At 39.1% G+C, this 144,179-nt stretch overlaps 7 protein-coding genes across 7 annotated transcripts in view; all 7 read right to left on the reverse strand.

The window, feature by feature from the left end:
- LOC134496927 (vomeronasal type-2 receptor 26-like) overlaps positions 1 to 4,640 on the reverse strand; it is a gene marked incomplete at its 3' end in the record, with an annotated part of 8,893 nt that extends 4,253 nt beyond the window's left edge. The window contains exons 1-3 of the mRNA XM_063302643.1: positions 4,353 to 4,640; positions 2,838 to 2,918; positions 163 to 289 (exon numbers count right to left, since the gene is read on the reverse strand). Of these exons, the coding sequence (XP_063158713.1) occupies positions 163 to 289; positions 2,838 to 2,918; positions 4,353 to 4,640 (496 nt within the window). The remainder of the gene's footprint in view (positions 1 to 162; positions 290 to 2,837; positions 2,919 to 4,352) is intronic.
- Positions 4,641 to 14,212: 9,572 nt separating this feature from the next.
- Positions 14,213 to 19,619, reverse strand: LOC134496928 (vomeronasal type-2 receptor 26-like). Its single transcript, XM_063302644.1, has 3 exons — positions 19,503 to 19,619; positions 16,097 to 16,223; positions 14,213 to 15,117 (listed from the first exon to the last, which is right to left on the reverse strand). Exons 1-3 carry the CDS (start codon positions 19,617 to 19,619, stop codon positions 14,213 to 14,215), a joined length of 1,149 nt encoding a protein of 382 aa, XP_063158714.1.
- Positions 19,620 to 28,616: 8,997 nt separating this feature from the next.
- Positions 28,617 to 39,213, reverse strand: LOC134496929 (vomeronasal type-2 receptor 26-like). Its single transcript, XM_063302645.1, has 7 exons — positions 38,999 to 39,213; positions 36,278 to 36,569; positions 35,064 to 35,230; positions 34,370 to 34,595; positions 31,849 to 32,076; positions 31,143 to 31,269; positions 28,617 to 29,518 (listed from the first exon to the last, which is right to left on the reverse strand). Exons 1-7 carry the CDS (start codon positions 39,211 to 39,213, stop codon positions 28,617 to 28,619), a joined length of 2,157 nt encoding a protein of 718 aa, XP_063158715.1.
- A 5,296-nt stretch (positions 39,214 to 44,509) lies between these two features.
- Positions 44,510 to 51,204, reverse strand: LOC134496930 (vomeronasal type-2 receptor 26-like). The gene is made up of 5 exons (XM_063302646.1): positions 50,917 to 51,204; positions 48,538 to 49,398; positions 47,382 to 47,609; positions 46,674 to 46,800; positions 44,510 to 45,411 (listed from the first exon to the last, which is right to left on the reverse strand). Exons 1-5 carry the CDS (start codon positions 51,202 to 51,204, stop codon positions 44,510 to 44,512), a joined length of 2,406 nt encoding a protein of 801 aa, XP_063158716.1.
- Positions 51,205 to 58,089: 6,885 nt separating this feature from the next.
- On the reverse strand, positions 58,090 to 61,053 carry LOC134496931 (vomeronasal type-2 receptor 26-like). The gene is made up of 3 exons (XM_063302647.1): positions 60,836 to 61,053; positions 60,024 to 60,124; positions 58,090 to 59,000 (listed from the first exon to the last, which is right to left on the reverse strand). Exons 1-3 carry the CDS (start codon positions 61,051 to 61,053, stop codon positions 58,090 to 58,092), a joined length of 1,230 nt encoding a protein of 409 aa, XP_063158717.1.
- A 20,072-nt stretch (positions 61,054 to 81,125) lies between these two features.
- On the reverse strand, positions 81,126 to 89,022 carry LOC134496934 (vomeronasal type-2 receptor 26-like). Its single transcript, XM_063302648.1, has 6 exons — positions 88,868 to 89,022; positions 87,210 to 87,501; positions 84,147 to 85,007; positions 83,073 to 83,300; positions 82,235 to 82,361; positions 81,126 to 82,051 (listed from the first exon to the last, which is right to left on the reverse strand). The coding sequence occupies exons 1-6, from the start codon at positions 89,020 to 89,022 to the stop codon at positions 81,126 to 81,128; spliced, it is 2,589 nt and encodes an 862-aa protein (XP_063158718.1).
- A 43,115-nt stretch (positions 89,023 to 132,137) lies between these two features.
- Positions 132,138 to 140,878, reverse strand: LOC134496935 (vomeronasal type-2 receptor 26-like). Its single transcript, XM_063302649.1, has 6 exons — positions 140,493 to 140,878; positions 139,521 to 139,806; positions 138,265 to 139,116; positions 133,832 to 134,059; positions 133,130 to 133,256; positions 132,138 to 133,039 (listed from the first exon to the last, which is right to left on the reverse strand). Exons 1-6 carry the CDS (start codon positions 140,876 to 140,878, stop codon positions 132,138 to 132,140), a joined length of 2,781 nt encoding a protein of 926 aa, XP_063158719.1.
- Positions 140,879 to 144,179: the final 3,301 nt, after the last annotated feature.

The raw sequence follows: 144,179 nt of genomic DNA on the forward strand, positions 1-144,179 counted from the left end.
ACAGGGATTCTGTTTGTTTGTTTTTCTACTGTGATATTCCTTGATGTATTAAAACATCACCATCACCATCACCATCACCATCTATTTTTGGATAATAAGAGAAGAAATCTCTCTGAGTACTGATGTCAGCAGACCTTCAGCTTTCTGCACAACGTCTCTTACCTTCCTGGTTAGCAATCTTCCCATCAGGACATCGAAGACAATCATAGCAGCAAAAAGGCTTTGATTCTATCTTTTTCTTACTGTATCCTGAATGGCACTTGCTATTACACAGAGAAAGTGGCTGGGCCTGTCCATTATGAAAGAAGAGAACGTTACTGATGGAGAAGACTGTACCTCCATTATTTATTTGACTATTAATTTAGTTTATTATACTTTGTTGTGGCAACCCAGAAATGGACGATCCCTCCCAGGACATCAGAAACAAAATCAGGTCCATGCCCTAGCTACCCTCCCTCCTTTCCACAATCCCATCAGACCTGAAGAGATTATTCCTGCCCTAAAACAAAGTCCCCTTAATCCAGTCCGGCCAGAAGAAAATAAGTATCACTCACCAAGACAAAACCATCAGAAGACTATCAGGACTCCGCCTTTGCAAGTGCCCAACAGCAGACCCACTAAGGAAATTGCAACGGTGCAGCTGGGTGGAAAATCATAGACTTTCCAGTTCTAGAAATTAGCACACACCTAATCTCCGGCTGCTCATGAGAATGGGAAACAAAGGTCATTTCCTAACACTGCTCTCTCCTTGGCCAAGGTGTGATGCTTCCTCCTCTCATGAAATGAGATATTTGGGCATACCCTCTGTGGCCCTAGAAACCCACCAGCAAATCGTTGCCTAAGAATGTCCTGTTCCCCAAGTCTCAACTCCTCTCAAAGTCCTTCCCCTATTTTTTGTTTTAATCTTCTTCCTCTATCTCCTAGGAAGTAGAACCCAAGGATCAGGGCCTGCAATAAACTGTGATGCTTTTGCGCTCCGTCTTTTGAATCTAGGACACCTTATACTACCCCAATCAAAAACGGCACTTAGTGGCTTACCATGAAATAAGCATAAGCTCATGCTGTACCATAGGGATAAGAAACCAAGGAGAATACAGTAAAAATCAGTAGAAACAGAATCAAATAACTATAGAGGAAGAAAACAGCATAATAACCCTGTGGAAGAGTCTCGTTTTAAGTGCCCCCAAACCTCCTGGAAACCGGATGCTCTACTCATTGGGCATCACTATGGAAACACTCTCTCTGTGTCCCCCTGACATCTCACAACTATCTGGGATGATTTTGTCTCTCTCTGTCTCTGTGTCTGTGTGTGTGTGTGTCGTCTACTTTTTCTGCCAAATTTCTCCCTTCTCTGGAACAAAACTTTCTGTAAATCTCATGGAATCATCTTTGGATGCCTGACTATGATATTCCAGTTCAAGAAAGTATTATTAGTAGGTCAGAGTTGCCAAACAGGAAATGAGAAATGGGCAGAAACAAATGAATATGCATGAGCTCCTGGTGAGACATTTTGGCTCAGAGGCGGCCTTGGCACAGGATTGGCGTTGATCAGGGTTTCCTTGGCCCATAACTTCCATTGATGCAAGTGCCATGAGGAAATACAAGCATCACGACAACAATTTCATTACCAAGGTTGGAGATAATGCGGGAAGAGCTGTGCATTAGAACCCTCTGCACTTAAGCTTAATTCTTCTTTGGGGGAGGGATCAGATAGGAACCTTTTCACAGAATTATTATTATTATAGTTCTTAATCTGGAAAATCAATTTGAATATTTAACATTTTTTTTTAATCTTATGGCATAGCAGTTTGGTCTTCATGCTGCTTGTTTTTTTCTTGCTGGGAAATCCTTCTGAGGTCCAGTAGCCAGATGTGTAGGCTATTTAGCCCTGACAAGTCAAATTGCCTGGGGTGCACCACGAGGAGGCTAGTCTACATTGCACCGAGTGGGGCTGAGAGAGAGGGACTGGCCCAAGCTCACCCAGCCGGCTTTCATGCCGTCTCTAAGGAGAGACTAGAACTCAGAGACTCCTGGTTACTAGCCCAGAACTTTACCCACTAGACCAAACTGGCTCTCAGTATTTAACTGAAGCACATCGAAGCTGGGAAGAGATATGAATGAATATGTTAAAATTTTACTCTCAGGAATCCCAAAATTGGAGTTGCGACAGTCAAAGGTTTCGCAATGGTTATAAAACAAGGTCTTCACTAATAAATCAGTCAGTTTGAGTTTTTCAATGATGTATTACTTTATAATTGTTATTTATTTAAACTGATTGGCCACCCAACTCCAGTTCACTCCAACAACTCCATTCTGTGTAATATTTGTGAATTTATTTTGTCTGTTAAACTATTTTATCTTATTCCAACCTTTTTAATTATATCTCTACTTTGCTCTTTGTTTCTTTGGACATTCAATACAAGTTATGATTATTAAAACTGATGCATGTCATTTATGGAACCCCAAGCCATGATTAATTTTTCCCAAGTCCATATATACCCCCCCTCCCACAACACTTTTCCATATACCCACACACTTCCATTCACACAATGAGACGTGGCCTGGGCACTACATGGAAGACAAAACAAGCCACAGATGGTTTTGTTTCTGAATGTAACTGGTGGGTGGGATAAACACTTTTACCTGTCAAATAATTATGGAAAGTGATCTACGATGTAATTGGACCATACCTGGTTAAACCTCCTAGGCCACGCAATAGATTCTTCAGGAGAAGAGAACATCACTTCTTGGGACTCCATGCTATTTATCCCTCCAATTCTGAGTCTCAGAAAAGACTGATTTGGAAAGACAATCCAGTTCATAATGTCAAATCCAACCTCTAACTCTCCATTCTGATTGAAGGAAACTTTTTCCCCTGCACTGTTATTGAAAGATACCCTTCGTACAAAGCGGTTGAGCTAAATTTAAGAGAAGAAGAAAAAGCAAAAGAGTACAGTAGACATTCCAGGACATTCAGAATCATGTTTTTTTTCCTTCTTTGGAGGATGCAGAGAATAAACACTTTAAGAGCTTTAAGAAGTCTAGAAGGCAAGGTAATGCTAGTTCTTCATCTTTAGGCTCTAAAAAACCTTAGGAGAATAGCATCCTTCCCAATCTTGCTTCTTTTACTTTACCTGCTCTCTGCAGTTTACAGTTTATTTGCACAGGACTTTACCTTCCATAGCTGTTGTTTCAGAAGGTTTAGTTTGGCTTCGTGATGTCCTGCTCGATACCTGAAGATGGATGCCTGCATGTCATGCAAGGCATGTGCCACCACAAGGACTGCATTGTAGACACTGTAGCTGGGGCTAGTCATGTCCATTTCAAATACAGATGAAGGCAGACTTCCCAGATTTTCTTCCCCAGTACACATGACTGCATCTTTCTCCTCCATCATGGAGTTGGGGAATGAACATTCAAATGCATTTTTCCAGAAGAGCTTCATAATAACATCTTCTTTTGTCATGTGAGGCTTTCTCATCTGAAGAAATTCCTGGAATCCCAACACCTCCTTTGAGTGAATTGCAAAGGATAGAGCACCATGGAGGAAGTCTATGTCTTCATTCCTTTGAAAGGGAAGTGATGTGAAATGCAACTCAGCTGTCAGCACCCAGACTTTAACTTTTGCTAATAGTGGTATATCTTCCACTTGGGATATGGTGGGAATTATCCTCAAAATAATCATATATTCAGCTTCACCATGGATTAGCACTACATTAGCAGTGCTCCTTATTGAAACCTTGAATGTTTCAATCCCAGCTTCCACAGAATCCAAAATATTATTAGAAAAACTAATTGCTGGCAAAGCTTCAATGAAGGCAAAGCAGATGCCACTCAGGGAAAACATGGGGACCACGTCTTGAACAAACCTTTCACCATTCTCACTATTTGAATACACCATCCCAATCCAAGTCCACTGGAAGTGGAGCATCAATTGGAGAATTCCATTGTATTGATGGTCCGCATTTGGGGACATCTGTTGGTATGAAACAGCCTGTGCTTTTTCATTTTTCTCTGGAGTTGAGCCATAGATGAACTGAAGAAACAGATGGAAAAGTGGGATGGGGAAGGATCATTTTCAATGTTATGGGGAAAAGAAAAGGCTGCATGTAGCAATAGCCCACAAATTAGAAATTAAGAATTAATTGTGATTTCAAACTTCCATTCTAGCCATACTTTACATTCATACTTTAACTAATTAAATCAAACACAATAAATAGTTTAAGACTTTGTAAGATCCAGTGGGCCCATTTATTCCCTATCCCCCACCCCCACCCCATGACAAACCCCCACCACTGGTAGGAAGACATGAAAGACTTCAAAAGCTCCTCTTTTCCACAATGGCATTGTACCTGTGGCATCTTGTAGAGGGACAGGATGGTGTTCATGTGGGCTCCAACTGCAGAACTTGGTCCGCCAATGGCAGCTGTTGGTCTTTTCTGAAGGTCACACGTGTAGTTAGGGATGAATCTCTCCTTGGTCGAGAACAGTTCTAATGTGGCACGATAGGTCCATGTGGCAGTAAAGTAACTGTTATAGATGTGGAAGCCCAGGGTGTGATTGGGTAAAATCTGGGGATTTTCATTGATCTCCTTGACTGTAAATTGCAAAGCCAGGAATTGCTGATAGATTGGTGTCATCACTCTGAAAGGCAAATCATTCGTTATTTCACACAGCATTCAGCTCAAGATGCGACACTCAGCAGAGTTCACTGCAACCTATTTTAAAGGACTGGTGTTCATATCCAAGAACGTGAGGAAATATTGTCACCTTCAACTAGATATGTCTTACGTTTTTACAAGCCCAGTACTCAAAACATGTGAAATTCATTGGTTAAAAGAATGTTTTCTGTCCCTCCACACTAAATTCTGTAGTAATACAATTTCCCTCAGAGGAATCATTTTGGAGCCTGAAGTAGTTGAAATACATGGTGCTGAAGCTCATGACAACACAGTGTTTATGCAATTATTTAAAATATTTTCCTTATTTATTTTTCCACAGAATACCATGAAAACAATTTACCCATTTTTTTTTATTTCCATCTCCTTACTTTTCAATTTTGCCCTTACCATCTGTTAATAAAAATATGGAAACATGTAAAAAAGATATTTGATAAAGGCTCCAGTCTTTTTAAAAATGCAGATTAGACCAAGTGAATTGAATATTAGTTTTTACTGAAAAAAATATAATTGATTATCTATACATTATGAAAGGAATACAGAGGTGCTCCCTTCTTTGAAAGCCTGACTTCTTGGACCCACAAAAAGTTAAAGTGATGGAAAGTCACAGATCAAAATATATGGATTATGCATAATTATTTTTCTCTCATTAGATAGAATGTTGTTCTCTGTCAAAGAAGAAACCATCTCAGATAAGATTCAAAATGAGTATGTATCTCTATGTTTCAAATAAAATTACAGGATTTCATAAAAGAGATTACTAGACGGTGCTTCACTGAAGTCCATCACTGTATAGAATATGTAGACCTTAGACAGAATGCCTACAACGATGAAGTCTCTGGGTTCATACTGCTGGTGAAGAAAGGGCAGAGGCTCACTGATGCTGCATTTAGCATTGGGAGTCAGGCACACCATTGGGAGCAAAAGGACTAAAACTAATCCTTCAAATATCACCATCCTGAATGAAGCAGCTTCTTTTCTTAAGCTAATTCCTCCCCCCCCCCCAGGGCTGTCTTTCATTAGTTAGGATAGTCTAGTGTAATTCCCCGTATAAGTAACAATTGTCCAAGTTCAGAATTCTAACTATCCTTAACTGCAGGTTGGAATGTTGCACGGTGTTTTCTCCTATCCTTTTATTTTGTTGCATTGCATTTCTGTGTTAGTAGTTCTTGCCACTCATTTGAGATCTATGGGGAATACTGAAGTGATCACACTTAAATGGATAATTGTAGAGGAGGAATCACCAGCTGAGAATTATAGACAAAATGAAATCAGGAGTAAGAAAGCCCACTGGACACTTCCCAGCAGAAATCTTTTTGTGGTTGTTTGTTTTTCAGGGGACTGGGGGATAACAGTACCTGTTTGAGTGGGTACAAGCATTTTCCTGGGATTAAAGATGAAGCTGAAATAAAACTAATTATATTAGTAATCACAATGGAAATATTAACAATTTATAATCAAAAGTTCTGGAAAAGAAGAAAGAAAAAAGAACTTAAGAAAGTATAACAAACTAGTATTTCTTTGGTATCAGTTTCTCTGAGTTACAAATAGAGTTCTCTATGTATTATGGGAAGCATGAAATTCAGAATTACACTGGATATGTTGGCGTGCCTATTTTAACATTTCAGACAACTCTAGAGATAAGACTCTTAATATTACAATTTTAATACTTATGTTTGTATCAACTATTTTAATGGAATTGTTATATTGTAATATTAATGTCATGCGCTGCCTACTACTGAGTAAAACACAGACACTGATTCAGGGAAGAGCAGGTTCAGGTTTATTTCAGCATAGTGCATAGCTAGAAAATGCAGAGAGTGAAGGGAGCGCGCCGGTGCGGGGTTTAAATAGCCCGCGCCGGTCAGTGCCCCCCCCCACCTTGGGTTGTGTCATCCCCCCAAGTCCTGTTTGCTTCATTGCCGGTAGGTGAGGGGTCGCGGGCCCCTGCTGGTGCCCCGGGCTTCGCTCATAATCGTTTTCTTCCTCCGGCCGGTGATTGCTGTCAGCTGGGCGATATCCGTTGCATTCCTGCTGACAGCTGCAGGTGTGCCTCGTGATCTGCCCTGTCTTTGTCGTTCTTTCTTCCCCCTTTGTGTTCTAATGGCTGGTTCATCCGGCCGGGGTCGTCCCCTTCTCCTCGGGGTCTGTGTCTGTTGTTGTGCGTGCTTTGCTTATCTTTAAATCCCTTCCTCTAGTTTCCGAGGTATTGTCACGTGTGCCGTTGTGCTGATGCATTCAGCTCAACGGTGCTCATGACAATTAAGGATATATGCCTCATGTGGTGCAGAGTGATAGGCAGCAGTATTGCAGCCAAAACTCTCCCCATGACCCGGGTTCAATCCCAGCGGAAGCTGGATTCTCGGGTAGCCAGCTCAGGTTGACTTAGCCTTCATCCTTCCAAGGTTGGTAAAATGAGTACCCAGCTTGATGGGGAAGGTGACGACTGGGGAAGGCAGTGTCAAACCACCCTGCTATAGTCTGCCAAGAAAATGTTGTGAAAGCGGCATCCCCCCATGGGTCAGTCATGACTCGATGCTTGCACAGGGGACCTTTCACCTCACAATATTAAGGATACCCAGGGTTATATGTAATGATTTTGAATGTAAATCGAGAACATTTAATTTTCTTTTTAAAATCATGCTTCAACATGGCCATGGATGCACACTATTCCTGTCACACAGTTATTATTTGATCCCTGGAAAAGATACAACTTCTTTAAGAAGGTGCTAACAAATGCAGCATGCATAAGTTCTGCATGAGCTTCTGTACAGCTTTAGATTCCAACTCTTGATTCTGTAGTACTGAGTCCAATGTAATCAAGGGAGAACATCAGTTTTTATCTAATATAGCTGTACACAAGATTGCATTTGACTTTTATGTGTTTCTTTGCTTGTTTGAGAGATGTTTATCTTTATAAAGTTCAATGTGGTTTGCTGGGCTATTTCCCTTCATTTTGTCCCCACATCATGCACAAAATAAGGAGGTTGGCCTGAGACAGGATAACTGGCCCAAAGTCATACATATTTAAGGGGATCTGGTGTTTCCTGGCTAGTCAAATGTCTTAACCACTATACCAAAGAGTGGAGGAATTCATTAGGCTTAGCTCAAGTTTAGGTTGTGGTCTGCCCCCTCCTCAAGAGACCATCACTGGTTCCAGTGGTACTGGACAAATTTCATCCAATTTCCAACCTTCCCTTTGTGGGGAAGATTGTGGAGAAGGTGGTTGCACAGCAGCTTCAATGAACCCTGGAAGAAACAGATTATCTGGACCCCTCCTGATCAGGATTTGGGCCCATGTATGGGACTGAGAGGGCATTGATCACACTCTTGGGAGATCTTTGATAGAAGCCGGATGGGGGTAGTACATTCATCCTTGCCCTTCTTGACCGGCCAGTGGCTTTCAGTTGATCATGGAATCCTTCTGGACTAGCTTCAGGGCTTGAGGGTGGATGGCACTGTGTTGTACTGGTTTTCCTGGTTCCAATTGGTGTTGACAGAGTAGGATAGGTCCAGGTTTCAGGCTTTGCTATGTAGGGTGCTGCAGGGTTTGGTACATTCTCTTCTCCCTTTTAACAGCTAGGTGAAGCTGCTGGGAGAGGTCATCTGTCCTGTTTCTGGTTTCACTACTGACTCACACACAGTTGCTATAGTAATTCATTAGTACTCAAGGTCAAGAGATAACTATCAAATCATGCAAACCAAAAAGAGTCAGGTGCTTGCTTGAACGACTGTTTTTTTTTTTTTTTTTAAATAGGAGCAGGCAGAAGAAAAGTTCAAAATCAGTCCAAGGTTCTGATAGCCAGGTCAGGGTTGTCTGCCAGTCCAGAGGTCAGAGGTTCCTTACACAAACAGGATTCACAGGAATGTCACACAAGGGCTGGAGATCAGACATTGTTTCCAGTTGGTCAGGGTTGCCTCTTAAATCAGGCTGAAGTCAGCTGTCAGATTTATTACCTTGATTGACAGACCCTCATAGAACATCTTTGCCCTACTCTCCTCACTTACCACCAGGGATGGGGACTGGACAGTTTTGTGACATCCTCATCTGACTGCCCCAGCTGTTCAGGTGATGCTAGGAGAATGTTGAGACAGAAATACAACTTCAAGACTATTCAAATGATGTACTCTGGGATAATCTCAGATTGAAAATTACAGGTAATTTTATTTGGAAGTTCTGGACAGATAAGAGTACTAAATGGCCTGTAGCCAATCAACTCTTTAAACCATTTTAGTTACTGCAGGAGGAGTTTAGGTTGCCTAAACATGACAAAATGGCAAATAAAACATCTCTTGATTTTAAAATTTCTCCAGATCCAAGAGAATGTCATCAAGTCATTGTTGACTCTTGCAACCACATAGATAGATTTTCTCCATGACAATCTGTCCCTAACTTGGTCTTTCAGGTCTTCTCATGGTACACACATTGCCACTGTAATGGAGTCCATCCACCTTGCTGCTGGTCATCCTCATCTCTTTCCTTCCACTCTTCCTAGCATTAATTCAATAAAACTGCTTATTTCATATTCCCTAGACAACTCAGATAATGCTCTAAAGGCTTGGCTAGCAAACTCACTAGGTTGGAAGAGTATCATGGCTGAAGGAATACTGACTCAATATGATATGGGTTTGTCCAATTGTCAACCCATTTGGTTTAATATCAATAAACTTGCAAATTCAGAGTTACACAAATCAATTTGGCCTGAGGATAAGAATGCACTTTTGTGTTGTTGAGCAAATGCTATTAAAAAAAAAAAAAAATCACTTCTCACCCCTATGGGTGGTATGGTCTTCCTCAACATTGGGTTTTCTACCAGAGGCCTGGGAGTTTGAGGATTCTGGGCAGGATCTTAGCTGTTCCGAGCATTACACTTTTCTGGTCAGGGAGCACTGATGTTCCTGGGGTCCATTGGAGCCACTCCCCCAGCTTAGGAGTCACAACCCTGAATGCTCCTACCACCACTGGAACTGCTTTGGCCTTCACTTTCCACATCTTCTCTAGTTCCTGGTATTTCTCCAGGTTCTCATATTCTTTCTTCCCGATGTTGCTTTCACTTTGCTGTGCTACATCTATCAACATTGCTGTCTTCCGATCCCACAGGTTCTTAACTTGTTATTCCCCATGACCTTCTGTGGAATCCCCCATCTGCACTTGGGAGGGTCTAGCCCATACACTGTGCAGATGTTCTTATACCCAATGCCAGCTCCTTGGTTGTGCCATTCAGTGTATGCTGTTCCTGCCTGTGTCTTAAACCTTGCCACTATGTGTTGGACTGTTGCAGAATCAAACACAGGACTCAAAGCAAATAATCAAGGGGATCTCACTAAAGGATTGTGGGTGCCTCCCCTGAATAAAAAAGGAAGGCACTGATATTTATACATTTCAGAGAAGGAGATGATAAAAACATAAATATTTGTATGATGATGCAGGCATACATACATATCCATGGGCAATAGATCTCAAGTTACTTTCTACCCTTCTTTATTCTGAAGAAAGCCATTGTCTTAGTGGGAAGAAGTGAAGAAACAAACTTATTGAATACAGAGATTCATGGGCTGATATGCTAATCTACTGATAAAAGTTAGCAAAAGCTGCATAAGCTGGAGTGAGATCGTTTTCTAGGTTGTTGCCATATTCCTTTATGTTTCAATTTGGTTTAACTGGAGCCATTCATCTGAAATGAATGGCTCCATTTTATTTTCCTCACCCTGCCTCTGAGGCCTCTCTGCAGAGTCTGCACCTCAAGTCCTGTCTAGTGTGGTAGACCCCTGCTTCTATGGGTCTAGTGCTTAGTGCCTGTTCTTGTGCTGCTATGATCACTGCCTCAGTGCTGTCTTTTAGTCCAGCCCTTTCCAGACACTGGTAGGATTTCCCAGGTTCAGCCATCTCAGCTATCTGTTGATAGTACATCCCATGCAGGGTCTTCTCTTGCCATGGCACTTCCTCTGTTTCATCTTCCTTCCATCTCTGCTGCTGCCTCAGGCATTCTCTTAGCAGCTCATCTTTGGGTGCCATCTTACTGGCGTATGCCTGGATGCTCTGGGTCTCATCGAGGACAGCGGCTTTGACACTCACCAGACCACACCCACCCTCTTTCTGGTGGTTTACAGTCTCTGGGTATTGGATTGTGGTGGAAGCCTCTGTACATTGTGAGGAGCTCCCGTGTCTTCACATGAGCAGTCTCCATGTTCTCCTTTGGCCATCTCACTATTCTGGCAGGTTATCTGATGACTGGCAGGACATATGTGTTGATGGCATGGATCTTGTTCTTCCTATTTAGCTGGCACTTCAGGACATGTCTTCAACTTTGGTGGTACCTGGATATTGATGTCTTCCTTGCCTCGTCATCATGGTTCCCATGTGACTATGGGGTACCAAGGTACTTGTAGCTGGTCTGTATGTCTACTATGTGGCCTGCTGGTAGTTCTACCCTATCCGCCTTGACTACCTTCCCTCTCTTTACCACAATCCACCCACACTTCTCCAGTCCGAATGACATCCCAGTGTCCCAGTGATCCATGTTAGGTGCATCAGTGAGTCAATGTCTTGTTCACTCTTAGCCTACAGCTTGATGTCATCCATATAGAGGAGGTGGCTGATAGTAGTTCCAGTCTTGACCTTGTCTCCATATCCAGTCCTTGTGATTATCTGGCTGAGGGGGTTCAAGCCTATGCTGAACAGCAAGAGGGACAGTGCATCACCTTGGTATATGCTGCACTTGATGGCCACTTGTGCAAGCTGCCTTGAGTTGACTTCCAGTGTTGTCTTCCACAGTCCCATTGAGCTGTTGAGGAAGGTTGTGAGTGTTCTGTTGACTTTGTATAGTGCCAGGCATTCACAGTTCCATATGTGTGGTATGGAGTCATAGGCTTTCCTGTAGTCAATCCAAGCTGTGCTCAGATTGGTCTGTCTAGACGTTGAGTCTCAGGTGATTGCTCTATTTATGAACAACTGGCGTTTCGAGCCTCTGGTGTTGTTCTCAATGCCCTCCACAGCTGTCCTTATGTTCTGGCCTATATGGTCCTGTAGCTTGACAGCTATAATGCCTGAGAGGACTTTCCATGTTGTGGGGAGGCAGGTTGTTGGCCAGTAGTTGGATGGTGCTGTTCCCTTGTAGGGATCTTTCATGATCATCACTGTTATTCCTTGAGTTAGCTAGACTGGGTAGGAGCCTGCTGGTAGCAGCTGGTTCATCTCTGCTGCTAGACATCAATACACTGCTGTTATTTTCTGTAGCCAATAGGTGTGGATCATGTCTGAGCCAGGTGCTGTTCAGCTCTTCATGTTCTTGACCAACTGTTGGATGTCTGCTACTGTGATGGTGGCTGGTTCCTGTTCTGGAAGATTGCTGTGGTCTGCTTTCCAGTCCTGCAGCCACCTTGCACTGTTGTTATGTGTCTTCTCTTTCTCCCATATGTTCTTGCAGTACTATTCAGTTTCTGCTGTTGTTGGCTCTCCTGTTACTGTGTTGTTGGATGGTTCTTTGGAGAAGAGGACATTTATATTCTTGGCCTCTGCTTCTCTAGTGTATCTCCTTAGCCTGGTAGCCAGTGCTGTGTGCTTTTGTTTAGAAGTCTCTAGGGCATCAGATGGAGTCAGCCCCTTGTATTTTTTCAGTAGTTGAGTCTTCTCCTTTATCTCCACACCCTTTTATAGTTCCACCAGCTGACTAACCTCTCTCCGAGTTGCCTTGAACATAGCCTCCAAACTCATTTTCCAGAGGGGGTATGTACTGCTGTTCTTCTTGATCATGTAGAGAAGCATCTCCAGGATTACAGAGGCTGTAGTGTATAAGAGTTCATTGATTCGAGTTATGGTGATAGTAGGGATTGTCATGAGGGCTCTATTGGTATCTCGTAGCATGCAATCTGGTGGTATTTCTCCACTGAGCCTTGGTAATTGGCCTTGAGGTTTGACTGTAGGTAGTTGCCTCATATCAGCTGCTCTGCTCTGTAATGGAGGGGGTGTAAATGACATCCCAGGTTCAGATTTTGGCTGCACATCCAGTTGTTCTTCTGGGTCTTGTTGAGTCTGAGATGTATTCTGTAGTTGGTCTATCTCAAGTTGTGAGAGAAGCTTCCTCTTCACTATGTTGAAACATTGGGTAACTAGCTATTTCTCAGTTAGTGTAGATGTGGGCCTTCTGTCCATCCATAATTCCCTCATATATTTAATATATCCTCTCTTGTTAGGTCTACTGTCATAGTAGCATTCCATCAATTCCAGGTTCTCTTGACTTGTCCATGTACAGTTTGTTCCAGTAGCCCACTTGTTGTCCGATTGTCCTGGTTCCCCAACATCTTGTGTGGACCTTGTTAATCCAGGTGATATACAAGCCAGCATGTCTCTCTTAGTTCATGTCACTCTCATATCCAAGGCAGGCAGGTAAAGTGTTAGGGTGTCTTTGGCCAAGGACCCCTACTTGTATGGTAGGTACCAGCCAGGATTTGAATCCTGGTATCCTGTGTCAAAGGGTGGTGGTCTAACCACCAATCTATCTAGCCACTTCCTTCCTTCCCAAACTGTGTGTGTCTGTGTGTGTTTGTGTGTATACACACACACACATATATATATATACACACACATGCATACATACTGTACATATACATACATATTTTGATGTTGGAAAGTCATCAAACCCCAGATTCATAGTCTTTGAAAATATGTATTTTCTTTCTGTTTATGAACTGGTTCTTCATGAAGCAATAGAAGTACAGAGCTATATTATTCAGTAGTCAAAATATAATGGTTCATTCTTTCAAATTGGGGTAACATGCTTTAAATCAAATATGTGCTTCATGTGAAAATGATTCCCAATTCCTGGGGTTTTAAAAAGATTGAAACTGCTAAAAAGAACTTACAGTGTCACCTGAAAGCATGTGTGCAAAACAGGTGGAATTCCAGATTCCCAGCAGCATCCTTCTCATCATTGCCAAATCCAAGGAAAGTTTGAAGGTGCATTGCTGTTCAAGGCATTCTGTTAGGCCCCATATTTAGCACTTTGCTTAAAAACAATACACTATGTTGTTATAAGACTTTATTTAGTTCCTAAATGTGCTTCCAATACCCTTTAAAAGAGTTTCTTTAGACTTGAATCTCTGGTATGGATTTTGACTCTTTGATACCCAGCAATTCAACTTTGAGCGGCATGTGTTCTCCACTATAAAAACACATTACTTATTTCAGTGCTGGCATCTGATCTTCTGTTTCACTCCTTTGATCCATTAATATCAGAGGAAATTCTAAAGAAAAGTGAATATTTTACACTTTTCCACCCAGACATGTTAATATTGGTATGCATAAATCTCTATTCATACATAAAAAGTAGTGGAGTCTGAAAAAAGATCCCAGTCTAATTTAATAGCAAACTGAATGTCAAAAAAAAAATTGAATGTACAGTATCTGATTTGGAATAAATTCTTATTCATGTATATAGAGGAATATGCTCCAAAACATTCAGTAGGGTTTCCAGTAAAATAAGGCTATACAGTAGGACTGTCATTTTCTTTTAATGTAAGGCTATCCACTATATTCATGTATTACTTGTTATTCTTAGCTGTTCTTTCTTATTCAGATCAGGCCTCAACACAAGGATGTAGCATTTAGGTGAAAAGATACAAATCAGTAACCCAGCACTGGAAGTTATAAGGGAGAAGATCTCCACAGCAACCATATATTTTCCCTTTGTACTCAAGTATGTTGGAATAAAGGACAACCAGACACTACAGAAGACCAACATGCTGAAGGTGATAAACTTGGCTTCATTAAAAGCCTCAGGCAATTTCCTTGCTACGAAAGCCAATGTGAAGCTGACAATGGCAAGGAAGCCCATATAGCCCAAGACACAATAGAACATGAAGACTGATCCTTCGTTACATTCCAGAATTATTTCTTCTGTTATTGAAATCATGTCATCATCTGGGAATGGGGGAGAGATTGCCAGCCATGTAGTACAAATCATAACTTGAATAAAGGAGCAGCAAAGTACTATGGATATGGCTAGTCTTTTCCCCACCCATTTGGTCACCTTGGAGCCTGGCTTGGTGGCCATGAAAGCTACAACCACAATGGTGGTCTTGGCCAGAACACATGAGATGGCGACTGAGAAGATGATGCCAAATGCAGTTTGACGAAGGACACAAGTCACCTTGGAAGGCTGGCCAATGAATAACAAAGCACAAATAAAACACAAGAGGAGAGCAATGAGGAGAGCATAGGTGAGACCTCGGTTGTTGGCTTTAACCAGAGGAGTGTTCTTATTCTTGACAATGATCCAAAGAACTACTACTGTGATGAAAGAACAGAAAACACTGGAACTAGCCAAAATGGTCCCTAGTTTTTCTTCATACATCAGAAATGTGATAACTTTCGAGAGACAGGAATCTTGATCCTTGTTTGGGTACTTATCTTCTGGACACTGAACACAGTCATCCATGTCTAAAAAAGAAAATATCAGGTCAGGATTTTATACTCCTGAAGTTGCCTTGAAATTGTTGAAAGAATTCAAAGTGTTTGCCATTTATATTTTCCCAAAGTTCTCTCTCCAGCATTGCTGACCAGATATGGCCAATTGACTAAGAAGACTTTTGCCATTCAAGTAAATGGAAGATTCCTTACATGAGATACTTAGTGTTTTAGCTCACATTAACTAAAGCTACTGTATATATATAAAAGTTTTCCCTGGGAAGAAGTCATTGAAATTTCAATAGAGTCATGAAAAGAAGAACAGGAAAGGGACTTGGGAGTTTGCCCATGAAAACTAAAAACATGAGAATCAAACAGAATATCTGTTCATTATTATGGATGATCTGGATATTAGGATCTTAGAAAAGAAATGTTTTATTTCTTTCCCCAGAGGATTGAGGCTGATGGCAATAGATAAACTATTATGAATTAATGGTAGTGTTGTTTATTCAAACCCCATGTCAAATATTCTCTGAAATATTTTAATTTTTAAAATCTATTTCATTATTATGAAAAAGTAGTCAAACTTTCCAAGTTCCCCATGGCCCCGTTCTATCCCTTACAGGGAAATCAATGCTGAAGATTAGCTACTAGATTCCAATCAGCAGGAAAGGAAGAGGATTCCAAGGCTCCTGTGAAGTCTGTCCAAAGCCCAGTGATGGGTCTCAACTCATATTGGAGAATCTCATCATTAGAGGGAGATGGAATCAAGTTACTCCACTAAGGAATTCAGAAAGATCAATGAGTCACTGAATCCAAAAATTTAAACACAGCCAATTCTATTATTTGAATTTGCCTGACTGGTTTCCACTTCTGTGACCCGTACAAGAAGGAGAGAAGTACATTCTCAACACTGAAAAAACTGTGATATGTCCTTTTGGATTGGAAAAGAAAGAATATAATGTGTTTTGCTTTTACTATACCGATAAGCTTTACACATGAGATTTCTTACCCTCCTCGCTAGCCACTTTTCCCTCTGGACATCGAAGGCAATCATAGCAGCAAAATGGCTTCCCTTCTCTCTTGCTCTTACTATAGCCTGAAGAGCACTTGTTGTTACACTGAGAAAGTGGCTGGGCCTGTGTGTAATGAAAGGAGAAACTCCAAACAATGGCAACATCAATACCCATAAACTTCCAATGTGCAGAAACACGTCATGTTTAATAATATAAAATATAGAGTTTGTCCCATTTATTCACCCAGGGATTCATTGGATAATAATGTTGCATCTACTATGACTGTTCTCATATTGCAAGTAATTCTTATTTCGAGGGGGAACAGCATACAACTGTTACACAAAGCGTGTTGCAAAATCTACGTGAATATTTGAGGATATCTGGCACTCATGCCTCTTGTGGGGACACAAACCACATTTTTTTCAAACCACATTGAAAGAAAACAAACCATCTGTTTCCCTTCTCACATATCCCCATCCCAGTATTCATACAAAGATACTGTAAGATATTCCCAATAGATGAGCAAGAGGAAATTTGTCTTAATGCTAATAACCAGATCACTTGGATGATATTTGAAAGACACTTGGAGACTGACATGCAAACAGAGAGAGACAGAGGAGAGAGACAGCAAGAAAGAGAAAGGGACAAAGAGATTGCAGCAGAAGTTCTCTTTCTGAATGTATTTGTTGGATGGGATATTTTTTTTTTCCACTAATGGCATCCTGAAAGGATATAGTTGGGAGATACAAAGAGCATACCTGGTTAAACCTCTGTGGCCATACAATACCATCCTCATCAATGGTCAGTGTTTCTTCTTGGGAATCCATCAGGTCAATCCTTCCAACTCTGACTCTCAGGAAAGACTGGTTTGGAAAAGTGATCCAATTTACAATATCAAATCCAACTTCTAACTCTCCATTCTGGTTGAAGGAGATTTTTTTCTCCTGCACTATTGTTGAATGAGACTCTTCTCATAAAGTAGTTCAGCTGAAGTTCAAAGTTAAAAAACAAAACAAAACAAAAGGAGTACTATAGTCATTCACTGAGATATTGAAAGGTATATATATATATATATTTCTGCTTTGAATACAGTTCATTCATTTATTGATTTAAATTATTTATAGAGCTGACCATCTCATAGGAATGACTCTGAGTGTCTTAGCAGTGTTAGTTTGGATAATGTTGGATATGTTCTTCGGCCTGATCCATGCTGTCGTTAGGCAATGATCTCATGATTTATCTGCCCCATTGCACTCACCTATGCTTCAACTCTCTCTCCCTATCTCCCCCCCCCCCCATCTCTGCCCTTTTGGCCACCCTGCATTCTGCCACTAGCACTGCCTACCCCAGGTGCCCTTGGTGCCCCATGGCACCCCCAGCTGACATTTGCCATGCTCCTTTTCCAACAGCTGATAAGGCATGCCAACTGATGCAGTGGCTGGCACTTTGAGAGGCTTTTACAAGGCCATGCAAGGAATCCCTGAGACCACCCTGAAGCATTTTGTGGCTTTCCAAGAGCCTCAGGTGGCCTCTGCATGGCTTCGTGTAGCATCCCCAAATCCTTGCATGGTCTCTGTCCAGCCTCCCCCAAACTTCGTAAGGCATCCATTTGGCCTCACAAGGCTTTGTGGAGGCTCCATGAGGCCATACACTGGCTTTGAGGAGGCTGTGTGAGGGCCTCACAAAGTCCCAGCAGCTGGCTCAGTTGGGCACACCTTGTCAGCAGTGGGAGAAAGAAGATGGTGAAGCTCAGCAGGGGGAGGAGGAGGTGTCGGGGTAGGCAGTGGAATGGAGGTGTGCCAAAGGGCCTGAGATAGTTGGGAGGTAGGTGGGTGGGTGCACTAGAAATGCATACGGTGGTCATAAATGCCAGCAGTCTGCCAAGCACCTGAGGTTTTGTCACATGACCACGGGGGTATTACAATAGCCTTTACTTCAAAGACCAGTCATAACAACCATGCATTCAGTATTGTGATGACTTTGAATGGTCACTGAACAAATGGTTGTTAATTGAGGACTATATGTACCTGGCCAAATCATGCACATTCTTTAAGACAATTATATCTTTGAAACACAGTGAAATATACAACAGAAATGTTCAGGTAATTAAAGAGCTGCTTGACTGAGATTAAAACAGAGAACAATACATTTAAAAATCATGATCTTCTGTGTCTTTGGAGATAATAACATGATTCTTAGATAAGAATGTTGAGCCCAGTGAATCAATGAGACAAGTTGACAATTATGCATATGATTAATATGTTACCTACATAGAAGAAAGTTAAGTATCTTTGAAGACAATGTCATCTCCTTGGGAACTGATAAGGACATGAGTAGACATATTCTTGGAAACTGTAGAATCATGGATTTTTAACTTAGAATTCTAAGATTTACAACTGATTCGCTATCCTTAAAGTAACCAGGTCCAACCTTTCCTGTTTACTGTATCTTTCTAGGATCAACCAAAACCAGCCAGACAATCCAATTATTTTCCAGTGCTTTCCTATATGTTATGTTGTGCTGTTGAGCAGAACAAAGACAGACCATATTCCAGTTAAGTATCTGAGTTTGCTCCCATTTGATATTGCTGCCTGAGTTCCTGATGCTTCCTTTTGAGAAATTATTGGCACTGAGAAAAACCAATCACATTTTCCTCTGCCATTTGCAGAATATGAAGGGATTTCTTTAAAATTCCCATTCAGAGCTACTGGGATTTGCCTTCTACCATTAGATATATTAGGTGGAGCAGGATTTTCCATCAATCTCTTCTGACCTTCTGCTAAAAATATCTTGCACATGCTCTTATCTGTGCAAAATACTCTTCCTTCAACTTTAAAATAAGTGGGATTACTGTTTATAAGGTTCCAGTCTTACGATATGGATTTTTGACCCTGCATGTTCCTTTGAAAAAGCATGAACTCCATGGTATCTTTTGAGATTTTCTTTTATTCTCTAACTCAAGAAGCCTAGGTAATTATTCTTGGAAGCAGTTGTGAGGAATGTTTATTCTACAGTTAAGAGCTAGAAATTTCGTCTTCCTGAAGAGCGGGAATGTAATTTTAAGAGAAAGAGGCTTTGTTACAGGAGACACAAGGGGGGAGAAGAAAGGCAATCAGCTACTGAACTACATGCTTTCAGGCAAAGATTTAGAGAGCAAAGGAAGTGCTTTGATATAATTGAAGAATTTCAGATTCAGCTACTAAGAAGTCTGGAAGGAGGACCATCCTCCACAATCTCGATTCTGTTACAATCCATGCAGATATGGTGAGTCCTCTGCTATTTGTTTGTTTAGGACATTACCTTCCAGAGTGGCAGTTTTAGAAGACTTTGTCTGGCTCCATGTGCTTCTGTTCTGTATTTGGAAAGAGAGGACTGGAAGTCATGCAATGCATGTGCCACTACGTAGACTGCATTGTAGATGCTGTAGCTGTGGCCAGTCATGTCCATTTCAAACACAGATGACGGGAGACTGTCCAGTTCTTCTTCTCCAGTGCAGAGAGTCCTATCTTCTTCATCCATTATGGACCTGGAGAATGAACATTCAAATGCATTTTCCCAGAAAAGCCTCATAAAGATACCTTCTTTTTCCAAGGCACAGTTTCTCATCTGAAGAGATCTCTGGAAACTCCCTATTTCCTTAGAGTGAATTGAAAAGGACAGAGCACCGTGGAGGAAATCTATCTCCTCATTTCTTTGAAAGGGGAGTGAGGTGAAATCGATCAGGGTTGTGATAACGCCCACTTTGACTCTTCTCCATAGCAGTTTTCCTTCGTATTTTGATAAAGTGGGGAGTAATCTCAGAAGAATCATCTCTTCAGTTTCACAAAAAATCATCACTATATTAACAGTGCTTCCCATAACAACATTGTACATTTCAAACCCAGCCTCCACAGAAGACAAAATGTTATTGGAGTAACTGATTGCTGGGAATCTTTCCCTGAAAGCAAAGCAGATGCCATTCTGAGAAAAGATGGGAGCTATATCCTGTACAAACCTTTCACCATAATCATTATTTGAGTATAACACCCCGATCCAAGTCCACCTGAAGTGGAGCAATAACCGGAGAATTCCCTTGTACTGATGCTCCACATTTGGGAACATCTGTTGGTATACAGGAGCCTGTGTTTTTGTATTCATCTCTGGAGTTGAGCCATAGATGAGCTGAAGAAAACAAATGGAAATGTGGGACAGGGGGAAAAAGATGAGGTGGCATGTGGTGACATTTCCTTGCCTGAATGGACTGAAACTAGAATTTAAGAACCAATGGCTGTTTGGAATTTCAAATCCACAGTTCATATATGAATTCTGGAAATGTTAAAAGAAATCTCAACATTGCTCCCAGATTTTATGAATCACTCTTAATTCAGTAGTAATAAGAGAGCCATGAACACCTGGAATTCAATTATCTGCCTTACTAACAAATCCATACATTTGCACGGAGTTTATATTTCATGGGGGTGATCTATGTCACATCATTTTTGTAAACAAAAACAATTCACTGAGCTACCAGCTGAAAATGTGCTATCTTCTGAGGAAACAGGTTATAATGGATACATTTTCAAGCTCTGAATCCTCATCTCTCACATCTGGTATTGTTTTTATTATTTTTCAAGGAAATTTTCTTCATCAACTTGAAATTTGTTTTTCATTCTGTTTATCATACGTATTAAAAAAAAACACTATCTCACAATTTCTCTTCAGTTGGATGATAATAACTCTAACACTAGCAATAATAAAAATAACATCACCAGGAGGAGGAGTTGGAGGAAGAGGAGGAGGAGGAGGTGTTAAGCTCCTTCCTTAAGGTTACGGATTTTAAAATTCCACATTGCTCCATTGTGGTTTCGTCACCTTACTAGCCTAAGAGTGAGTGGTCATGGTTGGCTCAAAGTCTCCCAGTCCATCAGGGAGGCCTATAACCTGCAGGTTCCCTCTCCTAGCCCAATACCTTAACCACTGTAGAACAATGACTGACTGCCGATTTCTCTAAGACATGCATACATTACAGGTACATACATATATGCTAGTTGTTCTGGTCATAAGATTGTTAATTTCTGTATCATTAATACACCCTTGAAAATTGGAATCTGTGCATAAATGAACCCCTTGTAAAATGCCTATATTCCATGCAAGCATTGTACCTGTGGTATTTTGTAGAGAGACAAGATGGTGGTCATATGGGCCTGGACTGCAGACGTTGCTCCTCCAATGACGGCTATTGGTCTGTTCTGCTGGTCACAGCTGTAGTTAGGAGTGAATCTGCCCTGAGCAGAAAAGAGTTCCAATGAGGCACGATAGGTCCAAATTGTAGTAAAATAACTGTTATAGATATGGAAGCCCAGGGTGCAATTGGGTAAAATATGAGGATCTTCATTGATCTCCTTGATTGCAAATTGCAAAGCCAGGAACTGCTGAAAGAGGGGTGTCACGACCCTGAAAGGAGAAGTAAATACACTTCATCACAGCATTCCCTTCCTACCTCCACACTTGGAACATTTCATTTCAGCAGCTTGCAAAGGGTTCTTATGGATATACATGATCATGAACAATTATCCTCACATTCAGTCAGACTTTTCTCCCCATTTTCTTTTACAATATTTGATATGTTTGATTAAGAGATTGAATTCTCTCACTACCCAAGAAGATCTTCTGGTCACATGTTTCCTCAGGAAAATCAGTTCTTAAGGATGAATGTGAAAAGAGAGTGCTAAAGAAACAGGATAACAAAAAGGATGTCAGAGCAGACAGTAGAAATTGCTAAGAACAGAAAAGAAGCCAACCCCCCAAAAGATAAGGATCTCAGGACTTGAGAAAAGATTTCAGTGAGCTTTTAGAAGAGACAAGAAGCAATATTACAATGACATCAAAGATGGAAACAGGAAGGGAAAGTCTTTGCACATATCTCCAAATCTAAAAGGAGTTTTGAACCTTGAGTTGCTATACTAGATGATACAAATGGACAGATAGTAAATGAATTCAGGAAGATTTAAAAAAAAATAGATGGAATGTTATATTGAAATTCAGTGCTATAGAGATGTCAGCCTCCAGTATCCCTTAGAAGAAATTCCCTACTTACTAAATCTGTAGTAACAGGAGAGGAATTTGGATCACAATTCTGGTCATTACAAATTCAGTAAGGAACAAGAATTGATGGAATTATCTAGAGACATATGGCAAGCAACAGAAGGAGAATTTGTAAAGGTTGTAACTAAATTTTGCCAGGAAATCTAGAGAAGGACACAAAGGGCAGCTGATTGGAAGAGGTCAGTCTACATACTAATACTAAAGAAGGGAGATTCAGTAGTGTTTATAAACAATATACTTAATTTCACTTGCTAGCAAAATAATGCCTGGGATTATCCATGCTGATTAGAATGCAACTTGTAAAGGGAGATGCCAGATATTTAAGTTGGTTTTGGAAAGGTGTGAAGAAACAGGGATTGCTGATGCATCCTACATCACTGAGAAACCCAAAGAATACCTCCCCACAAAAAAGTCTGTTTGTGCTTCATTGATTGTCCAAAGATATTTAATTGTGTTGATGACATCAAGGTATGGAATGCGTTTAGGACAATGGGAATCCCAGAACATTTTTTTCCTAATGTGAAACCTCTGGACAAGTTAGGATGATCTAGTCCAGACAGGACATCATGAAACAGACTGACTTTAGGTTAGCAAAAGAGTGAGACAAAGCTTATATGCTCCCATTATTTTTTTCTAATTATATGCTGAATATACTTTGAGGGAAGATGAACTGGTTGAAAATAAGTGAAGTTTAACTTCAGAGGAATAAAAAGCAACAGCCTGCCCTATGCTGATATCAGTATTCCAACAGCTTAAAAGGGTATGTATATGTTTATTATTTATTTATTTATTTATTTAATTGATTGATTGATTAATTAATTTATATAGCCGCCTATCCCAAGAAGTGACTACACAATCTCCAGTAATGAAAGTCGAACATTATGCTGAGAAAAAATGGATTATGTTTTAATGTAAAGAAGACAAAACTAATGGCAACCAGCCTTCAAACTGACAGTGAAGATAATAAAGTGGTAGAGAGTTTCAGCCTAAAGGAACCACCGATCAAGAAATAGGTCTCAGAAAAGAAACTTGGTGAAACAGCAATGAAAGCCATGGAAAAGGTGTTCATCTGCTGTGACATGTCTGTACCTACAAAGACTGCCTTCCCTTCTAAAAATCAGGGAAGAGAAAGTTGTAATTTGAAGAAGTAAGCAAGAAAGAGAATTCCTGCTTTTGAAATATGGTAGTTTAGAAGACTCCTGAGAAACCCATAGACAGCTAAGAAAGCAAACAAATGGACCACAAAACATCTCAATCTTAAATTCTCACTCAAGGCACAAATAATCAGGCTCAGGTTATCATAGTTTTGACACATCATGTGAAGACTTACCGCTCTTGAGAAGTCTATAATGGTTGAAAAGGAGGAAGGAAAGAGAAGAAGAAAAGGATGTCCAGCAGCAAGGTGGATAGATGAAATTACAATAGTGATAGGTACATCGTTTGAAGTTATCAATGAACAGATCATCCTGGAGCAGTCTATCCCTAGGTCACTATCTCTATGGTCACTAAGAGTTGACATTGAGTTGTTTAGACATAACCAGAATAGATCAATGCAAGAATGTTATTTGAATGCTTACAGATACAGGCACACAGAACACTATTCTATAATCTATATGATTGGACAACCACCTACATTTAGCCATATATCTTTCTTACATATATTTATATTTTGTATCTTTCCATCCTTATATAAGGATGTTATTCCCTATTCAGTGAGGAAACTATATCAGTATTAGACATCATTCTCTCTCCCTCTGTACCTGGGAGTGCTAAAATATACTTACAGAATTTCATCGAAAAGATTACTAGAGGGTGGTTCAGTGAAGTCCATCACATTATAATATATGTAGATCTTAGACAGAATGCCTACAATGTTGAGGTCTCCTGAGTTGTATTCCTTGTGAAGAAAAGGCAGAGGATCACTAATGCTGCATTCAGGATTGGGTATGTTACATAGTACCAGGGCAAAAATCATTGAAAATATGGCTTCCAGTACCATCCTCCTGAGTGAAGCAGGTCCTTCTTGAAATTCACCTCTCACAGACTTGGCCAGTGTGTTACTAGCTGTCAGTGACAATTATTCATGTTCAGAAACAAAACTATAAGTATCCCAAGGTTGAAATAGTCAACAGGATGTTGCTTCACACTTTCTCAGATTCTTTGTTGTTGTTGTTGTTGTGTTGCATTTCTAAGTATGTGATATTTGCATAACTATTTGATAATTGCAGAGAAGGAATAACTAGCTGAGAATTACAGATGAAATGAATCATGAATGAGAAAACCTCATGGTTTTATTTTAGTGGAAATATTGTTTATGCATTTCCAGTGAAATAACATGGAATGTAGGAGAAATGACAGCTGTCACGGTGGGAAGAGGAACTCCTTTGGGACTACAACAAGTAGTTGAGAAATATCTTGATAATCACAGTGGAGAAAGCTTTAATTCAGAATGGAAAGACCTAGGAGACCCCTAGAGAATACAATATTATGCACATCTCATCAGCTTTGGTCTTTTCTACCATAATACAAATAGTTTAAGAAAGGTATAATTATTGAGAAAAGTATTGTGGACATCAGTCCAGTAAGGATATTAGAACAAATACCATGAAAAGAAAAAAGAAAAGAAAAGAGAAGAAAGGAGAGGAGAGGAGAGGAGAAAAAGCATCTGAATTAACTCCTTAGTTTTTCAACAGTGTTGCCTGAATATCGCAGAATGACTAAGAGAAAATAAATCCCACTTTCCTTGTTTCTTCATCTCTCTCTCCCTCTCTCTCTAGTAATAGCATGCCCATCTGTAACCCTCATCCTTGAAGAAATTATAAGTATAAAAAAACAAAACAAAAATAAGAAAACCAGAAAAGTTCCTGTTCAAGCTAGTTATCCCTTTGACTGGTATAAGATATTCACTGACTTCCTAGCCCCAGTATTATTGAAGGTCCAGGGTAATTCCTTTGATTAAGGTTTTCCTACCCACTCCATTGAGAGGTTTTATGTAGCTGCAGTTGCTGGCTTGTAAATTTCCTAGTGTCTCTTAAAGTTATCCTCCAGTTTCCTAGTTAAATATTGATGCAAAAATATTGTCAGCAACCATGGCACAAAGATTAAAGACAAGATTCTTTATAAGATTGTGGTGAGGTCCCGGCTAACTGATAGCAGAAAGTGCTAGAAGAATCTTTGGGAGTCTACATCAGCAGGAGCCCAATTCCTATTAAACCTTCACACTCAAAGTGAAAGATCAGGATACCTTCTGTGACTGTGTGGGAACCAACATGGTCAAGGAAGTGAGACAGCTGGCATGATTTTGACACTTTATGGCCAGCTATCTGAACAGATCTATGACCAAGTCTTCCTAATAAGTTCCAACACACAGAGGCAGCGGGAAAGATATCCCATGGGAGTCATCTTTATGGGGCTATAGAAATATACCAACATGACCCCTCCAAGGTGTTTGTAAGGAGGTGTTGTGTGCCGGCTCATCTGGCTGTAAGAATGTAAATTAGCAGCCTTTATATCTGCCACAGCCACAGATAGATGAGCTGAAGATATTTTACAGTGAGGAGAAAAGTCCTTTGGCCGTGCCTTGAGGCTAGACTGTGTTTAGAGTCCAACAGGTCAGACATGGGTTCAGACCAGTAAACAAGCAATGGGGCAACAAATCCAGAGGGAAGGCAAGCTGAGGCTGAGATACAGCTGAGGTGCAAGATACAAGCTGAGTCCAAGATATAGCAATGCAGCAATAAAACATACTGTACATGCCGGTCACTGTGGGACCCTATGGGTTTTGGTTTTTATTTGCTTCAGTGTATGGGAGAGTTAATACCCCGAGTGAAAAAACGTCAAGAGACAAAGTTCATTAGAAAGCAGAAAGAACTTGACTTCTTTGTTCAGTAAGGACCTGAGAAAAAGCATCAGAAGTACTCAAAGAAGGTAAAGTAAGGAAATAATGTACAACATAGCAATTGTGCCATCTACCAACTTAACTATATACGACCCAAACTCTTATGTCTGTCTGTCTGTTTGTCACCTTCAGTTGGGCAAAATGGTGCATTATAGGGCAACAGTTTTTGAACCGAGGTAGCTCAAATGGGCTAACTTACAGAATGAAATCCTGGGAATTTGGAAAAGTTGGGGCCGCTTCAGTGCTTCCATGCTGCTGCCACTTCAGCACTGCTGCATTGCTATAGTCAGCTCTGGCCATGAGATCACCATTTCCAATGCTCTCTGATAGTTTCTCACAAGTGAATGGGGAAGCTAGCAGGTCTAAATCTGGTCATGATTGCCAGTGCTCCTTGCCAGCTTCCCACAAGCAAAATCAGGGGAGGCCAACAGGAAGTTGCTAGTTGAAGGCCAACAGGTAGGTATGTGGCTGCTGCTGGGTGGGGGAGGAAGTGAGGGGGTGTGCAAGAGGTGCAGTGAGTGTTGGGGAAGATGTGTGGGGGTTCAAGAATGGCTGGTATGGTATGAGTTCACAGACACTGGGGGAGGGTGCAAAGGTGGGAGAGACTTACAATTAGGAAGGGAGAGAGAAAGGAAGGAAGGAAGGAGGAGGAAGGAAGAAAGGGAGGGAAGATGGAAGAAGGAATGGAGTGGGGAGGGAAGGAGAGTTCAGATGCTCCCTGCCAGCTTCCCACAAGGAAAGTGAATGGGGACACTGGGAGGAAGTTGGAAGTTGCTCCCCTTCCCAACGCTTTTTTGCTTACCCATGGACATTCTGTTTCTCTGTTTAGGTAAGGAAATATCTCTGAAATGATCCAACAAGTCACAGGTTGTCTAGTAAGTTCTAAGCCTTAAATTTTATTATAATTCCACACCAATACGGTCAGAGTCTTATCCACTTTAGAGCTCAGCTGGGTTGGGAAAGGGGAGAGAGGGGGGCTGAAGAAGAGGTTGCATTCTGTCTGGGATCAACTTTTCCTGTTCTGACTTAGTCCTTTTCATGTGTGAACTCATGGCATGTATATACTTAAGGGAATCTACTGAAAGAATTTATCAGGCCCAGCCCAAGAACGACAAAGGATCAATGCAGCCAAATGTCAGTTTTTGTTTTTTTTTTAATTTTTTCACACTGTATAGAACGAATCTTGCCAGATAAGCTACTCTACCTCCCCTAAAGGGAAATGACCTGGATAGGCTCTAGGGTTGGGCTATTCTGAACTGACATTCTATACAAGAGCAATGCAATTTGGGGGGTCTTGATCTCAGTCTGTTAAGATTCAAGAGAGCAGTGTTGCACTCTTACCTGCTAGTTTAAGATTTAATAACATGATTGTTGGATATACTAAAATTGTTGATATTTCTTTTAATGAGTTTTCCACTACACTATGCCATACTATTTAAGGCAGAGTAGGCAGAACCCATTTTAGAGACCCTCCAATCCAGGAGAGAAGGCTCTGGAGTTGATCAAAATGGACTTCTGCTTGCAAGGAATGACTCAGAGCCTCCATGGAAACCCGGAGAGGGGCAAGAGGTGCAGCCAGAGCAGATGAACTAGATTTTCATCCAGGTTCTGAAGGAAGCCATGGTATGGAAATCTGTGTATCTCACTAGAAGATGAATCCACTATTGCTCTGTTTTGGTTTAAAATCCACAAGTTTGTCAATCATAATTTTTAAATAATTGTTTTTCAGATTTCTGAACTTTATTAGAAAAAAGAAAGGTGATTAAAGTGTATTAATAGAATATACTACAGGTGAAATTGAGCATAAGCATTAGATTCAAAAAGTTTGTCAAAGAAACCAAACAGTGGCTCTTCTCCTGAAAATGACCATGGTGTGGGCCAGGCCTTAGGGGATCTTGTTTGAGGAACACTGCCTCACCTTCTTCGCTCTTCTTCTTCTGGGCTAAGGGAAATTTAGCATTCCCTCTGGCAGAGAAGAGACAAGCTAGCCCGCAGCCCAAAAAGGAGGCAGTGTAAAAGATAGCTTGGATGCAAGCCATGTAGGAAACCTTTCTCAACATTTTGACCCTGGAGGAACCCTTGAAATATTTTCAGGCCTCAGGGAAACTTCAGGCTGAAATATAGTCCAGAAGGTACAAAATTAGTATATTTGCTTCATGCATAGACCTGTATATATGCATTAACAGTGTTCTTAGACTAAAAATGAAGAATGAAACTTTCCTCTTTAATGTGAATTTGCCCAAATTTGAAATACTTTTTTAAATAAATGGTGATATCCCAGGGAGCCCCTAGTGACCTCTCATGGACACCGAGGTTTCCATGGATCCCTTGCTGAGAAACCCTCAGGTTTTTTTGGAGGTTAATATCAGCACTTTCTATTGTACTTGGGAACTACTGGAGGTGAATGGAGTACTGCAGTAAGGATGTAATACCCACTGAAGCAGAGAGCCCAGAGTTCAGTAGGGCTTCCTTCATGGTGTCTGGGTGTAGAAATTTAAAGAAATAAAAATGATTAAAGTGCCATCCATATTTTGCTATTTCTTTTTCCTTGTGGGCTGCATTTTCTTGTTCAGATCAGGCCTGAAAACAATGATAAAGCATTTAGGGGAAAAGATACAAATCAGCAGTGCAGCACTGGAGGCTATAATGGAGAAGATCTCCACAGCAACCATGTATTTCCCTTTTGTGCTCAAATATGTTGGAACAAAGGACACCCAGACACAGCAAAAGATCAACATGCTGAAGGTAATATGCTTGGCTTCATTGAAAGTGTTAGGCAATTTCCTCGCTAGGAAAGCCAAAGTGAAGCTGATGATGGCAAGGAAGCCCAAATAGCCTAAGACACAATAAAACATGAAGACTGAGCCCTCATTACATTCCAAGATAATTTCCTCTTTCTTTGAGTTCATGTCAACATCTGGAAATGGGGGAGAGGTTGTCACCCATGTTGTGCAAATCATAACTTGAATAAAGGAGCAGCAAAATACTATTGCCATGGCTAGTCTTTTCCCCACCCATTTGGTCACCTTGGAGCCAGGTTTGGTGGCCATGAAAGCCAGAACCACAATGATGGTTTTGGCTAAAACACAAGAAATGGCCACTGAGAAAATAACACCAAAGGTGGTTTGACGAAGGAGACATGTCATCTTGGAAGGTTGGCCAATGAATAGCAATGCACAAAGAAAAGACAACAAGAGAGCAACAAGCAGAATGTAGGTGAGGTTCCGGTTGTTGGCTTTAACTAGTGGAGTGTCCAGATGCTTAATAAAGATTCCCAGTACTACAGCTGTGACAAACGAACAAAAAAGAGCAGAACTGGCCAAAAGACTCCCCCAAAATTCTTCATATGTCAAGAACATTATCATTTTGCTGAGACACAAATCCTGATCCTTGTTTGGGTACTTATCTTCTGGACATTCAACACAGTCTTCCATGTCTAGAACAGAAAATATCAGGTCAGGATTTTGTACTCCTGAAATAACCAGAAGAATTCAAAGTGTTTGCCATTTATATTTTGGCAAAGTTGTCTCTCCAACATTCCATGTGCAGAGGTGGCCAATTGTCTAACAAGACTTTTGCCGTTCAAGTAAGTAGAATACCCTATAAATAAGGTACCTAGAGTTTTAGTTCCCATAAACTAAAATGATGTATATAAAAGTTTTATCTGGGGAATTAATTAAAACTTTGAACTTTAAATAGAGTCATTCATAGAACAGAAAAAAGGGATTTGAGAATTTACCCATGAAAGTGAAAAACATGAAATCCAAATAGAGCTTCTCTTCATTATTCCAGGGATGACATGGATTTTTGGAACTTAGAAAAAAAGGATGTTTCTTTCCTCAGAACATTAACAATGTTGGTGATGGATAAGGTTTTGAATTAATGGTGATGTGTTTTTTTGGTTTGTATCTGAATAGATTTCTATCCTGTGGGATGCCTTGGGAGGTTGTAAATAAAGAGTACAGCCAAAAGTACAGCTTTCTTCATGCATACTTAATGTAGTATCATTCTATATCCACGGCCGATTGAGTACAGCAAGGTGTCATTTTCATTGTTTCAATGTTAAACGTACATTGTAATGTTTTGCATGTCCTTTTGCTGATGCGTGTTTTGGTTGGGATGGGAGGAGTATTCTGTCTCCTGGGATGTTATCTGTCTTTAGCTGGATTGGAATGTGTTTGGGTTATTTCGTGTGTTCAAGGTTTTCTTCCCAGGACATCAGCAGAAATTGTTACCAGCACCTGCGGTGGGGAATTTGAAATGGTTTGGGCGATGTTCTTACCGAGGGTTTTTAGTTTGTATTTGGCGCGCTTTTGCTCATTCTCAGCTTTCTCTGTATTTGCATACTACTCTTTAATAAATCAGATATCATTAAGCCTCAACTTGTGAATCTGGTTTTGTTAGGGTAGGCAATCGTTACACAAGGTTGGTGTGCTTTGGGTTTCTTTGATTATTGGGACCATGGAAGAATGCCTTGGCTATAGCAATACCTGGCATCTTAAATGAAGTGCCCCCTGAGATCCAGATGGTTTCGACCTTGTAGGTGCTTTAAAGGTCCATGAAGAGCTGGCTCTTTGCCCAGGCTTTGATGAGGATGACTGAAACTCCTTTTGGATTACTTGGGTTTGTTCCTTTTTCATTCCCAATGGTCCCTTTTCCCTTACACTGAAATTCATGCTGATGATTCGCTACTACATTTAAAACAGCAGGAGAGGAAGAGGATTCCAAGTCTCCTGTGAAGATTGTCCAAAACACAGTGATGGGTCTTAACTTATATTGGAGAATTTCATCATTAGAGGGAGATGGGATGAAATTACTCCACTAAGGAGTTCAGAAAGTTCAATTAGTCACTGTATCAAAAAAATTAAACACAACCATTTCTATTATTTGAATATGTGTGACTGGCTTCCATTTCTGTGACCCGTACCAGATGGAGAGAAGTGGGAACAGCCACTGTCAGCACTGAAAAACTGTGATCTGTTCTTTTGGATTGGAAAAGAAAGAATATCAATGTGTTTTGATTTTACTGTACCTATAAGTTTAAGAATGAGAATTCTTACCCTCTTGGTTAGCCATTTTTCCCTCTGGACATCGAAGGCAATCATAGCAGCAAAATGGCTTCCCTTCTGTCTTGCTCTTACTATAACCTGAAGGGCACTTGTTGTTACACTGAGAAAGTGGCTGGGCCTGTGTGTAATGAAAGGAGAGACTGCATTTCTCTACACAATAACAATCTAAATACCAAGTATTCCTTCCAATGTGCAGAAACACGTCCTGTTTAATAAAATACCTTATAGTGGATTTGTCCCATTTTTTTCACCCAGGGATTCATAGGATAATAATGTTGCATCTTCTATGACTGTCCTCATACTGCAAGTAATTCTTATTCTTGGGAGATCAGAATACAACTATTACACAAAGCGTGTTGCAAAACCTATGTGAATTTTTGGGGATATCTGAACAAAACAAACCATCTGTTTACCTTCTCACATATTCTCATGCCAGTATTCAGGCAAATATACTATCAGGTATTCCCAACAGATGAGAAAGAGGAAATGTGTCTTAATGTTAGTAGACACATCACTTCAACAATATTAGAAAGACAGATGGAGACAGACATGCAAACAGAGAGGGCAGGGGCGGAAGCAAGAGATGGCAGCAGGACTTCCCTTTCTGAATGTACTTGTTGAACTGGATATTTGCTTTTTGAGTATTTTCACAAATGGAATCCTGAAAGGATATAGTTGGGAGATACAAAGAGTATACCTGGTTAAACCTCCGTGGCCATACAATATCCTCCTTATCAATGGTAAGTGTTTCTTCTTGGGAATCCATCAGGTCAATCCTTCCAACTCTGACTCTCAGGAAAGACTGGTTTGGAAAAGTGATCCAATTTACAATATCAAATCCAACTTCTAACTCTCCATTCTGGTTGAAGGAGATTTTTTCTCCTGCACTATTGTTGAATGAGACTCTTCTCATAAAGTAGTTCAGCTGAAGTTCAAAGTTAAAAACAAAACAAAAGGAGTACTATAGTCATTCACTGAGATATTGAAAGGTATATATATATATATATTTTTCTGCTTTGAATACAGTTCATTCATTTATTGATTTAAATTATTTATAGAGCTGACCATCTCATAGGAATGACACTGAGTGACTTAGCAGTGTTAGTTTGGATAATCTTGGATATATTCTTTGGTCTGATCCATGCTGCCATTAGGCAATGATCTCACGATTTACCTGCCCCTTCACACTCACCTATGCTTCCACTTTCCCTGCCTATCTCCCCACCCCCCATCTCTGCCCTTTTGGCCACCATGCATTCTGCCACTAGTACTGCCTACCCCTGGTGCCCTTGGTGCCCCCTGGCACCCCCAGCTGACTTTTGCCATCCTCTTTTTCCAACTGCTGATAAGGCATGGCAACTGATGCAGTGGTTGGCACTTTGTGAGTCTTTTACAAGGCCATGCAAGGAATCCCTGAGACCACCCTGAAGCATTTTGTGGCTTTCCAAGAGCCTCAGGTGGCCTCTGCATGGCTTCGTGTAGCATCCCCAAATCCTTGCATGGTCTCTGTCCAGCCTCCCCCAAACTTCGTAAGGCATCCATTTGGCCTCACAAGGCTTTGTGGAGGCTCCATGAGGCCATACACTTGCTTTTAGAAGGCTGCGTGAGGGCCTCACAAAGTTCCAGCAGCTGCCTCAGTTGGGCACACCTTGTCAGCAGTAGGAGGAAGAATATGGCGAAGCTCAGCAGGGGGAGGAGGAGGTGTCGGGGTAGGCAGTGGAATGGAGCGGTGCCAAAGGGCCCGAGATAGTTGGGAGGTAGGTGGGTGGGTGCACTAGAAATGCGTGCCAGCAGTCTGCCAAGCACCTGAGGTTTTGTCACATGACCATGGGGGTATTACAATAGCCTTTACTTCAAAGACCAGTCATAACAACCATTCATTCAGTATCGTCATGACTTTGAATGGTCACTGAACAAATGGTTGTTAAGCGAGGACTATATGTACCTGGCCAAATCATGCACATTCTTTAAGACAATTATATCTTTGAAACACAGTGAAATATGCAACAGAAATGTTCAGGTAATTAAAGAGCTGCTTGACTGAGATTAAAACAGAGAACAATAAATTTAAAAATCATGATCTTCTGTGTCTTTGGAGATAATAACATGATTCTTAGATAAGAATGTTGAGCCCAGTGAATCAATGAGACAAGTTGACAATTATGCATATGATTAATATGTTACCTACATAGAAGAAAGTTAAGTATCTTTGAAGACAATGTCATCTCCTTGGGAACTGATAAGGACATGAGTAGACATATTCTTGGAAACTGTAGAATCATGGATTTTTAACTTAGAATTCTAAGATTTACAACTGATTCGCTATCCTTAAAGTAACCAGGTCCAACCTTTTCTGTTTACTGTATCTTTCTAGGATCAACCAAAATCAGCCAGACAACCCAATTATTTTCCAGTGCTTTCCTATATGTTATGTTGTGCTGTTGAGCAGAACAAAGACAGACCATATTCCAGCTAAGTATCTGAGTTTGCTCCCATTTGATATTGCTGCCTCAGTTCCTGATGCTTCCTTTTGAGAAATTATTGGCACTGAGAAAAACCAATCACATTTTCCTCTGCCATTTGCAGAATATGAAGGGATTTCTTTAAAATTCCCATTCAGAGCTACTGGGATTTGCCTTCTACCATTAGATATATTAGGTGGAGCAGGATTTTCCATCAATCTCTTCTGACCTTCTGCTAAAAATATCTTGCACATGCTCTTATCTGTGCAAAATACTCTTCCTTCAACTTTAAAATAAGTGGGATTACTGTTTATAAGGTTCCAGTCTTACGATATGGATTTTTGACTCTGCATGTTCCTTTGAAAAAGCATGAACTCCATGGTATCTTTTGAGATTTTCTTTTATTCTCTAGCTCAAGAAGCCTAGGCAATTATTCTTGGAAGCAGTTGTGAGGAATGTTTATTCTAAAGTTAAGAGCTAGAAATGTCGTCTTCCGGAAGAGTGGGAATGTAATTTTAAGGAAAAGAGGCTTTGTTACAGGAGACACAAGGGGGGAGAAGAAAGGCAATCAGCTACTGAACTACATCCTTTCAGGCAAAGAGTTAGAGAGGAAAGGAAGTGCTTTGATATAATTGAAGAATTTCAAATTCAGCTACTAAGAAGTCTTGAAGGAGGAACATCCTCCACAATCTCGATTCTGTTACAATCCATGCAGGTATGGTGAGTCCTCTGCTATTTGTTTGTTTAGGACATTACCTTCCAGAGTGGCAGTTTTAGAAGACTTTGTCTGGCTCCATGCTCTTCTGTTCTGTATTTGGAAAGAGAGGACTGGAAGCCATGCAATGCATGTGCCACTACGTAGACTGCATTGTAGATGCTGTAGCTGTGGCCAGTCATGTCCATTTCAAACACAGATGTCGGGAGACTGTCCAGTTTTTCTTCTCCAGTGCAGATAGTATGATCTTCCTCATCCATTATGGACCTGGAGAATGAACAGTCAAATGCATTTTCCCAGAAAAGCCTCATAAAAATATCTTCTTTCTCCAAGGCTGAGTTCCTCATCTGAAGAAACCTCTGGAAACTCCCTATTTCCTTAGAGTGAATCGAAAAGGACAGAGCACCGTGGAGGAAATCTATCTCCTCATTTCTTTGAAAGGGAAGTGAGGTGAAATCGATCAGGGTTGTGATAACGCACACTTTGACTCTTCTCCATAGCAGTTTTCCTTCATATTTTGATAAAGTGGGGAGTAATCTCAGAAGAATCATCTCTTCAGTTTCACAAAAAACCATCACTATATTGACATTGCTTCCCATAACAACATTGTACATTTCAAACCCAGCTTCCACAGAAGACAAAATGTTATTGGAGTAACTGATTGCTGGGAATCTTTCCCTGAAAGCAAAGCAGATGCCATTCTGAGAAAACATGGGAGCCATATCCTGTACAAACCTTTCACCATAATCATTATTTGAATATAACACCCCGATCCAAGTCCACCTGAAGTGGAGCAATAACCGGAGAATTCCCTTGTACTGATGCTCCACATTTGGGAACATCTGTTGGTATACAGGAGCCTGTGTTTTTGTATTCATCTCTGGAGTTGAGCCATAGATGATCTGAAGAAAACAAAGGGAAATGTGGGACAGGGGGAAAAAGATAGGGTGGCATGTGGTGACCTTTCCTTGCAGCTGAATGGACTGAAACTAGAATTTAAGAACCAATGACTGCTTGGAATTTCAAATCCACAGTTCATATATGAATTCTGGAAATGTTAAAAGAAATCTCAACATTGCTGCCAGATTTTATGAATCACTCTTAATTCAGTAGAAATAAGAGAGCCATGAACACCTGGAATTCAATTATCTCCCTTAGTAACAAATCCATACAGTTGCACGCAGTTTATATTTCATGGGGGTGATCTATGTCACATCATTTTTGTAAACAAAAACAATTCACTGAGCTACCTGCTGAAAATGTGCTATCTTCTGAGGAAACAGGTTATAATGGATACGTTTTCAAGCTCTGAATCCTCATCTCTCACATCTGGTATTGTTTTAATTATTTTCCAAGGAAATTTTCTTCATCTACTTGAAATTTGTTTTTCATTCTGTTTATCATACGTATTAAAAAAAAACCCACTATCTCACAATTTCTCTTCAGTTGGATGATAATAACTCTAACACTAGCAGTAATAAAAATAACATCACCAGGAAGAGGAGTTGGATGAAGAGGAGGAGGAGGAGGAGGAGGAGGAGGAGGAGGAGGAGGAGGAGGAGGAGGAGGAGGAGGAGGAGGAGGAGGAGGAGGTGTTAAGCTCCTTCCTTAAGGCTACGGGTTTTAAAATTCCACGTTGCTCCATTGTGGTTTCTTCACCTTCCTAGCCTAAGAGTGAGTGGTCATGGTTGGCTCAAAGTCTCCCAGTCCATCAGGGAGGCCTATAACTTGCAGGTTCCCTCTCCTAGTCCAATACCTTAACCACTGTAGAACAATGACTGACTGCCGATTTCTCTAAGACATGCATACATTACAGGTACATACATATATGCTAGTTGTTCTGGTCATAAGATTGTTAATTCCTGTATCATTAATACACCCTTGAAAATTGGAATCTGTGCATAAATGAACCCCTTGTAAAATACCTATATTCCATGCAAGCATTGTACCTGTGGTATTTTGTAGAGAGACAAGATGGTGGTCATATGGGCCTGGACTGCAGACGTTGCTCCTCCAATGACGGCTATTGGTCTGTTCTGCTGGTCACAGCTGTAGTTAGGAGTGAATCTGCCCTGAGCAGAAAAGAGTTCCAATGAGGCACGATAGGTCCAAATTGTAGTAAAATAACTGTTATAGATATGGAAGCCCAGGGTGCAATTGGGTAAAATATGAGGATCTTCATTGATCTCCTTGATTGCAAATTGCAAAGCCAGGAACTGCTGAAAGAGGGGTGTCACGACCCTGAAAGGAGAAGTAAATACACTTTCTCGCAGCATTCACTTCCTACCTCTACACTTGGAACATTTCATTTCAGCAGCTTGCAAAGGGTTCTTATGGATATACATGATGATCAACAATTATCTTCACATTCAGTCAGACTTTTCTCTCCATTTTCTTTTACAATATTTGATATGTTTGATTAAGACATTGAATTCTCTCACTACCTAAGAAGATCTTCTGGTCACAAGTTTCCTCAGGAAAATCAGTTCTTAAGGATGAATGTGAAAAGAGAGTGCTAAAGAAACAGGAAATCAAAAAGGATGTCAGAGCAGACAGTAGAAATTGCTAAGAACAGAAAAGAAGCCAAACCCCCAAAAGATAAAGATCTCAGGACTTGACAAAATATTTCAGTGAGCTTTTAGAAGAGACAATAAGCAATATTACAATGACATCTGTAAAGACAGCAAAGATGGAAAAAGGAAGCTGAAGTCTTTGCCAATATCTCCAAATCTAAAAGGAGATTTGAACCTTGAGTTGCTATACTAGATGATACAAATGGACAGATTGTAAATGAATTCAAGCAATATCTGAAAAAAAAAATAGATGGTAGGTTATATTGAAATTCGGTGCTATAGAGATGTCAGCCTCCAATATCCCTTAGAAGAAATTCCTTACTTACTAAATCTGTAGTAACAGGAGAGGAATTTGGATCACAATTCTGGTCATTACAAATTCAGTAAGGAACAAGAATTGATGGAATTATCTAGAGACATATGGCAAGCAACAGAAGAAGAATTTGTAAAGGTTGTAACTAAATTTTGCCAGGAAATCTAGAGAAGGACACAAAGGGCAGCTGATTGGAAGAGGTCAGTCTACATACTAATACTAAAGAAGGGAGATTCAGTAGTGTTTATAAACAATATACTTAATTTCACTTGCTAGCAAAATAATGTCTGGGATTATCCAATGCTGATTAGAATGCAACTTGTAAAGGGAGATGCCAGATATTTAAGTTGGTTTTGGAAAGGTGTGAAGAAACAGGGATTGCTGATGCATCCTACATCACTGAGAAACCCAAAGAATACCTCCCCACAAAAAAGTCTGTTTGTGCTTCATTGATTGTCCAAAGATATTTAATTGTGTTGATGACATCAAGGTATGGAATGCATTTAGGACAATGGGAATCCCAGAACATTTTTTTCCTAATGTGAAACCTCTGGACAAGTTAGGATGATCTAGTCCAGACAGGACATCATGAAAGAGACTGACTTGAGGTTAGCAAGAGAGTGAGACAAAGTTTATATGCCCCCATTATTTTTTTCTAATTATATGCTGAATATACTTTGAGGGAAGATGAACTGGTTGAAAATAAGTGAAGTTTAATTTCAGAGGAATAAACAGAAACAGCCAGCCCTATGCTGATATCAGTATTCCAACAGCTCAAAATACAAATTATTTAATTATTTATTTAATTTCTATATCCCCCATCCCAAGAAGTGACTACACAATCTCCAGTAATGAAACTCGAACATTATGCTGAGAAAAGTGGGATTATATTTTAATGTAAAGAAGAAAAAAACTAATGGCAACCAGCCTTCAGACTGACAGTGAAGGTAACAAAGTGGTAGAGAGTTTCAGCCTAAAGGAACCACCAATCAAGAAATAGGTCTCAGAAAAGAAACTTGCTGAAATAGCAATGAAAGCCATGGAAAAGGTGTTCAGCTGCAGTGAAATGTCTGTACCTAAAAAAGACTGGATTCCTTTCTAAAAGATGAGGGAAGGGACAGTTTGAATTTCAACAAGCAAGCAAGAAAGAGAATTCATGCTTTTGAAATCTGGTGTTTTAGAAGAATCCTGGGAAACCCATAGACAGCTAAGAGAACAAACAAATGGATCATAAAACATTTCAATCCTAAATTCTCACTCAAGGCACAAATAATCAGGCTCAGGTTATCATAGTTTTGACACATAATGTGAAGACTTACCGCTCTTGAGAAGTCTACAATGCTTGGAAAGGAGGAAGGAAAGAGAAGAAGAAAAGGATGTCCGGCAGCAAGGTGGATAGATGAAATTACAATAGTGATGGGTACATTGTTAGAAGTTCTCAATGAACAGGTGGGAGACAGATCATCCTGGAGCAGTCTATCCCTAGGTCACTGTCTCTATGGTCACTAAGAGTTGACATTGACTTGTTTACACATAACCAGAATCGATCAATGCAAGAATGTTATTTGAATGCTTACAGATACAGGCACACAGAACACTATTCTATACTCTATATGATTGGACAACCACCTACATTTAGCCATATATCTTTCTTACATATATTTATATTTTGTATCTTTCCATCCTTATATAAGGATGCTATTCCCTATTCAGTGAGGAAACTATTTCAGTATTAGACATCATTCTCTCTCCCTCTGTACCTGGGAGTGCTAAAATATACTTACAGAATTTCATCAAAAAGATTAGTAGAGGGTGGTTCAGTGAAGTCCATCACATTATAATATATGTAGATCTTAGACAGAATGCCTACAATGTTGAGGTCTCCTGAGTTGTATTCCTTGTGAAGAAAAGGCAGAGGATCACTAATGCTGCATTCAGGATTGGGTATGTTACATAGTACCTGGGCAAAAATCATTGAAAATATGGCTTCCAGGGCCATCATCCTGAGTGAAGCAGTTCCTTCTTGAAATTCACCTCTCACAGACTTGGCCAGTGTGTTACGAGTTTTCAGTGACAATTATTCAAGTTCACGAACAAAACTTTAAGTATCCCCAAGTTGAAATAGTCAACAGAATGTTGCTTCACATTTTCTTAGATTCTTTTGTTGTTTTGCGTTTCTAAGGTTATGATTTTTGCACAGATATTTGATAATTGCAGAGAAGGAATAACTAGCTGAGAATTACAGATGAAATGGATCATGAATGAGAAAACCTCATGGTTTTATTTTAGTGGAAATATTGTTTATTCATTTCCAGTGAAATAACTAAACATAGGAGAAACAACAGATGCCATAGTGGGTAGAAGAACTCCTTTGGGACTAGAACATGTAGTTGAGAAATATCTTGATAATTACAGTGGAGAAATCTTTAATTCAGAATTTAAAGACCTAGGGAACCATAGAGAATATAGTATTATGCACATCTCATCATCTGTGATCTTTTCCAACATATAACCACTAGTATAGGTAAAGGTAAAGGTTACCCTTGATGTAAAGTCCAGTCGTGTCCGACTCTAGGGGGCGGTGCTCATCTCCGTTTCTAAGCCTTAGAGCCGGCGTTGTCCGTAGACACTTCCGGGTCATGTGGCCAGCATGACGACACGGAACGCCGTTACCTTCCCGCCGAAGCGGTACCTATTGATCTACTCACATTTGCATGTTTTCGAACTGCTAGGTGAGCAGGAGCTGGGACTAGCAACGGGAGCTCACCCCGCCACGCAGTTTCAAACCGCCGACCTTCTGATCGGCAGCTCAGCGGTTTAACCCATAGCACCACCACTAGTATAAAAAAAGGAAAAATTATTGAGAGCAATATCATGGACATTGGTCCAATAAGAATGTTACAACAACTAACATGAAATGAGACAAAATGAAATGAAATCAAAAGGAAAGAAAGGAGAGGGGAGGAGAGGATAAGGGAGGAGAGGAGAGGGAAAGAGAGTAGAAGAAAAGAAAGGAAAAGAAAGGAAAGGAAAAATGAAAAAAAGGGAAAAGGGAAAGGAAAAGGAAAGAGAGGAGAGGAGAGGAGAAGAGAAGAAAAAGCATCTGATTAGGTCCTAATCAATAGTGTTGTCTGCGTATTGCAGAATGATGAAGAGAAAATAAATCCCACTCTCCTTGTTTCTCCATCTCTCTCTCCCTCTCTCTCTAATAATAGCATGCCCATCCGTAACCCTCATCCTTGAAGAAAGTATAAGTATTAAAAAAAACAACAACAACTATGAAAACCAGAAAAGTTCCCATTCGAGCTAGTTATCCCTTTGGCTGGTATAAGATATTCACTGACTTCCTAGCCCCAGTATTATAGAAGGTCCAGAATAATTTCTTTAATTAAGGTTTTCCTACCCACTTCTTTGAGGGGGTTTATGTAAGATGATGGCTCGTAAATTTCCTAGTGTCTCTTCATGTTATCCTCCAGTTTCCTAGTTAAATATTGATGTAAAAATATTGTCAGCAACCATGGCACAAAGATTAAGGACAAGATTCTTTATGAGATTGTGGTGAAGTCCCAGCTAACTGATAGCAGAAAGTGCTAGAAGAAACTTCGGGAGTCTGCATCAGCAGGAACCCAATTCCTATTAAACCTTCACACTCAAAGTGAAAGAGCAGGATACCTTCTGTGACTGTGTGGGAACCAACAAGGTCAAGGAAGTGAGACAGCTGGCATGATTTTGACACTTTATGGCCAGCTATCTGAACAGATCTATGACCAAGTCTTCCTAATAAGATCCAACACACAGAGGCAGTGGGAAAGATATCCCAGGGGAGTCATCTTTATGGGGCTATAGAAATATACCAACATGACCCCTCCAAGGTGTTTGTAAGGAGGTGTTGTGTGCCAGCTCATCTGGCTGTAAGAATGTAAATTAGCAGCCTTTATATCTGCCACAGCCACAGATAGATGAGCTGAATATATGTTACAGTGAGCAGAAAAGTCCTTTGGCAGTGCCTTGAGGCTAGACTGTGTTTAGAGTCCAACAGGTCAGGCATGGGTTCAGACCAGTAAACAAGCAATGGGGCAACCAATCCAGAGGAAAGGCAAGCTGAGGCTGAGATACAGCTGAGGTGCAAGATACAAGCTGAGTCCAAGATATAGCAATGCAGCAATGCAACAGACTGTACATGCCGGTCAATGTTGAGTTTTGAAGAATTATTCCCAGCAGTCTTCCAGGAAGAGAATGCAAAAACCAGGCCACGTTAGGCCTCCACCCAGTGAACAGCAGAGGCACCAATCAGACGGGAGCTACAGAGTTTGTTCTCCTCTTAGAACCTGAAGTCTCGCAGATCTACAAAATTCAGCTCTCTTCTCCAGCAACTTCACTGCTGCACCTAGATGCCTCTGACTCCGCTTTCTTGACATCCTCCTCATCTGCAGACATGTCTTCCGGCACATCTTTAATAGGTGTAAAGAAACCCATCCACTTAGGGTTTGTCAAGTTAAAGCCTGACAATACACCTCCTCTCAAGGCCCACTTTGGAGTGATTCCTGAGGACCAGGGCATTCTCTGGAGAAGGTGCACTATGGGACCCTATGGGTTTTGGTTTTTATTTGCTTCAGGGTATGGGAGAGTTAATACCCCGAGAGAAAAAATGTCAAGAGACAAAGTTCATTAGAAAGCAGAAAGAACTTGATTTCTTTGTTCAGTAAGGACTTGAGAAAAAGCATCAGAAGTACTCAAAGAAGGTAAAGTATGGTAATAATGTACAACATAGCAATTGTGCCATCTACCAACTTAACTATATACGACCCAAACTCTTATGTCTGTCTGTCTGTTTGTCACCTTCAGTTGGGCAAAATGGTGCATTATAGGGCAACAGTTTTTGAACCGAGGTAGCTCAAATGGGCTAACTTACAGAATGAAATCCTGGGACCCATTATTCCCATGGGGCTGAAATTTGGAAAAGTTGGGGCCGCTTCCATGCTTCCTTGCTGCTGCCACTTCAGCACCACTGCACTGCTATGATCAGCTGTGGCCATGAGATCATCATTTCCAATGCTCTCTGATAGTTTCTCACAAGTGAATGGGGAAGCTAGCAGGAGGTCTAAATTTGGTCATGATTGCCAGTGCTCCTTGCCAGCTTCCCACAAGCAAAATCAGAGGGGAGGCCAACCGGAAGTTGCTAGTCGAAGGTCAAAAGGAAAGTATGTGGCTGCTGCTGGGTGGGGGAGGAAGTGAGGGTGTGTGCGAGAGGTGCAGTGAGTGTTGGGGAAGATGTGTGAGTGTTCATGATGGCTGGTATGGTATGAGTTCAGAGACACTGGGGGAGGGTACAAAGGTGGGAGACACTTACAATTAGGAAGGGAGGGGAAAAGGAAGCAAGGAAGGAGGAGGAAGGAAGGGAGGGAAGATGGAAGAAGGAATGGAGTGAGGAGGGAGGGAGAGTTCAGATGCTCCCTGCCATCTTCCCACAAGGAAAGTGAATGGGGACACTGGCAGGAAGTTGGAAGTCACTCCCCTTCCCAACACTTTTTTCTTACCCATGGTCGGAAATATCTCTGAAATGATCCAACAAGTCACAGGTTGTCGAGTAAGTTCTAAGCCTTAAATTTTATTATAATTCCACACCAATATGTTCAGAGTCTTACCCTCTTTAGAGATCAGCCTGGCTTGGAAAGGGGAGAGAGGGGGGCTGAAGAAGAGGTTGCATTCTGTCTGGGATCAGCTTTTCCTGTTCTGACTTAGTCCTTTTCATGTGTGAACTCATGGCATATATATACTTAAGGGAGTCTACTGAAAGAATCTATCAGGCCCAGCCCAAGAACGACAAAGGATCAATGCAGCCAAACATCAGTTGTTTTATTTGCTCACTCTGTACAGACAGAATCTTGCCAGATAAGCTACTCTACCTAACCTAAAGGGAAATGACCTGGGTAGGTTCTAGGGCAGGGCTATACTGAACTGACATTCTAGATAAGAGCAATGCAATTTGGGGGGTCTTGATCTTGGTCTGTTAAGTTTCAAGAGAGCAGTGTCACACTCTTACCTGCTAGTTTCAGATTTAATAACATGATTGTTGGATATTCTACAATTGTTGGTATTTCTTTAAATGAATCTTCCACTACACTATGCCATACTATTTAGGGCAGAGTAGGCAGAACCTGTTTTAGAGACCCTCCGATGCAGGAGAGAAGGCTTTGGAGTCAATCAAAATGGACTTCTGCTTGCAAGGAATGACTCAGCCTCGTTGGAAACCAGAACAGCTGCAAGAGATGTATCCAGAGCAGACAAACTAGATTTATATCCAGGTTCTGAAGGAAGCTATGGTATGGAAATCTGTGTATCTCAGGAAGTAGAAGATGAATCCATTGTTGTTCTGTTTCGGTTTAACTTCCACAAGTTTGTTAATCATAATTTTTAAATAATTATTTTTCAGGTTTATAAACTGCTAAATTATATAAAAAAAAACATAGGTGGTTAAAGTGTATTAATAGAATATAATATAAGCCTGATTCAAACCACAATACAATTAAAAACAAAAAACAACAACATAAAATGTAGCAGAAAACCCAGGTGAAATTGAGCATTAGCATTAGATTCAAAAAGTTTGTCAAAGAAACTAAACAGTGGATCTTCTGCTGAAAATGACCACGGTGTGGGCCAGGCCTTAGGGGATCTTGTTTGAGGAACACTGCCTCCACTTCTTGGCTCTTCTTCTTCTTGGCTAAGGGGAAATTTAGCATTCCCTCTGGCAGAGAAGAGACAAGCTAGCCCACAGCAAAAAAGGAGGCGGTGTAAATGATAGCTTGGATGCAAGCCATGTAGGCAACCTTTCTCAACCTTTTCACCCTGGAGGAACCCTTGCAATATTTTCAGGCCTCAGGGAACCTCCAGGCTCAAATATAGGCTGGAAGTTACAAAATTAGTATATTTGCTTCAAGGGTAGACTGGTATACATGCATTAAGAGCATTCTTAAACTAAAAATAAAGAATGAATCTTTCCTCTTTAATGTGATTTTGCCCAAATTTGAAATATGTTGTAGAGAAATTATGATATCTCATGGAGCCCCTAGTGATCTCTCATGGAAATCTGGGCTACCACTGAACCGTTGTTGAGAAACCCTGTATGTATGGCTTTGGAGGTTAATATCAGCACTTTCTATTGTACTTGGGAACTACTGGAGGTGAATGGAGTACTGCAGTAAGGATGCAATACCCACTGAAGCAGAGAGCCCAGAGTTCAGTAGGGCTTCCTTCATGGTGTCTGGGTGTATGATTAAAGTGCCACCCATATTTTTCTATTGTTTTTTCCTTGTGGGCTGTATTTTCTTGTTCAGATCAGGCCTGAAAACAATGATAAAGCATTTAGGGGAAAAGATACAAATCAGCAGTGCAGCACTGGAGGCTACAATGGAGAAGATCTCCACAGCAACCATGTATTTCCCTTTTGTGCTCAAATATGTTGGAACAAAGGACACCCAGACACAGCAAAAGATCAACATGCTGAAGGTAATATGCTTGGCTTCATTGAAAGTGTTAGGCAATTTCCTCGCTAGGAAAGCCAAAGTGAAGCTGATGATGGCAAGGAAGCCCAAATAGCCCAAGACACAATAAAACATGAAGACTGAGCCCTCATTACATTCCAAGATAATTTCTTCTTTCTTTGAGTTCATGTCAACATCTGGAAATGGGGGAGAGGTTGTCACCCATGTTGTGCAAATCATAACTTGAATAAAGGAGCAGCAAAATACTATTGCCATGGCTAGTCTTTTCCCCACCCATTTGGTCACCTTGGAGCCAGGTTTGGTGGCCATGAAAGCCAGAACCACAATGATGGTTTTGGCTAAAACACAAGAAATGGCCACTGAGAAAATAACACCAAAGGTGGTTTGACGAAGGAGACATGTCATCTTGGAAGGCTGGCCAATGAATAGCAATGCACAAAGAAAAGACAACAAGAGAGCTACAAGCAGAATGTAGGTGAGGTTCTGGTTGTTGGCTTTAACTAGTGGAGTGTCCAGATGCTTAATAAAGATCCCCAGTACTACAGCTGTGACAAAAGAACAAAAAAGAGCAGAACTGGCCAAAACACTCCCCCAAAATTCTTCATATATCAAGAATGTTATCATTTTGCTGAGACACAAATCCTGATCCTTGTTTGGGTACTTATCTTCTGGACATTCAACACAGTCTTCCATGTCTAGAACAGAAAATATCAGGTCAGGATTTTGTACTCCTGAAATAACCAGAAGAATTCAAAGTGTTTGCCATTTATATTTTGCCCAAAGCTGTCTCTCCAACATTCCATGCGCAGAGGTGGCCAATTGTCTAACAAGACTTTTGCCATTCAAGTAAGTAGAATACTCTATAAATAAGGTACCTAAAGTTTTAGTTCACTTAAACTAAAGCTATGTATATAAAAGTTTTCTCTGGGGAAAAAAAATAAAACTTTGAACTTTAAATAGAGTCATTCATAGAAGAACAGGAAAACGGGATTTGGGAATTTACTCATGAAAACGAAAAACAGGAACACCAAATAGAGCTTCTCTTCATTGTTAAGGATGACATGGATTTTTGGAACTTAGAAAAAAAGGGTGTTTCTTTCTTCAGGACATTAACAATGTTGGTGATGGATAAGGTTTTGAATTAATGGTGATGTGTTTTTTTGGTTTGTATCTGAATAGTTTTCGATCCTGTGGGATGCCTTGTGAGGTCGTAAATAAAGAGTATGGCCATTCAGACCATCAGTCAGCTTTTTTCATGCATACTTAACATAGTATCATTCTATCTCCACAGCTGATTGAGTACTGCAAGGTTGGTGTGCTTTGCGTTTCTTTGATTAAACACCATCTATTGGGACCATGGAATAATGCCTTGGCTATAGCAATACCTGGCATCTTAAATGAAGTGCCCCCTGAGATCCAGATGGCTTCCACCTTGTAGGTGCTTTAAAGGTCCATGAAGAGCTGGCTCTTTGCCCACGACTTTGTTGAGGATGACTGAAACTCCTTTTGGATTGCATGGGTTTGTTCCTTTTTCATTCCCAATGGTCCCTTTTCCCTTACACTGAAATTCATGCTGATGATTCGCTACTACATTTAAAACAGCAGGAGAGGAAGAGGATTCCAAGTCTCCTGTGAAGATTGTCCAAAACCCAGTGATGGGTCTTAACTTATATTGGAGAATCACATCATTAGAGGGGGATGGGATGAAATTACACCACTAAGGAGTTCAGAAAGTTCAATTAGTCACTGTATTGAAAAATTTATACACAACCACTTCTATTATTTGAATATGCCTGACTGGTTTCCATTTCTGTGACCCGTACCAGATGGAGAGAAGTGGGAACACCCACTGTCAGCACTGAAAAACTGTGGTCTGCTCTTTTGGATTGGAAAAGAAAGAATATCAAAGTGTTTTGCTTTTACTATAGCTATAAGCTTTACACATGAGATTTCTTACCCTCCTCGTTAGCCATTTTTCCCTCTGGACATCGAAGGCAATCATAGCAGCAAAAGGGCTTCCCTTCTCTCTTGCTCTTACTATAACCTGAAGGGCACTTGTTGTTACACTGAGAAAGTGGCTGGGCCTGTGTGTAATGAAAGGAGAGACTTCATTTCTCTACACAGTAACCATCTAAATACCAAGTATTCCTCCCAATGTTCAGAAACACATCATGTCTAATAAAATACCTTATAGTGGATCTGTCCCATTTTTTTCACCCAGGGATTCATTGGATAATAATGTTGCATCTTCTATGACTGTCCTCATACCGCAAGTAATTCTTATTCTTGGGAGATCAGAATACATCTATTACACCAAGCATGTTGCAAAATCTATGTGAATATTTGGGGATATCTGAACAAAACAAACCATCTGTTTACCTTCTCACATATTCTCATCCCAGTAGTCATGCAAAGATACTATCAGGTATTCCCAACAGATGAGAAAGAGGAAATGTGTCTTAATGTTAGTAGCCACATCACTTCAACAATATTAGAAAGACAGATGGAGACAGAGATGCAAACAGAGAGGGGGCAGGGGCAGAAGTGAGAGATTGCAGCAGGACTTCCCTTTCTGAATGTACTTGTTGAACTGGATATTTGCTTTTTGAGTATTTTCACTAATGGAATCCAGAAAGGATATAGCTGAGAGATACAAAGAGCGTACCTGGTTAAACCTCCGTGGCCATACAATATCATCCTTATCAATGGTAAGTGTTTCTTCCTGGGAATCCATCAGATCCAGTCTTCCAACTCTGACTCTCAGGAAAGACTGGTTTGGAAAAGTGACCCAATTTATTATATCAAATCCAACTTCTAACTCTCCATACTGGTTGAAGGAAATTTTGTCTCCTGCACTATTGTTGAATGAGACTCTTCTCATAAAGTAGTTGAGCTTAATTGCAGAACAAAGAAAAGGAGTACAGAAGTCATTCATTGACATACAAAAGCTTAATGCTTTCTTTCTGTTCTGAAGGGTACAGTTTATTTACTTCAATTATTTATAGAGCCACCCATATCACAAGAGTGACTCTGAATGGCATAAAAAGATTAAAACTACTGTAACTGTACATCATCAGTGAACTTTTAAGAAGGTCAGTAAGCACTCTAATCCTAGGCAGTAATATACACTGCAAATTCACAGACTGCCAAATTGTGAATATCCGTCACAACAATTAAACCTTCAAAACATAGTTAAATATTCAAGAGAGAGCTGCATGACTGAGAGTAAAAGAGAGGGTCAAAAACATGATGATCTCCAGAGCATTTGGAGGTAATAACTTGATTAGTCAAGAAGAATGTTGAGCCCAGTTAACCGGGGAGAAAAAATTGTGATTGAATATATCATTAAAATGTTTCTGGCAGAGAAGAAACTTAAGCCCTTTGGAAGAGAGTGTCACCTCCTAAGTAATTGACAGACACATCAGTAGAATTATTCTTGGAAAAAGTAGAAACATGGATTTTTGACTTCTCAGTCTTACACCGATATATCAGTTCACTGATGTGCAAATTTACTAATGTGGAAGTTCAATGTCATTAATACTAATGAAGCAGCATTAACAGAACAAGTCCATATTACAGGATACAGATGGGGAGCGGGGAGGGCAAAGCTATCACATACCTCAGTATATCCTTTCAGGTAAAAAGTCAGAGTGCAAGTACATTTGAGAAGACAAAGGAAGAAAGGAAGTGTTTTCAGATAAATGAACAATTTGGGATTCAGCTTTTACAAACTGTTGTTGGAGAAATGTCCGCCACAGTCTATATGTTATTACCATGTGGATATGGTGAGCCCTCTGCCATTTGTTTGTTCAGGACATTACCTTCCAGAGTTGTTGTTTTAGAAGACTTTGTTTGTTCCCACGTTCTTCTGTTCTGTATTTGGAAAGAGAGGACTGGAAGCCATGCAATGCATGTGCCACTACGTAGACTGCATTGTAGATGCTGTAGCTGTGGCCAGTCATGTCCATTTCAAACACAGATGTCGGGAGGCTGTCTAGTTTTTCTTCTCCAGTGCAGATAGTCCGATCTTCCTCATTCATTATGGACCTGGAGAATGAACAGTCAAATGCATTTTCCCAGAAAAGCCTCATAAAGATACCTTCTTTTTCCAAGGCTGAGTTTCTCATCTGAAGAAACCTCTGGAAACTCACTACTTCCTTTGAGTGAATAGAAAAGGACAGAGCACCATGGAGGAAATCTATCTCCTCAGTTCTTTGAAAAGGAAGTGAGGTGAAATCCATCTGAGTTGTCATAACCCACACCTTGACTCTTCTCCATAGTGGTTTTTCTTCATATTGTGATAGGCCGGGAAGCATTCTCAGAAGAATCATGTCTGCAATCTCACAAAAAACCATCACTATATTGACATTGCTTCCCATAACAACATTGTACATTTCAATCCCAGCTTCCACAGAAGACAAAATGTTGTTAGAATAAGTGATTGCTGGGAATCTTTCACTGAAAGCAAAGCAGATGCCATTCTGAGAAAACATGGGAGCCATATCCTGTACAAACTTTTCACCATAATTGTTATTTGTATATACCATCCCAATCCAAGTCCACCTGAAGTGGAGCAATAACTGGAGAATGCCCTTGTACTGATGCTCCACATTTGGGAACATCAGTTGGTACACAGAAGCCTGTGTTTTTGTATCCATTTCTGGAGTTAAGCCATAGATCAGCTGAAGAAACAAACAAGGAAGTGTGGGACAGGTGATAAAGATTAGGATTTCATTTGGTAATATTTCCTCTCAACTGCATTGACTGAAACTAGAATTTAATAACCGATTACTGTTTGAAATTGAAAACCACACATCATATACGAATTTGGGAAACATTAAAAGTAATTTTGAGATTGCTTCTAGATTTTATAAATCACTTATAGTTCAGTGGGAATAAGAGGGGAAGGAATACCAAGAATTCAGTTAAATTTTGGGAGAAATTATCTGTAGAAATGCATTTCTAACAAATCCATACAGTTGCATGCAGTTTAAATTTCATGAAGGTGATCTATCTCACATGACATCAGTAACATGGGCTTTCATTCATATCCTACAGTATTGACTTATCTACTCTCTGAAAATGTACTCTCGTCTGAGACAACAGATTATAGTCTATATGGTCAGAAGCTCTGAAAAGTTGTCTTTCACATCTGGTTTTCTCTTCCTCTCTGTCAATTAAATCATTCATCAATCCCAGCGCTTGGTTTTTTTATCTGAGATTACAATTAATCTTCTCCTAAAAAGCAGTTTTAGATTTTTCTTGGACTAAATCCCATGTTTTGAAAATTTGCTGTGTTTAGATAAGGTTTTTTTTTTTTAAGAATTTTTTTCCCATCTACTTGTAATTTATTTTTTTCTTCTGCTTGTCACATGTATGGGAAAAAAACAACAACACTATCTAACAGTTCCTTTTCTCCACTTGGATAATAATAACTCTAACACTAACAATAATCACAGTAATAAAAACAGGAAGAGGAGGAGGAGGAAACCTCCTTCCTTAAAGGCTACAGACTGTAAACTTCCATATTTCTCCATTATGGGTCTGTAAGTAGATGTTTTTTTCAACATTGCAGTCTAAGAGTGAGAGAGAATGACTCTCTCACATTTCCCCAGCTGGCTTCTCTACATCAGGGAAGGTTGCAATCTGGGTTACCCTCTTCTAGTCCAGCAGCTTAACCAGGGCTGAACAATGTCTCACTGCCTATTACTCTGCCTATAAGTCATACATACGTTATAGTAAAGGTAAAGGTTTCCCTTGATGTAAAGTCCAGTCATGTCCGACTCTAGGGGGCGGTGCTCATCTCCGTTTCAAAGCCTTGGAGCCGGCGTTGTCATAGACACTTCCGGGTCATGTGGCCAGTATGACTCACGGAACGCCGTTACCTTCCCGCCAAAGCGGTACCAATTAATCTACTCACATTTGCATGTTTTCGAACTGCTTGGTGTGCAGAAGCTGGGACGAGCAACGGGAGCTCACCCCGCCGCGCGGTTTCGAACCGCCGACCTTCCGATCGACAGCTCAGCGGTTTAACCCGCAGTGCCACCGCGTCCCACATACGTTATAGGTACATACATATATGCTATTTCTTCCGGTCATAGGACTATTAATTTTTGGACCATAAATACACCCTTGAAAAAAGGATTCCATGCATAAATGAAACCCTTGTGAAATACCTATATTCCATGCAAGCATTGTACCTGTGGTATTTTGTAGAGAGACAAGAAGGTGGTCATATGGGCCTGAACTGCAGATGTTGGTCCTCCAATGACAGCTATTGGTCTGTTCTGCTGGTCACAGCTGTAGTTAGGAGTGAATCTGCCCTGAGCACAAAAGAGTTCCAACGAGGCACGATAGGTCCAAATTGAACTAAAGTAACTATTATAGATGTGGAAGCCCAGGGTGTGATTGGGTAAAATATGTGGAGCATCATTGACCTCCTTGATTGCAAATTGCAAAGCCAGGAACTGCTGGTAGAGGGGTGTCATGACCCTGAAAGTAAATACACTTTCTCACAGCACTCACTTCATAATTCCACACTTGGAATGTTTCATTTCAGAAACTGATAAGTGTTTTATGAATATACATCCATATAAACAATTATTTTCACATTCAACCACAATTTTCTCACCTTTATTTTTTTACAATATTTGAAACATTTGATTAAGAGATTGATTTCTCTCAGTATGCAAGAAGTTCTTTTGGTCTCAAGTTCCACAGCAAAATCAGTTGTTAAGGATGAGTGTGAAAAGAGACTGCTAAAGACCAAGACACAGAGGAAAGCAAAAAAGACATTAGAAATTGCTGAGAAGAGAAAAGAAGCCAAATCCAAAAAAGATATAGAACTGAAAGAGGAACTCAACAAGAGGTGTTAGAAGAGAGATCAAGCAATATTGCAATGTCATCTGTAAAGACATCAAAGATGGAAAGAGGATTGGAAAGTCTTTGCAAAGATCTTCAGATGCATAAGGAGATTCCAACCTCAAACTGCTCTGCTAAATAATACAAATGGACAGATAAATGGATTCAAGGAAGATCTGAAAAATAAATAAACAAATTGATGGATGGATGGATGGATGGATGGATGGATGGATGGATGGAAGGTATATTGTGGAATTCTGTGCTGTAGGGATGTCAGCCTCCAAGATCCATTAGAAGAAATTCCCTACTTACCAATTCTGTGGTAATAGAAGGGGAAGTCAGATCACTACTCTGATCATTACATATTCAGGAAGGAACAGGAATTGATAGAATTATCTAGAGACATATGGCAAGCAAGAGAAGAAGAATTTGTAAAGGTTGTAACTAAGTTTGGCCAGGAAATCTGGAGAATGACACCATGGGCAGCTGATTGGAAGAAGTCAGTCTACACCAAAGAAAGGAGACTTAGTAGAGTGTAAAATATACTTAATTACACTTGCTAGCAAAGAAATGTCTAGGAGTATGTAATGCTGACTAGCAATTAATCTGTAAAGGGAGATGCCAGACATTTAAGCTTGCTTTAGAAAAGGCTGAGGAAACAACGCCCAAGGAAAAAAGGCTGACAAAAATTGTTGATTCATCCCAGATAATTGAGAAACAAAAAGAATAACCCCCCAAAGTCAGTACATGTTTCATTGATTGCCTAAAGACCGTTAATTGTGTTGACTGTGTGGAATGTGTTTAGGGCAATAAGAATCCCAAAACATTTCATCCTTGTGCCAAAACTCTACAGAAGTTAGGATGCAATAGTCTGGACAGGAGATGGTGACACAGATTGTCTTCAGGTTAGGAATAGAGTGAGACAAGGCTTTATATCCTCCCATTATTATTTTTTTTCAAATTATATGCTGAATATACTTTGGGGAAGATGAACTGGAAGAAAATAAATGAGGTTTAAAATTAGAAGAATAAACAGCAACAGCCTGCCCATGCTGATATCACTATTCCAATTGTTTAAAATACAAATGGTCTGCAAACTCCAGTAACGAAGGTCGAATATTGTGCTGAGAACAATGGGATCTCTTTTTAATGTAAAGAAGACAAAACTAATGGCAACCAGCCTTCAAACTGACAGTGAAGATAACAAAGTGGTAGAGAGTTTCAGCCTAAAGGAACCACCGATCAAGAAATAGGTCTCAGAAAAGAAACTTGGTGAAACAGCAATGAAAGCCATGGAAAAGGTGTTCATCTGCTGTGACATGTCTGTACCTACAAAGACTGCTTTCCCTTCTGAAAATCAGGGAAGAGAAAGTTGTAATTTGAAGAAGTAAGCAAGAAAGAGAATTCCTGCTTTTGAAATATGGTAGTTTAGAAGACTCCTGAGAAACCCATAGACAGCTAAGAAAGCAAACAAATGGACCACAAAACATCTCAATCTTAAATTCTCACTCAAGGCACAAATGATCAGGCTCAGGTTATCATACTTTTGACACATCATGTGAAGACTTACCACTCTTGAGAAGTCTACAATGGTTGAAAAGGAGGAAGGAAAGAGAAGAAGAAAAGGATGTCTGGCAGCAAGGTGGTGCATTGTTGGAACTCCTGAATGAACAGGTTGGAGACAGGTCATCCTGGAGAAGTCTATATCTCGATCACTATATCTACGGTCAGTAGAAACATGGAGTTTTGACTTCTCAGTCTTACACTGATATGTGATTTTACTGATGTGCAAATTCACTAATGTGTAAGTTCAACTTCATTAATACTAATGAAGCAACATTAACAGAAAAAGGCAATATTACAGAAGACAGATGGAGATGGGGGAAGGCAAAGCTATCACCTACCTCATTATACATTTTCAGGTAAAAAGTCAGAGTGCAAATCAATTTGAGAAGGTAAAGGTAATTGAAGGGGAAGTCAGATCAGTATTCTGGTCATTACATATTCAGGAAGGAACAGGTCTTGATACAATTATCTAGAGACATATGGCAAGCAACAGAAGAATGTGTAAAGGTTGTAACTAAAGTTTGCCAGGAAATCAGGAGAATGACACCATGGGGGACCAACTGGAAGAGTTCAGCCTACATAAAACTACCAAAGAAAGGAGACTTAATAGAGTGTATAAACAATATACTTAATTTCACTTGCTAGCAAAATAATGTCTAGGATTATGCAATGCTGATTAGCAATTAATTTGTAAAGGAAGATGCAGGATATTCGAGCCTGTTTTAGAAAAGGCTGAGGCAACAATGCACAAGGAAAATAGGATGATGATACCTGCTGATCCACCCTAGATAATTGAAACAAACAAACAAACAAACAAAATAATAGCCCCCAAAAGTCAGTACATGCTTCACTGATTACCTAAAGACCATTAATTGTGTTCACTATCTCTATGGTCACTAAGAGCTGACATAGACTTCTTGACACGTACTCAGATTAATTCAGTGCAAGAATGTTCTTTGAAAGCTTACAGATTCAGACACACAGAAATATATTCTATACGGAAGGACATATATTTACATTATACCATATATCTTTATTACATATATTTACTTGTCTTGTATTGTTCCTTCCTTATATAACTGGATAGCATGCTATTCCCTATTCAGTGAGGAAACTGTATCAATATTAGACAACATTCTCTCTCTTTCTGTACCTGGGAGTGCTAAAATAAACTTACAGAATGTCATAAAAAAGATTACTAGAGGGTGGTTCAAGGAAGTCCATCATGTTATAAAATATGTAGATCTTAGATAGAATGCCTGCAATGTTGAGGTCTCCTGGTTTGTATTCCTTGTGAAGAAAAGGCAGAGGGTCACTGATGCTGCATTTGGGATTGGATATCTTACATGCTACCTGGGCCACAATCATTGAAAATATGGCTTCCAGGACCATCATCCTGAATGAAGCAGTTCCTTCTTGCAATTCCCCTCTCACAGCCTTGGTCAGTGTGTTTCTAGTTGTCAGTGACAATCATTCAAATTCAGGAACCTAACAATAAGTGTCCCCAAGTTGAAATAGTCAACGGAATGTTGCTTTGCACTTGCTCAGATGCTTTTGTTTTGTTGTGTTGCATTTCTAAGATAGAGATTTTTGCACAGATAGTTGATAATTGCAGAGAAGGAATAACTAGCTGAGAATTACAGCAAAAATGAATCATAAATGGGAAAACCCCGTGGTTATATTTCGGTGGAAATCTTGTTTATGCTTTTCCAGTGAAATAACAAGAAATGTAGGAGAAGTGACAGGTTTCATGGTGGGTAGAAGAACTCCTTTGGGACTAGGACATGTAGTTGAAATATATTGTGGTAATTACAGTGAAGAAATCTGTAACTCAGAATTAAAAGTCCTAAGGAACCAAAGAGAAAGCAACATATTACTCACATCTCCCCAGACTTTCTCTTCTATACCACAATAGCAATAGTGTAAGGAAGGTGTCATTGTTGAGAGCAATATCATGGACATCAGTCCAGTCAGAAGTTTAAAATATATATCATTAATTCGAAAGAAAAAAAAAAAAGAAAAGAAAAGAGAAAGTATATCTATCAAGTCCTGAATTTCACAAGAGAGTTGTCTGCCTATTAGAGAAAGATTAAGAGAAAATAAATCCCACTCTGTGTGTTTGTGTCTCTCTCTCTGTGTGTGTATTTAGAGAAACCTGGAGAACCTTCTACTGCATACATAAAAAAAAAAAAAAATACTAAAACTGACTCCTAGAGCCCATTTTTCACAAATATATTAATTTGACATAATACTGTTTGGAAATATTTGTTGCAGTTTGACAAGACTTTTCTTCCCCAGCAAGCATAATTTCTCTACACCATTTTCTGGTTCTTGAGATTCTTTTTCGTTTGGTTAATTCCTCTTAGGGGTATCTATGTTTACATATTCTGCATTGTTAGGCTGTTGGAGATGCTGGTTTGTGTTACACATATGATTCATTATGACATCATAATTAAATACCTAAGGGTGGGATTCCTCTCATGTAGACACTGCATGCATCTTATAACCTTTACATACTCTTGGCTGGCTGCAGACACCACTCTTTGGCTCTCGGTCTCACTATATGGAAAGATAAATTCTCTCCAGGCACTTAGCAATGGGCTTCTTCCAATATTTTTCCATGTTTGGTTGATCTCCATCCTGAAGCATGTTTAAAATAGTGTCTTACAAAGATCAACACAATTAAATATGTGAATGGCAAGGAGTACAGTAAAGAAATGGGGTGAAGTTAAAATATAAAGAAGGCCAAACTAATGAGAACTGGTACAACAACCGGCCTTAGAACTGGCAGTGAAGATATTGAAGTAGTAGATAGCTTCTGCCTTTCAAGATTGACGATTAACAATAAAGAAACCAGCAATCAAGAAATACACTTCAGACTAGCACTGGGTAGAGTAGCCAGAAAGGTCTTGGAGAAGATATGGAAGACCTGAAGGACCACATTGGGACTATATCTTCCTTAAGATAATCTATTTATGTAGTTGCTATCTGTTGACACCACCTTGATGGCCCTTAATCAATCCATCAAAGTAATAAAAATAATATACATACTATTGCAGTACCTAATTATGCCCTCTGCTTATGCCCCAGTAATATTATCAATTACTACTAGAAAGGATAATCTTATCTTTTCTAGATCATGTTGAAATAACAGATCTGCTTTTTGTAAATCAGGCACAAGGATTGGATTTCTTTCCTTTCATATTAATTGATATCCTGCAATGCCTCCTATCCACAATGGAGGAATGATTGGTGAAGATGATGGAACTTGCAAAGATGGCTAAATTAACATCCTTGATCAGAGAAAAGACAATTATCTACCTTTATGGCCAAGTGGAAACCATTTAGAGGATTTTTGCATAAAAAACAAAACAAAAAAAATGCACTTATGACTTGTGGTTCTGATGATTAAAAAAATAATTGGATAATAGGGAAAATAGCTTTTTTTTTCTTGTAACCATAGACTGAGAGATAATTTTGCAATCATACAGTATTTGCTGCAAAGCAAATCAGAAGCTTCTTTTTTCTGTTTCTTTTTATTCCTTCTTTCTGCACTTCTGTCTCTGTCTCTCTCTCTCTCTTATTCTTTCCACTTTCTATTAGTTTCTGTTAGTATTTATGCTTTCTGAAAAACTTTTAATATTAAAAAAAATAAAAGAAAATAAAGAAAATAAACCAGAAAAGTATACATTTGCAAGACTCTATTAAGATGATAGATGTTCAAAGTCAAGTTAGGAAGGGGTATAAATTCTTGAAAACATCTACTGATAACATTTTTGTGCTACCTGTGGTCCTGGAATAGTCAAGGGAAAAAATCCAGATCAAATGGACAACTAGCAGATTTTTATGAACAATCATGACATGGTCTCTGACACTGAGGTAACCAAGAAATCAAGCTGAAGTAATCCAGCATTGTTTATAAAACAGAATTGGAGGGAAGAGTAGTTTGAAGTCCAATCGACCAGCCCATTAAATGGCACCTTCTGCCCTTTTGTCACTTGGTCATTGCAAGGACGAACTTTGGTATACTATGTATAATAAATGATGGTTAGAGTGAGCAGGAGATGCTTAAGCTGATGAATAAAGGATTTGAAAGCTACCAGTAGTCTCCTGGAATATTGGGTAGCGTTTAAAGGTTGGTGCTTGTGTTACATAAAACATTTCTAATTCTACAGCAGAGGACATGTCTCTTTGTAACAACTAACGTTATCAATCTTCTTGTCCTCCATTTATAAGGGAATTTATATGCTTCCCAACCTCACTCTTGCAAATACCCAATTGTGCACACTTATCTAAGCAACAGTGAGTTTTCTCCAACAGATCTTAGGGCTGAATGACAAAAATAGGCATTATATTGCTTTTGCTACATTTTAATTATACATTATGCTACAACTGGACATGAGCAGCATAATTCCAAAATACAGTGCAGATTCCAAAGCACTAAAAGAGACCAACAGAGGTAAAGACAAGGAACACAGATGTTTCAGTGCCAGGTGTATTACTAAAGTGGCAAGGAAGGCAAACCATTTCAAAAAAGGCAAACCTTTTTCGTTAACTTCATGGTTTAGTCTAGACTCTTCTTCAGGTACATTGAGGGATAAGTCCCACACAGCTTAAATATTTCAAATCCCTTCTATTAAGCAATGTCATCTTGTTGGACCCTGGAGTTGTACCTTCTCAGTGGCAGCACCTTCCCTATGGAAGAGCATACAACAGGAGGTTTGGATGACCCATCCCTGTTAGCCATTTGCAAGACATTGAAGACCTGGCTGTTCCCCCTGGCATTTGGGTGGGTGAGCTTTGCTGCTGTTTTGGGTAAGCTGAATCAATGTTTTCTTGTGCACTGGGGATTCTCTGGTGGGGTTGTTGCTTTAATTTTATATGCAACTGAGAATCACTTGTGTGAGATGGGAGGCAATATAATAAATACATAAATACATCCAGGTTTATATTCTTATACTGTTTTTTATTCGTAGGTTTTCTTTCTTGTTTAGATCAGATCTCCATATAATGATACAACATTTGGGGAAGAAGATGCAAATTAGTATCCCAACACTGGAGGCTATGATAGAGAAGATCTCCACAGCCACCATGTATTTTCCTCTTGTGCTCAGGTATGTTGGAACAAAGGACAACCAAACGCTGCAGAAGACCAACATGCTGAAAGTGATAAACTTGGCTTCATTGAAAGCATCAGGCAATTTCCTTGCCAGGAAAGCCACCATGAAGCTAACCAAGGCAAGGAAGCCCAGGTAGCCCAGGACACAGTAGAACATGAAGTTGGAACCTTCGTTACATTCCAGAACTATTTCTTCTGCCACTGAAGTCAAGTCAGCATCTGGGAATGGGGGAGAGGTTGTCAGCCACACAGTGCATATCACAGCTTGAACAAAGGAGCAGCCAAATACTACCGACATGGCAAGTCTTTTCCCCACCCATTTGGTGACCTTGGTCCCAGGCTTGGTGGCCATAAAAGCCAGAACCACAATGAGAGTTTTGGCTAAAACACAAGAAATGGCCACTGAGAAGATAACTCCAAAAGCGGTTTGACGGAGGACACAGGTCACCTTGGATGGCTGGCCAATGAAGAGCAAAGCACAGAGGAAAGACAGCAAGAAAGCAACAAGGAGCGTGTAGGTCAGGTTTCGGTTATTGGCTTTAACTAGAGGAGTATCCTGATGTTTAATGAAAATCCAGAGGACTGCAGCTGTAATGAAAGAACAGAAAAGAGCAGAGCTGGCTAAAATAGTCCCCCAAATTTCTTCATACATCAGGAATGTTAAAACTTTTGTGAGACATAGATATTGGCTATTGTTCGGGTACTGATCCTCTGGACAGTGAAAACAGTCATCCATGTCTAGAAAAGAAATGATTAGTTTAGAAATAGGGCAGTTCTGAAATTCCATTCAATAATCAAAAGAGAACTTAACAATCATCAAGTGATTACTGTTGACTTAGAATCCAAAAACCAAACAAATGTCTATAATGGACAGTAAATGAACTGCAAAGGTCATCTGGAACAAGTCTGAAATTCAGCAAGGGGTCTTAATTCGTAATGTAAGAATCACAACATTGAGTGATTTTCCCATTTAGGAATTCAGAAATATCAAATAGTGCATAAGTAAAGGTAAAGGTTTCCTTTGACATTAAGTCCAGTCGTGTCCTACTCTAGGGGGCGGTGCTCATCTCCGTTTCAAAGCCGAAGAGCCGGCGTTTGTCCGTAGACACTTCCATGGTCATGTGGCCAGCATGACTACACAGAATGCTGTTACCTGCCCGCCGAAGCGGTACCTATTAATCTACTCACATTTGCATGTTTTTGAACTGCTAGGTTGGCAGGAGCTGGGACTAGCAACGGGAGCTCACCCCGTCACGAACATTCGAACCGCCGACCTTCCGATCGGCAAGCTCAGCAGCTCAGCGGTTTAACCTGCAGCGCCACCGCGTCCCTAATACTGCATACAGACCAAGACATCCAATGTGATCTCTGCTTTTATTTCAATTTGCATAAACAATTTTGTATGGGTTATAGTTGGGTTCTTGGGGTTCTCTGAGCTTGCTTCTCTTCCTGCAGAAATTTCATTACCAGGCTAGGTAGCATCATCACTGCATGGGAGACTGGAGTTTGCTGGCTGTCTATATGTGGTTTATAACTCCCCCATGAAATGAAACATATGTAGGAAGAGAAGCAAACTCAGACAACCCAATAGGGATTCTTTTTGTTTGTTTTTCATACTGTGATATTCCTTGATGAATTAAAACATGATCATCATCATCATCATCATCTTCATCTACTTTTGGATTATTATCCAAAAGATAAGAAATGTCTCTGAGTACTGATGTCAGTAGACCTTTCAGCTTTCTGCACAATCTCTCTTACCTTCCTGGTTAGCAATCTTCCCATCAGGACATCGAAGAAAATCATAGCAGCAAAAGGGCTTTGATTCTACTTTTTTCTTACTGTATCCTGAATGGCATTTGCTATTACACAGAGAAAGTGGCTGGGCCGGTCCATTAGGAGAGAAGAGAATGTTACTGATGGACAAGACTTTACCTCCATTATTTATTTGTCTGTTAATTTAGTTTATTATACTTTGTTGTGGCAAACCAGAAATGGACGATCCCTCCCAGGACATCAGAAAAAAGATCAGGTCCATGCCCTAGCTACCCTCCCTCCTTTCCATAATCCCATCAGACCTGAAGAGATTATTCCTGCCCTAAAACAAAATCCCCTTAATCCAGTCCGACCAGAAGAAAAGAAGTATCACTCACCAGGACAAAACCATCAGAAGACTATGAGGACTCAGCCTTTGCAAGTGCCCAACAGCAGACCCACTAAGGAAATTGCAATGGTGCAGCTAGGTGTTAAATCATAGACTTTCCAGTTCTAGAAATTAGCACACGCCTAATCTCCCAATTAGTCCAAATCAATTGAATATTAGTTTTTACTGAAAAAAATATAATTGATTATCTATACATTATGAAAGGAATACAGAGGTGCTCCCTTCTTTGAAAGCCTGACTTCTTGGACCCACAAAAAGTTAAAGTGATGGAAAGTCACAGATCAAAATATATGGATTATGCATAATTATTTTTCTCTCATTAGATAGAATGTTGTTCACTGCCAAAGAAGAAACCATCTCAGATAAGATTCAAAATGAATATGTATCTCTATGTTTCAAATAAAATTACCGGATTTCATAAAAGAGATTACTAGACGGTGCTTCACTGAAGTCCATCACTGTATAGAATATGTAGACCTTAGACAGAATGCCTACAACAATGAAATCTCCAGGTCCATACTGTTGGTGAAGAAAGGGCAGAGGCTCACTGATGCTGCATTTAGCATTGGGAGTCAGGCACACCACTTGGGGCAAAAGGACTACAACTAATCCTTCAAATATCACCATCCTGAATTAAGCAGGTTCTTTTTTTTTTCTTCTTTAAACTAATTCATCCCTCCCAGGGATGTCTTTCATTAATTAGGATAGTCTAGTGGAAGTCCCCATATAAGTAACAATTGTCCACATTCAGAATTCTAACTATCCTTAACTGCAGGTTGGAATGTTGCATTGTGTTTTCTCTTATCCTTTTATTTTGTCGCATTGCATTTCTGTGTGAGTAGTTCTTGCCACTCATTTGAGATCTATGGGGAATACTGAAGTGATCACACTTAAATGGATAATTGTAGAGGAGGAATCACCAGCTGAGAATTATAGACGAAATGAAATCAGGAATAAGAAAGCCCACTGGACACTTCCCAGCAGAACCCTCTTTGTGGTTGTTTGTTTTTCAGGGGACTTGGGGATAACAGTACCTGTTTGAGTGGGTACAAGCATTCTCCTGGGATTAAATATGAAGTTGAAATAAGACTAATTATATTAGTAATCACAGTGGAAATATAAAAAATATATAATCAAAAGTTCTAGAAAAGAAGAAAGAAAAAAGAACTGCAGAAAGAAATATAACACACTAGTATTTCTTTGGTTGCTATAAGAGGCAGCAACTAAAACCATCCCAAAGAAAAAGAAATACAAGAAAGCAAAGTGGCTGTCTGATGAGGCTTTACAAATAGCTGAGGAAAGAAGGAAAGTGAAAAGCAAGGGAGAAAGGGAAATATATAAACAGCTGAATGCAGATTTCCAGTTAATAGCAAGGAGAGATAAGAAGGCCTTACTGTAAGTGAACAATGCAAAGAAATTGAGGAAAATAATGGAATGGGGAAGACTAGAGATCTCTTCAAGATAATTGGAGATATCAAGGGAACATTTTGTGCAATGATGGGCATGATAATGGACAAAAAAGGCAGGGACCTAACAGAAGCAGAAGAGATTAAGAACAGGTGGCAAGAATAGACAGAAGAACTGTACAAGAAAGATCTTAATGTCCCTCATAACCACGATGGTGTGGTCACTGACCTTGAACCAGACATCCTAGAGAGTGAAGTCAAGTGGGCCTTAAGAAGCATTACTAACAACAAAGCTAGCAGAGATGACAGTATTCCAGCTGAGCTATTTAAATTCCTAAAAGATGATGCTGTTAAAGTGCTGCACTCAATATGCCAACAAATTTGGAAAACTCAGCAGTGGCCATAGGATTGGAAGAGGGCAGTTTATGTCCCAATTCCAAAGAAGGGCAATGCCAAAGTATGTTCAAACACGCTCATTTCACATGCTAGCAAGGTTGTGCTCAAAATCCTACAAGCTAGGCTTCAGCAATACCTGAACCAAGAATTATCAGAAGTACAAGCTAGTTTTCGAAGAGGCACAGGAACTAGCGATCAAATTGCCAATGTTTGCTGGATTATGGAGAAAGCAAGAGAGTTCCAGAAAAACATCTACTTCTGTTTCTTTGGCTATGCTAAAGCCTTTGCTTCTGTGTATCACAACAAACTGTGGCAAATTCTTAAAGAGATGGGAGTACCAGACCACCTTACCTGCCTCCTGAGAAACCTGTATGCAGGTCAGGAAGCAACAGTTAGAAGCAGACATGGAACAACTAATGGGTTCAAAATTGGGAAAGGAGTATGACAAGGCTGTATTTTGTCACCCTGATTATTTAACTTATATGCAGAGTACTTCATGAAAAATGCTGGGCTGGATGAGTCACAAGCCAGAATTAAGATTGCCGGGAGAAATATCAACAACCTCAGATATGTGGACAATACCACCCTAATGGCAGAAAGTGAAGAAGAACTAAAGAGCCTCTTGATGAGGGTGAAAGAGGAGAGTCTAAAAGCTGGCTTGAAACTCAACATTAAAAAAACTAAGATCATGGCATCTGGCCCCATCACTTCCTGGCAAATAGAAGGGGAAGAAATGGAAGCAATGACAGATTTTATTTTCTTGGGCTCCAAGATCACCGCAGATGGTGACTGCAGCCATGGAATTCAAAGTTGCTTGCTCCTTGGGAGGAAAGCTATGGCAAACCTAGACAGCATATTAAAAAGCAGAGATATCACCTTGTTGACAAAGGTCCGTTTAATCAAAGCTATGGTTTTCCCAGTAGTAATGTATGACTGTGAGGGTTGGACCATAAGGAAGGCTGAGCACCGAAGAATTGATGCTTTCGAACTGTGGTGCTGGAGAAGAATCTTAAGAGTCCCTTGGACTGCAGGGAGGTCAATCCTGCAGGAAATCAACCCTGACTGTTCATTGGAAGGACAGATACTGAAGCTGAAGCTCAAATATTCTGGCCACCTAATGTGAAGAGAGGGCTCACTGGAAAAGACCCTGATGCTGGAAAGACTGAAGGCAAAAGGAGGAGGGGACGGCCGAGGATGAGATGGTTAGATAGCATCACCGATGCAATGAACAGGAATTTGAGTCAACTCCAGGAGATAGTGGAGGACAGGAAGGCCTGGTGTGCTATGGTCCATGGGTTCTTGAAGAGTCAGACAGGACTTAACGACTGAACAACAATAATTTCTTTGGTATCAATTTCTCTGAGTTACAAATAGAGTTCTCTGCATATTATGGGAAGAATGAAATTCAGAATTGCACTGGATATGTTGGCATCCATATTTCAACATTTCAGACAACTCTTAATATTACCGTTATAATATTTAAGTTTTTATCAACTATTTTAATGCAATTTTAATATTGTGATAGTATCGTAATAGGAGGAGGAAGGAGTATTTGGCATGTTCATCACCTTGAGTTATTTATAAAAATAATAAAGGCAGGATAGAAATAAATAAATAATAAATAAATAAATATTTTGAATTTAAATCAAGAACATTTAAATTTTCTTTTTAAGAACATGCTTCAACACAGATGGAGAAATTAACAATTTTAATAAAGAAAAAAAAATATTATGAGATTTAAAGAAATATGGCAACCAATATTAGATTACCTGTATACAATTGAAAAAAGTGGAGATGGTAATGGGATTTATATATTAAAGAAGTAAATAAATAGAAATAATAGTAACTTAAGGGAAAATAATGATAACAGAGTTACAAAGATAATTATTTGTATATCTATAGCTATGAAAGTCAGAAACCATGGTTTAGTATGTTATTGCTATTGTCTTACTTGTTTATATGTGTATACGTGGTGTTAGGTGTATTCTAGAATGTTATGTATGTTGACAATGTTTTATGATTTTGTATTGTATTTTAACTAATAAAAAGTTTACTAAAAAAAAGGATACCTGAATCCCAGATAGGGAAAACAAACAAAAAGCAGAATATGCAATGAACATAAAGTTTTGGTTTTTGGTATTAGAAAACTTGCAACTAACTCATATCCTGCCTTGGTGGTTGAAGCAAGAGCAAGCTGAATAGCCAAATCAGGAGAATGTGTTCGAGATTATAAATATGAGAGAATGAGCCGGTCCAACTTCCATGGAATGTTTGAAAGTGATAGGATGGAATCAAATGACAAATGTAATAAAACTGTGTCCCAGGTTTATCTTCTTTAGCAATTTTGGAAAATAAGTGGGTCCAGGTTTTAGAAAACATAAAGTATATCTCTTATGATTTAAGAATGAATTTAACCCATCAGCAAATAGTGTTTTGTGTTTACTGGACTCCACAAAGAATATGTTAAACAGGTTGGTTGTTGGATGCTATGTTTTGGCATTGCAAGAAATTTGAGGGCCCTTTAAAGGACATGATTTGGTGTTGTCCAGTCCTAGCTCCCTTTTGGTTTCAAGTTACAGCATATGTCTAAATAGTCCTGAAAAAAAAATATGTAGCGGTTAAAGATGTCAAAATGATGTTGAATTATATCCTAAATTATGGATAATGACTTTTCATGAAGAGAATAGACTTTATCGAGTCTGAAGCTCAGCAAAGAGAAAAAAATACTCTTGTGGTGTTAATAATTGGATTCAATATATGTTCTTGTTATCCATTATTTTTTGCTGATTTATTATTATTATTATTATTATTATTATTATTATTATTATTATTGGGTAATCTACAGATTCACAGTCTAAGACTGGTGGAAACTTAATAATTCAAGCCCTTTCAACAGGGTAGAAGATTAAGCTTTTTAAAAGTAAACAAAAGCTCTGTAAATTGAATCTATTTGATCAGCATTAAATTTTATATTTAATGATATCTGGTAGTTACTAATGGGTTTTCTTTATTGATCAGGACTGTATTACAACCCTTTAAGGATCTCTCTAGAAGTGAAGATATGTTTCTTTTGTTTTATTTTTCAGAGAAAAGCATAAATTGGATTATAAAATCGATTTTTTTTTTTTAATTAAGGTTAAGATTTGTATGTGAATTCTGGTAGCTTTTAATAGATCTTTGCTTATTAGGATTAAATGATAATTTCTTATATTTTGATTATCAAGAAGGGATATGATATGGGAAGAAGAGATTATTATTTTTTTTTTCTTTTTTTCTTACTAGAGAAGGTGTTAACTTAGTGAAATTGCTTATACTTGTCTGGAGGGGAGGGGGGTCATTTTTTTCTGTCTTTTTTTTTTCCTTTTTCCTTTTTCTATTTTTCTTTGTATTTTTTTTTCTTTACTTTTTATATTTTCTCAGTTTGTATTAGTTTTTCATCTTTCTATATGTCAATTTTAATAAAACAAATATATATATATATATATATATATATATATAATTCAGCTCCTAACCAAAGACCTAAGAGTTATTAAAGTAGTATCTAAGAATACAGGCAATTCCAGGCAGAGTGGCTTTTTGGAAAAAAATAGGGTGTTCAGGTCCAATAAATTCAATATTTCCAGATATTGAGGGATGCTGATAGATATTACACCAAGGGCTCTAATCAAGATTAGTATAACAATGGATTTATTTTTCCATTGGTGTTCAACTTCAATCTGCAAGTCCCAGTAATTCATATATATATATTCATTCATTGATTCATTCATTCATTCCAATTGTTCTTCCTCAAACCTAGCATAACCCACTATATCATCATCATCATCATCATCATCATCATCATCATCATCATCATCATCATCAATACAAAATTTAAAATAATAAAAATAACTCCTCAAAATGGATCCAGATATTTATGTTTTCAAATATGGAACACAATAACCATGTCACATTCCTAAAGTACCTGAACTTTTTCTTACTATCTTACATTCACATTGAAAATCTTTTGGTGTACTGAAAACTTTCTATATTTTATTACTGTACCTGCTAACCATTTCAGACTGCTAAACCATTTATCCTCAGCTTTTATTTAGACATTCATAACTGTTAACCTTGCTAAGGGTTTAATTTCTTCTCTCTCTCTCTCTCTCTCTCTAAGTTATTTTGGAGATCCAAATATCAAATATTTTGGTGCTGGAGATGAAATTTTAATGTTGGAACACTAATTTGTATATGCTTGACATGTCCTACTATTGCCATATTTTAGGATAAAATCCATAATATGATTAAATTGGTTTTAAATCAATCATTCTATTTAAATCAATCTCTATTAAGGAGGTATATATTTTAGCACCGTTAGATTCTTAGTCAAGAAAATTGAATATTTCAAGCACACGAGTTGGCTGAAAGAATCTTTATCTGACATTATCTGTATTCAAAGTAATGTGTTATTGATATACAAAATCTATAAATATTTAATTGTGACATTTTCATTTGAACTTTTGTCGTTACCTCCTAATTGCATACTAATTTGACAAAGGATGAAGAATTTCAGAGTTGTTGTGGCTTCCGGTGAGAATGGCGGACTGAACGGCTGCGCCCGTGGCAGAGATGACAATGCAATAATAATAGAATTTCAGTGTTTTCACCATTTTTTTTGGAATGCTTATTCAGGAGACAGATTCCACGGGCACATATTTTTGCTTCTTTATTATTTAACAAAATTTATGGTTTGTTTTGTTTTTTTTGTGAACATGAAGTAAAAGAACAAGAAATATACCTTTCAATCAATGAAACCTAAACTGAAATGTTGTTTTGATTCTAAGAGTTGTTTTGATTCAATGTATGGTGGCAATTGTGCTGAACATCCCAATAAAATTGAATGTATTGTCTCAGATTCCTGAAATAGATTGAATAAATAGAATTTACCAAATTGTGCTTCTGCTTCTATCTAAGAAATAAAAAAAAAGAAACCCACCAAACATTTTAACTGGTAACAGAAGGGTTATCATCTTCTTACAGATATGTGGTTGTAGGTCAGCAGAAAATGCAAGAAATGAACCAGCATCACACTGATAGCTTGTCTTTCATGAAATTTAGAATTCTATTCCATTTCAGTTTTAGAGGAAAATTGCATAATAAGAACACAGAAACCAATCCATCTGAAATACAAAGTTGTTACTTATAAAAGAAAATGCTTTAATACAAATATTTACTTATGGCGAACTTTAACATCTTCAATTATTCTTCTTAGCTGTTCCTTGTTGTTTAAATCAGGCCTCACCACAATAATGTAACATTTTGGGAAGAAGATAAAAGCCAGTAACCCACCACTAGAAGACAAAATGGAGAAGATCTCCACGACCACCATATATTTCCCCTTTGTGCTCAAGTATGTTGGAACAAAGGACAGCCAAACACTGCAAAAGATCAACATGCTGAAGGTAATAAATTTGGCTTCATTAAAAGTGTCAGGTAACTTCCTGGCTAGGAAAGCCACTGTGAAGCTGATAATTGCCAGGAAACCCATAAAACCAAGGACAGATTAAAACATGATGGTTGACCCTTCATTACATATCAATACAATTTCCTTTGGCATGGAAAACATATCAGCATCTAAGAATGGGGGAGATGTTGATAGCCATACAATACAAATAGTGGTTTGAATAAAAGAGCAAGAAAGAACAATAGGAATGGCCAGTCTCTTCCCCATCCATTTTCTATTTCTGGACCCTGGCTTGGTAGCTATGAATGCTAGAATTACAATGGTAGTCTTTGCCAAAATGCTAGAAATTGCCACAGAAAAGATGACAGCAAAAGTAGCTTGCTGAAGAAGGCATGTCCATTGATGAGGACGGCCAATAAATAGCAAAGTGCAAAGAAACGACAGCAGGAGAGAGATGAGAAGAACATAGGTGAGGCTTGTATTGTTAGCTTTCACAATGGGAGTATAATTCTGTTTAATGAAAATCCATAAAACCAAAATGGTGATGATGGAAAAGCAAACCACAAAGCTGGTCAAAGTGTTCCCCAGGTTTTCTTTATAAGACAAGAAGTTTGTATCTTTCATGTCTTGACATTATGTAGCTTTATTCTGGCATATCCATAAGGAACCACCACCAGTGAAACACAGGCTGGTAAACATTATTTCACAAGCTGTCACTTACCCTTCTGGTCAGAAATCTTTCCTTCTGGACATGGGATACAGTCATAGCAGCAAAACAGTTCCCCTTCCTTGGAAGCCTTTCAGTAACCTGAATTGCATTTGGCATTGCAAAGAGAAAGGGGCTGTGTCTATTTGTAAAAGAAAAAAAAAATGTTTTTTGTTTTTCAAGCATGGGCTTCACTGATATCTTTTCATAGTCTAAGAAGTCTAATTCAATTAGATTTAGGGAATTAATGATGCAGACTCTATTAGGAAAAAAAAAACTGTTATTTTTTATTATTTCCCAATTCCTTCTATGTTTATCAAAACATTTCTGAAATGTTTAACACTAACCTGTTTTAGAACAGACATACATATATTTAAAAAATGGAGTTCAGGCTTTTTGAAGAAAACAATTGTACCAACTATAAATAACCAATATGACATATAAAATCTTTTCATTTTATATGTTATATTGGTTAGTTACATTGGTTAGTTGGTACAACTAATCAGTATAACATATGTCAACTGGTACCAACTAACCGATATGACATATATAATTTTTTCATACATGCCTCCATGAGTACATTAAACATTTAAGTGTTCAGTGGTCCAGTGTTAATGTTTGTTTCAATATATCTCAATTTCACTTATCAGTTGTATATATGGGGGGAAAAATCAATATTAAAATTGCATTATTTATCCTGTGTGTTAGCACAGGTAGTTCTGATCTAAACCTTGCTTCCCACTATTTTCTGTATTGAAAAAAAAAGAAAAAAAGAAGCATGTCTGAGATAGCTAAAGTGATTTTAGTGAATCTCTATTTCTATTTCTCTATTTAAATATTGATACATTATTTTATATATTTATTTATCAAATTTTATCACTGCCCATCTCCCCACAAATTAACTCCTGAAGATAGCTCAAACCATGAAAGAATCATACCAAGTTTATACTGTTGGGCCAATTCATGTCTTCCTTCGAAATGGTGAACATTTCTTCTGTGCTATTGAGTGATTGTATCTCTCCAACTTTGATTTTAAGGAAAGATTGATTTGGAAATATTACCCAGCTGTTAACATCAAACCCAGTATTCAGTTCTCCATTTTGATTGAATGAAACTGTTTCCCCAACAGTATTATTAAAAGAGATGCTTCTCAGAAAGTTGTTAAACTAAATTGGAGGATGGGGGAGAGAGGAGAGAAGGAATTGAAGGAAAGAAAAAGAATGATTTGTTGGGATATGCAGGAGGATAGTTATTTTTTCCCACTTAATTGATTTGAGCACAGCAATGTTCTACAGTTTAAATTCCCTGGAAGATGCTGATCTAAGAATAATGGTGGCTGAGGGCAAGGAAACAGGAGAAGCGAAAAAAATGGTACAGAAAGTTGAAGAATCAGAATGGAAAGGTAGAAAATCTATAGGAATTCAATTGGATCAATATAGATTATAACTCAATGTGTCTTGAAATAAAATATGCAGTTTTGGACTTGAAAAGTTCTTTGAGTTCTACACTTCATTTTAAATGATGCCATCCCTCTTTTCTGAAGTATAGTGCATTAAGCTGCTGATAATGAGCAGCATCTCTGGAGTATGTCTCTTCAGTCCTCCTGTATTTTCCTGATGAAGGTTCCAATGCACACATGTGTACCGATATGTCTAAAATATGTGCAGGCAGAGAACCACTAACTCCTGTGCTTCCATTTATAGCCTTGAGTCCAGGAAAGCCATGAAAAAGAACATGCCTTTGACCTAGGATGATTGTGGATGACCATCAGGTCACCAATTATGTAAATCTGGCTCATATTTTAAGTCTGATTTTATTCCTTTGTTGTACCATACCCAGAGTAGCTACAGTTGGGAGGTTTACAAATATTACAAATAAATAAATAAATTGCCAGCCAACTCCTCTTGCAAACAGAGCAGCACACTTCCATGCTAACAATATGAAGCACAATGCCAGGACCACGATTTGTGGAGGAATCACTTTTTCCTTGAATAAAAGCACCATGATGACCACATCGTACTTTAGCTCCTAAAGAAGGGACGTTGCAGCAATGTGAGGAAAATGCCACCCTGAAGCACATCTGACCACGGTTCTTCATCTTGCTTTAGCAATTGTTAACAATTGTAAAAAAAAAAAAAAAAAGTACCACATGGCATTTCTAAACATTTCTATACAATGGCTTTTTAATACTGCCCATTCTCTGAAGAACACTAACTTTTTACACCATCTAGAGTTTTATTTTCTCCCACAATTCTGGTGAACTTTCATTAATATATGGAGGACAATACCTTCCATAGGTGTTGATCTAGTAGCTTAACTCCTGCTTCAGGTGCTCCTGCCATGTGCTTCAATTTCAATGAGAACATGTTGTGCAAAGCATGTTCTATAATATGGACTGCATTGTAGATGCTATAGCTGTGGGCAGTCATGTCCATCTCAAAAACAGATGAAGGAAGAGTCTCCAGCTGTTCCAGTCCATTGCAGATGGCTTCATCTTGCTCATGAATCTTGGAGTTGGGGAACAAACATTCAAAGGCCTCCTCCCAGAAAACCTGAATAAAACCACTCTCAGCTCAGAGAATGCCCTTCTCTTCTGGAGAAAGTTCTGGAATCCCAAAACTTCCTTTGAGTGAACTGCAGAAGATAGGGCACCATGTAGGAAGTCTAGATCTTCATTCCTTTGAAAGGGTAGTGATGTGAAATCCATCTGGGCTGTCGAAAGCCAGACTTTGCTATTTGCTGTTGCTGATATATGTTCATAGTTTGATATGGTTGGGATCATTCTCAAATATATCATGGTCTCAATTTCACCATGAACAAGTAATACAGTAGCAGTGCTTCCAGTTATAGTGCCATATGTTTTCATCCCTTCTGTAACCATCTTATCAATATCACTGACAAAAGTCAGTATTGGAAATCTTTCAATAAAGTCAAAGCAAATTCCTCGCTGGGGAAATGTGGAAAACACATTGTGTACAAAGTCCCTTCCATCGTCAACAGTATCATATAGGACCCCAATCCAGGTCCATCCGAAATGCAGCAGTAACCAGACGATCCCCTTGTACTGCATGTCAACATCTGGAAACATCTGGTGGTAGAAAACGCCCTCAGCTTTCCTATTTATCACAGAGGCAGAGCCATAAGTGAGCTAAAACAAAGAAAGAAAAGATAAGGAAGGGAGATTTTAAAAAACAGTGTATATATTATTCCATCTGGATCCAGCAGAACCTGCAGAGTGGATTGGCTGATGAAAGGACTGAATCTGCATAAGAAAGAACTGACCAGGAGTTAGCATGGAGAAGTGTGACTAAAATGCTGGGGTTTGAGCATGGAAAATGTTATTTTCCCCTCCCCTCTTCCTCTCTAGACTAAGATCAGGTACAAAGTGAAAGTATTGCAAAGAAGCTTAAAGGTGCTAACAAAAGAAAGCAGTGGCACATTTAAAACTTCCGTGAATAAAGAAGAGAGCAAGGGAAACCAAGAACTTGGCATATAAAGACATAATATTTTGTCTTTATAATACTCTATAGTAGGAATAAGGCCAAATCAGTTACCTTAATCGCAGTGTAACAATAAACATGAATTGAAACGGTCTGCATTTCTGAAAGTGGCCATGAGTATGTAGACAGAGGCTTTGAGCCAAACTGGCAGAAACAGATGCAGAATGGTGACATTGTACGAAAACATATAGAACAACAGTGCTTTCTATCTGCTTTGCTACCTATTCCCAAAGGAATGAAGTAGTGGTGCATAATTGCTTCCTTTCAACTTCTATATTGATTTGATCATTCAGGTTTTGCCTAAAAGCCACTGGCACTCACTGATCGCTAATCAGCCCATATCTGCCCTCCTACATTCCTCCATTTACGTAGGTATGCCGTCGTCTTCTCTCTCACACAGATGACCTTAAAGAACAGTTTGCAAGCCTTAACAGCATTTTCCAGTGAAATAAAATGGGATGCCAGCTTTTGCTTAACCGAAGTTGCTTATGTTTACTGAGAAGTGTGCTAACTGCACCCATGGTTGGTTCACAAAGGCTATCCATGCTGAACAAGTCAAGGATTCTAAATGTCCTAGAGCTTTCTTCCAGTCTTCTATCATTATAAAGGAAGAAACAAACAAAAGCTACCATAGTCTAAGCACCAAAGATCTAACACCCAAAGAACATAAGCAGTGCCTGCTGGATTGATTGATTGATTGATTGATTGATTGATTGATTTTATTCAAGAAATGTATATGGGACCCCTGGCCCATCTAGTCCAGCAGTCTGTTCTCACAGTGCCCAACCAACTGCACAAGGAAGCCACACTGTCAATAAGGCTGACAGCCATTGATCCCATCTTCCATGAATTGATCCAACCTGTTTTTTGAAGCCAACACCACATTTCATGGCAGTGAATTCCAAAGTTTAACTATATGCAGAGTCTTTGGTGCTCTTTGAGTCTTGTTGTGTTATTGCAGACTTTTGTCTTGCAGACTTTTAATTGCCAGACTAGGCAGCATCTTCAATGAGATGTTTTCACACTGAAGATGTTGCCTAGTCTGGCAATTAAAAGTCTGCAAGAAAACAACAAGGCACAGAGAAAACCAAAGACTCCACAGTTCAACCTTGAGCTAGAAATATTCTCTTTGACTGGTTAACTATATGCATTGTGAAAAAAATGTATCTATATCCCTTTGCCTGTCCTGATTCTTCCAAGATTCAGTTTCACTGAGTGACCATAACTCATAATTCAGCTTGCTAGCCTCAGGGGCAATGATGTTCATTGCTGTTATTTAGGGCTAAAGTGTTGAGCCTTCTGCTCTATGGAGCACAGACCACCATGTTCAGGGACTGTGATACAAGAGTCCAAGAGATAACTCTAGGGCACTACTTAAGAGTTATGCTCCTCATCTTCCAATATGTGTCAAATATTTTGTATTTGGAACCCTAAACTTAACCCTCCCTATCTCACTTAATAGAGATTCTCATGGGCTAGCCTTAGCATTATGGCAATTGGAAATACATGGTTAAAATGTCAACTACCCTGGAAGAGAAATGCATCAGTGCTGGTTGGATACATTGATATCGCACCTGAATAAACAAGGAGCTCCTTCTTCGTCCACAGTATATTTCATATTGTACATAGGAAATTGACATCCTCACTAGGTAGACCAGACCAGGAAATCAACTCCACTGCAAGGGTAAAACTACTTTTATTGAAATTGGCTAAAATAACAGAATCTTGCAAGTCAGATTATGCCGTACCTCCTTCCACTTCTTACACTCCAGTGAATCAGGGAGGTATCCACCTGAGCCACTTGGGAACGTAATCTTGTTGCTCTGGCCTTAAAAAATGTTTCAGCCCCTTTTGCCTAGGTAATAGTTTATGCATATCTCCATCAAGATTGTCTTCTTTTTTCTCTACAGAAATTAAGGTTCTTCCATAACCAATAGCCATCCACACCAAATAGCTGTCTAAACCAAATTAATTCAACCATAGCAATGCAGTGATATAAAATTATTTATTGGGGTTCCTTAAAAAAATACCACTTCAAGCTTTTCTCAGAGTAGTTTTAAAAGTTCTCCATAAAAGGAATTAAGGGAATTAATCCATCTTCAATGGATCTATTAAAATTTGGCAGAATTAATAGCTATATTAGGGACAATTATGAGCAGTTCTGTTCAAAACCAACCAGATAATAGGTGCGTTTCTAAATTTAAAAATGAAATTAAAATCAGAAGATCCAAAATTTTCAGGGCTTTGACAATGTTCATGCCTTCAGATGATTCCTACAGAGCTCTCTGTGTATTTCTGTTTTTCCATGCTCTTCAGTGAGAGGAGGTAGGAATTTAGGAATATATTACAACACAACTTGAGTCTGAAATACTCAGAAGGAATCCAACTTCAGGTAGGCTCTTCTTAAGTGGAACTTAATCAGTCCCTGAGCTAATGTTAAGTTCAGTGTTTCTCCTTCATATCAACTGACCTTCAAATTCAAGTCATGTTTTATGATGATTGGGCATCCTGATAACATTAGAATTATGCTCTTCTCATAACTGTAGTTACACACATAAGGAACACAACTCATTTTATTTAAAAACATGAAATAGTTTCCTGTGATCTGTATTTCTTTGCCTTGATAAACATTTCCACATTTCCATAGCTAGATATGTCTCTTTTTTTTGTTCACCACATTTATTTCAGACACAATCTTTCTCAAATCCAAACACATATCCACAGAAAAGGCAAAGGGGATGTCAAATTGTCCTTTTAAATCTGTCAGCTTCTACATCGAAGTATTACCTGTGGAATTTTGTAGATTGATGGGATAGTTGCCATATAGATGCAGACTTCAGAATTAGGTCCTCCAATGACTGACACTGGATTGTTCTCTGTATCACACTTGTAATTAGGGATGAACTTGCCTTGTGTTGAGAAGAGTTCCATTGACGCATGATATGTCCAGCTTGCAATAAAGTGACTGTTATAGATATGGAAGCCCAGAGTGAGATTGGGCAAAATCTGGGGATTTTCGTTGATCTCCTTTACAGCAAATACCAGAGACAGGATGTGCTGGTAGATCTGAGTCAGAACTCTGAAATGAGAAGTATATGCTCTACTAAAGTAGATTAAGATATGACATAGACTTCAATATATGACAACATATTTTGTTAATTATGAATAAATGTTACATGAAGTACTATGGTGGTCCTTCAGACAGTAGCTAAAAATAAAAATGTACCCAGCTTTTTCTCCATTTAAATTCCTCCCAGTATTCCAGAGTTCCAGATTATATTGTCTAATTTGTGGAAACATTGCAAAGACACCACTGCTCACCATCCGAAAATCAGGGATGATTTATGTGGATCATGTCATATAGGTAAATAGTTGCTCTTCTTTTTTTATGCATCAATAATTATAATTTAGTAATATATGAGTTGGACCCATTAATGTTTAATCTTTGTTTTATTAATATTACAAAAAATAAGATACTTAGGTATAGTATTACTGTCTATCATTTATTGCTTTTAATGATAAATGGCAATGACTGATAAATAAATCATACATCTCTAACTCATCAATCTTAAAGGTAGTCAACATTATTCTAAATTTGAGTTTTTTGGGGGAAATAACCTGTGAAATTACATTTTGACCAGAAATATAGACATTTTGACATGTGTGAATCTTGTTATGTAAGAAGAAAACATTCTGATATATGCACATATTTTCCCAATCTATTTTTATCTTTATTGAAGGCACTTTGGGCAGTTTAATATTAGTGACCATCTTAGACATGAGCAATTAGTAATCTAGGAAAGTTGGCTTCTTAATAATGAAGGAAATAAATATTTGGTGACTGCTTCACCTTCTGACAGGCTAAAGAGTAATTTTTGTTTTAATATAAACAAAACATCATCATGATTTTCAATCTACAGAGCTGTATAATCAAAATGAAACATGGGGATGTATATCAGTCTGTCTGTTTGTTTGTTTTAAGTTGTAAATACACTATAGGACCAAATACAAGAATGGCAGCATGTTGGGAAGTAGACGAATATTTAAATAAGAACCATCAAATAGGGATCACAAATTCCCTTGGCTCAGGGGGTATTAGAAAAACCAAGGTTTTAATCCTTCTGCTTATGATATCCAAGCCGTAGCATTCTAATAAAAAACAGCCCACAGTGTTGTATCTATTTATCTAAGTTGAGCCATTCTAGATAACAAATGGTTATGCTGTTTTTTCTGATTCCCCGTTCTGAATCAGATTGCACCACTATAGTGCCCTCCATCTTACCCAAATAGAAGTCCATCCCTAGGCCAAACACCAATCCATGCATATCTAGACTTAGACATGGCTCTAGAACTACATGCATAATGTAGGGATATACAGAGATACTATGTTTCTTTGTGTGCATGTGTGTATAATTGCACACCTATCTTACGCAGTATCATAAAAAAGATCATTAGAAGGATGTTCTTGGAAAGTTATTGTGGTTGAAAATATGTAGATTTGAGACATAATGGCCCCAATGACAACATCTCCTGACTGATAATATTTATCAAGAATAGGAAGAGGCTCAGCAATGTGGCTTTCGAGGTCAGGAATCTTGCAGACCACCAAACACAAAATAAGTAAAATCAATACCAAAACAGCCATTAACTTCCTTGGAATCATTTTTTTTTCCCCCTTCAGCCCATTTCACCAATCCTTGCTTTATGCTTCACTGAGATCTTTGCCAAATAATACAACCAGGATGGAGTAGCTGAGACAGTAAAAAGAAAAAATAAAAAAAAATCAGCGGTTTCCAGGTCTACCTTGAATGACACATGAAATAACTGCACTTGTTGATAATTCTATAAGTAGATACTGTCACTCTTTGGGGATTTGGAGATGAAGCAGAAGTTTCCCACTCTGTATGATAATATACCCCTCTTTCAAATTACAGGTTCTATGAGTTAATAGAGAAGAAAACATGTCTATCGTATCTCAGCAGAAGCCACTTCTAAGTCTTCTCACTGGGGTTGCAAGAGGTCTAAGAGGCTTCAGCAGCAGCTGAGAAAGTAAAATACCCTCCCAAAGCAGTCATTTCAAGTAGTTATTCCTACCCACAATATCTTGGAATGGAGTATGTTTAGAGTGATTCACGGTTGTAGATGTCTCCGTATGAAGAGCCAGGGTTGTAGTAGATACAACTCAGAACCATGGGCTTGGAAGGTTTATTTCTTTGCAACCATACAAACCATCCAAGGAATGCCTTTTCCCCTCTGAAGCACAGGAGTGATAATAAGCCCCTTTTCAGCCCAGAATGCATTTATTAAATCTTGCCTTCAATCTAACTTCCTGATACCCCAAGTAAAGTTATCATAGCCTCAGTTGTCATTAAAGTAGGATCTGATTTCTGATTTCTCTTGCTTTTATTACACATGTCATTGATCATCTGTTGAAGTACCTAATTTTGGAACATCTTACCCCCTGAAATTTATTTGGCCCTGACCCTACTGGTGGTTTGTAAACCACTGAAAACCAGATAATTCCCCAGACATGGGACCTATAGGTTGGATGACCCCAAAATTTTGTTAAGGTTACCTAATGCTTTGCACATGAATCTATTTCTATCCTATAGATATTTTTTATGAGTTTGTGATGAATTCATTCACTTCAAAACTGGCATGTGTTTGCTGAAAATTAAATTGAAATATATAATTTTGCTTAGCAAATCTGTCAGTCTTGGCATCTTCAGCAAACTGTGGCCTTCAGATATACATTTGAAATGGGCAGGAAAGGAATACCAGAAACTTTGATGTGATGGCTACAATTGTGCAGTTAGAATGAGCAGGATAATTAATTAATTGATTATGTACCATCAAACATAAATAGGCCACATACCGTAGACAGATGATCAGAATAAATTTGTTCTTTATCCTACTTCAAAAGGAACATTGGCAGCGTGTCCTAAAAAGGTGAAACTGATATTGACAGACTTGAGATTAAAATCGATTCATCCAAAAATTGTATATAGTGTGTATTGGACCCCCCAAAGAAGGCACTTGAAAGCACAGATATCAGATTTTATCTGTTGAAGATGGAAAAAAAAAATAAAAGAGGGAACATATATTTTATGATATGATCATGTAACTTTTGGTACCTTTCTGGAAGAGTAATTTAATGTACATAAGTAGATTTATGGGGAAAACTATGTTAAAGAAGTTTAAGTGATCTTGAATTATATACCCAAACTCTGGCATTTCACTATCACTGAGGAACTATGGTTCTATCAAGTATGGGGGAGAAAAGCTTGTACAGGAACAGTATTGAAGAATTGGAAAAGTGATAGAATTCCGGTTGTAAAAGACTGGGTTTTGGAAATATGTAATTTGTTCAATCTTGAAAAGGCAATATTTTCTACTAATCAAAAGATGAAACAATTTAGGTTTTTGTTTTTGCATAGATTTTATGATATATTAAAATAATACAGCAATATCATTAGGTTATTGTTCTTAATCTTTTGTACCTGATTATAACATAGTATTATAAAGTATTTCTTGTAAACCAGTGACTATCTACAAGTTTAACATATGTTAGATTTTTAGTTTCAGCACTAACCCAAATTCCTTTAGTATTATAATATATATATATATTTTTAAGTTGGCAAAAAGGGATATATTCTACTGAAAAAGCAGTAGAATGTAAACTTCTAGTGAGGGAACATTTACATTGAGAATGTTGGTCTCCATGCATCATACTCAGCCAGGCAAAATAGCATGCAACCTAAGCAGTGAATGCTCTCTCAGATTATTAGCAAGTATTGGCCTGCTTTCAGGATAATCCAGAAATGAGGTATTAGAGCATGGAAAAACTCTAAGTCAGCTTCACACTATCCAGTCCTTCTTGGATCATGCCAACTGATGACTCAGAAGAAACAGGAAAATACATGAGAATGAGAAAATTATTGCAAAGTCTACAATTCAAGAACTAATGGTGGCGGGAGGGTGTGAAGGGTCTAACAGCCTTTTCAATACCCTCTCCATGACCTCTTTCCTCTTCTTTGCTCAAATCTCAAGCTTAAGGTTAGGAAAAGAACAACAGCCTACCCTACGTATCAATCCTGCATTAGCTCCCACATTTGTGGGGGAAAAAATCATTTAAAGAGAGGAAACATTTGGAGTAAGAAAATATTGCTTTGTGTTTTTTGGACTTTTCAAGGAATGTTTTTAAAAGATTGGATGTTAGATGCTGTGTCTTGGCATTGCAAGAACTTGATAGCCTCTTTGATGCTCATGATTTGGTCTTGTTCAGTCTTAGCTCCCTTTTGGTTTCAAGTTACATCAAAAGTTTACATAGTCCTGGGAAAAGGTAAAGTAATTAAAGATGTCAATGTGATGTTGAATTGTACTCCAAAAGAATCAATTCTACTTTTATTTATGAAGAGTTTTTGCTTTATCACATCTGTGGCTCAGCAGAGAGGTTCTTTTTTTTCCCCTCACAAATGGGGGGAAAAAATACTGTCTTGATGTTAAGGACTGGATTCAAGATATGTGCTCCTTATCCATCCTGCAAATATCTTTGTATCCTAAACATAAGAAGGTGTTTCAATATTGTCTAAATTTAACAGTAAGCTTAAGAATTTCTTCTTAAGGAAACTTAAGAAGCTTAAGTGCACTTTTGTATATTGTAATTCTATTGTACTGTATATTTATTGTTGTATTGATTATCTTGTTGTAAACCATCCAGAGTCCCTCTGGTGAGAGGAGATGGGGGGTGACAAATTCGATAAATTAAATAAATAAATAAGAATTGCATTGTTATTATATTGATCTTATTTTTTTAGGTTTTTTCCTCCCTTTATTTTCAATTTACTTTAGTTACTACTTTCTACAATGTTTTATTTTGCTTTCTACTTATTGAAGTATTATTATTGTCCTGACAATTATTTTTTGGTTTGTTAAACTTAATTATTTATTTAAAAAAATAAAAATAACTCCCAAAATTATTCCAGAAATTTGGGTTCCCCAACATGTGGTACAGTGACTCTTCCACCTTTCTAGAGAACATGAAAAGTTCCTTACTACCTTAAGTTACCATTGAAAATCTCTTGGCTTTTCTTCTTGGAGGACTGAGGACTTTACTATTGTGCCTGCTAATCATTTCAGACTCCTACGTTGTTTATCTTCCCTGTTCGTTTAAGCACTAATAATTGTTAACCCTGGCTAAGAGGGTTTTTAAAATTATTTATTTTATTTTTTGGAGAATTGTAATAAGGATTGGATCCAATCATTGTGCTGCTGGAAGTGCAGTTTCAGCACTAAAGCATAACTTCATGCAGTCCTGACTTGTTCTACTGTTGACATACTTTACACTAAAATCCATAGCGTGGTAGCCTGACCTTAGATCAGTCATTGCTGTTAAAGAAGTGCATGTCTACTTTTGCTAGATCTTTAGCACATCAGGAAAACAAGATATCAAGAACACTGAACATTTCAAACACAGGAAATGACATTCTTAAATGTCTTAAAGGAATGTGAATATAGTTGATATGTGAAACCTGTAAAAATTTAATTAGAGCATTTTTTCCCTTACTTCCTTACTTCCTAATTTGCTTACTTACTAAATTTAACAAAGGTTTAAGAATTTCAGTGTTATGGTCAAATTTTGGAGAAATTCCAAGGGCATAGCTTTGCTTCTTTCTTTTTAAATAAAATTTAGATTTTTATGCTACTTTTTAATATTATGTAAAAAATGAAGTACCAAACCTTTCAATAAGTGACACCAAAACTGAAAATGTTGCTTTGATTCAAAGAGTTGTTTCAATTCAAAATATGGAAATAATTGTGTGAAGATTCCAGTCAAATTAATTGCATTGAATCAAATTCAATATTTGAATTCAACAAATGAAATATGTTGAATATACCTATATCAACCAGTTGATAATATCAAATCCTATGAATTGACCATAGCACTACTGCTATATATATATATATATATATATAAATAAATACTGAAACCACCATTTCAACTGATGATAGATGAGATATCATCTCTGTATAGGTATCTGGATTTAGATTAGCGGAAGCTGCAAAAACTGAACAAAAATCCCAGTGACATAGCTTGCTTTTCATGTAATTCAGAATTTTTATTCCATTTCAGTTTTAGACAAGGGAAATTACATAATGAGAATACAGGAACTAAGCCTTATAAAATACAAGGTGGTTACTTGTATTAATCCTTCATATTAAAGATATTTATCTTTAATACAAAGTATTTACTTATGGCTAATTTTAAATTCTTCCATTATCCCCCTTCTTAGCTGTTCCTTACTGTTCAATTCAGGTCTCATTATCATAATATAACATTTGGGGAAGAAGATACAAGCCAGTAGCCCACCACTGGAGCACAAAATAGAGAAGATCTCCACGGCCACCATATATTTCCCCTTTGTGCTCAAGTATGTTGGAACATAAGTGAGCCAAACACTGCTAAACACCAGCATGCTGAATGTGATGAACTTGGCTTCATTGAAAGTGTCAGGTAATTTCCTGGCTAGAAAAGCAACAGTGAAACTGATAATTGCTAAGGTCCCGATAAAGCCAAGGGCACAGTAGTACATGAGGGTTGACCCTTCATTACATATCAGTACAATTTCCTTTGGCATGGAATACATATCAGCATCTAAGAATGGGGGAGAGGTTGATAGCCATACAATACAAATAATGGTTTGAATAAAGACACAAGAAAGAACAATAGAAACAGCCAGTCTCTTCCCCATCCATTTTCTAATTCTGGACCCTGGCTTGGTAGCCATGAATGCTAGAATCACAATGATCGTCTTTGCCAAAAGGCTAGAAACTGCCACGGAGAAGATGATGCCAAAGGTAGTTTGCCGAAGAAGGCATGTCCATTGATGAGGACGGCCAATGAACAGCAAAGCGCAAAGAAATGAGAGCAGGAGGGAGATGAGAAGGATGTAGGTGAGGGTCTCGTTGTTGGCTTTCACAATAGGGGTATCATTGTGTTCAATGAAGAGCCAGAGCAGCAAAATAGTAATCAGGGAAAAAGAAAGAATAAAACTGGTGAAGGTGATCCCCAAAGTTTCTTCATATGACAAAAACGTTAGATATTTTGGATTGCAGAAATCTCGCTCCTCATTTGAATAATGAACTTGTGGACATTGAAAGCAGTTGTCCATATCTAGAGAGAATGAAAATCAGCCTTTTTTTCTATATATAGTTGTCCTAGAAAATAATCAAATCTAATTTAGCTGTTTATCTGTATAGACATCTGCATGATGGACAACCTGAGCACCACTGCAGATCATCAGTCATGATCACAGACCACAAGTTGGTAACCATTCCTCTACATATTATCACTTACCCTTCTGATTAGAAATCTTCCCATCCGGACAAGGAAGGCAATCATAGCAGCAAAAGGGTTTCCCTTCCTTTTTGGCCTTCCTGTAACCTGGATGACAATTGTCATTGCAAAGAGAAAGAGGCTTTGTCTATCGATAGAAAAAGAGAAGGATGTTTTCCATCTTGCAGATGTGCATATATGCCAGACAGTCAGAAGACACAATGAGAACTCCTTAATCTCACAACACATGGACAGACTCAACCATAGTTTCAACGGGAAACAGTGAGCATCCTAAACTAAGCCAAATCCAAAAACGCCAGAGAATTCCTGGAAGCCTGGCACTCAGACAAAGCAGCCATCAACAGACACATAGAGGTAAACAACATTACATACCATTCAAAAGAGACAATAGAAAAGCCAAAAGACCAGTACACTCCCTTGCCAGCAATCAACACCCAGATATTCAAAAATCAACACTAGAATTAACACCAGTTGAACCATCAGACAGCACAATCAAGCCCTAATCAAGGAACTATTAACTCAATCAACCAAGCAGCAAACAACAGCCCAATCAGAGAACTCCCAAGGAGAGAACAACACCCCTACCAACACAAGCAGGGCAAGCCAAAGTATATAAACTGAGAGCAAGGCCCACTCCCTCTTTGCACTGAAGATATTGCCTAGTCTGGCAATGAAACATCTTCAAGAAAACAAAAAAGCTCAGAGAGCACCAAGGACTCCACATTTTTTTCTACCTTTTCTCTGTATTTTCAGATGGTTGAATAAGAGTTATTTCAATAAATCATTCTTTCAACCTTCATAACTCCTGAATAGAACTCCTAGAGTTGCCAGACCCTACCTGGTTAAACCAGTGTGGCCAGATTATGGTTTCCTCTGAAATGGTGAACATTTTTTCTGTGAAAGATGAGGGTTGTATGTCTCCAACTTTGACTCTAAGGAAGGAAAGGTTTGGGAATATTACCCAGTTGATAATATCAAATCCAGTTTCCATTTCTCCATTTTGATTGAAGAAAATTGTTTCCCCAACACTGTTGTTAAATGAGATGCTTCTCACAACATGGTTGAGCTGAAGAGAGGAGATGAGATTGCAATTCATTAAGATATATTTAAGGACATTGTTCTTCTCCATTTAAGTTTGGTCTTCCTCAAAAGTTCTACTGTGCCCTTCATGCATAACAAAAAGGCACAGGCAGAAAACAGGAATTAGAATAGTGTTCTACTGAAAAAGGATTGATTAAGCTGAATAAATTCATTTTTGAGAATGCCTGAAATTCTTGTTTGCTTGATCCATGTTGCTATGCAAGCTCATGGATATCTCTAAATGGGTGAGGACTGTTCCTGTATAGTTAGGTCTCAATTCATAGGAAATCTCAGGCAAGTGGCCTATCAGAGTGTTCAGTGAAGCTGTAGCAGTGACTGTCTTTCTACAGTTGATCCAGAAGACTTCTACACATAAAACAGAAGTTGTTTGGAACCTGCCAGAATCACTATTACAATCTCTATAGAACAACCATGGAAGAGTTCAATAAAAATGCATCCTATTTAGGAAGGCACATCATACTGCTGAGAGAAAAGGGTTACCTGACCATCTGTGAACCAATACACTGGTGTAGGCTTTCATGGCTGGTATCTGCTGGGCAGTGTTGGGTTTCATGGTTTAGTGACCATGGTCTAGACAGCATATTTCCTGATGTTTCACCAGCAACTGCTATGTAGCCACAGTTGTGAACCAGCTTCCCATTCCCACTCAGCCTACATAGACTCTTGAAATTTTAAACCACATGAGCTATTTTACAAAATGGTCCTCAAATACAAAGGAAGCATAAGACAAAACAATGGTTTTCTCCTTAGTCTAGAATCTCTCCCCTGAAACATGTTGACCTAACTGAAATCAGCTTGCCCAAGACATTACCTCCCACAGGTGTTGAGCCAGTAGTCTTTGGGTTGCTCCATGGACACTTGCTGTCTTTTTCAATTTAATTGAAAGCAGGTTGTTCAAAGCATATGCTATAGAATAAACTGCATTGTAGATGCTGTAGCTATGGGGGGTCATGCTCATTTCAAACACAGATGCTGGAAGATTCTCCAGTTTCTCCCCACCAGTGCAGGAAACCCTTGCTTGCCTATCTATCATGGACCTGGAAAAGGAACATCCAAAGGCCTCTTCCCAGAAAACCTGAATGAAGCCATCTTCTTTTTTGGAGGTAAAATTTGTCAAATGAAGAAATTCAGTAAATCTCAGTACCTCCTTTGAATGAATTGCTAAGGACAGGGCACCATGAATGAAGTCTATATCTTCATTCTTTTGAAAGGGGAATGATGTGAAATCCATCTGAGCTGTCATAAGGAAAACCCTTCCTTTTGCCTTGATGGATACATCCTCATATTTTGATATGGTGGGAAACATTCTGAGAAATATCATGGTCTCAATTTCACCATAAACAATGGATACATTAGCAATGCTTTCAGTTCCAACCTCATACATATTTAACCCCTCTTTCACCATCTTATCAATGTCACTAACTGAAGTAATTACAGGGAAACTTTCAATATAATCAAAGCAGATCCCTTTCTGAGAAAATATAGGAAGTGCATCCTGAACAAATCTCTCTCCATTGTTATCATTGTCGTATAAAACCCCAATCCATGTCCACTGGAAATGCAACAGTAACTGCAGAATCCCATCATATTGTCTGTGTACATCTGGAAACATCTGGTGATGGAAAATAGCCTGAGTTTTCCTATTCATCTCAGAAGCAGAGCCATAAGTAAACTAAAGAAAATAAAGAAAAAAAACATGTGTTAGACTAGAGAATTAATATCTAGATAAAACTTTATTTTTTTTTCAGTGAGTGTGACTAAGATACTATTTTTTTCTTACATGAAAGAGATTATGAAATCAAGTTCACTAATCCTGTAGACTAAATGTGCTGAGGAACAGATATCTTGTTATTAGTGGTGTTGAACAGTGAATGAAAACACTGATATTGTGCTTGAATAAACAAGGGACATTTTTTCCTCCTGATGGTATATCTCTCATTACACATGCCACAGGAGAACATTAGCTGTTTATGTTTTTAGAAAACATTCCCAAACCAAAATGTTTAATTACAGTGTTTTTTAATACAAATGTGTTTTATCGTGATTACAAACAACAAGCACCCCAAATATGCATTGATTAACCAAAGCCAACAGTGGTCAACATCTATAGGACCATCTTGTGATGATCACACCACATGAAAGATTAGAGCTTGGAATGTAAGAGGATTTCATCGTAAAGAGTGTGAATTAACATATGGCATAAATAAATAGGTTGTCACTGAAACTAAAAGAAAAAAAAAAGAATGGAGCTGAATGAAGATAGACTGATTTTATGCAGTTGATGGATATGTTTGGGGAAGTGAAGGTATAAATTTAATTATGAATGGAAAGGATAAATATATATGACAGAATATATACATTGGTATCTTTGAGGTTATTCTTGACATATACCAAAAAGCAATCCATAGGTTGGTGATAATTGCACATTACCCCCCAGTGAATGGTCATAATGTAAGAAGCAGAGATATGCTTTGTGGAAACTTGTGCAACATTTTGAATGACTGCAGTATAAAGAAAGAAGTCTGCCGGGTGATGGGTATGGGTGGGTGAGAACAAGATCAGAGAGTACAGAAAAAGTGATTTAGTCATAGTAAAGGTAAAGGTTTCCCTTGACATGATGTCCAGTCGTGTCTGACTCTAGGGGGCGGTGCTCATCTCCGTTTCAAAGCCGAAGAGCTGGCGTTTGTCCGTAGACACTTCCGCGGTCATGTGGCTGGCATGACTACATGGAACACAGTTACCTGCCCGCCTCGGCAGTGCCTATTAATCTACTCACATTTGCATGTTTTCGAACTGCTAGGTTGGCAGAAGCTGGGACTAGCAATGGGAGCTCACCCCGTCATGCGGATTCGAACCGCCGACCTTCCGATCGGCAAGCTCAGCAGCTCAGCGGTTTAACCCGCAGCACCACCGTGTCCCCTGTGTGATTTAGTCATACAGAGACTCAAAAACAAATGACAAATTACAGTGGTGGTTGTTTGAATGTAATCAATGAGCACATACAACAGAAATGTAAAAACTTTGCTTTGGAACTAGGTAATAAACAAAAAATCTCCAACAGACCAAACTGAACTAAAAATGAAAGTAATGACAGCATTTGGGATGGAGTTCATTCAGTATAACATTGCATATGCTGAAAAGGAATAATGTGATTTTTTTTTTCTTTGCATGTATGCACATAAAAAGAAAAATATTCTCCCACTATTTTACAGATTTACTCATTTCTCACTAAAGGAAAATCTGTGCTCTTTAGAGGTTTTTATTAGCAGTTCATATAAAGAGAAAGGGAATATGGAGGGCCACTTCGGTCTAGTGGTTAAGATGCTGGCCTAGAAGCCAGGAGACTGTGAGTTCTAGTCCTTTAGGCATGAAAGCCGGCTGGGTGACTTTGGGCCAGTCCCTCTTTCTCAGCCCAACCCACCTCACAGGGTTGTTGTTGTGGGGAAAATAGGATGAAGAAGGAGAATTAGGTATGTTTGCCCCCTTGAGTGAATTATAAAAATAATAAAGGTGGGATAAAAATAAATAAATACATTGCTGTGTTCTTTCCTATCCTGTTTGCTCCAAATGGGGGAGAATTTGAATTTAAAGGAAATGCAGTTTTACTCAAAAGACGGGGACATGTATTTGAAAAAAAAATGTTCTTAGCTTAAAAACGTGATGTTCCTCTTTATTTCTACGAAAACACCCATTCAAATGTCACTGTTTTTAATATCCAGTTCACAAAACTACCTCTCTTTGTGTATATCTGTGCATCTCTCTATATGAGATAGATAGGTGATAGCTACATGGATAGATACATGGACAAGTGTAGACAGATACGCAGATAGATAGAGATAGATGATGGAGTCAAAACATGGTGGGACAATCTTACTTGTGGGATCTTGTAAACGGACAGGATAGCTGCCATGTGGATACAGATTTCTGAATTTGGTCCGCCAATGACTGACACTGGATTGTTCTCTGTATCACATTTGTAGTTAGGGATGAACTTGCCTCGTGTGGAGAAGAGTTCCATTGAGGCATGATATGTCCAGCTTGCAATAAAATGGCTGTTATAGATATGGAAGCCAAGAGTGAGATTGGGCAAAATCTGGGGATTTTCGTTGATCTCCTTTACAGCAAATACCAAAGACAGGACGTGCTGGTAGAGCTGAGTCACTGCCCTAAAATGATAATTGCATGCTGATTTGAGTATATGGGTTTCAGAAAAACAGCTGCAAGACACTTTAGTTTAACTCATAGCTTTAAACATTGTGTACCCATTTCTACTATCAGATGATTACTAATGAGTGTTGCTAAATATATCTGTATCAGTCTTCACCACCCAGAAATGATACTGCTTTAAAAGACACTGTTTAACATCAGAAAATTGCCAAGAATGCAAGTGTACAAGTATGTTCCATAGACAATTCAGTATCAGTCCTATTATTCGCTTTGTACCTCCTGCTGCAATTATATCTACATTCTACAGCAGCATTTTGCAAGTGTGAAAAGCACTCAATTTATATCAGTGATAAATTCAGGGGTCATCTACACCAGGTTGTTTCCCCCCTCCCCTGTCAATTAAGCTCATCAATGAAAATTTAGCATCATCATAATCAGGACTCCATCTAAACAAGGTTTCTCCTGGCCACGGAAGTCTTGCAAGACTGAAATAGCTAGGCAGTATATTAATATCAATCATCAAAGTTCCAGGAAATTATTGATAGTAAATTCAATCTGTTTGCGTTCATTTTAGAAACAGTGAAAATCAGAACAACCTTAGGTCTGAGCATAAATGACTAGATGAAAGATTTTTTTAAAAAATGGGAAAATCGTTATCTTCAGAAATATACAGGCATTTCATTACTCAGTAATAAATTGATTTAGCCATGGAACTGAATTACTCCAATTATGTTTAAGGAATAGGAGAATCATGAAGTAAAAAGTGATGCTTCATTTGTGCGTGGGGAAAAAAAAATGCTGTGAGAAAGATTTCAATCCAAAAAGCTAGGTAATGTCTTTATGACTATGCTTGGTGAAACTTTATTAAAAAAATAATTATTATTTCATTAACATCTCATTCTCATGCAACAGGCTAGGAATCCAATAAAAACAGTACTTTATTATGTGTGATTCATAAAGATTCCTCCCAAGTAATATACAAATAACCTGACTGGTATACTGCAGAAAAAAAATATATACATGTAAAATGTTTAAACCTCTTCCACAGAATTAAGAAATTGACCTGCCAATCATACTAAATATTAGAATTATGAACTCATCCATATGAATGAGATTGAATAGAACTGTTTATTTCCAATGCATTATTGAATTGACTTTTACATCCAAGATAAGCTTAAACAATTTCAATCTTTATGGAAAAATGGATAATACAATACATCTCTGGAGAAGGAAGGGAGGGAGGGAGGGAGGGAGTAGAATGACACAAGGGAAAATAACCTCTGGCCATCCATTCCCTAGAACCAACACCAATTCAGAGAACTCATCTTCTGAATAATTAAAGTTTTAGATACATGAGCACCTTACTCAGCATCATAGAAAAGGTCAATAGAAGGCTTTTCATGAAAGTGTATTGTGTTTGAAAATATATAGATCTGAGACAAAATACCAGCAACAATGACATCTCCTGATTGATAGTATTTATGAAGAATTGGAACAGGATCACCAACAATGCAGTTCATGTTAGCAATCTCACAGACTATTCCAGACAACAGCATTAAGGCCAATAGATAAAGCTTCATTTGATTGCATGATATAATTCCTTCTTCGCAGTCTTTCATCTGTCCTCTTTTTTCCTTTAATAAATCTTGGCTGAATAGCACAGCTGACTTGAATGACTATTTGGTTGGTTTATAACACCCTTGTAATGCATTAAAGAACAACACCAACACTCTGTCTTTCTCCCCCTCCCTCCCTTCTTTACTTTATAGAGCAAACAATGGCAATGTTCTTCTGTCTTAGGATTCAGTTTTGCTGATGGTTAATGAAGCTCCCTTGAGATTTGGAAATGAAGCAAAAGTAATTGAGGTTAATTTGATAATTGCCAGAAAAATAACCACCTGTTCAGGATGTCAGGTTCTATGAAATATCACAGGAATATATTCCTCATCTTTCATCAACACTCCCTGGATTATCAAAAGGCCCAAAGGTCCTTAGACATAAATCAATAAAAAGGCAAAGTGTTCCTTAGTATTCCATATGGAACACTGGGGGCTTTGATTTTCTCTTCTTGGGGATTGGGGTGAAAGTGGAATCTCTCATCATCTAAAGTGTAACAGAAATGAACACCTTAAGCACTAACTCAGTTGGTTATACACACTAGTGAATCAAGCATGTAGTCCACAAGGAATTGGAGAATATGGCCAGGATTTCACATTTAATCTTTTGAAATCCACCAGGACATTTCTTATGATGCAGAACTCATTTGTTCTTCTTAGTTTGTTCAGATACACCATCTAAACAGACTGCATTATAGTTTCTTAGTAATCTGATCTCAGTTTATATCATAGTGTTTTGTGTTACTGCTTTTAGTTAAAGGGAATACATTGTGGGGAATATATGTATCTCAGGACTGAATTGTTCGATCCCTGGTATTCTCTGAGCTTCTTCTTTATTTAAAAATAAAATTAATTATTCTTTGTCTAAGACTCCTTGACAGATTTCAATCAGGATACATCAGTAATACACGTGACCTAAAACTTGGAAACTAATAACTTCACTTAAAAAGGAGCATCCTCATGAGATTTTTGTGAATAGACAGCAAGAGCTAATATTTGTTTATCATAGTTCTCAGACTAACCAGTAGGCAAGTCAAATTTCTCACCACTAGGCCATCATTAAGTATAGAATGCACACTTAATTTATATTAATGAAATTGCTGATGGGATAATCTCAGAAACACCCTGTGTTGGCCATCTGAATCCTTCAGCACCTCAACATCTAAAATGTGAGATAGAGATTATAGAGGAAGCATAATGCAATTATGGAAATAAATTCAAATACTCTGAAATTATCTGCCTAGAATCAGTTCCCTTATAATGTAGAAGTGAGTACTTATTAAACCCTTCCTTCCTTCCTTCCTTCCTTCCTTCCTTCCTTCCTTCCTTCCTTCCTTCCTTCCTTCCTTCCCTCCTTCCTTCCTTCCCTCCTCCCTCCCTCCCTCCCTCCCTCCCTCCCTCCCTTTCTTGTCAACCATTCCTATTCCCGATGATGGAAAAAAAATAATGACTCAATATTATATGATAATCAGTCCAAAACTGAATAACACAAGTCTCTTTTCCATGAAAGTACATCTCAATTTTTAAAATGTGTGTGTTTGTTTATGTTAATATCAGATTTGGAAATTAATGTGGGTTGAATCACCTCCTAAGATTACCTCCAACTTTGTGACTATACCTATAGAACTGAAGGTCAACTACATCCCACTTTTTAAACTACTGGTTACTTGTAACTGGAAAGGATGCCATATACTCCACTTCAGTTCTAGTGAACTTTGTTCTCAGATTTCCTGGAAACAAAATGGAAAAGGACAAAACAGAATAATAGTAATGGCTAAGGAGAGAAGGAGAGAAAATTATGCAGTGATCCCTGATTTCTGTTATTATTCAAGTGAATCAGGAGTGTTCAGATATGATGTCAAATATCTGTACTAATGATTGGAAGTGCAAATGTTTTCCTTTCCTCATTTTTTTCGCAGTTTGCCATTTTTAAGAATAGTTTAGGGTCTGAGATATTTCTGTTGGGCTATTTGTGTAATCAAGATGGATACATAAATTGTCTTTTTCTTGTTCTCATTTTCTAATATTAATTAAATTTAATGATAGTTTTTTCTGTAATATGGACTGTTAAGTGTCTAGGTTTTAAACAGGGAAATATTAATTAAATTGAACATTACAGGAACTAAAATTACTTTAAAGCTGGCCATTCAAAAAAGACATATTAATGATAGAGAACATTTTAAATGCTCATTGTTAGATTGGGAGAACAAAGTTTAGCATTACTGACTTTATAAAACTCAACCACAGACTCTTCAGAAATCCTACATAGTTGTTTTCAGCATTCGTTCACTAAATTATGAAATCATTTAGGAGTCAGAAGGATTCTGAATCAAATATTACAACTTCTAAGCTTGGGATAATATACCTATCCACTCAAACTGATTTCACAAATGTGTGATATTTCCCAGGATTGCATGCATGAATTTAACCTTGCAAATATTTAGAGTTCTATTAGTCTTTCCCAAAATGAATACATGCAATACAAATGATGACAAAGTTATTTGCAAATTGAATCCCTTTATTACAAACTGTTGGTGACTATGTTAGGATTACAATCAGAGAATTTTTAGTTGCTCCATTCTTCTTCTTCTTAGCTGTTCCTCACTGTTCAATTCAGGTCTCATTATCATAATGTAATATTTGGATAAGAAGATACAAGCCAGTAGCCCACCAGTGGAGGACAAGATAGAGAAGAGCTCCACAGCCACCACCAACATTCAAGTACGTTGGAACAAAGGTGAGCCAAACACTGCTAAACACCAGCATGATGAATGCGATGAACTTGGCTTCACTGATTCCTGATTGTTTCCTCTTTCATTACAATACCATTCTGATCCATGTTGTTTGCCTTCTTCTGCTGTTCAACATGGAATAGATCTTATTTTGCAAGGGAGACCAAATTCAGATGAGGAAAGATGAATGTCTTTTAATATATCCTGATGAAGTGCTCTCTTCCCTTCCCCTTCCCCTTTCTTTTCCCCTTCCCTTCTCTCCAGCTCAACTAGTATTTTGTGAGATACGTCTCAGTTAATAATAATGCTGGAGAATCAGTTTTGTTGTTGTTCAGTCTTAAAGTCATATCTGACTCTTTGTAACCCCATGTACCATAGCATGCCAGGCCTTTCTGTCCTCCACTGTCTCCCAGAGTTTACTCAAATTCATGTTCATTACATCAGTGATGCTTTCTAACCATCTCAACTTCTGCCGTCCCCTTCTCCTTTTGCCTTCAGTCTTTCCTAGCATCAGGGTCTTTTCCAGTGAGCCCTTTCTTCGTATTAGGTGGCCAAAGAATTGAGCTTCTGATTCAGTATCTGTCCTTCCAATGAACAGTCAGGGTTGATTTTCTGTAGGATTGACTGATTTGACCTCCTTGCAGTCAAAGGGACTCTTAAGAGTCCCTTTCCACTGGAGAAGGAAATGGCAACCCACTCCAGTATACTTGCCAAGAAAACCCTATGGACAGTATCAAAAGGCGAATCAGTTTACTTCAATTCGAATGGAGAACTGGAAACTGGATTTGATATTATTAATTGGGTTACATTCCACAACCTATCCTTCCTTAGAGTAAATAATAAATAATATTCCTCTACTGATTGTTTTTATATATTGATGGGTTTCATCAAGCAAAGGTTCCATCTACCCATAGGCAACGTTTCACAGGAGAGGAGATTTTCTACATTCTTTCCTAACCTTTCTGTCTCAAATTAGAGTAATTTATAAATAAAGGTATGGCAATTATGCCTCTGTGTATCATGCAGTTCTTGTTGGTATTTGGTTGTTTGCAAGGAGCAAGACACTAAGTTACTATGGTAACAAATCACTTTGGCAGGGTAAGCAGGTCAAACTTAATTGTGCTCAGGTGGGGGTATGAAAAGATGACCATATAAGGAAAAGCTGCTGATTTGCCTGGGGAAGGAATTTGCCTGGGCGTGTTACAGTTTCAGTTTCCTTTTTGCTGCCTCTCCTTCCAGTCCTACTCAGAGCAAATGTGCATGTGTATGAGCTTGTAAAATATGAGCTGGTAAAGCTTTTGTGACTATCCAGGATTTCTGAATGTGGAAACTGGTGTATGTTTTATGCTTTCTATAAATACACTTATTTTTATAGAAATGCCTGGTGTCTGTTTCTTCTGATCTCTTGGGACAAACTCTTTCCAGCACTCTGCCACAGTTCTGTCCCAAAATAATCAAATTACATGTATTTTTCCTATAAAAGGAGATAGAATAGTACACATATTTTTTTATGAAATTTGGACATTTTTATCCACCTTGGATTACTCCTAGAGGTCAAGTTAGAATCATTTATGATTTTGCCATGTTAGCCAATATGAGGCAGAAATCTTGCTTTGGATTAGACTGTGAACTAAAGGAGAAAAGCTCCAGACTGTCCATACTGAAGGACTCTGGAGAAATCTAAAAAGGCAACAAAAGAGTTAAATTATTTTGTGGGAAAGTGGGTCATTTAGAGTTCCATTGTGTGAAGGTTTGCTGCTTTGACAAAACAGAGATAAGAGACCAAAACGGAAGGAATAGCTCCTATAACAGCAGCAACTGAAAGAAGAGGATGAGCTGCTGAATTCAAAGAGCTGCTCAGTATGAAGGGAGAGACACTACAAAAAATGTTAGAGGAAATGACTAAAATATTACTGAGTCTGTTACACATACAAAACATTTTTTGCCACGTAATCATTGTAGTTTCTACTGGTTATTGTAAAAACCTTCTCGGACTTTGTATATGAAATTGAAACCCTAAATAGTGGGAAGAGCTACATACCTATCTGAAATGGGGAGAAGAATGAAAAGGCACATTGTCCAACGCTTATGAACACCTATCAACTCATGCTGTCCATGGTGGGTTTCTTTATTTAACCTTTTAACCCATCCAGTTGATTCCATTGGACATTTCATTCTATGTTAAAACTAGTTGGGAAAATGATTCTCATCCACAGCTACAATATATGTTTTTGTGATATTTTCAAAGGAAACAGCAGAGTAATGTGTTGCTTCTAAAAATTCAATTTCATATATGCTATTTTTTTTCAACATAATATCGAAGCAGTTTCCACGTCCAACAGATGCTCAAATAAACTTAGATCTGGGACCTCCCAGAGGCATAAGAATAATGGCTAAGGCTCCCCTGATTCAGAAATATAGGAGGAAAAAGCCTAGCATTTCAGATCTAAAGCATATCCTTATATCAAGGCTTTGAGATTGATGCATTGCATTGGGAAAAATAATCTGTGCTGTATGATTGCATTTTCCCTGCAATAAAGCTAGTTTTTTAGTCAAGATGCCTGAAAATCTATTCCATGATTTCAGATCTCCCTGAGTATTAATGGAATCTAAAGAATTTACAGTGAAAAATGGACAGAAATGGAAGATAACACTATTTTTCCCCTCCTCAAGGCACATCTTCCATATCTGAGAATTCAGAAATCATGATGACTTAAGGAAGGCCTTTCTGTGCATTGTATAGAATCTGAATCTGCAGAAATAGTAGATCTAATAGATATCAAGCTTATCCTGTGAGAATCATTTTAATTTGCCTTCATGCCCAACCTTGGATTCCTCAAGGCCAGCTTGTCGCATGATGTGTTCTGCATACAAGTTGAATAGGTAGGGTGAGAGTATACAGCCCTGCCGTACTCCTTTCCCAATCTTAAACCAGTCCGTTGTTCCGTGGTCTGTTCTTACTGTTGCTACTTGGTCGTTATACAGATTCTTCAGGAGGCATACAAGATGACTTGGTATCCCCATACCACTAAGAACTTGCCACAATTTGTTATGGTCCACACAGTCAAGGGCTTTAGAATAGTCAATAAAACAGAAATAGATGTTTTTCTGAAACTCCCTGGCTTTTTCCATTATCCAGCGGATATTGGCAATTTGGTCTCTAGTTCCTCTGCCTTTTCTAAACCCAGCTTGTACATCTGGCAATTCTCGCTCCATGAATTGCTGAAGTCTACCTTGCAGGATCTTGAGCATTACTTTACTGGCATGTGAAATGAGTGCCACTGTTCGATAGTTTGAACATTCTTTAGTGTTTCCCTTTTTTGCTATGGGGATATAAGTTGATTTTTTCCAATCTGATGGCCATTCTTATGTTTTCCAAATTTGCTGGCATATAGCATGCATTACCTTGACAGCATCATCTTGCAAGATTTTGAACAGTTCAGCTGGGATGCCATCGTCTCCTGCTGCCTTGTTATTAGCAATGCTTCTTAAGGCCCACTCAACCTCACTCTTCAGGATGTCTGGCTCTAGCTCACCGACCACACCGTCAAAGCTATCCCCGATATTGTTATCCTTCCTATACAGGTCTTCTGTATATTCTTGCCACCTTTTCTTGACCTCTTCTTCTTCTGTCAGGTCCTTGCCATCTTTGTTTTTGATCATGCCCATTTTGGCCTGGAATTTCCCTCCAATGGTTCTAATTTTCTGGAAGAGGCCTCTTGTCCTTCCTATTCTATTGTCTTCTTCCACTTCCGTGCATTGCTTGTTTAAAAATAATTCCTTATCTCTTCTGGCTAACCTCTGGAATTTTGCATTTAATTGGGCATATCTCCCCCTATCACTGTTGCCTTTTGCTTTCTTTCTTTCTTGGGCTACTTCTAGTGTCTCAGCAGACAGCCATTTTGCCTTCTTGGTTTTCTCTTTCTTTGGGATGTATTTTGTTGCCGCCTCCTGAACAATGCTGCCAACTTCTGTCCAGAGTTCTTCCGGGACCCTATCTACTAAATCCAGTCCCTTAAATCTATTCTTCACCTCCACTGCATATTCCTTAGGAATATTAGTGAGGTCATATCTAGCTGATCTGTGGGACTTCCCTAATCTCTTTAGTCTGATCCTAAATTGTGCAAGAAGAAGTTCGTGATCGGAACTACAGTCAGCTCCAGGTCTTGTTTTTACCGACTGTACAGATGTCCGCCACCTTTGGCTGCAAAGGATGTAATCAATCTGATTTCGGTGTTGTCCATCTGGTGAAGTCCATGTATAAAGCCGTCTCTTAGGTTGTTGGAAGAGAGTGTTCGTATTGCAGAGTGAATTGTCTTTACAAAATTCTATCAGCCTATGTCCTGCTTCGTTTTGTTCTCCCAGGCCATGGTTACCTGTACTTCCAGGTGTCATTTGACTGCCCACCTTAGCATTCCAGTCTCCTGTGATGAAAATAACATCTTTTAGGCATGTTGTCCAGTAGGTGCTGCAGATCCTCATAGAACTGCTCTACTTCAGCTTCTTCAGCATTTGTGGTTGGGGCGTATATTTGGATCACTGTGATGTTAGATGGCTTGCCCTGAATTCGAATTGAGATCATTCTGTTGTTTTTTGGGTTGTATCCAAGCACTGCTTTAGCCACTTTACTATTAATTATGAAGGCTACTCCATTTCTTCTGTTGACCTCTTGTCCACAGTAGTAGATCTGGTGGTCATTTGATGTGAAGTGCCCATTCCAGGCCATTTCAGTTAACTTATGCCCAAAATGTCTATCTTTAATCCTGACATATCACCAATAACCACATCCAATTTGCCCTGGCTCATAAATCTTACATTCCAGGTTCCAATGATGTGTTGATCCTTAGAACATCGGATTCACCGTTCACCACCAGCACCGTCGGCCGCTAGCCGTCCTTTCGGCTTTGAGCTAGCTGTGTCATCACGTCTGGGGCTAGTTGAGCTCATCCTCTGTTCCTCCCCAGTAGCATTTTGACCATCTTCCGACCTGGGGGTCTCATCTTCCGATGGTATACCGACATATCTCTGGTTGTACTGATCCATTTAGTTTTCACGGCAAGAATACTGGGGTGGGTTGCCATTACCTTCCCCAGGGATCGCATTTAGTCTGACCTCTCTGTCATGACCTTCCTGTCTTGGGTGGCCCTTCACGGTTTAGCTCATGGCATCATTGAGGTGCTCAAGCTCCAGCACCATGACAAGGTAACGATCCTTTGCTGAAGAAAAAGTCTACTGGGGCCTGCAATTGTGAGTCAAAACCTTCTCAATCTGAAGACTATCAGGAATGGCTAAATATTGATCTATTGCTCCCATAACTTGGCTACATGGAATTTTGGATTTTTCCAGCCTCTGAACTTGTGGGATCTGGGGCTTCCCTGCAATCCAGATACATAACATTTAGGACATCTTTTTTTTTCCCAAAATTGTTCCCTCCCCAAAAACTATGATGGTTTGTTGATTTATTGGAAGGAGGAAAACTTTATAGGTAATTAATGTGTAATGCAGAGAGATTCTCGTGATGCACATGTAGTATTTCTTTAGGTCACCATAGGGATTAAATTTTGATTTCTCAGATTTGGTGTTTGAGGCAGAGGATGGGGGAAAATGAAATAATACCATCCTTCTGTCACATCCAAATTTCACAACAAATCCTTGAAATTAAATCTTTACCGAAGCAGATATGGATTACTGGAATTAGACTCTCAGATACCTTGGCTAAATGAGAAGCCTTATTGCCAGCAGAATTAAAACCATATATAAAATGAAAAGCCTTATATCGGTGCATGCCTAATACATTTTGTTTTTTTCTTTTTTCCCCTCCAGTACTTCTGACCGAATAGACATTAGAAATCACTTGAGAGGCTTTTGAGGGAATGTGTCTCTGAAGACATAACAGTACCATCTTCAAGCTCCCTTAAACAGCTCCGTTCTTGAAATATTGGAAAAAAAAAAATGAATATATCAGGCAGCATAGATCCCAAAAATTACATTATTCAGCAAAGATAACAAATATAATAGAGTTCCTCAAAATATGAGAAGCATTTTGATTTTCCTTGATGAGATACATTGTGTCATGATCACAGGGTGATCAACCCTGAGGAGTTACTTCATGATGTCTCCTTTACTCTTACCCCACATCCATTTCCACTGCCACTTGCATTTGTTGTTGGTAGGAATGATTAAGGTTTTCAATACTGCCTCTTCATGAGCAAAGGCTTGCTGTTTAATTCAGGTCTGAACAGGATGATAAAACATTTGGGGGCAAAGATACAACCCAGTAAGCCAGCACTAGAGGATAAGATGGAGAAGACCTCCACAGCCACCATTTATTTTCCTTTGGTACTCAAGTAGCTTGGAACAAAGGACAACCAAACGCTGCAGAAGACAAACATGCTGAAGGTGATGAATTTGGCTTCGTTGAAACTGTCAGGTAGTTTCCAGGCTAGAAAAGCTGCAGAGAAGCTGACAATGGCCAAGAAGCCCATAAAGCCCAAGACACAGTAAAACATGGTCACCGACCCTTCATTGCATTCTAATATAATTTCCTGAGACATGGAGTGATTATCAACATCTGGGTATGGTGGGAATGTCATCAGCCATGAGGCACAAATGGTGGCTTGAACAAGAGAGCAGGAAAGAATGATGAAGCTCACCATTCTTTTCCCCACCCATCTTCTGATTTTGGACCCAGGCTTGGTGGCCATGAATGCTAGGACCACCACAATGGTTTTGGCCAACAAACAGGAAACCGCCACTGAGAAGATAATGCCAAAAGCTGGTTGTCGAAGAAGACATACAATTTGATTCGGCCTCCCAATAAATAGCAAAGCACAAAGGAAAGAGAGTAGGAGGGAGATGAGGATGATATAGGTGAGGTTCCTGTTGTTGGCTTTCACGATGGGAGTGTCCCTGTGTTGAATGAAGATCCTGAGCACCAAAGATGTGAGGAAAGCAAAAGAAAGAGCACAAACACCCAAACTGATTCCCAGAGCATCTTCATATGATAAGAAAGTGATAACTTTTGGAATGCAGGTGTCTTTGTTGACGTTTGGGTATTGATCTTCTGGACATGGAGCACAGTCATCTCTATCTATAACAATCACCAAAGATCTGTTTATATTGTGTTAAACTAATCAGCACATCACCCCTTACAGAACATGGCCATGAAGGGCTCAGCCCAAGATATGAACTTGAAAATGAGGTCAAAGAAAAAAAATCAAATAACATGAAGGGATTTCATGTTGCCTCAGACAATTTCCATGGGACATGGAAATTAAAGTTTTAGCCCACCACAACCCTTTGCAACATCTGGAAGGAATTAAAATACCTGTGCTAAATTATCCCATCTGTGGAGAGCATTGTATGCTATGCTGTTGGTTGGCATTGAACCTTCCTTGAACTTCCATAGTGGATAAGGCTGTAGCAAAAACTTTCCTCACAAGGCAACACGAGCTGTAACCTGAGCTGTGCCAGGAGGCTATCAGGGGGGTTACATGAGGTATGCATTGCTATTTAGACCAATCAGCCTTCTGCTATGTGAATTACGGTTTTAGTGTACTTGCTTAGCTGGGGGAAAATAAAAGAGAGCTTACGGCTTGAATCGGGGCTCTCATCCCGAGGAAGTTGTGTCTGTGCATTCTTCCTACATTCTTCATGAGAGACCACAAGCTCTCATCCCGAGAAAACTTGCAGCCTGTGTATCCTTCATGAGAGACCACCACACCCATCATCCCAAATTGTGTGCCCCTGGAACAGAGGTAAGTCAATTAACTAGGGGTAGTTTAACACAGCCATAATATTAGGAAGCTCTGGTGCAGAGGCTTTACAATTAAGCTCAGATGCAAGCTTATTCACTTAATACTAAATGGGGTTTGGACTGACACAGTTTGGGGTACCAGTGGAAGGTGCTGGACTAGGATTTAGGAGACGGTGGGTTAAGGTTGATTAATGACCATAGCTATAACAACAAATGACATTTATAGGAAGACACGCTCCATTCTGGGTAGAAAAATTAGGCCTTGAGATTTCAGCAGATTCTAGTCTTCAAAGTTGATCAGACTAGGAAAGCAATGCCATGTAGGCCAGTCATGCTTTTACTGTAAAGCTATATCAACAGAATGTTGCAAGCCTTAATGCACTTTCCCCCTCCCTCTCTTTATCTTTGTGTGAACTAGGGAGAGGCCAATCTGAGACATTTACTCAGATTTGTTCCTTGCCCTAGACCCAGGCCCTTTTTATCTTCTGTTGTCTTGGTCGCATTTCCTCCTGTCCCTCAAGGCCGTTCCCTGTGCCTTCTACACCTGCCAAGACTTTTTCTTGCATCCCACCTCCCCATGTTTATATCCGAATACTCTGTATCCTCATTAACTCATACTGCTTTTTTGTTCTGAGTAACTTCACAACTCAGGGAATTGCCTGTCCATGCAAACATCTGTTCACAAGCTGATTCATCCCCATTACTTTCTTTTTTCTTTTTTAAAACTTCTGTAAATGGTGCATTTTACCCTCTTCAGTTGAAATCTTCCCTTCTGAACATGGAAGGCAATCAAAACAACAAAATGGCTTCCCTTCCTTATGGGTCTTCCTATACCCTCTCTGGCAATGATTAGTACACATAGAAATTGGGTGTGCCTATACCAGATGGAACAAGGAGAGTGAAAGAGAGAGAGAAAGAATATATAGACTTCAGATTTAATTCCTGCTGGAAAACTAACAGTTTAGAATAGATGACTGGCAAATGCTGACAACACTTATCACTTTAAAAACCAAAACAAACTGGCAATAGACTGTTGGAATCTCCAGTATTCTTGGAAAGTTCTATACATATGAAAAAGATTTTGGTCAAATATTAAACATTTGCAACACATGTCTTGGCAACGTGTATCCCAGTATAGCTGATTGAGGGTACCATGTGGCCCCTCCATAACAAATCTACCACAAAGAAATAAGTGTCAAACTTCCTGTGAAAGGTCTTCTGCCTTGGCATTGCCATATTCAATATTTGAAGGAGGTTAAGTAGGTAAAGTAAGGTTAGTGCTTCAGATTAGTGGAAAAGAACAGCACAGTTTTATATGTAGCAACACATCAATCAATCAATCAATCAATCAGTCAATCTATCTATCTATCTATCTATCTATCTATCTATCTATCTATCTATCTATCTATCTCAAGATCTTGCCATCATGGCCTGGACACAATGGGAGCTATGCATGCAACCTAGCATTACTGGAAGATGATAGTTTATAGAAAGAGGACATCAGGCTTTACTTCAAAATTATGGCTAGAATGGCTCTTATCTGTTGGAATGCAGAGGATCAAATATGAAGTTATTTTTTATTTGCAGACTACAAAGATTACAGATTAATCAAAAGTATCTACTCTTAGAGAACCATTACATTAATATGGAACTTTGCTCCTATCCTTCTGAAAGTCAAATTAATCTCTAGGGTTGCTTTCAAGCAGAAGAATTAACAAGTAATAGGCTAAGAGGCTACAATAAGCCAAATATGGGCCTATTTGTTTTTTGAAAGAGGATATAAATACGTCAGAGTTGAGTGCAACTCAGAACTGAAACTAAGAAACTCTTCTTCAATAAGTTTGGGTGTTTTTTTTTTTTTTTAATGTCGCTTAATTGAATTGAAACAAAAGCATATGTCACTAACCTGATTAAAGTTTTCTGGCCATTTAATGGAATCCAAACAAATATGGAAGGGGTCTATCTTTCCTACTTTCACCTTAGAAAATGACTGGTTTGGAAAAGTGATCCAGTTTATAATATCAAATCCTCCAATAAATTGTCCATTTTTGTCAAAGGAGATCTTTTCACCCACACTATTGTTGAACGAGACACTTCTCAGAAAAGGGTATAGCTAAGTTGGAGGGAGCACAAAGAGAGAAATCATAAAGCATTGGTGAAATATTTCTGTTCATTTCATTAATTTTAGAAGCCACATGACTCCAGATGACTCTGGGCAGATAATGGGATGAAATAAAGGACAATAAAAACTGAAAGATTAATCATGGGGGAAAAAAATCCTGAGCATCAAGAAGGACAAACTCAGCACCCAAAGAACACCCCAAAAGAAAAACAACAACACAGGATCAACAACCATCTTACCCTAATGCTTGTGATCAAAGCCAAGCTTTCAATAACTTACAGAACAGTGTCCAAACCCCTGGGGGATTCTATTCCAGAGGACAGGTGCTTCAGCAGAGAAGGTGGACTTCCTAGGAGCTGAGAGATGCTGAGAGATGACTTTGTTTAACTAAAAGGACCTGGACCATGCCCACTCTGCCCTGATCTTAATGGTTAGGCAGAAACTATTGGAGATGGAGGACTCATTCATTTATAGGTGACAATCAGCACCTTGGCTTGTACCTGGAAGCCAACTGGCAACTAGTGCAGGGCAAGTAGCAATGCCCATCACTGCCCACACCACCACATTCTGGACCAGCTGTAGCTTCCATGTGGGCTTCAGGTGCAGTCCTATGTAGAGCATGTTTTAGCATTCCTGTCATGATATCCAAATACACATCTTTTTATTTATTATTTAAATTTATATCACCACCCATTGGAGGACTCTGGGCAGTTTCCAATCAGACTATGAATTTTTGAATATTGAATTGAGGTCTGAAGGCCCAATACCAGTCCAAGAAAGGGCACAACTGGTGCATGAGACAAAGGCCATCTTGGCCACAGCTCCACAGCTGCTTTATGCTTTGTGTCCAGATTGTGCACAGTCTTGAAAGTGAAAATACAGCCTTGAGAGTCAATAATAGAATATCTCCAGATCCAGGGGGCCAAACTGACATAGTCACTCAGTTTTGTCAGGATAGAGACTTAGAAGAACACTTACTAAAAAGGAACAAAAAACTGGTTATGTGTAGGGACCCAAGGAGATGACCTTGGAGAAGGAGATGACAGTTGCAAGTACATCCCTAAACACCAGGAACAGAGAAAGTCTGAGAAAGAAGCTAAGGCTGAGTACTTATTTGTTTGTTTGTTTGTTTGTTTATTCAATTTATATTGTTGCCCATCTCAGACCAGTGACTTCCTCCTTCTCTAGAGTACAAGAGGGAAGGAGGGGAAAACTCAGTCAGGCTTTCAGGATTCTGTTTTTAAATATAGTTCCGTCAAAACTTAGGGAATCTGTTTCCTGACCAGGCTTACCTTGAACAGCAGACAATAAGTTAGGAAAAAGATAGAAGTCAGTTGAATTCAAGGAGAATAAAGACTTTAAAAAGGATGTGTGGTAGGGATTCGCTTGAATGAGCACTGAATGCATTATGCAATAAATGCAATAAATGCCATGAATGACCACAATCAAAGAAGTACTTTGAGATGGTTTGCCTTATAGTGAGAATGAATGGGGACTGAATTGCAAAACAAATGCATGGAAGAAGAGGGAATGGGAGGAGTGGAACTGAAAGACTGAGGAAATCATGATTGGATGGAGATGATCAGTATGAACAGTATGAAGACATGCATATAGTAGAAGGATAATTCCCAAGAAGCGGAAGTTATAGGGAGTTTAGTGAAAACTAGAGTTAGCTATATTTTCTTCTCTTTAAAAAACCTTTGATTGTCTAGGGAGGTTGTATTTTGCATAAGACCGCATGTCCAGAAATTGAGTAGCATGATGGATATGAACTCTATTATACATGTATGCAGTATATGAACTCATGTAATGTTTTACTGTGTCCAATTGTACTCTAAACACTGGGGGTTCCTATCTACCATCCATCCATCCATCCATTTTATATAGTGTCCCATAAAACAATGGAATTCTTTTGAAGATGAAATATTCCAAAAAAAACATTTAAATGCTACAGCACCCATTTCTTTAGAGGAGTTTTTCATGGTTTTTAAGTTAGAATTTACAACCATAGATCCTGACGTTTTCCTGAAGTCCCTGCTATAGACGTTACCTGCCACAATTGTATGTCCTGAAATTTCTGTTTCCCCAAATCCATCCAATGTCTTTGCTTGGATTTAGAGGAATCCATCGACTGTAAAGCATGTGCCACAGCATAGACAGTGTTGTACATATTGTAGCTGTAGCCACGCATGCTAATTTCAAAAGTAGAAGTAGGAAGAGACTCCAATTTCTCTTCTCCAGTACAAATGCTCTCAGTCCCTTTATTCTTTTTAGAGTTGGGAAATGAGCAAGCAAACACCTGCTCCCAAAAATCTCTGATGAACCCATCATGTGGTTCTGTGGTTGGATTTCTGCTTTGAAGAAATTCCTGGAATCCAAACACCTCCTTTGAGCTAACAGAGAGGGATGAAGCACCATGGAGGAAATGTATATCCCAGTTTCTGTCAAAGGATACTGATGCAAAATCCATTTCGGCTGGCATAACCCAAATTTTGGTACTCACTGGTATGTCTTCCACTTCTGAAAAACGGAGAATCGCTTTTAAAAATGTCATAAACTGAATGTCGCCATACAGAATTATCACCTTGGCTGTGCTTTTCATGACAGCTTTGTATATTTCAAGTCCTTTATCCATCACTTCCATAAAATCACTGTAAAAAGCTACATTTGGGAACCATTCTATAAAATCAAAGCAGATTCCATGCTGAGAAAACATGGGGAGTACATCCCATACAAACATCTCTTCTGCATCATCTTTCACAAAAAGAACTCCAATCCATGTCCATCTAAAATGCAGCAGTAACTGGAGGATTCCTCGGTGTTGCAGGGCCTCGTTTGGGAACATTTGTTGTAAAAAAACACCTTGGGTTTCTTTATTCATTGCTGGAGCAGAGCCATATGTGAGCTGGTGGAAATCAAAAACAACAACAACTGTGTTTCTTTGTCCCTCCTTTAGTTTCAATAATGATACATTTTCCAGATTCCACTGTTTCTTCCTACAAACTGTATCAGCAAGCTCCAACCTGGATTTCAAATGATCATCTTTTAGCTAAATATTACTTAATACATTAAGTAATACTTAATACATAAGTATTTATGTATCAGGATTGCGATAGGGTACATACCTGTGTTCAAGGTTCATCTGATTGAAAGACACAGGACCCCATGGACTTCTAGGCTTGACCAACCCACCCCAGTTTTTTTCACTTAATGTAATTTAAGAAGCCATTTCAGCAAGATTTATCAGACAGTTAAGTGATTTCTCTTTCCTGTCTTCAGGCCCTATAAATGATTTTGCATTCTTTGGCCAGCAGTTCCTCCTCCTAATTGATAGCCTGACACACTCTAATTAAAGAAGTATTAAACTTTACGTCAACTCTCTAATTTTTAGATGCAGAACCATACTAAGTGAGCTTCGCTTGGCCAATTGCCCTATGAGCTGAACATATGTGTGTAACTAGCATACAGTATATGCACCCCTCTATATTGCTAAATGCTATTCCTACTATTCCAATCTTGATTTGGCAGCTGACTGGATTTACTGATGATCTCTGACAGGTAAGATTTGGTCTTTTTTCTTCCATCTATCCTCTGATGGACACTCTGTGTCACCTTTGTTGGAGATCTTATGGCTCCTTTGTTCTTTGGTGAGTCTTCCCCCATGTCTTCCCCTCAAATAACTGTAGAGTTTCCCCTGCTCAAGGACAGATGTGCCTTTGGACTTTAAGAAGCTCCCATCTGTTTTGGGACTACTATCCACACTTTATCTGGATTTAGAGAAAGGCCACACTGAAAGCCACTACAGCTGTCTACATATATTGTAACCATTTAAGAACTAGACGTTGCCTTCATAACCAAGCATCTCCTTAGAATTGTTCCTGATGTTAATAGGGCAGCATGGGTGTTCTAAGATTTCCCTTCTTTTGCCAGCTTCACATCTGCTGCCTAATATTCAGAACTATTTCCTATGAGAATTTAAAATATCTCTTATCCCCAGTTCCTGATCAGCAAAGTACAGTACAAAGCTAGTTTGGGTGTCTATATAGGTGCAGGGATACATAAAAAGCTCGTGGGATGCTGCAGCAGAAACTCATCACCAGGATGCTTCAGAAACATAGTATTGATTATGAACATGAGAGTGTTACGGTATACATATTGATTGCAGCAGGCTTTAACATTATATGTGGGCCAAATGCAGTGAGGGTAGCCCAGGTAGGAATCAACTGGACAATTGTTATTCTGACATTTTACAGATATTCTAAATAGGGCCTTTGGTGGAGGGACGCTCATGGTATCTTCTGCTGGCATTTATTTTAATGATTGGGTAAGTCACTCCCTCTAAAACAGGTGCTAGGGGTTAAGGAGGAAAAATGAGCACCTTCAGTCTTGCAGAGACTAAGGTCATTTTACCCCATACAACTCCTAAACCACCTTCCTCAAATGGTCCCCGCTATTACGGACAGGCAGACATGGGGGCCATCTTATACTTTGGACTGATATTAATGAAACCTGGGAGAAAATAATAGTATCCATTTCTGAAAATGAATGATAACCTTTGTTTTGTTTCAGAAATATGAAGCCATTTATAGATACCATAGAAGTCCTTCAAAACTAGTGCTTCAGAAAGGAAGGATTTCTAAAGCCCTAATGCTTATCAGCATATTAGAAGATTTCCCATGTTCCTTCACTTCCCATTTCCCATTTCCCAAGCACAAGAGGGCCCCCAAAGAATCAGGACAGAGTTGCCTCATGTGGACTGATAAATATTTCTATTCCATGAACTTTGGATTACCTGTGGAGTTTTGTAGATGTACAAAATGCTTGCTACATGGAGGCAGATGTCAGGTCCCACAATTGCTGCTACAGGAATGGTCCCAAAGCCACACTTGTAGTTTGGGGCGAATGTGCTGTGCGTGAAGAGAAGCTCCATTGAGGCCAGGAAGGTCCTGCTTGGACTGAAATTACTATTATAGATGTTGAACCCAAAAGTGAGGTTGGGTAAGATCTGGAGGTTTTCATTGATCTGCTTTGTAGCAAACACCAGGGCTAGAACATGCTGGTAACTCTGAAAGAGAACCCTGTCATGATTTTCAAAAAAAGAAAAAAAAAAGAATGTAACACTTGTTAGTTTTCAGTTCTATATAGCATTATTTGATGTTGTATTTGGCTATGATTGTGAGAAATAAAAAATAAAATCAGCAAACATGATTTTTTTTTCCCCTCTGCATTCCAGAAAAAAAAAAAAAAGGCTTTTGCTTGGAATCTACACCTTGTTTTGGTTCAGATGAATTGGTGCTCCCCAAACCAACTTTGGAACAGTGATTTTCAACCAACTAAAAGAGCTATTTTGGTAGCTTGAAGTCAGTGAAAAAAGTGACTTCTGGCTAAAGGACCTTGAGATTTCAGTGAAGATTACAAACAGGTAACTTAAACTGGAACCATATGAACATTCCAGTATCTCCTGCCCAGGAACAATGAATTAGAATAGTTAGACATTGTTGTTGATCTCATTTGTTCATTGATTATTGTAATATTAGCATATTATTTAGAAACCTGAGACTTGGTAATAATAATAAAAAGTCACACTGTCAAGTTGAGCAGCCAGAAATTGAGTAACTGAGTAACTAACCAAATAAGTAAGGAAGATCTAATATCCTGTTAATGAAGGTGAAGGCATTTGTGCATGTAATATATTCTGACAGTTTGAAGTAAATTGCCCTGTGTGTCATGTGAAGGACTGTTGGGGGAGAATTTGTTTCACAGAATGAATGAGACACTTACAGCACTTCATCTTGAAGTTCATCTGAAGGGTGACAGTCAAAGAGAATTGGACTGGAAAAAGTGTAGACGTGAGAGATAATGCCAGCGACGGTGATATCTCCAGGCTGAGAGTACTTGTGAATGATAGGGGGAGGCTCAATCATATTGCAGTTAACACCAGAAAGCTTACACGCTGCTTGAGGCATTGGTACCAGTAATGACACCAAGATTACCACCACCTTGCGTGCAATTCTGCTGCTGCGTACCAGTTTTCTCTTCTGCATTGGCATTCAAATGTCCCTGTAGCACAGTCTGATTTCACTCAGTGCTGTGACAGAACCTTGCTTGACTTGTTTGCCTCTTCTGAATATCTGGAATGAATTGGTTTATTGGTTCCAACTGTAAATTGGTTATGGAAAAATACCAGCAATGAGGGTTGAGCAGACTTTTATAAAAGACATAATCCTATATCTGTAGTCTGAGCATGCCCAAATGCAATGTCCTGACTAGCTTGGTTGAAGACAAAATGCTACTGCCTCCTTCAACAGTGGTGACACTGACAAAGCCTTCAGTGCCTTCAGACCCCTCTTTGATTGTTGTGGTGAATTATACATCAAGGTGACCCCAGACATCTGGAGAAGACATACTGGGCATCACAGTCAATTCGATAATTGTAGAGAAGATAATCATATATCGGAAGACTCTTGTCTCTTCAGCTAAGGAAATTAGTAACATGATTTGAAAAGAAACTTCTCAGGCCCACTTTAGAAGGGAGGAGAATGGTCTATAACAAGGGGGGGGAGGTATTTTAAAAATATACATGTTTAGATGCTGCTAATCTTCATGTGTGCAAAATGGAGGAAAGGAAGATTCTGTCAGAGGAAAGTTGTACAAATTTAAAAAAGAGGCTCATTATTACATTACAGCAAACATTTGATGTAATTGGATGACACTGACGTGGTCATAGCAATGTTAAAACAGGACAAGATTTTGGAATGCTGATTCTACTGTATATATATCTGCTTGTTTTTATTTTGTTTTCTGTAACTACTCTGTGACTTTGTTCACTATAATTTAAATTATAATCTTTTTATCCTTTACTATAATATTTCATTAATATACATTAAGTAATTACATTAACCACACTAATCAAGAACTGCTTGCAATTATGCAATAAAAATGACATAGGCAGAATTTTTTATCACATCATAGAAGGAATTATGTACAGTATATCACAATTCAGCAGGAGTGTGTGTGTGTGTGTATCTTCCTTGAAACCAGGGGCCTTGAGGTAACCTAGACCAAATAAATAAATAGGAAATCAGGATTTTCCATTCCCTCAGATTTTCTTCTGTTATTTTAGGGCTGGGGAAACCCCTCAGGTAGGCCTCCACCTTCTGGTTTGAGAGAATCTTCTGTTCATGGTAGGAGTTACAGCACCTGAACTAGTTACCTTCCTCCTTCATGTTGTGAATTGAAGTGTGGCTGGTTTATAACTATTACTCCAGAAAAAGTTCAAGAATATGGATGATGCGGAAAGGAAAATGGAGAAATTGAGTATTTTGACTAAAACCAACTTCTGAGTACACAGTTTGCTGCCATCATTTAATGTTTTCCATGAGTTTTAGAGGGCATCTTTTGATCAAGAAGATGCTTCCTCGGGTGCTAATCAGAGGGACCATCTCTGACCAAAGCATTCCTGCTCTAATATTAAGTGTTGTTCTCCTGGCTAGAAGGCAGAAGACGTTCCCAGTGATTTGAAGTGGAGAACATTGATCATCTAAATGCATGCACTCTAGCAGAGCAGGTGTCATGAGCACTGATGGTGAGCAGGAGGGGGCCTCTATCCAGGGGGGAAAACGCATGCGTAGTACTGAGGAATTAAGCAGCCATTCAAAGAGACACAGATCAGACCCGCCTTGACTTTTGGGGTTTATCTGTTTGGGTTTTTCCCACGCTTCTTCAGTTTGTTAGGATTTTCTGTCTAATGTAGCAGTAATAAAACACTAGAGACCTATTCCTTGTCTCAGCGTGGTTCCTGGCTGTTAGGACATCAATCATGGATCACTGCCAGGTCTTAAAGCCGGTGGAATAGATATATGGTAAAACCTTACCTCAAGGCTATTTTGGGCAATAATTATGTGAGCATAATTGTAAAATAAATTCTACATTTTGGATTAAATCTGAGAGGATTAAGTAAAAGGAAACAAAACTGGGGGGACAAATGAAAAATTGGCAGAAATTCAGTTTAGTTTAAGCATAATTGATTGGGATCATGTCCAAGGGTTTACAGTAGATATTCACAAATATGTGGAAGTGAGCAAGGACATGGGAAGAAGCTGGATTCCAAAGTGCCTTTTACATGCATTCATTAAAAGGGCAGTACTTTGAAGGCAGTAGCATGCCCACATCTTGCAGATTTCCCCTTCCCCCTATTGCAGATGCTGCTAGGTAAAGATCTGTGTACAGTTACATTGCTGGGCAGTGGAGCACCATTTTGTGGGAGTTTGGATTCCCTCTTCAAAAAAAATAAAATAAAATACAATCAGAGGGTCATTAAGAGCCATTTTTTTTAATGCATATCCACATTTCCTTATTTACCTTGTTATAGATGTCATTGGGGAAACACTGTTCAGGTCAAAAGCAACGGATTGACATTAGTTAATTAACATTAGAAGATGAACCCTCACTTGGAAGGAGCTTGGATTATTCATCAAGAGTATGAACCAGAGAAACCTTGGCAGTTGTGGACCAGGCAGCATGTCATGGAGAATTAGGAAATGTAGTATGTCCCCAGGTATCAAGTTTGTAATAAAGAATAGAATAGAATAGAATAGAATAGAATAGAATAGAATAGAATAGAATAGAATAGAATAGAATAGAATAGAATAGAATTTTTATTGTCATTTCTCTATACACCAAAGTGTACATTAAAATGAAATTTTGTTGCAATTGGCTCAAGCAATAAAAGAATACCATAATTACTACAATATGTAATATATATTCTTTACCCAATTCCACTCCTCTAATCTTTATCCCTGATAAACAGCAGCCCTACGCCATGGAGAAGGGATTATTAAGAATTTAGGAGTCTAATAGCCCAGGGGACAAAACTGTTGCCTAATCTAGCTGTTCTACATCGAATGCAGCAGAACCTTTTCCCAGAGGGCAACGAGGAGAACAAGCCATAATGGGGTGGGACGGGTCACTAACAATAGTTCAGACTCTGGAAAGACAGCGCATATGTGTTATATCCTGAATAAGAGGAAGTGAAATATCAATTATCTTCTCTGCTGCCCTCACCACCCTCTGCACAGACTTCTTATCCGAGGCACTACAACCTCCAAACCAGATAGAAATACAATTGGTCAATACACTCTCTATAGTACCTCTATAGAAAGTAAGAAGAATGGGAGGTGGAAGATGTGCTTTCCTCATCCATTGCAAAAAAAAAAAAAGCTGCTGGGCTCGTTTTACCAAAGATGAAGCACATGTACATGGGAAATATGAATACATGGGAAATATGAGACACTGGTGACATTTGAGCTTTCTCAGCAGTATTTGCATTTGACAGGTATGAATTAATATCTCCCATAAATTTTGCTGGCTAACCTGACATCAGCAGATAGAGAATATTGTTCTATTTGGGTCAGAAAAAGTCAAAAAGCCATTGTCTTTCTGAAATATCTGGCTTACCCTTTTTAGCCCCAGGCCTAATAACAAGAAAAGAATGAGGCACAGCAGCAAATACATTCAAGAGGAGTAACTACCAACTTTGCAGTTCAGTGAGAATTTAACAATCAAAGCAGCACATAATATTTGGGTTGAGTGGCCCCTCAATGCCCATGGCTCCCACTGCTCCCTGTGGTTCACAGAGGGGCTGAGGAGGCTTAAGAGGGCTAAGAGATGCCTGGAGTGCCACTGGCAGAAGACAGGGAGCGAAGACGACCGAATGTGAGCTAGAGCCGCTATTAGAGACTACCTCGTGGTGATAAGGGCGGCGAAACGTGGTTATTTCTCCGCCCTTATTGCATCTGCAGGTAGCCATTCAGTGGCCCTATTTCAGGTGACTCGGTCCCTCCTCAGAGGGAGTACCACTGAGCTCCATCTGCAGGGTCGCTGTGAGGAATATGCTGCACATCTGGAGGATAAAGTTGCTCACATTTGCTCTATGTTGGACTCCAGCTTTCAGGCAGAGCCAGTGGAGGATATGGGGGCAAAGTCTGTCATGGTTATCTGGGGGGAGTTTGATCATGCTGCACATGAGGAAGTGGACAGGGCCCTCACAGCTCCTAGTTCAGCCACTTCTGTATTAGATCCGTGCCCTTCCTAGTTGGTCAAGGCTGCCCAGGAGGAGGCACGTGATTGGGTCAGGGTGGTGGTTAATTTCTCCTTGAGAGAGGGGGTGCTCCCACCAGCTCTTAAGGAGGCGGTGGTGCATCCTCTCCTCAAGGGGCCGTCGCTTGACCCAACCAGCCTGGACAGTTTTCTTCCAGTCTCCAACCTCCCTTTTTTGGGGAAGGTTGTGGAGAGAGTAGTCACATGGCAGCTGCAGAGGACCCTGGATGAAATGGATTATCTGGACCATTTTCAGTCAGGGTTCAGGGAGGGTTATGGGACTGAAAGGGCATTGATCACACCCTTAGATGACCTCTGGCAGGAGTGGGATGGGGGCAGTGTGACCATCCTTGCTCTTCTTGACCTCTCAGTGGCCTTCGATACTATCGATCATGGTATCCTTCTGAACCAGCTTCCGGAGTTGGGGGTGGGCAGCACAGTATTGTGCTGGTTCTCCTCCTTCCTCCGGGGTCATTTCCAGTCAGTGTTGATAGGGGGGAAACGTCCAGCCTACGCCCCCTACTCTGTGGGGTGCCTCAGGGCTCAGTTATCTCCCCTCTCCTATTTAACATCTACATGAGACTGTTGGGGGAGGTGATCCGATGGTTTGGGGTAAGATACCATCAATATGCTGATGATACTCAGCTTTATATCAATACCTCAGACTGCCTGAGTGATGCTGTGGATGTCCTGACCCAGTGCCTGGAAGCTGTGAGGGCCTGGATGGGGTGCAATGGGCTTCGACTCAACCCAAGCAAGACTGAATGGCTTTGGGTTTGTGGGCCTCCCAGTGCTAAGGTTTTACCACCTCTTGTCTTGGATGGGGTTCCACCTCTGGTCTTGGACAGACCCAGTGCACAATCTGGGGGTCCTCATAGACTCACGGCTCCTGCTCAAAGAGCAGGTGGCAGCCGTGGCTAGGAGGGCCTTTGCACACCTTCGGGTTGTGTGCCAGCTGCGCCCATTCCTAGACCAAGAGGCTTTGCTCACAGTCACTCATGCCCTCGTGACCTCCCATCTGGACTACTGTAATGCGCTCTACATGGGGCTGCCCTTGAAGAGCATTCAGAAGCTTCAACTGGTGCAGAATGCAGCTGCATGGATAGTAAATGGTGTTGGCTCCTTGGCACATGTAACACCATTGCTACGTTGCCAGTGTGCTTCAGGGTGCAATTCAAGGTGCTGGTTGTCACCTTTAAAGCCCTTCATGGCTTGGGGCCAGGTTACCTAAGGTTACCTTCTCCCAGTTGTTTCTGCCCATCCAATTTGATCTAGTAGGTTGGGTATGCTGTGGGTCCTGTCAGCCAGTGAGTGTTGGCTGGCGGGAACTAGAAGGTGTGCCTTCTCCTCCATAGCGCCTGCCCTCTGGAACATCCTCCCTCCAGAAATTAGGATGTCCCTGACCCTGTTGGCCTTTCATAAGGCCGTGAAGACCTGGATTTGTGCCCGGGCCTGGAGCCTTGAGCGTGTGGATGGTCCCATCTCTTGGCTGTATTAATATCTATGCATTGCTCACTTGGCAGCCATGTATATTTATTTTGTATTTATTTTATATTTTAACTGTTTTAATTATAATTGTTTTAATTGTTTTACGGTTTTATTGTAAGCCACCCAGAGTCATTCACTGAGATGGGCGGCTATAGAAATCAAATAAATAAATATTTGATGGGGAAAGTAACAGATGATTTAAAAATTCATTTGGAAAAAATAGAAATATTTTTTATAAAGTGGGTTACAGGACCATCTGACTATTTAACAATCCCTCATGAATTCTATCGCATTAGAAATTCAGTTCTCAGAGGACACCTGCCACCAAAACTGCCTCTTTCATTAACTTTTGATCTCACTATCCAGATAGTTGCCCACAAAGGGGAAAACATGGTGGAACCCAGATTTAAATGGGTTGCACTCTGATTTGCTCCTAGAAAATACAAACAAACAAAAAAAGTGATGAAGAGCTAACTGATAATAATATTTGGAAAATATAAGACAGCAACAGAGAATGCTGTCTATTTCATCAGCTCTACCTAACAACAAAATTCTCCTAAAAGAACTGTTTTCAAAGATAATGAATGAATGAATGAATGAATGAATGAATGAATGAATATCTTTATTACACTCTTTGACCAGCCTCTACAATAAAAGAAAATAGTTAAAACTAACAATTCATTGTCAGGGAAACGAAAAACAATAAAACCGTGGAACAATATGTCTAATTAAATCTTTTATGGAATTGTATAACTTGATAAAATATTTGGTCACCTGGTGTGTATGTAGAGTTAGCATCCCTTAAAAATAAATATAAAATCTGCCAGTATGACCCTCAAATTTAGAGAAGATTGGAGAGATCAGAGCACATCCTGGGCATCATAAAAAGGACGTGGTATGAGGACATGGGCAAGAGTTTTTACCTTTCTGGATCCACAAGGGCAAAATTTCTGTGAATTAGGAGTTCCTGCCAGCAGTGCTGAAGGGATGGCATCAAAACAGGCTCTGGAAAAGGCCCATCTATATTTGCTTAAAGTTAGATTGTATAGATACCCTGCAGTAGAGGGTTTGCGGTTATCTAGAATTTGATGATAGAATTCAGGAGCACTGATAATGCCATTTTGGCAATCAATGTCCCTAAGTCTTTCCTTTTCTACTTATTTGGCCTTCTCCAGGGTTAATTAGCCTAAATATTGAGGAGAGAGGTCAAGACTGCAAATTTCTTTTGGACAAGTATGGTGCCAATGAGATGGGTAGCTGTCTGATAGAAGCAGAGGTATCAGGCCTGCAGGATCAAACATGATTTTGATGAATCCTCATCCAGGCCTGAGCCTTAATACTTGGCACGTTAGCTTCAAGCCTCAAAACTGCATTGGGGGTGCATTTGGGGGTACCAAATGAAGACGTAAGGAAATTCAATTGGATGGTTTCATAAGCTCTTAGGTCTGTATATGGGGCAAGTTGTATCCCATATAGTAGTTGGGCAACTGTTTTGGCCATGAACAGTTTAATTGCTGCTGGGATGTTATTTGCCCCCTGTTGCCTGTAAAAAAATGTTATTGCCTGTGAGCTCTTTTGTGCAGTAGAAGTGGTATAATTTCCTAGAAGCCTGAAATATTATGCCAAGGTATTTAAAACTTTTAATTTGTTCTAATTCATGGGACTCAATTGTCCACTTTTGCCTATTTCTTTTATTAGAAAAAAAACCTGGGACTTTAGATTTGTCATAAGTGATTATTAGTTGTTCCTGATTACAGTAGGATGCCAGGGTTCTTAGTGCCCACTTCATCCCTATGGAAGACAAGGAGAGAAGAACTGTATAATCCACACAGAGTAGAATTGGGAGAAGTCTAACAGCCACTTTAGGTGCATGGATATCAGCTCTTTGAAGAATTTTAATCAGAGAGTTGATATAAACAGTAAAAAGCTATGGCACTAAAATGCATACTTGTTTAACCTGCTTAACAGCCTGAATAAAATCAGAAAGGTCCCCTCCCTGGTTACATCTTACTCTAAGGCCCATTTTGTCATATAGCTTATGAATTAGGAGCAAGAGTCTTTTGTCTGTAGAGGATCTGCTCAGAATGTGCCAGAGTCTGATCCTTGAGATGTTTGTTTATTTGTTTGTTTATTTATCCAATTTGTCCCTGCCCATCTCCTCCCATCAAAAGCTGCCTTGAAATCGATAAACGCTGCATATAGATCCAGACCAGAGTGGTTAGTATATTTGTCTGCCAGGTGTTGAAGCTCTAAACAATGGTCTATAGTAGACTGTTCAGTTGGAACTTTGCTTGCTCAGGGTCAATTATTCCCTCATCTATTACCCAGGTTTGGAGTTTGGTAAATAAGTACTTAGCATACAATTTGCTAATAATGTTCAATAAACTAACTGGCCTATAGGTAGCTAGGTCATTTCTATCACTCTTTTTAAATAAGGGAACAATTATAGCTTCTGCCCAGTTCTCTGGAATCTTAACTGTGTATTAATGTATGAAAAGACCGAGGCCAATACAGGGGCCCACCAGTTTGAACTGATAAAAATATCTGGGTAAATATAAGTGATCTGAGGCAAACAAAGGTTTAAAACTTTCTTTTCATTAGCTGATGCTTATTGTTCAGTTCAGGTCTCATCAGAATGATAAAACATTTGGGAAAGAAGATACATACTAATAAGCCAGCACTGGAGGAGATCATGGAGAAGATCTCCACAGCTAACATATATTTTCCCCTTGTACTTAGGTAGGTTGGAACAAAGCACAGCCAAACACTGCAGAAGACCAACATGCTGAAGGTAATGAACTTGGCTTCGTTGAAACTGTCAGGTAACTTCCTAGCTAGAAAAGCAGCAGAGAAGCTGACCACAGCCAAGAAACCCAGAAAGCCCAAGACACAGTAGAACATGGTGACTGATCCCTCACTGCACTCCATGATGACTTCTTCAGACAAGGAGTGCACATTGAAATTCAGGTATGGTGGAGACACTATCAGCCATGCAGCACAAAAGCTGGCTTGGACAAGGGAGCTGGAAAGAAGAATGAAAATTACAATTCTTCCACCCATAAATTTCCTCATTCTGGAACCTGGTTTAGTGGCCATGAATGCTAGTACCACAACAAAGGTTTTGGCCAATACACAAGAAACAGCCAGAGAGAAGATGATGCCAAAAGCTGGTTGTTGAAGGAGACACACAATCTTATTAGGTCTTCCAATAAACAGAAAAACAGAAAGGAAAGAGAGGAGGAGGGAAACAAGGAGAGTGTAGGTGAGATTCCAGTTGTTGGCTTTGACGATAGGAGTGTCTTTGTGTTTAATGAAGATTGTGAAAACCAGGGTTGTCATTAAAAAAAACCAAAGTGTAAGAACAGTCAGACTTATTCCCATAGGCTCCTTATAGGACAAAAAGATAATCTGCTTTTGAATACATTTATTTCTGTTGGGGTTTGGATAATGATCTTCTGGACATGGAGAGCAGTGATCTATGTCTGAAAAATAACACAACAGGAGTGAGGATAATGGATTATACAGAGTGTTGTGCCCGAAATGGCTTGGTCCAATTATATTTGAAAATTCCCTACCCTTCTCCTTTGATATTTTCCCCTCTGGACACTGAAGACAATCATAGCAGCAAAATGACTCCCCTTCTTTCTTAGCCTTGCTATATCCTGCCTGACAAGGATCATTACACAAAGAAAGAGGTGTTGCCTATCCGTAAATAAATAAATAAAAGATTATTTTAAGATATAATCAAAAAGGAAATATTTGGAGAGATAATGTTACTGCAGAATCAACAGGTTTAAAAGGGAAAGATTTAAATTTAAAAGAATTTAAATAGCATGATGTCATTTTTGAGAACAATAATTAGTCTGCAATGGACTTATGACACATCTACTATTTTTGGAATATATGGCCTTCTATAACCATCATCCCCACTTTCAAGAGACACTCTCTGTGCTGAGTAGGGAATGATGGTGTTCTTGTCAGGTTCAGCCCAAGAGTGATAAACAAGCAATCCAGCCAGAATTCAGTTCTTTATTTGCTAACATTGTATAGACAGAATCTTGCCAGACTAAACCTGTGTTACTCTAACCTAACAGATATACCCTGGGAGATTCTAGGGAGTGGCTATTCTCAATCTCTTCCTCTTTCCATGATCCAAACCAGGACTGTGTTGACTCTTGTCTTGCCCGCTTCCTTTGAATGTGCTCCATCCTTCCTGAGAACCTGCGCATTACTGTAGTCCATCACATCACCTCCCCCTTCAGAGACACATTCCATCACAGTTCTAATCTTAATTTACATGTCACCAGTTTGAAGAAACTGTGTAGATAAGGCTAGAAGATCATGATTTGGACTGTCCATACCTAATTTAGAAGACCCACAGGGGGCGGGGGAGAAAAGGGTGCAATATTCTATACAAAGGTTTGAAATGTAAATTTTCTTATACATATTCTTTTCTTTCCCCAGGGCATTTGTATCTAGGTTAGCTCAGAGATGATGCTATGGAACTTCCTTTAATACAGATATTATTTTATGCTATATAAAGGAAGGCAGGCATACGGTACATCTGACCTGATTAAAGCCTACTGGCCATGTGATGGAATCTACAGAGATATTGAAGAACTTGTCTGGTAATGCTGTGGGATCTATCACTCCAACTTTAACCCTCAGAAAGGACTGGTTTGGGAATGTGATCCAGTTGATGATATCAAATCCACCAATGAATTCTCCATTTTTGTCAAAGGAGATCTTTTGACCAACACTGTTGTTGAACGAGACACTTCTCAGAAAGGAATGAAGCTACAATAGAGGGACACACAGAAGGAGAGGGGGGGAGGGAAAGAAGGAATTCATACTTGATGTTTCTTTGATTGGTTTTATTTTGGTTGTAGACCAACATCAAACAAATGACATATCACTCCAAAATAGAAGTAGAAGTAAAATACCATATCAATAAAATAAAATAAAAATTGATTAACAATCAAATTAAATTACAAAATAATATTATTATATTATATTATATTATATTATATTATATTATATTATATTATATTATAAAACCAGTGAAATCTATCAAATTACAATTAGTATTCCAAATGCTATAAGTAATCAAGGTAGACAACTGTAAGTAAATACATAAGAAATACTGGGATGTATAAGGCTATAACAATTTTAAATTATCCTTATTTGTAATGAGCCTTATACTTGCTGTAACCCTACCAGAGTTTGATTTGAATTACTGCAGTTATAATCCAATGAACTAGAAGCAAGAATTATATATATATATATATATTGTAACTGAAATGGTACGTGTATATTATAAAAAGAGAAGAAGAATAGATTATCAGATATATTGAGTGACGATAACCTAGATGGTGCTCACAATCACCTGATTTGGAGGAATCATTTGCATTCAGCCATAACTTGGATACAAAACTGGGCTACAATGTCTGAAATGCTTCCCGCCTGGCTACCTACCAAGAGACTGAGGTACTCAGCCTCTCTCCTGGCTGTTGTGTTTTGAATGGGGAAGTATACATATCTCAGAGGTCTCTGTAAAATAGGCAGCTAAGCAACAGGAGATGGGTGGTGACAAATCTGGTTAATAAATAAATAAATAAATAAAAGAAATGACCCAAAATTCCAATCTTCCACTCCCCACGAGGGCAGAATTGCTGTTCTTTTACTATGTTGCAGATCATTTCCTACAAAAGGGCGGAAAGCAGGGCATTACAGCAGAAGAGTGTGAAAGCTCCTCCAGTTTTTTTTAGGAGCAATATTGTACATGTAATATGCATAATGTATGGATGGTTCCATGAATTCTCTATGCCATATCCAAAAATTATAATCAGAAAAAGGTGTTTTTTCCAGCATACTCCACTACCGCCTTCACTCTCATTTACTGGGACATTAATCAGTGGAAAACAGGAGTAGCAGTAAATAAAATAAACTATAATAATGATAGCAGAGAATGTAAAAGGAACACATCCAATACAGCTTCTTCCATTCTGGAGTAAAAAATGTACTATGATGGATATGAATTGCATGAAGATAGTCCGATTTAATTTCTAAAAATAACTCTAAGTGTAGAAGAAATTCACCACTGGAAACCAATGAAGGGAACGACAATGCTCTATCTTTTACTGGATGTGTTCAAGTGGAGGTGGACATGCCATCCATTGAGGCTGCAGGAATTTGGAATCCTGCACTGGGGAGGGGACTCGGTTTGATGGCCTAAATGTCCATTTTGAACTGTGTGGTTCTCTCCTCCCATGAAAGTACATACCACGTCTGGAAAGAGGAGGTTTCAGAATAACCTGCCTTAGTCCTCTATTTATAAAGGAAATAAAAACACCTTCACTCCCTCCACTGTTTCATTCAGAACCTTCTTCCTGGAAGCACACAAAGCTGTTTTCTTTTCTCTCCTTTCATGTGCTGTAAAGCTTTGCTTCTGTAACTGTGAATATCTCCTGGTAGAAGTGTAGTTGACCCTCAGTAGAAGGACTATGAAGAGGTGGTAGCCCTAGTTCTAACAGAACGGGAGCATTCCAGCATCCGGAAATATTGTTTTTTTGGGGGGAGGTGGGCTGGATGTCTCACTAATATTATCAGTCCTTCCTCCTCCTTTCATGGTTTGCATGAGAACATCCTCATCAGGGAATGCCTTGAAACATGGCATGATGGTATTTTGAGCAATCAAAGAACCGTGTTTCTGATTTTTCCCCCCCAGAGGCCAGAATCATATGGAATCATAGTTTTCTAAGGTGGAATTGAACCTATTTAATCAAACCAAATGTAAATATTCCAATTAAAGCATCAAGAACAAAAGGCTGTGAAGCTTCTGCTGCAACAAATCCTGTGGAAGGAGTGGACCACCTCTTTCCCTCTACTTACAAACTGATCATTATGGCAGTTAATTTGATGGCTAGAATCATATTCTACAAGGTGTGGCTATGATTTTGTGGAATGCCTTTTGTAATTTTAATATGAGCATATAAATACTTTACTTGAGTAAATCATTGCTACAATTCATTTTAGACATAATGTTCTTACAGAATTTTTCTTAAAGTTAATGGGCAGATGTTGCAACTACAGGCATGGTGAAAATTTCTGAATTGCTTTGCTTAAGATCTTACCTGCCAAAACACTTGATTCTGAAACTGTTGCCTTCCTTCTTTTACTATTGTTCTTTGCCTGGACATAGATAAACAGAGAGATTGCAAAGCATGTGCCACGGCATAGACTGCATTGTAAATATTGTAGCTCTGGCCAGTCATGCGTGTTTCAAACACAGAGGTTGGGAGGGTCTCAAGCGTCTCCCGTCCAGTACATTTTTTCTCAGAATTCTCTGTTTTAGAGTTGGGGAAGAAACAGTTGAATGCCTGTTCCCAGAAATCTTTCCTAAAATGATCATGCTGGTTGTCAGTTGGATTTAGGTTTTGAAGAAATTCCTGGAAGTTTTGGACCTCCTTTGTGTGAACTGCAAAGGATAAAGCACCATGTATGAAATGAATGTCCCAAGATTTATGAAAGGCAGTTGAAGTGTAATCTGTCTGAGCTGTTATAACCCAGATTTTTGTCTTCTTTGGTATATCCGCCACTACTGACAATTGGAGGAACATTCTCAGAAATGCTAAGGATTGAATTTCACCATATAACATTATCACACTGGCTGTGCTGTTCATGAGAACTTGATATACTTGGAGTCCTTCTTGAATTACTTCATTATAATCAATGTAAAAAGCTACAGTTGGGAATTCCTCTATGAAATCAAAGCAGATGCCATGCTGGGAAAACATGGGGAGCACAACCTGTACAAATTTCTCTCCTTTGTCATCATTCACAGCAAGAACGCCAATCCACGTCCACCTAAAATACAGCAATAGCTGGAGAAGGCCTCTATGTTGGTGGGATTCATCTGGAAACATCTGTTGGAAGAACACAGCTTGTGTCTCTTTATCCACAATTGGAACAGAGCCATATGTCAACTAAAGAAAGCAAAAAAGATATGAATTAAGAAGATCTAAGTGAACCTCTGAAAATGTCTAAGTGAATTTGACTCTTTTTGTTCTTGGGTTTCTGTCTTAGTTGAGAATAATTATTTTCTGTTGAAGAAGCCTCATTGTGCTAATTCTCTATTTTTTAAAAAAATGTAAAAATGACCATTCAGAAAAGGAAAGATTAAACTTCAGCCTTAATGTAATGTCTGGATTGGAGAACATTCAGGTGTGCCCAAAACACCTGTTGTCTGCTCAGAGTTATCTTTGCTCATGGTCCTGCACAAATCCAATCAAACAGAAATGAATATCTAAGAATCCCAATGCACTTTTCTTTCTACCCTCTCCAGTCTTTTGGCTTACAGAGAGAAATATCCATGGAAGCCCAAGGCACATAAAACATCCTAGCTGGTTCCTTCTCCAATAGTTCAAAATTCTGTGCTTTTCTCCTGGAGGAGTATGGAGTGTTGCTGGACTAGAAGTGAAGGGAAGTTTCCCAAAGCTCAGAAGACAAAGGGACTTCATAGAAAGAGGACAATGATCCCTAACTGTTGGGTTCATCCAGCAAGAGTTCTTTCTATTATTTTGGGGTACGCATTCAGGTTTATTCTTCTCTCCATCTACTGTTGAGATAAATTATTGGGACCTTTAGGAAACCTGGTAGTTTTAAATCCCTGTTTGGTCTTCAGGGAACCTTTCTGTTTCCATCCTCTTCATATCCTCTTTTGCTCAACCTGCATTCTTGCTTTTTCTATTTTTGATGAACTATTACCTTTATTTGGAGTTTGCAATCAAACAGATAGTTTGCCCAATTTAGATCATAGTAATATCTTGTATTTGCTGTTAAACTAAGAAGATGTTTGACTTATTGGATTCCGTGTCTATATTCGTAGTAATAAATGCTCACTGAATCACAAGAAATGGATGGTTGTGTACCAACTGGATTCAGTTCATCAGCCTGGACTATTAGTCATCTTTAAAGCCTCCTTAATCAGTATCTATCAAAATGGTGTAAGGAATTTGAACCACGCTCCTTATCATAAAAGCTAACAGTCTAGGCTTGTTCAGGTAGTGCCATACATCTTCAACATATCTTACCTGAGGAACTTTATAAATGCACAGGACAGTTGCCATGTGGAGAGAGATGTCAGGTCCCCCAATGACTGCAGCCAGTTTTTTAGGGACCCCACACTTGTAGTTAGGGATGAATCCTCTCTGGGTAAACAGAAGCACCATGGAGGCAAGGTAAGTCCAACTTGGACTGAAATTGCTATTATAAATGTGGAAGCCCAGCGTGATATTGGGTAGGATCTGGGGATTTTCACTGATCTCCTTGAGAGCAAATGCTAAGGCCAGGATGTGCTGGTAACTCTGAAACAATACCCTGAAACAAAAATTACATTACATACTATATACATGTACATATACATATACATATATAATAAACTATATTAAAACAAATTCCCTTCTCACCTATAAGAGTGATACATGTCTTCCTCAACCTTGGGTCCTCTACCAGAGGCCTGGGTGTTTGAGGGTTCTGCACAGTATCTTAGCTGTTCCTAGCACTGCAGTCTTCTGGACAGAAGCTCTGATGTTGTTCCTGGGATATCCCGGAGCCACTTTCCCAGCTTGGAAGTCACAGCCCTGAGTGCTCCTACCACCACTGGTACCATTTTGGCCTTCACTTTCCACATCCTCTCTAGTTCCTCCTTCAGGCCCTGGTACTTCTCCAGCTTCTCATACTCCTTCTTCCTGATGCTGCTGTCACTTGGCACTGCTGCATCTATCACCACCAATGTCTCCTGGTCCTTGTCTATTGCCATGGTGTCTGGTTGACTGGCCAGTACCTGCCTGTCTGTCTGGATCTGGAAGTCCCACAGGATCTTAGCCCTGTCATTATCCACAACCTTCTGTGGAATCTCCCATCTGGACTTGGGAGGGTCTAGCCCATACACTGTGCAGATGTTCCTGTACACAATGCCAGCTACATGGTTGTGCTGTTTAGTGTATGCTGTTCCTGCCTCAGAGACAGTCCAACACATAGTGGCAGGGTGTAAGATGAAGGCAGGAATGGCATACACTGAACTGTACAACCAAGTACAGAGAGAGAGAGAGAGAGAAAGAGAGAAAGAGATAGGTAGATATAGATAGATATAGATATAGATAGATATAGATAGATATAGATATAGATATAGATATAGATATAGATATAGATATAGATATAGATATAGATCGCTGAGCTGTCGATCGGAAGGTCGGCGGTTCGAAACCGCGCGGCGGGGTGAGCTCCCGTTGCTCGTCCCAGCTTCTGCACACCAAGCAGTTCGAAAACATGCAAATGTGAGTAGATTAATTGGTACCGCTTCGGCGGGAAGGTAACGGCGTTCCGTGTCATCATGCTGGCCACATGACCCGGAAGTGTCTATGACAACGCCGGCTCCAAGGCTTTGAAACGGAGATGAGCACCGCCCCCTAGAGTCGGACACGACTGGACTTTACGTCAAGGGAAACCTTTACCTTTACTATAGATATAGATATGGTAAAGGTACAGGTTTCCCTTGACATTATGTCTAGTCGTGCCTGACCCTAGGGGGTGGTGCTCATCTCCGTTTCAAAGCTGAAGAGCCGGCGATTGTCCATAGACACTTCCATGGTCATGTGGCCGGCATGACTACATGGAACGCTGTTACCTGCCCGCTGAAGTGGTACCTATTAATCTACTCACATTTGCATGTTTTCAAACTGCTAGATTGGCAGGAGCTGGGACTAGCAACGGGGAGCTCACCCCCTCACACAGATTCGAACCGCCAACCTTCCGATCAGCAAGCTCAGCAGCTCAGTGGTTTAACCCACAGCGCCACCACATCCATTTCTGTGTGTTTGTTTGTGTGTGTGTGTGTATAGTGTCCCACAGATTTTAGTTGTAGTTACATCTTTGAAAATTAATCTGTGCCCACATTCTGTTTAGAGATAATTAGATATGATTAATCTTATTGCAGCTTTGACCTTTCTATCCACTTCATGTGAAAACTGAAATGCAGCTTGATCATAGATCAAGGCATCCTGTTGTTAAGAGTGATATTTCAGGCACTTTCTAAAATTATAGCTTTCAGGAAACATTTTGAGCATCACGTAATTGATGGACAAGGTATAGAGCTTGATGATAAATGAAAGGTGTACTTACATAACTCCATCTTGAAGTTCCTGAAAAGGATGTTGTCTGAAAGAAATGGGATCAGAAAATGTTGAGAATACAGAAATAATGCCAGCAATGTTAATTTCTCCATGTTGATGATATGTGTGATGAATAGCATGAGGCTCATCAACATCACATTGAATACTACGATTCTTGCACACCACTTGAGGCATCCCTATTAGCAGTGACTCCATGAATACTAGCATCTTCCATGAAAGTCTTTGTTCTGTATACAAATGCCCTTGTCTGCAACAAGATCCTTGAAGTAGATTGGACTGACCTGACTTTTTGAGATGTTTTTCAGACAAAAATAGACAGTGCAACATACTATCAAATCAACTCACAGAGCTTTGGGGCAGCTGCATTTTGGTACCTGTAAAATAAAATGAAAAAAAAGTTGATCATGGCTCATATAAGCCCCACAGATGTTAGTGGTAGTTACATCTTCATAAATTAATCTGTATACACATTCAATATTAAGAGATAATCAAATATGATTACTTACGATGGAGGTTTCACCTTTTTATCTACTTCATCTGGAAACTGAAATGTAGCTTGAAGCTAGATCAAGGCATCCTATTTTTGAGAGGGGTATTTCTTTAGCTTTTGTTATTACAGGAAAACATTTTTAAAGAAACTGTATTAAATTTCAAAACATAAGTAAAACATATAAAAATAGAAAGAGATTGAAGGAAAAAAAGAACAAAAAAAGAATAAACTGAAAAGTGCAGAAATAAAAGAAAGAGACAGGAAAAAGAGTGACTTCTGACCATCTTTAGTACAGATAGAAACATAAAAATACAATAACCTCTTACTCTATTTTTAACTATAAAACACATTATTTCTACACTCTTGTACAATCCTAATTGTCAAATCCCAAAATCAAAACTTCATCTTTTTCAGTTTCAAGCAAGAAATCCAAAAGTGGTTTCCAAGTAGAAACCAAGTTAGGTGAATTATTTTATTTAATCCATGTAGTTAGTTTCACCCTCTTTGCCAGCTCCATTAATTTCACCATCCATTCTTCCACTGTAGGAATTTATAAGTCCTTCCACCTTTGTGCATATGAATGTCTTGCTGCTATTATCATGTATAAAACCAAGTTTCCATTTTTTCTTTCAAACTATTTATACATCAAACCTAAAAGAAAAACTTCTGGCTTCAACTGTAACCTTAAGAATCCTTTGAATTTATTTATTTATTTATTTCTCAAATTTGTACTACCACCCATCTCCCCCCAAAGAGGGACTCTGAGTGGTTTACAAATTAAATTACCTATCTGGCCCCAGTAAGTCTGAGCTTTCTTACAAGTCCACCACAGATGGTAAAAAGTACCTTCACCTTGAGAACTTTTCCAACATGTATTTGAGAAGGCCCCTATGTTGGTGGGATTCATCTGGACATACATCTTCAACAGTTTATCAGTTAATGATACATCATTTTATAAGAAAAAGAAATTCAAACCTTTGCTCCACATACTCTCCCACTGATCAAGCATGATATCGTATCCAAAATTCTTTGCCCATTTAATCATAAACCTTTAACATATACATCTTCAATATTCATTTTCAATAAAAGTTTAAACATATTTGCAATAACATGCTCATCGTTAGTACACAAGTCCAGTTCAAACTGAGTTTTCTCATTTACAAATGTATAGATCTTTTCATCCAAATTAACTATTTCTGTCAATTTCATATAAGTAAACCAATGGCATTTTCATTTCCAATTACAGGAAAACATTTTGAGCATCATGTGATTGCATAGCAAGGTATAGAGCTTGAAAATGAATCAATGATGTAGTTACATAAGTCTACTTGAAGTCCCTGAGAAGGATGTTGATTGAAATCAATGGGATCAGAAAACATGAAAAACACAGAAATAATGCCAGGAATGCTAACTTCACCAATTTGATGATTTGTATGACATATAGCAACAGGCTCATCAAGGTCGTATTGAATTAAGGCATCCTGTTTTTGAGAGGGGCATTTATGTATTTAGTTATATGGGCATTTATATGGCTTCCCAACTCACACAAGGTGACTCCGGGCAGCTTACAGAATTAAAAACCATAAAAAAACAGTACATACCCTATAGTGGCAGCATGCACTTTAAAATCTACCACTTGATCAGCTCCAAATTGACCTTTGTTCCTCAGGCCCGCTGACAAAACTATGTCTTCAGGGTCTTCAGGAAAAGGAGTGAGGAGGGGGTCAATCTAATCTCTAAGGGAATGATGTTCCAAAGGGAGGGAGCCACCACAGAGAAGGCCCTTTTCCTTAGCCGCACTAGATGTACCTCCCTAACTGAAGGGACCCACAACATACCCTGCCTCCCCTCTCTGGTGGGCTGGGAAGATGTGACTGGGGAAAGGCAGTCCTGCAAATAACTTTGAAATAACTAATTTCTGTAACTTTTGTTATTATAGCTTACATGAAAATAATTTGGCACTATGTGATTGAACAGCAAGGTACAGAACTTAAAAACAAAAATCAATGATGTACTTACATAAGTCCATTTTAAAGTTCTTTGGAAGGATGTTGATTGAAATCAATGGGATCAGAAAATATTGAGAATACAAAAATAATGCTAGCAATGCTAATTTCACCAACATGAAATTATGTATGACAGATAGGAACAGGCTCCTGAAGGTCACAATGAATGCTACAATCCTTGCACACCTCATGAGAAATTACTATCTACAATGCTAACACCTTCCATGAAAGTCTTCTTTCTGTATAGAAATGCTGCTAACTGCAAGATGATCCTTGAATGTGCCCAAATAGAACAGTCTGACATGACTTCTCAGTGGTTTTTAAGGCAGAAAAAAACAGCAAGATATACTATTGAATAAACTTACAGATCTCTGAGGGCTCCTGGGACATTTGAATGTCGCGGGGAACATTAAAAGCATCCTTCAGGGTCAATTTGTCCTTTTGCCTTGGAGTCCCACAGGATTTGAAAGAGCCAAACTAGCAAATTTCATAATGATAGTATCATAATGATGGTCACCTATTTAGAGATTTTCAATGTTCACAACTCCAAAGAAAACAGCTGAGGTCCTCTTGAGACAGGAAGGCAAGAGCCACAAGTCAAAGTATGAAAAACATTCTTCATATCCATGTATCATACCAATGATACATGATACAATCATACTATACAAATTGATGTAGATATAGGTATAGATATAGGCATTGAGATAGATAGATAGATAGATAGATAGATAGATAGATAGATAGATAGATAGATAGATAGATAGATAGATGATAGATAGATGATTTGTTTTACATTTTCCTTTCCTTTCCTTTCCTTTCCTTTCCTTTCCTTTCCTTTCCTTTCCTTTCCTTTCCTTTTCTGGTGCCCATGAGTCAGTCTTGACTCCTGGTGACTGCCTGGACTAGTCCCTGGAGTTTTACTGGCAATTTTTTTAGGAGAGGGTTTGCCATTGCCTTCTTCCTAGGGCTTAGAATGAGTGACTGGCCCAAGGTCACCCAGCTGGCTTTGTGCCTAAGGCAGGACTAGTAAACAGATGTTGTGAAATTAAAGATACCCAATGATTGCTTATTACATGTGTAATGATCCACTTAAGAGGGAAAATTACATGCTAGAATTATCCATCTGGAAACATGACTAAGAAAGTAAGGAATCCATTCTGTTCTGGATCACCACTGTTGGATGTAACATGGGCATAAAAAGGCTAGGGGGTATGTGAAAATGAAGGCCTCTGGATCAAAACTCAAAAGCTATGAAGATATTATGGAATATTGTGTCTAAAAATAACATTCATAGATCAGAAGGAAACCATTTGTCCCAGTGTCTCACTTCCAGAAAAGGAGCAAAACTGACATAAGGTCCAGGTGTGATCTAAATGAAACTTGTCAGTAAGAGTCCAGCACATGGTTCTGTTGAATAGCACAGTAAGAGACAGAAGGCAGGCTGGTAAATTCAGCTCTTCATTCAGCTCCTCCTCCCACTTTCTCTCCAATGACATGCTCTAGCTTCTAACATCATCTAGCTGGCTTTCATCATCAGGGATAGGGTACTTGACAGGCCTCAGCAATTTCTAAATCTGCACATAGGTAAAGGTAAAGGTTTCCCTTGATGTAAAGTCCAGTCGTGTCCAACTCTAGGGAGCGGTGCTCATCTCCGTTTCTAAGCCTTAGAGCCGGCGTTGTCATAGACACTTCCGGGTCATGTGGCCAGCATGACGACTCGGAATGCCGTTACCTTCCCGCCAAAGCGGTACCTATTGATCTACTCACATTTGCATGTTTTCGAACTGCTAGGTGAGCAGGAGCTGGGACGAGCAACGGGAGCTCACCCCACTGCGCGGTTTCGAACCGCCGACCTTCCGATCGGCAGCTCAGCGGTTTAACCCGCAGCGCCACCACGTCCCTTCAAGTGATGTTAGTCTCTCTGAATTAATGGGGACCCATCATTGTATCATTGTCCGTTGTTGTATGTCCAATGAAAAGATGATAACAATTGTAACTAAATTGTATTGATTCTTAGGGGACATACTGAAACTGAGAGAATGGGGAGCAATTCCATATCAAAATCCCGTTGTTCGTTTTATGCCAAGTAAGTTAAATAAATTAAAAAAAAAATCACAGAAACAATGGAGCAACTATTCCCATGAATTCCCATGAACTGAAGAGGCACAGATGTCTTAATTTACATAGGAGAGTCCTCTATTGTATATCCAGTTTAAGGAAATGGAAAAAGGAAAGAAGGTTCAGGGAAGCTGCCCAAGCAACTGATATGCTATTTGGAGAAAAGATCAGAGATACAAAAATAGATTCATCAGAAAGGAGGAAGTGAGTCTACAATTGGTTTTGCACATCATTTTAAGCCAAGGATTGCTCAAACGCTGTCATTGACTCATTGACTCAGCTACAATTGGCCAGGTTTACAAAGTCATAAGCCATGGTTTACAAACCATATTGTGGCTTATCATAATGTGAGAACACTACCGTAGATATCTGGTACAAGCCACAGAGACACCATATGTGCCATGATAAGTAAAGGTAAAGGTTTCCTTTGACGTAAAGTCCAGTCGTGTCTGACTCTAGGGGGCAGTGCTCATCTCCGTTTCTAAGCCTTAGAGCCGGCGTTGTCCGCAGACACTTCCAGGTCATGTGGCCAGCATGACGACTCGGAACGCCGTTACCTTCCCGCCGAAGCGGTACCTATTGATCTACTCACATTTGCATGTTTTCGAACTGATAGGTGAGCAGGAGCTGGGACTAGCAACAGGACCCCCCCCCCGCCGCGCGGTTTCGTACCGCCGACCTTCCGATCGGCAGCTCAGTGGTTTAACCCGCAGCGCCACCGTGTCCCTCAAAACCTGCACATAGGGATGAATTAATTTTTAACTCTGCTATTTTAATCCTTCCCTTTACAGACTTTTTGCTGACACCAGGACTAAAATGTTGACGATTTATGCATTTGCATATAGATAAGGGATGGTTTTGGGGAAGAAGAGATATGTGTAATATTGGGGGCGGGGGGAAGAGTTATTAAATTGGTTTATACTTGTGATGAAGTTTTAAATATTTATTTTCTTTTTCTTTATCATACTTTGTTCTTTGTTCTTTCTTCTTTCTTCTTTTATATTCTTCTTTTTCTTTCTTTCCTTGCACTTTTTTATTCTTTCTTTCTATCTTTCTTTCTCAGAGTTTAGTTTGAATTTGTTTTTACTACTGCAATCAAAATTAGAGGAGGAGGAGGAGGAAGAGGAGGAGGAGGAGGAGGAAGAGGAGGAGGAGGAGGAGGAGGAGGAGGAGGAGGAGATTGAGCATTTGTGTCCTCCTAAATTGAATAGATGGGCATGGGGAAAAAGAAGAAGCACACTCAAGCAAACTCAGGTTAACCAAGTCTTGCACAGTTGCTAAGCAACAGAAGACTGACAATCTAATTCCACCTTGGAACTACAAGGCAATAAATGGAGATATTTATCTTCCTCTCCATAACCATCACATAGCTGAAACAAGACCTGAACTCCCTTTGCCTTAAGGGTTTTGTGTCTATGTGGGCATTCAAATGGCTCCTGAAAACTCATCACAGCCTTCCCTAACAGGACTCTTCCAAATGGAAATGTTGGCAAAACAATACTGATTATGGGCAGACCCCGTAGCCTCTATCTATTTAAATCTCACTTTAAATCAAAGAAACACTTGATTTCTTCCATAGAGTTCTACATGTTATTTCTGCTGCTACAGCCAAAACAAAGAATAGCTCCTGAGCCATTGCAACTGCCAACTAGTGCTCACCCAGAGAAACTGGAATGATTTCACCTGCTGCCACTCAGAGTTTTCATGTACCCTCTAAACAAAGTGCTGCATCGCCGTATATATGCCAGACAGAACTATGACCACAGAACACACTTTTCTATTCAGTGATCATACTCCAGTGGCAATTCTAAAAGGGAAAAGTAGGTGAATTGGATACTAACGTCTACAGGTGGTCCTTGTTTAGCAACTGCCTCATTTAGCAAAAATTTGCAGTTACGATGGCACCTGAAAAGTAACATTTATCACCCACACAGCATCCCTGTGGTCACATGATTGACATTCATGCACTTGGTGGGCATTGATGGCATTTAAGTGCTGCATTATTGTGTATGCACCAAACAGACCTATGACCATGGAACACACTGTTCTAATCAGTGATCAAACTCCAGCGTATTTACCAGAAGGGGAAAAGTAAGTTGGATGCCATCATATATTGGACCTCAATGAGATTAATTTGCATTTGCCTTGCAAGAGGTTTCATTGGTCTTTGCAATTGAGAGATGACAGAAGGTCAGCAAGGTGGCCAACTGGAAGATCTTTTCAATTTACCCTCCTCTTTGTAGGTGACCACCTCATATGATGTGTGCCTGGGAAATCCCAGTACCTGATTACTTCAGAAGTAATTCATAGGCCCCTTCATTTAAACCAAAGGCTTCTTTGTGTACTATCTCCAATTCTTTTCACATGTTCTAAATGTGCATATGAATCAAGATGACAAGTAAAGCCAAAGTTATTATTGTCATTAAACGTTATAGCCTAAGTAGTGAAAAACTGCTATAAATAGCAATTTATTGTAACCAATTAAATAAAGAAGAAAAATTTGCATTGGTCTCTAAATAGGGAAACTCCATCATTCTTGGGCCTTTTTATCTTCTCCCCATACTTAAATATGTCGATAAATAAATTTATGCTATTATTTATTTCTTTATTTGTAATATTTATATGCCCCTTTTCTTAAATAAAAAACTTTGAGCAGCTAGGCACCAATCTAGAGAAAAAGAAACATAAAAAAAAAAAAAAAACTATACCCAAACAATGTAAAATAACCAATATGAAGAAGAAAAAACAAACAAACAAAGTACCATGAAAGACATTTATGAGCTAAAATTAAATAATATCCCACTGCTAACATCTGGAGGAAAAACTAGGTCTTGACAGCCTTGCAGAAGGCAAAAAAAAAAAACAATCAGAGCAATCCAAATCATAAGAAGTATGCTGTTCCATAGGGCAGGCATTGCAACATAGATGGCCAAAGTAATTACATATTGCATATGCCCTCTGGCTTAAACATATACTTCAAAAAATTATCCAACACATAGATATAGACTGATGGGTTTCTAAAATTTTATTTTCATTAACTGATGTTTATTGTTCAGTTCAGGTCTCATCACAATGATAAAACACTTGGGAAAAAATATACACATTAATAAGCCAGCACTGGAGGAGATCACGGAGAAAATCTCCACAGCCAGCATATATTTTCCCCTTGTACTTAGATAGGTTGGAACAAAGCACAGCCAAACACTGCAGAAGACCAACATGCTGAAGGTGATAAATTTGGCTTCATTGAAACTGTCAGGTAACTTCCTAGCTAGAAAAGCAGCAGTGAAGCTGATCACAGCCAGGAAACCCAGAAAGCCCAAGACACAGTAGAACATGGTGACTGATCCCTCACTGCAGTCCATGATGACTTCTTCTGACAATGAATGCACATCAAAATCCAGGTATGGTGGAGACACTATCAGCCATGCAGCACAAAAGCTGGCTTGAACAAGGGAACAGGAAAGAAGAATGAAACTGACCATTCTTCTACCCACCCATTTCCTCATTCTAGAACCAGGTTTGGTGGCCATGAATGCTAGAACCACAACAAAGGTTTTCGCCAATACGCAGGAAACTGCCAGAGAGAAGATGATGCCAAAAGCTGGTTGTCGAAGGAGACACACAATCTTATTAGGTCTTCCAATAAACAGAAACACACAAAGGAAAGAGAGGAGGAGGGAAACCAGGAGAGTGTAGGTGAGATTCCGGTTGTTGGCTTTGACAATGGGAGTGTCTTTGTGTTTAATGAAGATTGTGAGTACCAGGGTTGTTATGACAGAAAAACAAAGTGAAAGAACAGTCAGACTGATCCCCGTGGGTTCTTCATATGACAAAAAGGTGATCTGCTTTGGTATGCATTTGTTTCTATCAGGGTTTGGATAATGATCTTCTGGACACAGAGAGCAGTCATCCATGTCTGAAAAAGAACACAACAGGAGCGGGGATAGTGGTTATACACAGTCTTATACTTAATGGCTTATTTCCATTATATATGGAATCTTCCTACCCTTCTCGTTTGATATTTTCCCTTCTGGACACAGAAGACAATCATAGCAGCAAAATGGATCCCCTTCATTCTTGGCCTTGCTGTATCCTGCCTCACAGGGATCATTACACAAAGAAAAAGGTGGTGCCTATCCATAAATAAAGAATAATGTTTTAAGATATAGAGGGAAAGGAAAGCATGTGGAGATATACTGTTACTGGGGAACCAACAGATTAAAAAGTGATTCCTAACAAGTTTGAAGTATCATGATGACATCATTTTGAGATGTAATCAATCTGTAACTGGTTCATTAGATGTGTACAGTTATTGGAATCTTTGGCCTTCCCATCTTGTATAGCTAAAACCATCACCCTTACCCTCTAACTATCATCTCTGTGCCTGGTAGAGATGATGGGGCTATAATGTTTTTCATCTAGAGGTCACCAGACTGAAGAAATCTAGTTCAGAGACTGCAAGTTGCAGTTCAAAATCATGTTGACTTTGTTCATAACTAGTAAAGAAAAAATTACAGGGCCAATGATTCTTTTATAATAAAAAGTGCAACTATTCTTTACCAAATATTTGAAATGTCAGCATCCCTCTAGATATTTTCTTCCTTTCCCAGGGCATTTGTAGCTATGATAACATTGTATAATAACACCAAAGAACTTCCATTAACAGAGATTTTTCAATGCTACTTGAATAAAAGGAGTAAGATCTAACCTGATGATATCCTATTGGCCATGCGATAGAATCCAGAGAGATATTGAAGGATTTGTGTGGAGGAGCTGTGGGATCTATCATTCCAACTTTAACCCTAAGAAAGGACTGGTTTGGGAATGTGATCCAGTTGATAATATCAAATCCTCCAATAAATTCCCCATTTTTGTCAAAAGAGATCTTTTCACCAATGCTGTTGTTGAATGAGATACTTCTCAGAAAGGAATGAAGCTAAAAGGGAGGGAAAGAAGGAGGAAGAGGAAGGAAGGAAGGAAAGGAGGGAGGGAGGACATTCATAATGGATGGTTGGTTCCACTCTCTTAACAAAATAGCCAGTTTCATTTATAACTATAGCGAGTTCCATTCACTTTCCTCATCAATCTGTCAATTTTTTCAGGGTCTTTGGTGGTGGCAATAAGATCAACTACCCTGGCCTCCACACACAAAGGCCCCATCTTGGGTATAGCTCATTATTTGAAAAGATCAGATGGACATCATGAAACCAATGAATCTACACATTTTAAACTTGACACATATTTTTGTAGCATATTGCACAAAACTTGTTCAGTTTCATTTAATGGGTGATTAACCAATGGAAAAGAAGAGTAGCAACTACTACAGCGATAATAACAGAGATTTAAAAGGACCATTTTTTTTTCTTTCATCCCAGTGTCAAATCAACAGTACAACGGATTTGCATTACAGGAGGACAGAGGCTTATTTAATTTACGAAAATAATACTCATAATTTAGAAAATAATTTTAGAAAACAATTTTCTAACTTAGAAAATAATTTCTAAGTAGGAGTTCAGCAGTGGGAACAGATGAGCAGAATGGCAATGAAGGAGCCATCCTAGGTATTCTTCATTAGTTTAAATGAACAGATGAATCAATAGTTTTCATGGAATTTACTGAATTGATATTGATAAATTATAATCTCACAATGTGTTCCCCCCACTCCCCCAGTATATTGGGCTTAGATTTCCCTCTCACCACAAGGACAGAGCAGTACCTCTTTTGATATGTTATAGAACCTTTCTGCCAAAATGGTCATGTGTTGCTATGTTACCTTTTTTATAGAAACCTACAAGATATTTGTATTTCCCCATTTATAATACAATACCCAGGCAGGTTGGAGGGTGATTACCTTATTCTCTTGCTAGCTGACCAGGAGGCAGGGATTTCAGCCCAGTTTTGTGTTAGAGTATGATCAAACACAAACACCTCCTCCAAGTGAGGTGATGCTGAGCCCTACCAAGTTCCCATAAACCAATATATTCTATAATCTCTCCCCCCTTTCTCTCCCTGGCCCACATTTTGTTTTCCCTTTAAATATACACATACCAGTCTATGTTTTGTTTGTTATTTCCTTGTTGCAGTTGGTTGGATTATAACTCTTATAATCCCAACAATCTCTAGTAGGGCTTCTGCAAGTATTAAATTCAATATAAGTTAGTATGGCTTTACATTGTTGTAAAGTGTTATAAATCCTAGTATTTCTTATGTTTTTATCTATAGTTACCTACCTTTGTTATCTATAGCATTTAAATTATTGATTGTAATTTTATGGGTCTCTCCCAGGTTTTAATACCTGTACATTGTAATTTAATATTCATGATATTTAGTTTTACTTTATTTTATTCCATCAATATGATAATTTATTGTTACTTCTATTTTAGAGTGCTTGTTATGTTATTAGTTTTATGCTGCTATATGACCAAAATAAACAGTACAGATATTGGACTTCCTCATGCAATCACATTTATTGGGCCATTAACAAATAGAAAACAGGAGCAGCACCTACTAGAACAAGGATGACAGAGAATGGAAAGGAAACACTAATTAACTATATCTATTGTATATCTATATATCTATAACATATTATATATAAATGTAGCTGGATAACATACTGGTTAGAGTGCTGCCCTTTGACATGGTATACAGGGTTTCAATCCAGGCTGGTACCTCTCTTAGCAGTAGTGGTCCTTGGGCAAAGATCCCCTAACACTTCACCTGCCTAACTAAAATATGAGAGTGACACAAACTATGAGTGTGATGCTGGCTCAGACATCACCCAAATTAACAAGGTCCATGCCAGATATTGGGGAACCAGGACAATCTGATAATAAGTGGGTGACTGGAACAAAACATATGTGGACAAGACAAGAGAACCTGGAATTGATGGAATGCTACTACAACAGTGGACCTAATGAGAGGGAGTATTTGAAACATGAAGGAACTATGGATGGACAGAAGACCTACATCCAAACCAACTGAGAAACAGCTAGTAACCAATGCTTCAATATAATGAATAGGAAGCTGCTCTCACAACTTGAGATACTGTAGACCAGCTACACATTACATCCTGGACTCAAGAAGACCTGGAAGAACAACTGGAGGTGCAGCCAACCCCTGAAGCTAGAACATCACCGCCACCCCCTCCATTACAGAGCACAGCAGCTGATATGAAGTATAAGATCATGGACAAACTAGCTACAGTCAACCCTTGAGACCAATTACCAAGACTCTGTGGAGAAGTACTAACAGTATTCTAGAAGATGCCAATAGAGCCCTCATGACAATCCCTACTAATATCATAATTCAAATCAGTGACCTGGTATACATTACAGCTACTGTAATCCTGGAGATGCTTGGCTACACGATTAAGAAGAACAGCAAAACCCCACCACCCTGGAAAATAAGGTTGGAGGCTAAGATCAAGGCAATTGGAGAGAAGTTAGTCAGCTGGTAGAACTGCATAAGGGTGTGGAGATTAAGGATAAGACTTAGCTACTGAAAAAACACAAGGGCCTGACTCCATCTGAAGCACTAGAGGCTACTAAACAAAGGCTCACAGCACTGGCAACCAGGCTAAGGAGATACACCAGAGAAGCCAAGAAGATAAATGCCTGTTCTGCAAATAACACATTACTAGATGTGTTCAGGTTGAGGTAGACCAGTCACATCTGAAATCCCGCACTGAGCAGGATGTGATGGCCTAAATGTCCTGTTCAAACTGTATGATTCTCTCATCCCATGAAAGTACATGTCTGGCAAAAGAAGGACCCAGAATAGCATCCTGTCTTGGTCATCTCCTATGTTATAATGTCAAAGAGATTTTTTATAAAATGATGTACCATCGGTATATGTCACCACAGGAATGGTCTAGAATGTATAATGGTACTTAGAATTTATTTTGGAAATATGAACAACAGGAAAGGACATTTTATCATATTTGGTGGACATGTAAAAAAGCCAGAAAGTTTTGGATGCAAATGCATAGACTAATTCAGAAGATTTTAAAGACTAATATACAATTGAAACCAGAGGCTTTACTTTTGTGACTGATAGGCAGACAGTTGCCAAAGAAGGCATGGGACTTTGTTTTCACATATGATAACTGCAGCGAAATTATTATATGCTTAAAAGTGGAAAGACTCAGCACTACTGAGAATGATGAAACGGTTGGTGAAGATGATGGCATTTGTAGAGATGGCCAAACTGACTTCCTTGATTAGAGAAAAGACAACACATACATGTATTGCTGACTGGAAACCCCTTATAGACATTTTGCATGAAACAGAAAAAAAAATGATCTCATTGGCTTTGATGATTATAAAAAATAGATAATAGAAAAAAGAGAGCTTTTCTTCTGGCAAACATAGAGTAAAAGGAAATTTTGCAATTGTACTTATATTTGGCTGCAAAGAAAATTGGAAGCTACTTCTATTTTTTTTCATTCTTTTTGCACTTTTGGTCTTTTTATTCTTTCTCTTTTTTCCTTTCTTTCTTTTCTTTCTTTTATATTAGTTCTTGTTAGTTTTTTATCTTCTTTTCAAAACTCTTAATAAAAAAATATACAAAAAAAAAAAAAAAGCTGTAGCTCTACGCCTATCATTCTAGCATCTTTAGTCCTTTAGGGTATTGTTGACTCACTACTATTATCAGCGTTTTCCTAATCCATTTCTGGGTTGGATGAAGGTATCCTCATCAGGAAATTCTATGATAGGTGGACAAAATAGTACTTTGGAAAATTGAGGAGCTGTGTCCCAATTTTTTCTAAGAAAGAATAAATCTCATGGAACCTCACATGAGGTTTTGAAGGGGAAAGCAAAACCATTGAATCCAGTGGCTGTCTAGTCTTTGCTTCAGTATAGCAAATGAAGTGTGTTTACCACCTGTTTCCATGTAGTTCAAATCTGATGATTATGGAGGTTTTTGACTGAATGAAAGGAATACAGTATTACTTATGGTATGAAACGTCCTTTGTGATTTCAACACGATCTCATACACAATTCAGTTGGATAAGAAATTGCTACATTTCATTTTTAAACCAAATGCCAATTTCCTTAGACTGTTTTCCTTTAAAGTCTATGGGCAGAAGTTGAAATTATAGATATAGTGAAGTTTTCCACATTCCTCTGCTTAAGATCTTACCTGCCACAACACCTGATCATGAAACCGTTGCCTTCCTTCTTTCACTATTGTTCTTTGCCTGGACTTAGATAAATACAGAGAGTGCAAAGCATGTGCCACAGCATAGACTGCATTGTAGATATTGTAGCTATGGCCACTCATGTGTGTTTCAAACACAGAGGTTGGAAGGGTCTCAAGCCTCTCCTGTCCAGTACATTTTTGCTCAGACATCTCTGTTTCAGGGTTGGTGAAGAAACAATTGAATGCCTGTTCCCAAAAATCTCTCCTAAAATGATCATGTTGGTTGTTGATTGGATTTATACTTTCAAGAAATTCCTGGAAGTTTTGGACATCCTTTGTGTGTACTGCAAGGGATAAAGCACCATGCAGGAAATGGATGTCCCAGGATCTATGAACAGAAATAGATGTATAATCCATCTGAGCTGTCATAACCCAAATGTTTGTCTTCTTTGATGTATCCTCCACTTCTGAAAACTGGAGAAATGTTCTCAAAACTGATATGGATTGCATTTCACCGTACAAGACTATCACATTGGCTGTGCTGTTCATGACAACTTTGTACCTTTGGAGTCCTTCATCGATCAAATCAGTAAAGTCACTGTAAAAAGCCACATTTGGGAACTCTGCTATGAAATCAAAGCAGATGCCATGCTGGGAAAATATGGGGAGCACCTCCTGTACAAATTTCTCTCCTTTGGCATCATTCACAGCAAGAACTCCAACCCACGTCCACCTAAAATGCAGCAATAGCTGGAGGAGGCCCCTGTGTTGGTGGGATTCATCTGGAAACATTTGTTGGAAGAAAACAGCTTGAGTTGCTTTATCCATGACTGGAGCAGAGCCATATGCCAACTAAAAAAGAGAGAGAGAGAGAGAGACAAATCCAATACAGGAAGTCTGTAAATGCTCCTTGATTAGTATTAATTAGAAAGCTGTTAACACTTTGAGAGAGCCAGTCTGATGTAGTGGTTAAGGCATCAGCCTAGAAACCAGGATATTGTCAGTTCTATCCCCACCTCAGGCACAAATCCAGCTGGGTGACCTTGGGCCAGCCCCTCTCTCTTAGCCCTAGAAAGGATGAGGCAATGGCAAATTTCTGAATCTTGCCAAGAATACTGCAGGGACATGTCCAGGCAGTCGCCCGGAGTCAACACCGACTAGAAGGCACAAAATAAAGTTTGAACCATGCTCCAGATCTTATTGAGTAACATGGTAAGTTTGTTCAAATAGTGACATTCATCTTCAGCACACATTACCTGAGGAACTTTGTAGATGCACAGTATAGTTGCCATGTGGAGACATATGTCAGATCCCCCAATGACTACAGCCAGATATTTTGGGACACTGCACTGGTAGTTAGGGATGAATCTGTGCTCAGTGAAGAGAAGATGCATTGAGGCAAAGTAAGTCCAACCTGGACTGAAATTGCTATTATAAATGTTGAAGCCGAGTGTGACATTGGGCAGGATCTGGGGATTTTCATTGATCTCCTTTAGAGTAAACACTAAGGCCAGGATGTGCTGGTAATTCTGAAAAAATACTCTGTAACCAAAATAACATGCAACATTTGAAAGGTTCGTAACATGGCTTTTGCAATATTTCAGTACAATATTTTGTGAATATATTTAGTTCAATAAGTTTACTATTCAGTTAGAATCCTTGGAAATGCAAAGCAAAATAGTACTACATATATACCACTGCAGAGTCTGTGTGTGTGTGTGAGTCTTTAATAAAAGACAAACACTGGATTGATGCTGGGAGCATCATTTCTTAATATATGAAGAATATCCAATATCAAAACCCAGCTTCTTAAGGATGGCTTCTATCTAGAACAATGTAGCTGTATTTTCCTATTAGGGAAATCAGATTTTTAAAAAGTTGGTCCTGGATAGTTTTCATCTCACAGTTTTCAGTGGTAATTACATTCTTGTAACTTAATCTGCATCCATATATAAACACGGTAAGTTCTATTGTTAGAGACAATTAGATACGATTTGTTATAATGTATGTTTGGCCTTGTCCACTGAATAAGTCACAGTATGTCATCATTGAAAGGATATTTCCCCTTCATTTAGGACTCTTAATTTGACCTTGGAAATAGATCAAAACATCCTAATTTGAGAGGGGTGTTTCAGGAGTTTTTGTTACTATCGCTCATAGGGAAATATTTTGAGCATCATAAGACTGAACAGCAGGGTACAGAGCTTGAAAATAAATGATGTGCTTACATGACTGCATCTTGAAGTTCCTGGGAAGGATGTTGACTGAAATCAATGGGATTAGAAAACACAAAGAACACAGAAATAATGCCAGCAATGCTAACTTCTTCAAGCTGATGATATGTATGAAGAATAGGAAGAGGCTCATCATGGTGGCATTGAATGCTAGGATCCTTGCACAACACTTGAGGCATCAACATGAATACAATAGACTCCGTGAATACTACCATCTTCCACGATTCTTTTCTTTGTCTATAAAGATGAACCGCTTTGCGAAACATCCATGGAATGTCCCCAAGTAGAACAGACTGACATGACTTCTTCAGGTGTTTTTCAGACAGAAGTGAGCAGTGCAACATAACATGAATTAAACTCACAGTGTTTGGGCTCTCCATTCTGGTGATGAATGTTATGGGGAATATTAATAGCATCCTTCAGAGTAATTTCATACTTCTCCCTTTGGGTCCCATAGGATTTGGAAGATATAATTTCATAATGATAGTGGAGATAACCACTTATCTAAAACTTTGTAACATTCATGACTCAAAAGAAAACATATGAGATGCACCTGAGATAAGAAGATTTAATCCACAAGAAAAGAATAAAAATACAAATACACAGAATCACAGAGGCAAACAAATAAGAAAAGTGGGTAATACTATTGGTAGGATAAAAGTGAAATATCATTGGCATGAAAATTGATCCATGAATGCTTCCAAGTAGCAGTCTTTTTAAAAAATATATAATTTGATTTATATTTATTAAGAATTTTACATAGGGGTGAGAAGGGAATACACTGTATATATTTAAAGTACATACACACACACACACAAACATATATACATACAATATATATATATATATATATATATATATATATACTGTATGTGTGTGTATATGTATATGTATACATATTTGTATATGCATATGTATGTTGTTGTTTATTCATTCAGTCGCTTCCGACTTTTTGTGAATTCATGGACCAGCCCACTCCAGAGCTTCCTGTCAGTCGTCAACACCCCCAGCTCCACCAGGGAAAAATCCATCACCTCTAGAATATCATCCATCCACCTTGCCCTTGGTCGGCCCCTCTTCCATTTGCCTTCCACTCTCCCTAGAATCAGCATCTTCTCCAGGGTGTCCTGTCTTCTCATGATGTGGCCAAAGTATTTCAGTTTTGCCTTTAATATCATTCCCTCAAGTGAGAAGTCTGGCTTTATTTCCTGAAAGATGGACTGATTTGATCTTCTTGCAGTCCAAGGCACTCTCAGAATTTTCCTCCAACAGTTCTGTCTATCTTCCTCCTCTCAGCCTTCCTTATGGTCCAGCTCTCACAGACCCTATCTACTAAGTCCAGTCCCTTAAATCTATTCTTCACCTCCACTGCATATTCCTTAGGAATATTAGTGAGCTCATATCTAGCTGATCTGTGGGTCTTCCCTAATCTCTTTAGTCTGATCCTAAATTGTGCAAGAAGAAGTTCATGACTACAGTCAGCTCCAGGTCTTGTTTTTACCGACTGTATAGATGTCCGCCACCTTTGGCTGCAAAGGATGTAGTCAATCTGATTTCGGTGTTGTCCATCTGGTGAAGTCCATATATAAAGCCGTCTCTTAGGTTGTTGGAAGGGAGTGTTTGTTATGCAGAGTGAGTTGTCTTGACAACATTCTATCAGCCTATGTCCTGCTTCGTTTTGTTCTCCCAGGCCATGCTTACCTGTAATTCCAGGTGTCATCTGACTGCCCACCTTAGCATTCCACTCTCCTGCGATGAAAATAACATCTCTTTTAGGCCTGTTGTCCAGTAGGTGCTGCAGATCTTCATAGAACTGCTGTACTTCAGCTTCTTCAGCATTTGTGGTTGGGGCGTATATTTGGATCACTGTGATGTTAGATGGCTTGCCCTGAATTCGAATTCAGATGATTCTATCATTTTTTGGATTGTATCCAAGCACTGCTTTAGCCACTTGACTATTAATTATGAAGGCTACTCCATTTCTTCTGTGGTCTTCTTGTCCACAGTAGTAGATCTGGTGGTCATTTGACTACATCTGGTGGTCATTTGATGTGAAGTGGCCCATTCCTGTCCATTTCAGTTCACTGATGCCCAGAATGTCTATCTTTAATCTTGACATCTCACCAATAACCACATCCAATTTGCCCTGGCTCATAGATCTTACATTCCAGGTTCCAGTGGTGTGTTGATCCTTAGAACATCGGATTTGCCATTCACCACCAGCACTGTTGGCCACTAGCCATCCTTTTGGCTTTCAGCTAGCTGCGTCATCACGTCTGGGACTAGTTGAACTCATCCTCTGTTCCTCCCCAGTAGCATTTTGACCATCTTCTGACCTGGAAGTCTCCTCTTCTGATAGTATACCGACATATCTCTGGTTGTACTGATCCATTTAGTTTTCACGGTAAGAATACTGAGGTGGGTTGCCATTACCTTCCCCAGGGGTCACATTTAGTCTGACCTCTCTGTCATGAACTTCCCGTCTTGGGTGGCCCTACACAGTTTAGCTCATGGCATCATTGAGGTGCTCAAGCTCCAGCACCATAACAAGGTAACGATCCTTTGCTGAAGATGTATATGTATACATATACATTTACACAGTATGTGTATATACTGTGCATGTGTATGTATGTATGTATGTGTTTATGTGCATCTGTTTGTATATGTTTGTGTGTGTGTGTGTGTGTGTATCTCCCTTTTCACCCCAATGGGTGATATGTGATTGTAATGGCATGTTAGCTTTAGAGATTCAAGAACTCCAATCTCTTCCAGAAATTTCTTCCCTTTCTGACCTTCCTACCTCAGGGAAATCTATATATGTACTTAGGTAGAGAGACATTTCGCTTCTTATTTCCTCACATGTTGGTTCTATGACCATGGAATGTGCTTTTGTATTCAGTGAACACACTACAATGAATTTATTATACAGGGACTAATATGTAAAGTGGATACTAAATGTATTATACATCAGATAGAGTAGATTTGGATTTGCCAGAAATGTCTTACCTGAAGACCTGTTGCTCCTTGCTTTGGGGGAAGTACAGCAACAAGGCCAACTGGAAGATCCTTTCAATTTAACACCCCTGCCCCCTTTGTGTGTGACTGCCTCGGATGATGTGTACCTGTCAGCTATAATGACAGAATCATGCTACTCTAATTGTGGTAGTAGACATTGTGGTAGTAGACAACAGTTGTTGTTATAATTGTCCATCTTCCTCTTTATAGTTCAGTGTATTATGGAGTCATCTGCCTGAGCTGCTTCCAAATGTTACCTCATTATGTTATGTAATTTTTTTGTATTCCTTTTTGCCTAGGCAGTGGAGCCTGGATATCTCCATCAAGGAGCCTGGATATATCCATCTTCATTACCTGAGGTTGTTGTTGTTGTTGTTTATTCGTTTAGTCACTTCTGACTCTTCATGACTTCATGGACCAGTCCACAACAGAGCTTCCTGTCAGTCGTCATCATCCCCAGCTCCCCCAGGGATGAGTCCGTCACCTCTAGAATATCATCCATCCACCTTGCCCTTGGTCAGCCCCTCTTCCTTTTGCCTTCCACTCTCCCTAGCATCAACATCTTCTCCAGGCTGTCCTGTCTTCTCATTATGTGGCCAAAGTATTTCAGTTTTGCCTTGAATATCATTCCCTCAAGTGAGCAGTCTGGCTTTATTTCCTGGAGGA

This window comes from Candoia aspera, chromosome 4, assembly GCF_035149785.1.
Source record: "Candoia aspera isolate rCanAsp1 chromosome 4, rCanAsp1.hap2, whole genome shotgun sequence".
Lineage (NCBI taxonomy): Eukaryota > Metazoa > Chordata > Lepidosauria > Squamata > Boidae > Candoia > Candoia aspera.

What these genes read in the sequence shown, in the direction of transcription:
- LOC134496931 (XM_063302647.1), bottom strand. Translation starts at nt 61,053, where the DNA reads ATGGTGATATTTGAAGGATTAGTTGTAGTCCTTTTGCCCCAAGTGGTG. An exon ending in AATCTCTTTTATGAAATCCG is followed by an intron (nt 60,125 to 60,835) that starts GTAATTTTATTT and finishes TCTGTGTAATAG; the next exon opens with CAAATGCCATTCAGGATACA. An exon ending in GAAGATTGCTAACCAGGAAG is followed by an intron (nt 59,001 to 60,023) that starts GTAAGAGAGATT and finishes TTTCTTTTCTAG; the next exon opens with ACATGGATGACTGTTTTCAC.
- LOC134496929 (XM_063302645.1), bottom strand. Translation starts at nt 39,213, where the DNA reads ATGGCCCTGGAAGCCATATTTTCAATGATTTTTGCCCAGGTACTATGT. An exon ending in AATAATGATTATGGTGAAAG is followed by an intron (nt 34,596 to 35,063) that starts GTTTGTACAGGA and finishes TTCATTCTCCAG; the next exon opens with GTCCATAATGGATGAGGAAG. An exon ending in GGCCACGGAGGTTTAACCAG is followed by an intron (nt 31,270 to 31,848) that starts GTATACTCTTTG and finishes CATTACACACAG; the next exon opens with GCCCAGCCACTTTCTCAGTG.
- LOC134496928 (XM_063302644.1), bottom strand. Translation starts at nt 19,619, where the DNA reads ATGGATGAAGAAGATAGGACTCTCTGCACTGGAGAAGAAGAACTGGAC. An exon ending in GCATCTACAATGCAGTCTAC is followed by an intron (nt 16,224 to 19,502) that starts GTAGTGGCACAT and finishes CATTACACACAG; the next exon opens with GCCCAGCCACTTTCTCAGTG. An exon ending in AAAAGTGGCTAGCGAGGAGG is followed by an intron (nt 15,118 to 16,096) that starts GTAAGAAATCTC and finishes TTTCTTTTTTAG; the next exon opens with ACATGGATGACTGTGTTCAG.
- LOC134496930 (XM_063302646.1), bottom strand. Translation starts at nt 51,204, where the DNA reads ATGACACCCCTCTACCAGCAGTTCCTGGCTTTGCAATTTGCAATCAAG. An exon ending in TAAAACAACAACTCTGGAAG is followed by an intron (nt 47,610 to 48,537) that starts GTAATGTCCTGA and finishes TCTGCAATTAAG; the next exon opens with CTCAACTACTTTATGAGAAG. An exon ending in AAAAATGGCTAACGAGGAGG is followed by an intron (nt 45,412 to 46,673) that starts GTAAGAAATCTC and finishes TTTCTGTTCTAG; the next exon opens with ACATGGAAGACTGTGTTGAA.
- LOC134496934 (XM_063302648.1), bottom strand. Translation starts at nt 89,022, where the DNA reads ATGAACTGCATTGTTGGTGATCCTGTTCCAATTCTTCATAAATACTAT. An exon ending in GACCTTTTCTATGATGCTGA is followed by an intron (nt 87,502 to 88,867) that starts GTAAGGTGCTCA and finishes TTATCATTTTAG; the next exon opens with GGCAGTGACTCAGCTCTACC. An exon ending in GAAGATTTCTAATCAGAAGG is followed by an intron (nt 82,052 to 82,234) that starts GTAAGTGATAAT and finishes CATTCTCTCTAG; the next exon opens with ATATGGACAACTGCTTTCAA.
- LOC134496935 (XM_063302649.1), bottom strand. Translation starts at nt 140,878, where the DNA reads ATGGAGAGCCCAAACACTGTGAGTTTAATTCATGTTATGTTGCACTGC. An exon ending in GAACTTCAAGATGCAGTCAT is followed by an intron (nt 139,807 to 140,492) that starts GTAAGCACATCA and finishes TTTTGGTTACAG; the next exon opens with AGTATTTTTTCAGAATTACC. An exon ending in GCATCTACAAAGTTCCTCAG is followed by an intron (nt 139,117 to 139,520) that starts GTAATGTGTGCT and finishes TCTCTTTTTTAG; the next exon opens with TTGGCATATGGCTCTGCTCC.